Source organism: Hevea brasiliensis, chromosome 9 (assembly GCF_030052815.1).
Source record: "Hevea brasiliensis isolate MT/VB/25A 57/8 chromosome 9, ASM3005281v1, whole genome shotgun sequence".
Lineage (NCBI taxonomy): Eukaryota > Viridiplantae > Streptophyta > Magnoliopsida > Malpighiales > Euphorbiaceae > Hevea > Hevea brasiliensis.
The window spans coordinates 22,445,999-22,590,177 of record NC_079501.1 but is presented as its reverse complement, the minus strand read 5'-3'; the positions used below and the strand labels follow the sequence as shown (position 1 = coordinate 22,590,177).

General features: G+C 32.9%; 7 protein-coding genes, 3 long non-coding RNA genes, 3 other non-coding genes and 1 pseudogene across 17 annotated transcripts; 6 read left to right on the top strand and 8 right to left on the bottom strand.

Annotated features, from left to right (window-relative positions):
- Nucleotides 1–2,364: 2,364 nt before the first annotated feature.
- On the bottom strand, nt 2,365–3,185 carry LOC110657680 (uncharacterized). Its single transcript, XR_002495419.2, has 2 exons — nt 2,660–3,185; nt 2,365–2,572 (listed from the first exon to the last, which is right to left on the bottom strand). It is a non-coding gene; the product is annotated as an uncharacterized LOC110657680 (long non-coding RNA).
- Nucleotides 3,186–22,513: 19,328 nt separating this feature from the next.
- LOC131183473 (small nucleolar RNA R71) lies at nt 22,514–22,620 on the top strand. The gene has a single exon (XR_009151530.1). It is a non-coding gene; the product is annotated as a small nucleolar RNA R71 (small nucleolar RNA).
- Nucleotides 22,621–42,736: 20,116 nt separating this feature from the next.
- LOC131183656 (small nucleolar RNA R71) lies at nt 42,737–42,843 on the top strand. Its single transcript, XR_009151695.1, has one exon. It is a non-coding gene; the product is annotated as a small nucleolar RNA R71 (small nucleolar RNA).
- Nucleotides 42,844–52,513: 9,670 nt separating this feature from the next.
- Nucleotides 52,514–53,340, bottom strand: LOC110657692 (uncharacterized). The gene is made up of 2 exons (XR_002495423.2): nt 52,809–53,340; nt 52,514–52,721 (listed from the first exon to the last, which is right to left on the bottom strand). It is a non-coding gene; the product is annotated as an uncharacterized LOC110657692 (long non-coding RNA).
- A 15,328-nt stretch (nt 53,341–68,668) lies between these two features.
- LOC110657693 (uncharacterized) lies at nt 68,669–69,611 on the bottom strand. Its single transcript, XR_002495424.2, has 2 exons — nt 69,272–69,611; nt 68,669–68,968 (listed from the first exon to the last, which is right to left on the bottom strand). It is a non-coding gene; the product is annotated as an uncharacterized LOC110657693 (long non-coding RNA).
- A 4,396-nt stretch (nt 69,612–74,007) lies between these two features.
- On the top strand, nt 74,008–86,209 carry LOC110657682 (ABC transporter B family member 27-like; annotated as a pseudogene).
- A 307-nt stretch (nt 86,210–86,516) lies between these two features.
- Nucleotides 86,517–93,949, bottom strand: LOC110657694 (uncharacterized). The gene is made up of 10 exons (XM_058153421.1): nt 93,708–93,949; nt 93,000–93,135; nt 89,128–89,266; nt 88,829–89,041; nt 88,502–88,640; nt 87,759–87,909; nt 87,549–87,658; nt 87,349–87,446; nt 87,186–87,255; nt 86,517–86,952 (listed from the first exon to the last, which is right to left on the bottom strand). The coding sequence occupies exons 1-10, from the start codon at nt 93,798–93,800 to the stop codon at nt 86,863–86,865; spliced, it is 1,239 nt and encodes a 412-aa protein (XP_058009404.1). The 5' UTR covers nt 93,801–93,949; the 3' UTR covers nt 86,517–86,862.
- A 5,004-nt stretch (nt 93,950–98,953) lies between these two features.
- On the bottom strand, nt 98,954–101,462 carry LOC110657695 (protein SPIRAL1-like 2). The gene is made up of 3 exons (XM_021815008.2): nt 101,246–101,462; nt 99,605–99,892; nt 98,954–99,291 (listed from the first exon to the last, which is right to left on the bottom strand). Exons 2-3 carry the CDS (start codon nt 99,848–99,850, stop codon nt 99,211–99,213), a joined length of 327 nt encoding a protein of 108 aa, XP_021670700.1. The 5' UTR covers nt 99,851–99,892; nt 101,246–101,462; the 3' UTR covers nt 98,954–99,210.
- Nucleotides 101,463–102,301: 839 nt separating this feature from the next.
- LOC110657697 (putative methylesterase 11, chloroplastic) lies at nt 102,302–107,621 on the bottom strand. The gene is made up of 5 exons (XM_021815009.2): nt 107,095–107,621; nt 105,169–105,405; nt 104,402–104,545; nt 103,691–103,822; nt 102,302–102,742 (listed from the first exon to the last, which is right to left on the bottom strand). The coding sequence occupies exons 1-5, from the start codon at nt 107,449–107,451 to the stop codon at nt 102,464–102,466; spliced, it is 1,149 nt and encodes a 382-aa protein (XP_021670701.2). The 5' UTR covers nt 107,452–107,621; the 3' UTR covers nt 102,302–102,463.
- A 7,161-nt stretch (nt 107,622–114,782) lies between these two features.
- On the top strand, nt 114,783–118,717 carry LOC110657698 (uncharacterized). Its single transcript, XM_058153419.1, has 6 exons — nt 114,783–116,679; nt 116,761–116,842; nt 117,019–117,085; nt 117,606–117,791; nt 117,918–117,978; nt 118,332–118,717. The coding sequence occupies exons 1-6, from the start codon at nt 116,247–116,249 to the stop codon at nt 118,502–118,504; spliced, it is 1,002 nt and encodes a 333-aa protein (XP_058009402.1). The 5' UTR covers nt 114,783–116,246; the 3' UTR covers nt 118,505–118,717.
- Nucleotides 118,718–123,885: 5,168 nt separating this feature from the next.
- Nucleotides 123,886–129,494, top strand: LOC110657699 (protein LONGIFOLIA 1). The gene is made up of 5 exons (XM_058153418.1): nt 123,886–124,818; nt 125,966–126,018; nt 126,101–128,107; nt 128,183–128,333; nt 128,643–129,494. Exons 1-5 carry the CDS (start codon nt 124,662–124,664, stop codon nt 129,443–129,445), a joined length of 3,171 nt encoding a protein of 1,056 aa, XP_058009401.1. The 5' UTR covers nt 123,886–124,661; the 3' UTR covers nt 129,446–129,494.
- On the bottom strand, nt 126,020–134,289 carry LOC110657701 (transcription initiation factor TFIID subunit 8). 5 transcript variants are annotated; one of them, XR_002495428.2, is made up of 3 exons: nt 133,938–134,289; nt 132,129–133,529; nt 126,020–129,517 (listed from the first exon to the last, which is right to left on the bottom strand). XR_002495428.2 is itself a non-coding variant. In XM_021815016.2 (2 exons), exon 2 carries the CDS (start codon nt 133,430–133,432, stop codon nt 132,290–132,292), a length of 1,143 nt encoding a protein of 380 aa, XP_021670708.2. In that variant the 5' UTR covers nt 133,433–133,529; nt 133,938–134,289; the 3' UTR covers nt 132,054–132,289. The 5 variants fall into 5 exon arrangements, 1 of the variants encoding a protein (XP_021670708.2); XR_002495427.2 differs by having other exon boundaries at nt 128,480–129,512; XR_009151325.1 differs by having other exon boundaries at nt 128,480–129,512; nt 133,811–133,952.
- A 562-nt stretch (nt 134,290–134,851) lies between these two features.
- On the top strand, nt 134,852–134,923 carry TRNAT-CGU (transfer RNA threonine (anticodon CGU)). The gene has a single exon. It is a non-coding gene; the product is annotated as a tRNA-Thr (tRNA).
- Nucleotides 134,924–140,377: 5,454 nt separating this feature from the next.
- On the bottom strand, nt 140,378–142,582 carry LOC110657702 (transcription factor TCP13). The gene is made up of 2 exons (XM_021815020.2): nt 142,416–142,582; nt 140,378–141,960 (listed from the first exon to the last, which is right to left on the bottom strand). Exon 2 carries the CDS (start codon nt 141,870–141,872, stop codon nt 140,760–140,762), a length of 1,113 nt encoding a protein of 370 aa, XP_021670712.2. The 5' UTR covers nt 141,873–141,960; nt 142,416–142,582; the 3' UTR covers nt 140,378–140,759.
- Nucleotides 142,583–144,179: the final 1,597 nt, after the last annotated feature.

Here is a 144,179-nt window from a genome sequence, read left to right as displayed (position 1 = left end):
CTCATGGCGGATCCTGGTAGCCTTCAGAGGCCTCTGCCGAGCTAAGGGACTCAGTCCTACAGCGAAGGTGTTCGCTGAGCTACATAGGCTAACTCATCGAAAGGACGATGAGTACTGGTTCTTTCAGGCGAAACCGCATTGTGGGCTCTTTACCGACCTGCCCTCCTCCCTGAAGAATTGGAAGAATCGCTTCTTTATTCTGAGGAGTAAGATTCCGAATGGTTTTGAGGGTTTCCCGCGTAGCTGGATGCATCTGGGCCCATCACTTCCGAAGCACATCGCCCTGAATAGGGAAGAGGGTGCAAGGGTGATGGAGTTAAAGGATCAGGCGGCCAATCAGAAGTTCTCCTGTCTAGATGCGGTGACGGCCGAACTGCATCATTGGATGATGCGGTTGGTTACCGGGGAAGAACGCGGGCTTCAGCTCTCTGACCTTGGCTTCGGTACTTTCTATATCTCTGATCTCTGAGCCTTAGCGAACTCACTGACTTTTCTTTGTGCAGGTATGGCGAGCGGCGAGGCCTCCAAAGAGAGCCGAAAGCGGAAAAGAGAGGTCTCTAGAAAAGTGCGGGAGATGAAACGCACCGAGGCGTCACAGACGCCTAGGCATGATTTAGTGGAGATGCAGGGAGGCTCGTCCCGACCCTCAGGGCCGCCGATCCCTGAAATAGAAGTGGTTTGGTCTCCTCCGCGACATGAAGAGCCGCCACCACCTCCACCAGTTGCTTCGGGTGCGGAAGGGGGTCTTTCCCAACCTACCTCGAGGACCCTTTCCCGCGGGGTTCAAGTCCTGATTCACTCCCTGGAGAAGAACCGATCGGTACGGGAGAACCCGGGCTTGGCAAAGGTTCTGGGAGCTTCTATATGCCTCCAGGAGGATCGGAATAGGCTGACCCAAGGCAGCATCGACGATATCCTGACCCAGACTATGAGCATGAGTGTGGAGAGTTTGGTGAACCAACATATCGTTCGAGAAAAGGTTCATCATTTGAGGCAGGAGATCCAGAAGGCGGGCCAGGAGGCAGCTTCCGCCCGAGCCCAACTTTCATCCGCCCAGGAATATATAGCTGAAATTGAGGGGCGGATGAAATTCTACGAGGATAAATTGGCTGAGCAAGCTCATGCTCTTGGAGAAGCTCGGGCGCTCCGAGCTGCTGATGTCGCTCGCCTCACTGAAGAACTTAGAGCAAAAGAAGAGAAGGCAGTGACGAGGGAGCCGTTGCTTATGTAAACGCCCATGGGGATATTTTGGCCGAGCTCAAGAAGCATTATTCTGAAGAGGATTTTTCCTGAATGGTGGATTTGGCTCCCCAAGACGAAGATGAGAGCGAGGAGGAGGCCGAGGGAGATAAAGAGGGTGAGCGAAATGTAGAACAGGCTGGGGGTGATCCTCCAGCCAAATGACTTGTATTTTATTTTGAAATGAAATGAAATTCTCTCTTTTGTTCAATGATTGGATGAAATCGAAAAGTATTTAAATTGTACAAGCGCCTGACTATTTGAACCAATTAGAACATCAAATTTAAAAGTGACTATTAATCTAAGTATAAGAGGTCGGAAAAACATTGTAAGCATAAGATTGGCTGAGAACAAACACCGAACGGAACTTAAGATTATTAAAATTGGAAACCTGACTTGAACAATTAAGATCGTAAGCATCACTAAACCGGATTGAAACCTTAAACTTTATCAAACGAAAATTTTAAAAGGGAGATCGGAAATGAGACTGGGTGACAAGAAGACCTGATGTTGGTTTGGTTTCGTTTAACGAGAGATCGGAAATGTGATTGACTGGCCAGGAGACTTGATAATTGGTTTGAGAGATCGGTAATGAATTGAACGACATGAAGACTTGGCACTGGTTTGATTTCTTATAAAGAGAGATCGGAAATGTGATTGACTGGCAAAGAGACTTGGCGTTGGTTTGATTCCTATGAAGAGAGATCGGAAATGAATGGAGACTTGGTGTTGGGGATCGATTTAAGAGTCTATTGATTTCGGGGATCGGCCAAAATATGGTGTCGACAATAATAATAATAATATAAAGAATAATATCAAATGGATCCAAATTCGTTCAAAATTTTGTTGGAAAATTTAATTAGCACCACTTAATACTTTTCATGATATAAGATTTGAATTGAAAATTTAAATGAATTGCATTAATAATAAAGAAAAAAAAAAGTTGATTTAAAAATGAAATCTTTAGTAATTGGAGAAAAATTTTTCAATTTAGTCCTTTCAAAAATAATCTTAACTATACCAACACAAACATTTTTTTTTTTAAATAGACATATCAATCTAACAACAATAATAACTACATAAGGATTTACATACTGATATAATGTAGCTCACTGACACTGATAATAGACAAATAAAGTAAATGCTGTCATATAATCATATATAAACAGGCAAATACATTTATGATATAAATGATGTCTAAAAATTGTTAAAAATGGAACTAATAGCACTCACATGATTGATTTGTAAAAGTCATTACAACTAGGAAGGAAACTGAAAAAGCACGCATACTGATCATAAGTGGGGAATGGCTGGCTTCTACCTTGTTCTTCATCTGCAAAATGAAATTTATTGACTTGAAGAGGGAAAGTGGAGAATAGGGAAGAAGAGATAGTCACACTGGCGCATATATGCATATTACAATCAAAGGCTAGCAGTTTCTGTTGTATGACTGCTTGCATCTTTCTGGAGTCCTTTTTGGATAGCAATACTGCGGTGAGTTTGGGCAAACTTTTGGCGTATCGCTGCTAGCCTGCGGGATAACTCCACTTTTAACACCAGCGGCAAGCATTCGGCTACTATAAATGCTAGCGTAGGACTCCATGAACGACTCCAATTCCAAGTCGTCCGAGATGAAGCAATCATTTCGGCCATTGCAATGGAAAGTGTTGTTGCTCTTGGCAAGAAGAGCAGCTCGACAGCGATTTGTGTAGAAAAGTATAAATAGAGCAAATAATGCAAGAGGGAATTGTCTCAAAATTGTATTAGGAATGCCTTTTTTTTTTTTTTTTTTTTTTTTTTCCAACTTGCAAGCTCAACCCTCTTTTGCCACTTTCATATACCAAACTTGCACACCTTAATTATACATATAATGGAGAGGGAAGGAACGAGCCATGCCTGATCCAAAATTGTCACTCGTTAAAAGCCAATATATTAGTAAAATAATATTTGATATGTATAGTACGTCTGAGAAATCATGCAGTATTTTCTAAATGTGAAAATGAACTTTATTAATTGTTAAAAATGGATATAAAATAATTTCTAAAATCAAATTCAAACTATTTCATGTGAAATAACAGTTTCACACATAATCTTACTGAATTTACTATATTATTTATAATTTTTTTTATTATATTAATTAATAAATTATGAATTATACTTAGAATAAACATATAAAATAATATTCTAGTTGGAAGCAATGTAGGATTTCAAGCAACTTAACAAAAATTGTTAAATTGAATATTTATATTTAAATTTTAATACTTATTATACACATTTGAATTAATTCTGCATAAATTTTAATTTAAATATTTAATTTAATAATTATAAACACTACTACATAATAGATCTAAGACAATGTTGAAAATTGCTATAATTTATGTTTAAATCTTAATTATAAGTCAATAGTAGTGGTTTGAAAACCCTACATTTATCTCCATTGTTGTGGCATAAAGCAGCAGTTTGATTATGTTTTTGCAATGAACAAAAAAGGTTGTCCTAAATAGGTATAAATCACTATTATCGTAATAGTTTTACTAGCAAATTTATTAAATTTATGGCATAATTTATCAATTATTTTGTAATTAATGATTTTAACCTGTTATAAAACTACTCTCTTATATGTTTAAAGATAATAGTTTTGTAACTTTTGCAAAAGAACCATTACCTTAAATATAATATGCAGTAATGAAAACTTATTTTTATATGAGATTGAACTTATATTAAATGCATTTTTAGTAGATGGGACTCATATATTGTTAGTATGATTATAGGAAAATCTGCCTTTACATGATTATAGGAGATTTGTTTAGTATAATTATAGCAATTAGCATGATTATAGGATATTAGTTTAACATAATTACAATAATTATTATTCTTGTCAAAATTAGCTCATATTCTCATATATAAATAGATGTAGTATCTCTGTAAATAAGACAGCATACATATACACAATCTTTTCCATCATCACTTGTATTCTTTCTGCTAATATGGTATCAGAGCCTTAAGGCTTTTATTCCTAGTTTCTGGGGTCTCTCTTCTCTCTCTACAACCTGTTCTGGTTCATTCTTTCATTCCTGTTATTATACCACTTTTTCTCCTCATCTTGTTATCAATCTACACTCTGCTACAGACCAGAAAATCAAAGGAGAAATATGATATTTCAAAACCTATTGCAATGGTTCTGACTAGTTCCAACTATAATCTTTGGGTTCAAGGAATGAAAAGTTTTTTGATAGGTCACAAGTTTTGGCATATTGTTACCGGGGATATCACTATGATGACAAAAGAGAATGATGAAACTGATGCAAAATTTGCTGACCGTCTTGAGGATTGGGATAGTAAAAATCATTAGATCATCACATGGTTTCACAATACCTCTGTCCTGTCCATTCACATTCAATGTGCTAATTATGACTCTGCAAAAGAAATCTGGGATTTTTTGGCTAATCGATATTAGACCATTGGACTTGCCCACTATTATCAGTTGTGGACTATTCTTCATAATCTGAAACAAGAAGCAGGTCAATCTGTGAATAATTTTCTTACCTAGGTCCAACCCATTTGGAATCAGATATCTCAGGCCAAAATCAGTGAAGATCATCTTCATCTCATTCAAGTTCTAATGGCTCTTCAACCAGAATATGAGGCAGCTCGAGCATCCCTACTACATCGAAATCCACTCCTATCATTGGATACTGCTATTCAAGAGATTATTTTTGAAGAGACTCATCTCAGTTTGGATAAAACTCCTCAATTTGAAACAGCTTTTGTAACTACTCAATCCTCACATCAGAGATCTGGCAATCAACTCTGTAAGAATTGTAATCAAATTGGTCATGCTTTTGCTTATTGTCCTACTATAGAATGCAAATATTGTCATGGTTACGGTTATATTCTTGAACATTGTCCCACACGCCCTCCAAGACCAAAAGGAGGGCATTCTAAATTCAAGAATGTCTCAAAGCCTGGATCTTCCTCTGTCACTGTTGTTGCTGCTACTGAGGGTTCTATTGCCATCACCATGAGTGATCTTGAGGCACTATTCAAACAGGTTATCTCTTCTAATTCCCCTGCTGCCATGTCTGCCACTCCGGATAATTCTTATTGGCTTTTTGACTCTACATGTTGTAATCATATGACCACTAATATTAAATTCTTGTCTTCTGCAAAACCTGTATCTTCCTTACCACCAATCCATACTACAAATGGTACTAAAATGAACATCACACATACTGGTCATGTGTCTATGTCAAATCTTCATCTCTCTGACACCTATTATATCCCTAATTTGGCACTCAATCTTATTTCTGTTGGTCAGTTGTGTGAAAAAGAACTAAATGTTATTTTTTCTCCCCATGGTGTCCATGTACAGGATCCACAAACGGGACATGTTCTTGGGATGGGTCGCAGAGTGGGTTGATTATTTGAGCTTGCATCTTTTTATCTTCCTCAGAAACTTGTGTCTGTAGCTACATCCCCAATTCCTCCATTCACCAATGGCATCTTCGTCTTGGTCATGCCTCTGCCAGTAAAATCCAACCTTTAATTTCCTGTGGATTAGTAGGATCTACTAAGTTTGAGTCATTTAATTGTTTAAATTGTCAGCTCACAAAATAACCTGCATTGTCTTTTTCTCATAATAATGCTACTTCAGACACTCCTTTTGGCTTAATTCATTCTGACATTTGGGGTCCTTCTCTTATTTCTTTAATAAATGATTTTTGTTATTTTGTGATATTTATTGACGATTATTCTCGATTTACTTGGATATATTTCTTAAAACATCGATCTGAGTTATCACAAATTTACATCACATTTGCAAAAATGATTAAAACTCAGTTCTCTTGTGACATTAAAATTCTCCAAATAGATAATGCCATGGAATATCGAAATTCTTCTTTACTTCAGTTTCTTAGTCAATAAGGCACCGTTGTTCAACATTCTTGTCCTCACACCTCTTAACAGAATGGGCGAGCCGAACGCAAGCATCGCCATATTCTTGATTCTGTCCATACTCTTCTTCTTTCTGCCTCATATCTAGAAAAATTTTGGGGAGAAGCAGCTCTTCATGCTGTTTATATTATTAACCGTCTTCCTACCTTGGTTCTTCATAATTTATCTCCTTTTGAAAAGTTGCTTGGACAACCTCCTGACTATTCCATCCTTAAACCTTTTGGATGTGTTTCTTTTGTTCTTTTACAACCTCATGAACATACCAAATTAGAACCCCGTGCTCGTCTATGTTATTTTCTTGGTTATGGAATTGAACACAAAGGGTATCGTTGTTGGCATCCTATTTGTAATAAGTTACGCATCTCTCATCATATTACCTTTTGGGACAACACTATGTTCTCTTCTCTTTCCAAATTTCATCACTCTGTCAATACTAACTTTTTATTTTTCATTGACTCCTCCAAAGAGCTGTTTCCAAGTTCTGATCCAGGTGATTTTGATGTGCTTAATACTAGCCCAACTCCACCTGCCCCTGTTGAACTTGCACCAGTTGTTGATCCAGTACCTGCACTAGTTGTTGATCTAGTACCTGCGCCTGCATTTCCTCCTAACAGTACTCTTCGTTGTTCTACCAGTGTAAGAGAAACTCCTCATTATCTTTTTGATTTTCACTGTTACTCTACTATTGCAATCCTTCATGAGCCTCGTTCTTATCGTGAGACAAGTACTGACCCTCTTTGGCAGCAAGCTATGACTGAAGAACTTCAGGCTTTAGAGAAAACTCATACTTGGGATTTAGTTGATCTTCCACCAAATAAGACCCCTATTGGTTGCAAATGGATTTACAAAATCAAGACTCGTTCTGATGAAACTATTGAACGCTACAAAGCTCGCTTAGTAGCCAAAGGGTACACTCAAGAGTATGGTATCGACTATGAAGAAACTTTTGCTCCAGTAGCCTGATTAACATTTGTTCGCAGTCTCTTAGCTATTGCTGCAGTTCGTAAATGGAAACTTTTCCAGATGGATGTCAAAAATGCTTTTCTTCATGTTGATTTAACAGAAGAGGTTTATATGCATCCTCCTCCTGGTTATCATTCTCCTCATAAGGTTTGCAAACTTCGGCGAGCCTTATATGGATTTAAACAAGCTCCAAGGGCCTGGTTTGCCAAATTTAGTTCCAGTCTTGCTCAACTTGGTTTTCTCTCTAGTCCACATGATTCTGCATTATTCACTCACTGAAATGACAGTGGTATTATTCTTCTGTTGCTTTATGTTGATGATATGATAATAATAGGAGATGATTCATCTGGTATTTCAGAGTTACAACATTATCTCAATCAGCATTTTGAAATGAAAGACCTGAGTCTCTCAGCTATTTTTTGGGTCTTGAAGTTTCTCAAAATTTTGATGGCTATTATCTCTCTCAAGCCAAGTATGCATCCGACTTACTTTCTCAAGCAGACATCGCTCATAGAAAACATTACCAACCCCGATGGAGCTCAATTGCAAACTTACACTGACTTACTTCATGGCACTTCTCTTGATGATCCTACTTTATATTGACAGCTTATCGGGAGTCTTGTTTATCTCACAGTTACTCGACCTGATATTTCATATGCTGTTTATCTGGTCAGCCAGTTTATGTCTGCTCCTCGCTTAACTCATTTCTCTGTAGTACTTTGAATCATTCGTTATATCAAAGGCACTCTTTTTCATGGTTTGCACTTTTCTTCTACCTTCTCCCTAGTATTATCTGGCTACTCTGATGTTGATTGGGCTAGTGATCTGATAGACCATCGCTCTACAACTGGTTATTGTTTCTTCTTGGGTGATTCTTTTATCTCTTAGCGTAGTAAAAAGCAAACTGTTATTGCACATTCTAGCACAGAATCTGAATATCGTGCTCTTGCTTATGCTACATCTGAATTACTTTGGTTACGGTGGTTATTCACTGATTTGGGTGTCATTTATTCTTTTGCCACGATGCTTCATTGCTATAATAGAAGTGCCATACATATTTCTCATAATGATGTATTTCATGAGCGTACCAAACACATCAAAATTGATTGTCATTTTGTACGTCATCATGTTGCTCATGGCACCATATGTTTGATTCCTGTCTCCTCTATCAGCCAAACCACTAATATATTTACCAAAACGCATCCTGCCGCTCGCTTTCAGGATCTCTTAAGCAAACTCAAGTAAGCACCCGTACTACCACCTTGAGTTTGAGGGGGGGGGGGTGTTAGCATGATTATAGGAAAATATGTCTTTGTATGATTATAAGAGATTTATTTAGCATAATTACAGTAATTAGCATAATTATAGGAAATTAGTTTAGCATAATTACAATAGTTATTATTCTTGTCAAAATTAGCTCATATTTTCATATATAAATAGATGTAGTATCTCTGTAAATAAGACAACATACATATACACAATCTTTTCCATCATCACTTGTATTCTTTCTGCTAATATATAAGTTGTTTGCTACTTTATTTTGCTCCCAAGAGTTGAGAATTGAATTATGCCTTGCAGACAGAGGAAAGAAAATTCATTTTTCTACCACGAGTTGAGAATTGGATTATGCCTTGTGGACAGAGGAAAGAAAAATTAGTCAAGATATATTGTTTCTTCTTTCTTTATGTCCATAAAATTATGTTTTATTTTACATTAATTAATCAAGTTAGCAAAAGCACGTACTCACATTTAACTATTATAGCGCCCTTGTCCATATGAATCATTCTATCAAAATCAAAAGCAACAAAGCAACAATTCTTTTTTTTTTTTTTTTCCCAAGGAAAAGGGTAACAAATCAACTGGAAAAATTGTTCGGAGGAAAAACAATTCCCATCATGTCCACATAGGCCATTCTACCAAAAGCAACAAAGCAGCAAGGCATTTTTAACCTTTTTCTTTTCTACGGAATCAATACGGTAACTTTTTTATTATTATTTTTTATCATTTAATAAACTACTTAAATTGTAACACTCTAAAATATCTAAAATCTATATACAAATAATTAAAAATGAGAATCTTTAGAAAACTTTCACGCAAGCGCAAGAATTTTACTACGGGGCGAAAAGAAATTTAGTAATATTAAAATATTTATATCTAATAATTAATATTATATAAATTTTATATACTTTTATCAATTAAATTAATTGATAATAATGACTTATTTGAAATTGGCAGAGAAAGTGAAAATGATTTCTCATTGAACATTAATAAATTATTTCTTTTTATATGCATAGTGAGAAAAGAAAAGAAAATGATAACTGGCTCAACTGAACTAACAATAATTACAACTAATATAATTTAACAAATGACTAAGGTTTTTTTTTAGTAAGCTAGCCAATGCTTTGCTGCAGCTCTTTATGATTTTGCCTTCCTGCTCAGTTTTTATGTATATTTGATAAAATTAACACTCCCCATTTTATATGATAATAACTTAATATATGTATCTCTCGATTTAAATAAGGTCCTAAATTTGAACATCTACAATTTTTTTACTTAATAAATGGCCTAATAATAAAATTATAAAATACTTGGCAATTCATTTTCTACTAATTGATGCATTTAAATTCAGTCATTTTGTCAATGTTTTCTTAGGCAACAGACACAGGAGGCACAAGAGGAATGCCAAAACATTATCATTTATCCGCAACACCTTGTGTTTTCTATATTCTTTCTCAAAGAGTTGGATCTGAATTGTTTTATTCCTCAAATTAAATATAATTAAATTGTTTTCCCAACCATGAAGAATTAAATTAACAAAAATTATATATTAAAGAAAACCTTATTTGACCAAATTTATATATTAAAGATACAATATATATGATGGACCAGCGTATAAACTAGGTGATGATATGTTACACTGGTAATTACACTGGAAAGCCAGCACACATGCTTATGTTGATAACATAAGACTTTATTTATGTTATATTCTTCACCACATTATTTTTAGCTCAAGGGCTTGGCTGGGGCCTAGAGGCTTAGCATTTAGGTTTGAATACAGGGCATTTGCAGTTACCAGAACCTTTAGAGCCAGGTTTGCATGCTGGAGTTGTAACTGGGTTTCCTGTACGTCCTGCATCAGTTACACTATCATTCTCGAACTTAACTTCAGCTTTGTGACCACCAACTTCTCCTGCAAGCAGCAATCAATAAAGATATGATATTATCCATAATTTTGTGATCATTAAATATAATTAAACTATTATGTCATTTTAATTTGCAATATATATTTGCTATTTTAAGAAGGAAAGATAAGCATGTTTGCAAGTTTAATTAATTTCTCACCATTATGAGCCAACTCTCGAGCTACAGTTGGAGAGGGAATAAGGAGAAAAGAAGATAAGAGAATGCAAGTGATTAGAAAGGCTTTCATTTTTGGAGGATGTGTTGTGCTTGATGATTCTCCTTCTAGCTCCAAGTCTTTATTTATAGAATAATTCACACTATTGAAGTCTTAAGTCTTTACTTAAAATCATATTTATGAGAAGACCTAGACATTGACCCAACAAACAATAATTTAAACCCCACGCACCCAATGGCAGTCTTTTCTAATTCACAAATAAAAAATTAAATTTCTATAAATAAAATTAAGGCCCAAAGTTACATAGATAAATGAAGGGAAAATGGTTACGGAAACAAAACCAAGTCTCGTTAGAAAGGGTAAGAAACTTAAATTTGAAACTCATAATCAGGGTTAAAAAGACTAATTAATAAAAAAATTAAAAAAAAAAACAAGAAACATAAAAAGAGTATCAAAAATAAGAAATGGGGTATAAAATAGACTTCTTTTGTCAAATTTTTTGTATTTTATTAATAAAATGAATTCGGTTTATCAAAACGGGATTAAGTACTACGGTGGGTGAATGCCATTGACGGCAATCTGGAGAGTACTCAAGGGATTGCTATGTTTTTGTCACGATCTAAATTATGGGCCAGACCGGTACTAGGACTTGGGCAACATAAGGCCCTTGAAGCCCGTAGTAAGCCCAACTAATCTCTAACCCATCCATGAAGCCCATATTTTGAACCCGTTTCCAAGAAATCAACCGGTCAAAGTCCAGCCATAAACTGGACCATCCAACAGAGAATTTTTAGCTCACCCGACCAATGATCACAATATACATATATATGGGGAGCTCAGCTCTCCCTCACGATCATCAAAAACTCAATATAAGATCAAATGGGAGTCCAACTCCCTCATCCAACATGATTATCCTTCCACTCATTCCACATACATATATGAATAAGTTTACAATTCTAAAATAATTAATCTTACTATTCCAAGCTAAGTAAAATGGTTATACACATGCGGAGGTGTAGAATTTAAATTTAACAATACAAAATATGAAAATAACAGCTAGTAGACCTGCGAGGTAGAAAGCAGGTGAAATAAGCTCTCCTGTAACCTAGAAAAAAATGGGTGAACAGGAGTGAGCATTCGACTAATAGAGTAAAATATTGATTTTACTTATAATTTCTATAACTATCTATGTCTAGTGCATCCTAAGAGTAAAATGCATTATCTTCACATATTTCAAACAAATCAAATCATAATCACCTCAAAGGCAATCTGGAGTACTCACCCACCCGTGTGCCACATCCATACTCACACATATGTATATGGGAGTTGGTTCCCTACACAGCTCTCTTAGTTCCAACCTCTGCCAGCGAGATCAACTCAAAGCCGGACTTCCTCTTAATAACCAAATGCGGGGGCCAGCGAGGTCAACTCAAAGCCGTGCCTATCCCTACTTATCCATAATAAGGATCGAATCCCACTGAGTCAAGTTTCAGCCGTGTCTATTCATCTTATCCATATCCATATACATAACTCATACACGCCAACTCACACACACAGCTCCAGATCGGCATAAAGCAAAAATCACAACAATATCATCAAATACAAATGCAATACAAGTCGTGCCTAATAAATAACTATGTACATATATCTATAAGTGATGTATGAACATGCTTTGAATATATAATAATATCGAAAGTGTAAATAAAATCAATATCTACTCACAGAGATGATGACTCGACTATAGCTAGTCTGACTGGATAGAATAAGATTGGCTGGCTCCGTTCACTTATACATATACATTGACCTCTATCAATTAACTGACAAAATTAACAAATTAATTTAATCTATAAAAGCAAGAATAAATTCTAAGGTATTGCCAAAATTTCGATAGAGTTTTCCTTATACCTAGGCCTAATCCCCTGCATGAAAATTCAATAAAACACCACACACAGAGCCTTAGGCCCACAATAGCAACAACATCATACAGCCCCTCCTGGGCCCGCCAAACTAAACAATACTCAAGTGACTACACAAAATAATTATTTAAAAATTTAGGATATTACATTCTTCCTCCTTTACATAAAATTCATTCTTGAATTTTGCACAAGACAGAATAATAATAATAAAGAACTACATATTAAACAAATATGGGTACTTGCTATGCATACCCCGCTTTGACTCCCAGGTGCATTTCTCTATAGATTAACTCTTCCACTGAACTTTAACTATGGGGATCTGCTTTGACTGAAACTGCCTCAGCTGATAGTCCACAATAGCTACTAGCTGTTCCTTAAAAGTCAAACTCTCATCTAACTCCACTATGTCGAGTTGCAGAACATGAAAAGGGTTTGGAACATACTTCCTAAGCATGAAAATGTGAAATATTAGGTGGACATGAGAAAGGCTTGATGGCAACTCTAACCGATGAGCAACTGCTCCCACTTTGTTCGTGTTCTCAAAAGGTCCTATATGACGGGTTGGCAACTTGCCTTTCTTTTCAAGTCTCATAACTGCTTTCATAGGAGAGACCTTTAAGAACACCTAATTCTAAACTCAACTCAACTCAACTAAGCCTTTATCCAAAAAATTTGAGGTTGGCTATATGGATTCTCTTTCTCCACTCTAAACGATTTTGGGTTAAATCCTCGAAAATGTGTAATGCTTCAAGGTCATGTTGTACTAATCTCCTCCAAGTCAATTTAGGTCTATCCCTTCTTTTCTTTCTATCCTCTACCCTAATGTGCTCTACTTATCTAACTAGAGCCTCCGTATGTCTACGCTTTATATGACCAAACCACCTCAATCTCCCTTCTCTCAACTTATCCTCAATTGGTACAACTCCTACCTTTTCTCTAATACTCTCATTACAGACTTTATCTAGTCTAGTATGGCTACTCATCCACCTTAACATTCTCATCTCCGCAACTCTTATCTTAGAGCTGAAAGCTATCTTTAAATGTTTCCTGATCAAAAGAACCATGTCTGAAGTGTACTGTACTAGATCTAAGTTATGTACTCTCGCCTCTCCAACTTCTATCCAACACAGAGGGGACCTACACTTCTTGCCATATAGTGCTTCATAAGGTGCCATTTCAATACTGGAATGATAACTGTTATTATACGCAAACTCCACTAATGGCAGCTGATCATCCCACTAATCTCCAAAATTTAGGACACACATGCAAAGTATGTCTTCCAATGTCTAAATGGTTCTTTCAGACTGTCTATCTATCTGAGGGTGGAAGGTTATACTAAAGTTTAACTGTGTGCCAAGTACCTCATGTAGCTTCCTCTAGAACTAAAAAGTGAACAAGGGCCTTTTGTCAAATATTATGGATGCAGGAACTCCATGTAATCTAACTATTTCATGAATATAGAGCCTGGTGTATTGGGCAATAGAATTGGTGGTCCACACAGGTAAGAAGTGTGCCGGCTTAGTTAGATGATCTACAATTACCCATATAGAATCATGTCTTCGTGTGGTACAAGGCAACCCAATCACGAAGTCCGTAGTAATCATTGTTAGTAGTATGCCCTAGAGCATATCATTTTATATGTATCTTGCACATGTTTTATTAATAAAAGACGATTTTACTTTTCTATTTACATAATGTATTTATGTGTAATAGAAAAGGTCTATTGGGCAGTAGAATTGGTGGTCCACACAGGTAAGAAGTGTGCCGGCTTAGTTAGATGATCTACAATTACCCATATAGAATCATGTCTTCGTGTGGTACAAGGCAACCCAATCACAAAGTCCGTAGTAATCATTGTTAGTAGTATGCCCTAGAGCATATCATTTTATATGTATCTTGTACATGTTTTATTAATAAAAGACGATTTTACTTTTCCATTTACATAATGTATTTATGTGTAATAGAAAAGGTCTATTGATATTTTGTTAGAAATTCTATTCTTAAGTTGTTAAGAATATGAGTGACAGTATTTCTAGCACAAAGTATCATAAATAGGTTCATAATCAAGGATACTTCACAAAGGACATGACTTATCCAGAAAGATTGTAATCATATTTGTTCCCAAGGTATTTATATGAGATATAAATAAGATGGAATGGTGAGTCTCATGCCATATAACAAACATGATAGGCACTTATACATGATAAGTAGGGCGAATCAGTGACGCTTATGACAAGCACATGGAGTTTACTCTTGTCAATGCATTGTCATATATCATATCAGTGCATATAATCTTTAGACCTGAAATAACACAGTTATCTTGTATATAGGTGGTTTGAGTTTGATATTGCTTTCATACTTGTACTGTGTATGGGTATATGGGCATGTGTTGGCTCCTACTAGTTATATATGGAGATAGGTGTTGATCAAGATGGAATCCGTTATCCTAAGTAAATAGGGATAAAATCCTATGTTCATTTAATTGTTCTTGATGTTTCAAGTTCCTGGCCAGGACAGACAGATTTAGTCAGAAAAGAGTATCTGACAAGAAAATCTAATTAATCAAGAACTGGAGTTAAAAGAGAACATAATGTTCATAGCAAATGGGGTTTGACATTAACCATGACTCCAGCTCGAATTGGGATTTTGTAATGGAGAGATTCTAGTACATGGTAACATATGATTAAAGTTTCATTTAAGGTATTCCTTATTACTGATTGAGTGGCCATGGCACGCTATGCTAGGTGTCAACCATGGTCTATGAGATGCGTAAAATGATTTAGAGAAATTATTTATAGTAAGAAAGAGTTCTGATGATATTAAGAGTTAATATCATATCTCATTGCCAATTAGTGATGAGCCTAGTGAGTCACACACATGCACAACTTAATCACCAAGTAAAATGTGATTTAATTGATTAATTAAATAGGTTTGGTTTGCAATGAGATTACAAAGTCCCTTGCATGGCTTGAAACCAAATCTAGGTTATTGGATGTATAGTATAAGTTAAATTTGTATTTAAAGTATTTAAATATGAATTTAATTGTGAGAAATTAATTAATGGAGATTAATTAATTAATTTATATTTGATATAAATTGATTAGAAGAGGAGAAATAATGATTTTAGATTGAGAACTTAAAATTAAAATATAAGGGTAATTTGGTCATTTCACATGGTGACATGTGATGCCATGAGATGGTGACACATGGCATCATATAAGTTTGCCATTTGTCTTCCTATCATGCTAGGTGATCAAAGTCATGATTAAGTCCAGCTTTGACACTTGGCTTAATGAGATTAAGTCAATTAAAAATAAGATGCAATCTATTTGTGACATGTGACAAAGGGATTAAGTGATTATTTGACCTAATTATAAAAGGAAAAGAAAGAAGAAACAAAATATAATTCTTCTCTCTATTTTTCTAAAGGTGGTGGCTGGTTGCGTACTCCGCAAGTATACGGGTCGTTCAAATAGTAAAGAAAAGATATCGTCCCACAAAAATTTATTGTTTGAGTACCAAACTATAAAAGTCACGATTATTTGGGCTATCGATAATTTGTGCCAAAAATAGAGTAAAAGATGCAGCAAATTAAATTGGGAAAATAAATAAATTATGATGAATGAAGCAATTAAAATTCTAAGCACTATACTAATTTACTAAAATTTTCAATAGGTAATTAAGGATTTAATTAATTAATGGCAAAATTGATTCCAGAGTTGAGGTTCATGAAGTAAATTTTATTGAGATTTGGATAGACAAAACCAAAATTAAGAGAAATATAATTTTGAAGGAAGTTGATTCTGATTTCCTTTAATTTCTCTTTCAAGCAAACTAAAGAGTGTTTTAAAGGAAATTAAACCCCATTCTCATGCGATTTTTAATTACCAAAAACCCTTTAAGCATTTTAATCAACTTGAAATTCCTCTTAACCCACTAGTTTATTTCTAACAGTAGGTGATTAAGTTCATTATCTTGATTATCTTCATAGATTTTCACCTCTCGGTCATTCAATCTAAGATTAAGAACAAAACCCAAAGGGTACCAACAATGGGTATGTAAATAATCACACAAGATAAGAATCAAAACTTATATATATTAAAATCTGGCTAAAACTAGTCCAAATCTACAAATAAAACTTAAATTATTACACCCAACTCTGAAATCTTAAGTATCTACTCACTCATGCTTATATTTACAAGTAGAAAATATGAAATAGAACAAGAAAACATGAAAATAAAACTAAAAATAAAAGAACCCAGCAGAAGAAGATCCAAATCTCTGGAAAATGGAAGCTGAAAAACGTCACTCTGCAGGCGTTTTTCCTCCTAGAAATAGTGTGATTCCCTCTTTCCTTTCACTTTTGATTTTTCTCTCTCTTTCTCCTTATAGTAAAAATGAGAATATGATGATTATATATCCCCTCAAGGCTTGCCCTAAAAATAGTCTCTAAAGGGATAAAGATAAAAGGTGTAAAACGTGTGAAAAGAGAAAATTTTCCCATGGCAGCAAATCTACCAGTGCCATCCCACATGCCTCATGTTGATTTAAGTTGTTTTCCACATGCCTCATGTTGATTCGGAGGAGGAGCCTTTAGATTCTGCACGACCAGCTACACGGGGCATGTTGAAGCCCTTGAAACTTTCGGCGTGTTTTATTTCGAAATCTCTGTTTACACGACCCAGTGTGAATTTACATGCCTCATGTGGATTCCTGCTGGCTGACTCTTATCTTCACACGACCCTCAACACGGGGCATGTTGAAGCCCTTGAAAGTCTCAGCTGAACTTCTTCTTTAAGCGAATTTTCTTCATTTTTCACACCACTTTAGGCTTTCAAATCACTTTGAATTTCTTCTATATGGACCTTTTTGCCTTTAAACCTTATTAAAACCTATCAAAAACATTAAAATTTTCGAAAATCAAATATAATGAAACTAAAATTAACAAATTAACTAAAATAAGCATTAAAAGCATAAAATTACTAAACTACAAAGGCAAAATGGATGGAAAACTACCCTAAAATACTTACATAAAATGAGTTTATCAAATTCCCACAAACTCAAATCTTTGCTTGTCCTCAAGCAAATTAAAAACAATTATATGCAATTGGGGTACCTTTTCTTAAATTCATGAAAATCACTCATTCAAGCTTTCAAACTTACCTCTAGCCACCAACAAACCATATACCCACCTTCAAGATATAAGGAATTCAATTCTCATCAAAGTTATCACCGCTTAGCCTTGGGTCAATTATTCATTCCATCAAACCCAAACCAATCAATTACATAGAGAAATCATGCTAAAATAGGCTCTAAAACAATCCATAAACTAAAGCGTCTCAAATGATGATGGAAATAGTTTAAATGGATGAATAATGTGCCAATCCCATAGGCAAACCAACTAATTCAATCTCCATTAATGTAGCAAAACACCATCAAGAGATTAAAATGACTTTTAATGGATGTAATGGGGCTAAGGGGTAATAATGTGGCTAACAAGAAAAGGTAAAAGAGAAGCAAAACATGAAAATAATTAAATTATTAAAAAGATCAAGATACACTTTTCTTTTTTTTTTATATATATTTTAAGAATCAAATGGGAGGAAAAACTTTACAATAAATCACCAATGCTAGTATACAATTTTTGAAACTCTTTTAGGGACTACATAAATAACATTGAATTTTGCATTGCAAATTGTCCCTTTTTAATCCACCCCCAAACTCATTTCTTTGTATACTTGGGTGGTAAATAATTTTTTTTTTTCACAACATGATATGATTGCTAGCCAATTTTACGTTAGTACTTCTCCCACTTGATTGTTATATAATTTTTTTTTAAATCTATCTCTTAAACAAATTGTTCTCACAAAGGATGGTAAGTGTTTCGGTTTATGGCTAGGTAAATTATGGGTGCCAAGGAAATAAAGGGTATAAATGAAGGCTCAAATTGATTTCAAAGGGAAAATTTAAAATGAGGTTGGTTAAGGCTAAAAATATGGGTTTAAAATTCGAAGAATGCCTTAATCATTTCTCTTTTCAAGTGAATGCTAAAATTTCACCTCAAAAGGTCTATAAGGCTTGTTCTAGGATTAGTGAGACACAATTAGTTATTTCTTACTCTAGAGTTTTCTTTAAGCACTCAAAACTCAATGTAATTAATTGGGTGGCCCTTGGCTAAGAAGATATAAATCTAGATAAGAATCTCATAACCTCATACCAATCCGAAACTTTCAATCTGTCAAACCCATCTAGAGGCAAGCTCAATTGCTTTTCAAAATGATTCTCAATCTTCTAAGAATTAGGTAAAATTTTATTTATTTATTTATTTATTTTTTATGTATGCATACTTCCTAAAATGAATGCAAAAATTAAATAAAATAAAAAAAAAAATTGAAATAAAAACTATACATGATCTATATGATATCTATATGCAAGTGTATATATTTACATGGTGTAGGTGTATGGTGTATGTGAACTAAGTAACTAAGTATAAATGAAATGCAATTTAAGTAATGTAAATAAAAAGGATTAAAAAATTTTTGCAAAAATTTTGCCCTCCCCCAAACTCAAATGAGACAATGTCCTCATTGGCTTAAATGAATGTAAAGATGGACAAACAGTAAATAAACTAATCAGCTCATACAATATGTACAATTAGGAATTAAAGCTAAATAAGAACAATTAATTCAAAATTAAGCTCAAAATAATATGAACAATGTAGCTCAAAGAAAATATGTGCAAAAGTATTCCAATTATATCAAATTAAATAGAAGTGAGTGAGGTGAAAAAGGGAAAAGTGAATTGGAAAATTTTAGAGTTCAGGTTTTTAGGTGAACATGTGCGCTGATTGAGTAGCATGAGGCATGTTAAAGTAAAAGTAAATTGGCATGCCCTGTGATGAATGCTAATCAACTGACACTGGGTACCAACATGGGGCATGTTTTGCTCTAGGATTGTGCAATGATGCTTAACATGTTTATCTTTAATTTTGGCTTATTTTAGTGTTTTAACTATGTTTATATGTGTTAGTTTGGCCAATTCAGCTTATTTTAAATTTGTTAATCTTGAAGGGATGATTGCTATAATTTGGAGTTAGTAATATGTTGCAAGAAGAAAGGGTAACTGCAGTTTGGGGAAGTATTCTGTACTTTTATCTCATTGTGAACAATATTTTTTTTTTATGCCAAATTGCTATTAGGTTGAATATACTTTGATGGAATGAGACGTTTGGTTGATATATGTGTTTTGAAGTGTTAATTTAGTAGAAATTTAATATAAAGTGTCAAGGTATTGATTTTTGTTATTTTGAGTATCAAGCATGCATTAAAGATTGAGTTTGCTGCATATCATGTGAACAATACTTTCTTGACTTTTATTGGATATATTGAATATGCTATGATGGTATGAGTATATGGGTTGACAATACATGATATTGAGTTAAACTTTTGCGTTTTGAGGTGTGAACTATGATTGAGATCTATTTTGAAGTGTTTTGAGAAATAATTCATGCTGATTTGGTTATTCTTTGGTAGAGTATTTTTAGAATTTTGGGTTTTTAAAGTGAAATCTTGAGTTTTATATCAAGTCTGATAGCATTGAGTATGACATGCCTCATACTAAAGGTTATGCTATCATGTGAGCTATTTGAATTACTTAAAACTGCAAAATTTTTGAAACCCACCGAAATTTTCAGGGGAAAATTTAACCTTATCATCAATTTCTCTCAACTAAATTTTTTGATTTCATTCTAACTCAAGCAACACATCATCATGGCAAAAAACTTACTGTTTACCAACAAATTAAAAGAAAAACAGAAAACTTCCCCTAAATCAGCAACATGATTTTCTTTGCAGCAATTCCCAAAACATCCAATCTTTGCATTTTGCCTATAAACCAAAAATTAGATAAATATCAAAATTTGAGTTATAAGGGATGAAATAAGAAAAAGAAAATTAACAAACTACTAAAAATAAACTTGGGTTGCCTCCCAAGAAGTGCTAATTTAAGGTCATTAGCTTGACCCCTTTTCAGTTCATGGTGGTTGGAATTCAAAAGTGTTGCTTCCCTTCTCAATAGATGATGCAATAAATTTGTACTTCAACTTTTTCCCATTGACTATGAAAGTACCTGTTGCTTTGTTTAGAATCCCAACCACACCTTGCAAATTACTTTTACAAACTTGAGATGAGCCTTCTACTTTGAGTTGTTTAGATGGAGCCTTAAGTTTTACTCTTGGAGTTTCATTCTTATAAAAAGGAAGTGGCAAAGGAGACTTTTTCTTTTGCACTGTATGCTGATTACACTGAGAATGAAGAGTAATTTGACTTCCCTCCAACTTAATATCTTCCATTTCGGTATCATTTTCTATAACATCCACCCTATAGCAAGAATTTACCACAGCTGATTCCTTGGAATCTTGGAATAGATTGAATTCTATTTCCTCTTCTCCTACCTTCAACTTCAATTTCCCATTCTTCACATCTATATTAGCTCCTGCAGTAGCTAAAAATGGGCTTCCAAGTATAATGGGTGTTCTTACATCCTCCTCCGTCTCTAGAACCCCAAAATCCACAGGAATAAAAAATTTTCTAACCTTTAATGGCACATTCTCCAAAATTTCCACTGGATATTTGATAGATCTATCAGTTAGTTGCAAAGAAATGGTGGTGGGCTTCAAATCTCCTACCTTCAACTTTTCACAAATGGAGAGCGGCATCAAACTTACACTAGCTCCAAGATCACACAATGCTTTTTCAATACTTGTCTCTCCAATGTGACATGGAATAGAGAAACTTCCTGGATCTTTAAGCTTATGGGGAAGCTTATTCTGCAATATAGCACTGCATTCTTCAGTAAGTGCAACAGTTTCATAATCCTCCAATTTTTTCTTGTTTGATAAGATTTCCTTTAGGAACTTAGCATATGAGGGCATTTGAGAAATTGCATCTGTAAATGGAATGTTGATGTATAACTTCTTTAAAACTTCCAAAAATTTCCCAAATGCTTATCTAGCTTTGCTTTCTGAAACCTTTGAGGATATGGCAATGGTGGCTTGTATGGTGGTGGAGGCAAATACTTTTCCTCTTCTTCTTTTTCAACTTCCTTCTTCTTGTTTGCTTCCTCATTAACTTCATCATGATTCGAAGTGAATTAATTATTGTCTTCATCTTCTTTCTTCTTTTCCTCTTTTACCTCATCTTTCTCTTCTTCTCCCATAATTTTCCCACTCCTTAGGATCACTGCGTTGCAATGTTCTCTAGGATTCTCTGGTTGACTTGGAAGTTTCCCTTGTGCTTTGCTAGAAGAACTTGCTTGTTGAGCTATTTGGTTTTCCAACATCCTGTTATGAGTGGCAAGCTGGTCTATCCTTGAAGTTAATTGTTGAATCATTTCTCCTTGTTTTTGTTGAGCAGTTAAGAAATTCTCCATCATAGACTTAAAAATTGAATCTTGGTCTGAAGACTGAACTGGTGGTTGTGGAATAGGTGCATTTTGATTCCTTTGTGGTGGAAATCCAGGTGGTACTTTGTTTTGCTGAAAATTCTGCTGTTGTTGCTAAAAATTAGGAGGTTGTTGATAATTCTGTTGCTGCCCTTGTCGAACTCCCCAAGAAAAGTTAGGGTGGTTCCTCAATGCTGGATTATATGTAGCAGAAAAAGGATTACCAACTGGTTTCTGATTGTAATTCCCAACAAAATCAACTTGCTCATTTCCAAACTCTTGCCCATAGGAAGGAAAATCATTGATACAATGCATATTTCCCGCACCAACATCTTCTGTATGACTAGATCCTCCAATTGATAAGTCAACCTTCATGCTTAACTTATCCATTTTTCTCGTCAAAGCATCAAATTTGGCATTAAACATACTCATGGCATCTAATTCATATACACCAGCTGGTGGCTTCTTCATTTCATTTCTTTTACAGCTCTATTGATAATTGTTATAAGCAATTTTATCCAATGCTGAATAAGCTTTATCTTCTGACTTTTCCATAAGATCACCTCCTGAAGATGCATCAATTATACTTCTAATTGCGGGAGAAACACCATTGTAGAAATGTTGAACTAGCATCCATTTAGGGATTCCATGATGTGGACATCTCCTTTAAAGATCTTTATATCTCTCCCAAGCTTCATAAAGACTCTCATCATCCCTTGGTCTGAAAGAAGTTAATTCATTTCTCAAATTTGCAGTCTTGCTAGGAGGAAAGTATTGAGCCAAGAAAGCTTGTGACAACTCATCCCAAGTAGTTATTGAGCCCGAAGGTAATGAATGCAACCACTCCCTAGCACGATCCTTCAAAGAAAAAGGAAATAATCTCAGCCGGATGGCATCATCTGACACTCCATTTATTTTCAGCATGTCACTAATCTCAAGAAAATGTGCAAGGTGCACATGTGGACTCTCAGTAGGACCTCCCCCAAACTGTGACTGTTGAACCATTTGACAAAGTGAGGACTTCAACTCAAAGTTGTTTGCTTCCACTCTAGGCCTTGTAATACTCAGTCTAAAATCTCCAAAACTAGGAAAAGCATGATCCTTAATTGATCGGTTGTTATTGTTTGCCATAGCTTCTATCACTTGTTACTCTTGTTGCTTTTGAATTCTGAGTTCAGCTTTTCTTCTTTTAGACTCTGCTCTTAAAGCTTTAGCTGTCGTTTCTATCTCAGGATCAAAAATTAAATCAATTTTTGCACTTTTTGTTCTTCTCATATAAAAGATATGTACCTGAAAAACCAAAATAAGAAAATCTCAAAGTAAAATGATAAATAAGAGAAATTAAAATAAAAAAAAAATAAAGTGCCCAAATTAAATAAAAAACAATCAATCATCTAATATCAAACAAAAACAAATCCCCGGCAACGGTGCCAAAAACTTGATTGCGTACTCCGCAAGTATACGGGTTGTTTAAGTAGTAAAGAAAAGATATCGTCCCACAGAGATTTATTGTTTGAGTACCAAACTATAAAAGTTATGATTATTTGGGCTATCGATAATTTATGCCAAAAAGAGAGTAAGAGATGCAGCAAATTAAATTGGAAAAATAAATAAATTATGATGAATGATGCAATTAAAATTCTAAGCACTATACTAATTTACTAAAATTTTCAATAGGTAATTAAGGATTTAATTAATTAATGGCAAAATTGATTCCAAAGTTGAGGTTCATGAAGTAAATTTTATTGGGATATGGATAGGCAAAACCAAAATTAAGGGAAATACAATTTTGAAGGAAGTTGATTCTGATTTCCTTTAATTTCTCTTTCAAGCAAACTAAAGAGTGTTTTAAAGGAAACTAAACCCATTCTCATGCGATGTTTAATTACCCAAAACCTTTTAAGCATTTTAATCAACTTAAAATTCCTCTTAACCCACTAGTTTATTTCTAACACTAGGTGATTAAGTTCATTATCTTGATAATCTATCATAGATTTTCACCTCTCGGTCCTTCAATCTAAGATTAAGAATAAAACCCAAAGGGTACTAACAATGGGTATGTAAATAAGCACACAAGATAAGAATCAAAACTTATATATATTAAAATCTAGCTAAAACCAGTCCAAATCAATAGATAAAACTTAAATCATTACACCCAACTCTGAAATCTTAAGTATCTACTCACTCATGCTTGTATTTACAAGTAGAAAATGTCACGACCCAACCTATGGGCTGGACCGGCACTAGGACCTAGGCCAGCCTAAAGCCCTCGAGGCCCGTAGTAAGCCTAACTATTCCTCAACTCAACTCTAAGGCCCATTTGGGCCCAATTTCAAGAATTCAACCGGACAGAGTGCAGCCATAAAATGGACCATACAACGGAGAGTTTTTGACTCATTCGACCTGTAAACACAATATATAATCATCTGGGGAGCTCAGCTCACCCTCCATATAATCATGATACCATAAAAATAAATGGGAGCTCGGCTCCCTCATCCAGTCCAACATGCATGCATTTAATAAGTTTACAGGTCCAACATGGCAATTATATTACAAACCCAAATCAAAAAAATATTTCTAACACATGCAGAATTCTAGGAGTTAACATAATTATACAAACGCTACAGACATTAATAGACGACCTGCGAGGGAGAGAGGCAGGTTAGAACTCAACAAGAAATCTCCTGTAGCCTGAAAAAATAGATGAACAGGAGTGAGCGTTCGACTCAGAGAGTAAAATATCAATTTTAACCATAATCTCTATAGCTATCTAAAGCTAATGCACCCTATGAAGCGAAATGCAACATCGTCATAAATTTCATACAAATCACTTCAAAAAGGCAATTTGGAGCACGCACACACCCGATAATGTCAAACAATACATATATGGGAGCTGATCCCCTATAAAGCCCTCTTAATCCAACCTCTGCCAGCGAAGATCTCAAGTCGGACTTTCGCTTAATAAACCAAATACGGGGTCCAAGCGAAGATCTCAAGCTGTGTCTACCCCGAAGGACTGGGTCCCAGCGAAGATCTCAAGCCGTGTCTACCCGTCCTGTCCATATCCAGCACCATATCACACGCACGCCAACACACGTACACTGCTCCAAATTACCACAAACAACACCCATGGCAATTCGTCAATTAAGAATGCAATATAAAATGTGCCTGGTATTTAACTACATAGATATATACATATAAGTAATGCATGAGCATGCTTGAACATATAGTAATATCGAAATTACAATTAAAATTAATATTTTACTCACAGACTTAACCGCAGTTACTGTGGCGGCTGGGCGGAGGAGGAAGGTTGTCCCGGCTCACCTGACAATTTTTTTATAATTATTTAATACATTTTACATAATAAAAATTGAGAAAAGACCAAAGATGTCCTAAGTCGTGCTGAAAATCCGGCAGAGTCTTCCCTATACCTAGGATCTACCCAACCTGCAAAAAGGCTTAAAAAATGCACTTCTATATCCACAAACCATACACCCACAACTCAATCACATCACACAGCCCCTCCTGGGCCCATCCAAACAGTCATCAATCACAATATGTAAAATTATAGTTTAGTCCTTATAATTGACACTTTTGCAAAAACTATCCAAATAAGCTCTAAAGATTCTAAAACTTTGCCCCGCAGTCCTTTGCAATATTACTAAGCTAATGCAAAAAAAATCATAATTTTCTGAGCTACCACGAATATTTTATAGATTTTTAATCCAATTCAAGCACTAGACAATTAAGAAAAAGCAAGGTTCTGGTTTACCTATGCCAATTCTGACCCCGGAGACGCGCTCGGGACATCTGACAATGGTGGGGTAGCCAAAATCTCGACCCAATTCTAATACTTTTTCGATAGTTTGTCTGTCTGGCCGGAAATTTACAGACCCGGGCAACCGTTGAATATTCGTGAATTGAAGGTACCTACACGAAGCCCACAATACGGGAGTTAGTACATAATTTTTACGGAATTTTCTAAGCTCATTTAGTGCTCGAAAAAACACCACGAAATTTCATGGGACCCACCAAAAAACGGTGTCGAAAAAATTTGAAATTTATATTGCCGCGAAGCTCTCGACGAGTGGAGCGCTTTAGTACTCTCAGTTTTCTCGTGGGGTTCACGGTTTTTCATAAATCTAGCCCAAAATTTGAAATGAGCTAAAACTTCTTAGACAAAAATTGGGCAAATTGCTCAATGGATTTTAGTGTTCTTGGTGTCTATGGAAAGCTCTCGAGGTGTAGATGAGTTTATACACAAGACCCGGCCCAAACGGTGGCTGGATCGACCGAATTTTAGCCAGGAAGGTGAAACGGCGCACGCGCACAGGTGGGTCTTCGCGTGACGTTTCTGGCCGCCTGGAGCGCCGAACTGTGGCGGGGAAGAGGCTTGGAGGTGAGACGGCGAGCTGGAGAGGGCTGGGTGGCGGCGGCGCGGCAAGGGGAGGAGAGAGGAGAGAGAAAACGGGAGAGAGAGGAATAGCAACGGGGCGCGCGGAAAAGGAAAGAAAAAGAAAATGGGCCGGTCGGGCCGGTCCGATTCGGCCAGTTCGATTCAGGATACAAAATTTTAAATTTTTACTCTTCCTTGGGACCAAAAAACGAGACCCAAAAATTTCAAAAAATTTTTAGAAAACCTAGAAAAATTCGTAGAGTCCAAATATATTTTTAGTTTTGCCACGTGGTCTTTAAATTAATTTTTAAAAATCATCAAAGTTTTATATTTTCAAAAAATTGAACCCAATTTTTAAAATCCGAAAAATTTTAAATAATTTCTTAAAATTTAAATAAAATAAAATATTAATATTTACCCACAAAATAATAAATTTAAAAATTAGGGGTGTTACAGAAAATATGAAATAGAACAAGAAAACATGAAAATAAAACTAAAAATAAAATAACCCATCAGAAGAAGATCTAAATCTCTGAAAAATGGAAGCTGGAAAATGTCACTCTGCAGGCGGTTTTCCTCCTAGAAATGGCGTGATTCCCTCTTTCCTTTCTCTTTTGATTTTTCTCTCTCTTTCTCCTTATAGTGAAAATGAGAATATGATGATTATATATCCCCTCAAGGTTTGCCCTAAAAATAGTCTCTAAAGGGATAAAGATAAAAGGTGTAAAAGGTGTGAAAAGAGAAAATTTTTCTATGTCAGCAAATCTGCCAGCGCCATCCCACATGCCTCATGTTGATTCGGAGGAGGAGCCTTTAGATTCTGCACGACCAGCTACACGGGGCATGCTGAAGCCCTTGAAACTTTCGGGGTGTTTTGTTCCGAAATCTCTGTTTACACGACTCAGTGTGAATTTATATGCCTCATGTGGATTCCTGCTGGCTGACTCTTATCTTCACACGACCCTCAACACGGGGCATGTTGAAGCCCTTGAAAGTCTCGGCTGGACTTCTTCTTTAAGTGAATTTTCTTCATTTTTCACACCACTCTAGGCTTCCAAATCACTTTGAATTTCTTCTATATGGACCTTTTTGCCTTTAAACCTTATTAAAACCTATCAAAAACATTAAAATTCCGAAAATCAAATATAATGAAACTAAAATTAACAAATTAACGAAAATAAGCATTAAAAAAAGCATAAAATTACTAAACTAAAAAGGCAAAATAAATGCAAAACTACCCTAAAATACTTATATAAAATGAGTTTATTAGCGGCACCACTACTTCCTCTCATTCCTCTTGCTTTCTCATCAATTCAAAGAGAAATCATTCATTCCCTTTGAATTAAAATTGCTAGAAATTATTTCTAGTGTCCTATACACACATACAACCTCTCTAAAAGCAAAACCCCAAATTATAATTAGTTGGCAAAGGCTGGAGAAGCAAAACTGGGGCTGTCATTGGTGATCTTAGTGTGGACAAGCTAGAGGGACAACACTTGGGGTCCTAGGAGCTTCCTAAAGGTGTCAATTTGATGGGTTCCAACCGCAAGTGCACGGGTCGTACAAGTAATATAGAAAAGATATCGTTCCCACGAAGAGTTGTGTTAATGATTGAATTTTTGATATAAAAATTGACTAATTTGAACTATTTTTAAAATTCAAGCAATAGATTGATAGATATTGACGTGTAAAATCTATATATGCAAAATTAATAATCTAATCAACAATGTAAAGATTCAACTAAATTTGCAGTAAATTAAAATAAGCAAATTGAAATATGGCAAGATTTAAAATGGCAAGCAATTAAATTCAATTAGAAATTAATAATAATAAAAGGATGATTCCGGAGTTTGGGAGTTCATATTCAAGCTATTTTGGGATTTTTAAATTGATTATCCAATCTTATGAAATTTACGGGTTTTAAGGAGATTATCACACCTTACCCATCTGTAAGGCATAACATGATCCCGTAGAATACCTAATGAACTATCGAACTTTACCTACCGATAACTCATTAAGTACCCTACAAGGGATTTTAAAACAATTTTTTTACTTTTTATAAGTGGTGAGCATTTTCTAATAGGTATCAAAACATTTAATTAGAGTTTGAAAACTAGTTAAAATTTTGTTCCATTTTATTTTTCCACAAATTCTATTAAAATTTCGGCAGAGTGCCATCTATATTTTGAGAAAATAGTTCTTCAAATACCTGTAAAAAGCACTTCCAAAGATTGATCTCAACAACTTCATCAATTTCCCAACCAATTTCAACATCATTTCTCAATTTCCAAAATTCAACAATCATCAAAATACTATTAATCAATTTCATTCAAATTAAAACAAAATACTTCCATTCATATTTCATTAAAGATAAACCAATTTATATACATCATTACAAAAATTTACATTAGGAAAAATCCAAATCAAAATTTAATACAGCTTTATACAACTGCTCATAACTAATTTTACATGTCCATACATTTACATACATTACATATATCAAAATAAATTTTTACAATCAGGGTATAAGATATACCCGATAACTTCGAAGCAGGTAGCTCCTCAATCCTCAGCAGCTCACTCTGCTGCTCCTCTAGTCTCTATATATGCGACAGCAATAACAGCTATCGCTGAGTACTAGGACTCAGTAGTGCACAACATACTAAAAGTAATCTTTATGCGGAATTTAAATCATATTTATTCAAAATTTAAATTGAACATGAGCAATACATTCAAAACATGACTTATAAAATTTTAATCCAAACAATTTCATTTTAAAAGTCTCAAAACACATTTCATAAAAACACACAGTTATATCATGCCATTCAAAACAAATATCATCTCAATAGCCAAAGGCTAAGGAGAAGTCACAACACAAGGCTAGCTAGCTCAAATATATGGGAACCCATTCTTTTTCTTCTTCTACTGGCACACACCTCAACACTTCAGCCAGAGAATGAATCAAAATTCGAAACTAATTTCCCCTACTAGTCATGCTAGTGAGGTATTCAAATATATGGTCATGACACTTTGGTTTCAAAACTTATCTTAACAATTTACTAAATATTCATGCCATCTCAAACATACACAAATAACTTTCAACAATTTAAAACAAAAGCATAATAAATATTTCAATACAATAATGTCACAATTCAATATTTCAATTCATTCAAAACCATGTGTAAAAGAAAATTTACAGAATTTCTATGTTGTGCACAAACCTTATACGAGTCGCCTCTTGGCCTTAACTCAATCCCTCGGGTTCTTTCTCGGTACTTTTCCACTGAAACACACAGTTTCACAGTGTTTCAGTATCATAACTTATCATAAATCCAAAAATAAATTCAAATTTACTTTTACCTAGCTTTAATATGCTAAACTTGACGTTCTTTAAAATTTGTATTTCGGGGTTACTATTCACGATACTATTCAAGTCAATTTGTTGACTTTCTAAGGCTTAATAGGTATGAGAATTTCAACTTCAGCCACATACCACATTTTGGTTACCTAATTTGTTGGTTTTGGTTATTTACTCAAAACTTAAGTCTTTTAGGAAAAATTTGTAAATTTTCAGTTTTAGTGTCCTATGTTGCACTATTCCATTGGTCATGTTGCTGTTAGAATTTGGCTAAGTTTTTTCATAGAAAATGTTCCCTATTGTCTTAACTTTATTTCCCTTTTTGAATCACTCTAATTGAAGTTTTGTAGCTCAAGTTCTAGCCATTTGAATCATGGCTGCCGGATTAGACTTAACCCAGATTTCTGGGCACCAAAACTGGTTATGGCAGTTTTAAGTCACCAATTTTGGGTGGCTAAATGACTTGGTTAAGGGCATAATTTGGGTTTGTGTTCTTCATGAAAGTTTTAAGTCTATAACTCAGCTTTTTACTGGTAAAATTTCAGGTCATTTAGGTCTGCCTAGCCCAAATTATGGCCAAATGAACAAACACTATTCATTTAGTCATTTTTGTACAGGTCAGATTGCCTAAGTCCGGATTTGGTCAATTTGTTCACTAGGTTTTGGTCACTTTTTGGGCATAATTCCTAAATGAAAAATATGTCATTTTGTGTCTAGTTTCATTCCCAATTGGCCTCACACCAATTGAGCTTGTAAATTTTCAGTTTTGATCCCTGAAAGGGACCTTGGTCATGCTACCTGCATACTGCCCACATCCAATCCGAATCTCCACTCAATTCCAACACTTCCAACATACCTCAATTGGTCAAAAATGACCATTTCTCAACTCCAACAAGGTCAAATACATCATTTAACAAATTCTCACTTTTTTGTCTTTCAAACCCTAGGTGCCAAAACCCTAACTACCCTAATTATTACATTTAATTAATTCTAAGCATACTAATATCACTCCATCACTCAATTAAGCTTCCTAACATAAGTAATTCAATCAAAACACAAGCATTTCCATCACAAACCCTAGCTGACCGAATTTACTTCTAGTCCTCCAACAATTATTTTCATTTCATTTTAAGTTTATTTCTAAGTTAGTTAAGCTATAAACACAACTAACAAACTAAATTTTTCAACTTAAATCACTAACCTCAACTTGGATGTTAAATCTTCAATTTCCTTCTTCTTTTCTTCTTTCTTTTGTACTCAATCTTCTTCTCAAGTGAGGTTAACAAGTTTTTATGGAAGAATTTGGGGCAAGGTAGGGTTAAGTGGGTGTTTACAAGCTTGAACTCAAGCTTTCATGGAGGAAGAACAATGGTGGAGCTATGGGAGTGATGGCTACCGAAACTTGAGGTAAGAGAAAGTGTTATTTTCTTTTTTAATTTTTAGGTCTTTTATGGTTAATTTTGTGTAATTGAGTTAGTCAAATATGGTGGGAAAATAAATTTTTGACTTATGATGTCATAATTGTGAGGTGAGGGTGATGTAATAAACTTTTTCTTTTCTTTTCCTTTTTTTTTTTCATTAGTTTTTTAATTTAATTCTTGATCCCAAAATTTTCATTTCTCTAATTTTATTGGACAGATCACGAGTCAGCTCTAGGGGTGAATTGACCAAATTGCCCATCGCCGGTTTGATCCGGTTTGTAAATAATTCAATATTTCTTCCGGATCCCTGACCTAATTATTTGACCTGCTTAATAATTCTTTTTTGTGATTTTCTCTTTTCCACTGTGTTCGCAATAGTCCTAAGGACCGCAGCGTCACATTTTACTATTCAAAATTTAAGTTTAAATCGACTTCGCAATCCTTCCCGAGAAGGTCACCCATTGCTGTGACTCTCGGCTCATTTAACTTCTTATGTTCTGTTTTTCTTATTTATACTTAACTAATTAACAATTACTAATTATTTGTGTTTAGGACTTATCTAGTTGTCTTAAGTGTGGTTCTAATCCCCTTAATTGTCCAGACCGACACCGGTCACCGAAATAGTAAAATATACCAGGCTATGCAAATAGGGGTGTTACAGAGATTAACTCTTAAATCCTTTGAATACTCTTTCGAGTGAGACAAATAGTGCCTTAATCAATCTAATCCTACTTTCGTGGAGTTAAAATTAATCAAGACCCATTAAGTTCCTTAATTAATTTGTAAATTGATACGGTGTGTCCGCAAGTGCACAGGTCACAGTAGTATAGTTTTAAAAAATGATATCGATCCCACAGGGAATTGTGTTTAAATTGGAAATAAAAGTATAAGCTAATTAGAGTGATAAAATTTAAAGATGTAAAATGAAATTTGGAATTAAAATTGGTATTTGAGGAATTAAAACTAAATCAAACAATTAACTAAAATTAATTAAACTAGATTACCAAAAATTAATTTGAAATTTCTATTTATGAAATTTGAGAGGAATTAAATCTAAATTCAATGAAAATTAAATTGATTCTAGAGATTGGATTTTCAATATTGTTTGCATGTGGTTTATCCTTAATTTAGCCAAACACATGAGAATTGCAATTTTGAGGGAAATCAATTCTTAAATTTTTGAAACCTTTTTCAAGCATTTCAAAGTTGGTTTTCATTAAATCAAACCCTGTTTTCACGGTATTTCAAACCTAACAAAAACCCATTTAAAGATCTAATTGATTTATGGAAAGTTCCCCTTAATCCTCTTAGCTTATCTCTAACACCAAGAAAATAAAGTTTATTGCAAGATTATCTATCCCTAATATTCACTTTTCAGTCCATCTATTAAAGATTAAAACTTAACTTAATGAGGGCCCATTCATCAAGCAAGGCAACAAGCTCACAAGCAATAAATCAAAATATAACAAATCCCATTTAAATGGCTAAATCAGTTCAAAACCACAATACAAATCAATATTTACAAACCCATCTCTAGAATCTCAATCAACTACTCACTATTCATAGTTTTAAGACAAACCCAAATGTATAAATGAAGAAATAATGGAAATGTAAGCTAAAGGGTAGAAAAACCCAGAAATATGCAGCAGAATCTGCTGCAGAAAAGTGGAGAAAACGAGTTCTGCAGGCTGCTGGAAAAAATGCAGAACGTGCTCCCTCCTTCTCTCTTTCTAATCTTGCCAAAAATGCCTCTCTTGCTCTCTATGGAAAGAAAATGATAAAATGAGGCTTTATATAGGCTAAGGGTCTGCCCTAGAATGGGTAAAAGGGGGAAAGTTCCAGAGAAAGTGAGGTAAAAAGCTGGAGTAACGGAAATGCCACGTCAACCATTTCCAGTAAAAATGACATAAGCCGAGTCAGTTGTGTCGTTGGTTGTGTTGCGGGTTGTGTGGCTCTCGGCGTGAATATCTGACGATCGACACAACCTGCGACATAAGCTAATTCGATTGTGCTGCAGGTTGTGTCGCTCTCGGCCATTTTTTACTCAACTTCAAAATTTTTGCAATTTAACTTTAATCTCCTCCAAATGGCTACTCTGATCAAAATACATCAAATTTCTCCAAATTTAACCTACAAAACAAATAAATTCCAAAAATTAAACTAAGAAAAGTGAAAATTGCAAAATTGACTAAATATATACTAATATCTATAATAATGGCTATGAACAAGGGCAAATTATGTGCAAAAATTATATCTAAATGATGATATAAAATGCATGTATCAAATTCCCCCATACTCAAACTCTTGCTTGTCCTCAAGCAAAATTGCATTAAAACTCATTTGGAAGGGAATAGAATCAGTCTTTGAAAACACAAAAATCACTAATCCAAACCACCAACTTACCTCTAGCCACCAACATACCAAGTTCCCACCAGCAAAAGCACAAAGAATGAAGCAAGCACTCTCAACAATTATAGAATAGCTAAGAATTAACCAATCAACCCAAGCAACAAATACCAACCAGCTACAAGAGTCAATTGTGCCAAAACAAACCTAAGTGAAATAGATAGCCAATGTGTCTCAAATAGATGGTGAGTAATGTATGGAAGATTATATTGCCAAACCCATATGCAAGCATAAAAGATCTAACTCTACTAATGTAACAAGCATTTTTCAAAGAATCATTAGGTCTTTTTAAGGGTTGTAATGGGGTCAAATAGGGTAAGATTGTGGTTAACAAATAAAGGGAATAAGGTAAACAAAATATGAGAATAATATTAATCATGAAACTCAAAGTGCATCCATTTTTTTTTTTTTTTATAATAATAGAATTTTTTATCAAGAGGAAAGAAATTCACAATGAACCTCAAGTGCTATCACAATGATTATACAAAGGGACTCTTTTTATACTTATTTTATTTTATTTATTTTGATTTTGTATGTGTCACTATTTCGTGTCACACCCAAAATTACCTTTGGGATATTTTGGTGACTTCTTTTTATCAACTTTTCACAATTACTTTAGCACTTTTCAAGATGTTTCAATCCTCCATGTGTTTTTTTTTTTATTTTTTTATTTTTTATGCACTTAATTGCTAAAATATTATTCTCATAAATAGGTGGTAGTGTTTAGGTTTAATGGCTAGGTAAATGATTTGGGTTCCAAAGAAATTAGGGAATTAAGGTTCAAGGGGGTTTGCAAGGGTTGAAATGAAATTAAGGTAGGTTAAGGCTAAATGTGAGGTTTAGAATATGAAGGAATGCCTAAATCATATTCTTATCAAATGCAAGTTAAAAATTTCGCTTTGAAAGATCTAAAATGCTTGTTCTAGGAATGGTGAGACGACAAGGACCATTTTCTTCCTTAAAGGCTTATCCAGACACTCAAAACTCAAAATAACTAATCAGAATTTGCATACCTAGATGAATGTATTAATTTTCAGCTATTAAGTAAGAGAAAGAATAATGCTTAAGACTTTGTACTCAGCTGGAACTTTCATTCCACTAACCATCTAAAGGCAAGTTGGATTGCTTGAATAAGCAACTTATGGAATTCAAAGACTGGTTTAAAAATCCGAAAATTTTAAATGAATGAATGATATGCATGAGTGTATAAATGTATAGTCAACCTATACATAACTAAGTATGCATAACTAAGTATATGAAGCTATATGCAGTGTATGTATGTGAATATGTACAAGTATGAAGTAATAAGTATGTCGCTATATGCAAGTGAAAAAGGAAAAATAATTTTTGCAAAAAATTTACCCTCTCCCCCATACTCAGAATGAACATTGTCCTCAATGTTAAAAGAGTGCATGGAATGGGGTAATTGGGCTATATGTGCATAGAGAATTATTACCCTGTTGCATAAGCGATAGCACAACTTGTGTTGAAAGTGACACAAGCTGAGATAAGAAGTGTTACCTCATTGAAGTGCAGCCAATTTAATTAGATAAAATTTGGACAGCTGCTGCACTCATTGCAAAAGAAACAGTGCGATGGAATCCATTAAATCAATTAAACTCAAAAAGTTGAAATAGGAAGTTAAGCTCAAAAATGTAACCATCAAGTGTAAATTCGAAGTAGCACATAAAAGCAAGTGAGCAATGTACTAAAAACATAAAAGAAAAATGTATTTTATGCGGAACTAAAAAAAACTGAATAAGTAAATGGTTCAAGTAAAATAAAAACAACACAAGCAAAATATTAACTAAACAAGTTCAAAATACTAATTAATTAAGCAACGAAATTAAAGACATGAAATGTAAATGGAGAATAAAAGCTGGTCAGTCAGGTATGAGAAGTCCTTTGCCCTTGCCATCTTGTGGAGGTGGTGGTGCTTGTGGTGGCTGCTGTGGAGAGATGATGCTCAAAATCAGTGCCTGGTTTGTTTCGATCTTCTCGAGCTTAGCTCGCATGACTTTTAACTCGTCTTGCATTTCAGCACTTCGATCCAAATATATGTCAGCTAAATCTCGTAGTGTCTGAAAAGAGACATCCGTCATTTGCCGAAAAGAATAGATCTCATCACTGAGATTTTCCATGAATGTCAAAAGAGTTGAGATGGATGGTCCGGAAGCTGTTGATGGAGCAGGTTGAGCAGCTGGTGGAGCTCGGCTTGAAGGTTGTGTAGAAGGCTGCACAAATGGTCGCTCAGATGCTGAGGAGGAACTAATTGCAGTGGGAGAACCAGGTGGTGGTTCTGTTAGTGCAGGAATCTCATACTGCTTGGTAGCCTCATTTTTGATACAAAATTTTTGGTTGGCCAAATGAGGTCCATCCAAAAATAACAAACCCGTTGGAAGAGCAGGACACTTGTGCATTTGAGGATTAAAGCCAAAATAATGCGCAATGGGTGTGACCAAACCTCCAAAGACAATGCTACCAGTACCTCTAGTGGTCTGGCGGATCACATGGCGGTAGAAATAATAACCAGGGGAAGCTTTTTTGCCAGTTTTTGCACACCACAAAAAGAATAGATCATATTGTGACATTGTGCCGACACTAGATCCTCTGCCTAAAATTGTATTTGCGATTAGTCGCTGAAGCAATCTCAAGGCATGATTCTCAATCTTGGAGGCCTTACTGTGTCCTGGTTTGAAGGTACCTGCTGAAGGTGCAATTCGCTTCCAAAATTCACACGCATTATAGTCCCATTGGCTAGTAGGTATTTTGAACAGACCATCAGGTGGAAAGCCAAATATATGGTGAAAATTATCCATAGACAGCACCCTATCTTGACCAAGGCATCTAAAATGGATTGTCAAGTCATTGTCCAAGGCAATTTTATGCTCATTAGTGGACAGGGAGGCCATAAATTCCTGCACTAAAATGGGGTAGACCAGTTCCTGTTTATGTGCAAATCGCACCCAACCTAAAGCATCTAACAGAGTCTGCATTTCATCATAAATCTTCAAGGATTTAAGTGTAGACACATCCAAATACCGAGTTTGAACCATTTGTCAGGCTACAATTCTTGCCTTATTTTTCTTCATATCGGCAGTAGGTAATACCCAGTGTGTAGCAGTAGGCAAAGAGGAAGGGAATGCAAGGTTACCTTTAGATGTACCGGGGTGCTTAACCGCTGACTTCGGGATGCCACGTCGGACAGTAGGTGCGGCCGGCATTGGGGGCGGAATTGGGGTTTGTTGTGCGGTTGGGTCGGGTCGCTTCCTCTTGACGCCGCCCGTTGATTTGTGTGGCTTAATGCTTTTCGCCTTTTTCTTCTTGAGTGTGGCGATCGGAGCATCAGCAGAATGGGTCGGTGATGGGTCGGCGTGCATGGGTGGGGTGGTTTGGGGTTGTGGCGGCTGTGAGGAGTGGGGAGGTGAGTTTTCGGATGATAATGGGGAGTAGGACATGGTGAAATGGAGTGGCGTGATCGGAAAAGGAGAAATATGGGAAGAATGGCGGCCGGTGAAGGCGACGGTGAAGATGAAGGTTACGGCAGGGATGGGAGGGTTGTGTCGGGGGCGATGTCGATAGGGAGAAGGGGTTATGGGTTTACGGGTTATGGGCTTGGGGATTGGGGTTTAGTTGGTTGGGCTGGTTTTAGGTTTGGTTTTGGGCTTTAGGCTTTGGGTTTTTTAATCGGTTGGGTTTTAGATTTAATTTTTTGGTGTGGGCTTATGGGGTACGGTTTTTAGGGCTTTGGGTTTTGCTGTTGGCCCATTCCAGTGAAGGGAGTTTTTATCCTGCAAAACAAACAGGTGACACAGGTTAGAACATAAGGATAGGGGGGGGTTGTGTCGGAAGTTGTGAAACAATCTGCCCAAAAATGTGTCTAGCGAACAAAAGCGACGACACAAGCAAACCCGGTTATGTCGCAGGTTGTGCAGTCTGCTGCCCAAAAATGACCGAATTTCATAGCACCTAAAAAAATTGAAACAAATTAGATTTCAAATGATTAAACCTTTATAACATGAATTCTAATTGTTCGACTGGTTATGTTCATCAAATACTGACACAAAATAATTCTTCAAAGCACCAATTCACACACCCATATTCAAATAATTTTCTTGTTAAACCAAGATGTTAAAATGTGGAAAATTTTTCTCTTAAAATTAACCAAAAGGGCAATGAATCCAGCAATATGAACCAGCAAATACTCAACAAAAGAGAGATGAAAATTATAAATCAAATTAAAAACCTAAAATTTAAAGCTAAAATTTAAAGCTAAAAATAAAATTTTTATTGCTCATTTGCTTGCAATGCATTGCATCCCATCTGCACAAGGAAATTAGAACAATGTTAAACTCTGAATAAGGAGTATAGAAAAGCTTAAAACAAATATATGAAAGAAATAAAGAATCAATGAAAAATTGGGAGTTATGCACAAAAAATGCTAAGTTTAGGTCTTTAGCTTGACCATACTCACTCAAAATTTTATGGAGAATGAGAGAGATAGCAAGTTGCTATCTTCTCAATTGGCTCACCAACTGAATAATGCCTCAACCTTTGCCCATTTACCTTGAAATTACCCGATTTTTCACCAAAGATTTCCACAGCACCATGAGGTAAAACTTTCACAATTTTGAATGGACCTGACCACCTTGATTTTAATTTTCCTGGAAAAAATTTTAACCTTGAATTGAATAAGAGAACCAAATCTCCTTCTTTTAAGTCCTTTTTCTTGATATGCTTATCATGCCATTTTTTAGTTCTTTCTTTATAGATCCTAGCATTTTCATAAGCATCAAGTCTCAATTCTTCTAATTCATCAAGTTGCAAAAGTCTTTTATGTCCAGCAGCTTGTAAATCAAAATTGATTGCTCTAATGGCCCAATAAGCTTTGTGTTCTAACTCTACGGGCAAATGGCATGATTTCCCAAAAACTAACCTATAAGGTGTAGTTCCTATGGGGGTTTTAAATGCTATTCTATATGCCCAAAGAGTGTCATCTAATTTAAGGGACCAATCTTTTCTGGACTTATTGACAGTTTTCTCCAAGATTTGCTTGATTTCTTTATTTGTGATTTCTACTTGGCCATTGGTTTGAGGGTGATATGGTGTGGCAATCCTATGCTTTACCCCATATTTTCTCATCAATTTTTCAAATTGGTGGTTGCAAAAATGGCTACCACCATCACTGATTATGGCACGTGGGGCACCAAACCTGGTCAAAACAAATTGTTTCAGAAATTTCACCACAACTTTTGCATCATTGGTAGGTGTAGCAATAGCTTCTACCCATTTAGATACATAGTCCACCCCTACCAAGATATATTTATTCCCATAAGAAGATGGAAATGGCCCCATGAAATCAATTCCCCATACATCAAATAATTCAACTTCTAATATGGACTGTTGGGGCATCTCATCTTTCTTGGAAATGTTGCCTACCCTTTGGCACCTATCACACTTGCTTACAAAGTCTCTCACATGTTTAAACATATTAGGCCAATAGAAACCTGATGTCAAGACTTTTTCAACAGTTTTTGAGACACTAAAATGACCACCATATTCAGAGGAATGACAATGGTAAATAACATCATTTATTTCTTCCTCTGGTATACATCTCCTAATTATTCCATCATTACATCTTCTAAACAAAAGAGGTTCTTCCCAAGAATAAAATTTAACATCATGCAAGAATCTTTTCTTTTGCTGCCAAGATAAATCAGGTGGCAAGACACCACAAGACAAGAAATTCACAATATCAGCAAACCATGGAAGTGCAGAATTCAACACATACAACTGCTCATTCATGAAAAACTCATCAATTGGCACAATTTCATCATCTTTATTTTCAGTTTTCATCCTAGAAAGGTGATCAGCCACCACATTCTCAACACCCTTTTTATCTCTTATTTCCAAATCAAATTCTTGAAGTAACAATATCCATCTAATCAACCTAGATTTAGCTTCTTTCTTGCTCATTAAATACTTTATTGCTGCATGATCAGTGAAAACAATTACCTTTGAGTTGACCAAATAAGAACGGAATTTATTGAGTGCAAATACTACCGCAAGGAACTCCTTTTCAGTTGTAGCGTAATTGACTTGAGCTTCATCAAGGGTTCGGCTTGCATAGTAAATGGCATAAGGTTTTCTATCTTTTCGCTGGCCAAGGACAGCTCCAACAGCAAACTCGCTTGCATCACACATAATTTCGAATGGCAAAGTCCAATCCGGGGGTTGCATGATAGGAGCTGTTGTTAAGGCCGTCTTCAACCTGCAAAAAGCAACCATACAATCTTGATTAAAATCAAATTTAACATCATGATTCAAAAGATTTGTTAAGGGTTTAGCAAGTTTAGAAAAATCCTGAATAAATCGCCGGTAAAACCCGGCATGTCCAAGAAAACTCCGCACTCCTTTGACAGTGGTTGGAGGGGGCATTTTTTCAATAATTTCTATTTTGGCTCTATCCACTTCAATTCCCCTTTTTGAGATCAAATGCCCTAAAACGATCCCTTCTTGGACCATAAAGTGGCATTTCTCCCAATTCAAAACCAGATCATTATCAGCACACCTCTGCAAGATTTTAGACAAATTAGTCAAGCATGAATCAAAATTAGTTCCATATACTGAAAAGTCATCCATGAAGACCTCCATAATTTCTTCAATAAAATCAGAAAAAATGGCCATCATGCACCTTTGAAATGTGCCAGGCGCATTACACATTCCGAATGGCATCCTTCGATAGGTAAAGGTAGTTTTTTCTTGGTCATCAGGATGTATTGGAATTTGAAAGAAACCAGAATATCCATCTAAGTAACAAAAGAATGAATGCTTGGCTAATCTCTCTAACATTTGATCCATAAAAGGAAGGGGAAAATGGTCTTTTCTTGTGGCATTGTTCAACTTCCTATAGTCTATGCACATTCTCCAACCTGTAACAGTTCTAGTGGGTATCAATTCACTATTCTCATTTTTAACAACTGTCACTCCACCTTTTTTTGGTACAACATGCACAGGACTAACCCACTCCTTTATCGAAATAGGGTAAATAATTCCAAAGACTAGTAATTTTAGGATTTCCTTTTTCACAACATCCTTCATTGTAGGATTCAATCTTCTTTGGTGTTCAATGGAAGGTTTACTATTTGGCTCAAGGAAAATCCTATGCATACTGCATCGTTGGACTAATTCCCTTTATATCATCAATTGCATAACCCAAAACTCTTCTATATTCTCTCAAAACTCTCAACAATTTGTCAATCTCAATATCAGTCAAACATGCATTAATTATAACAGGATATGTTTCATTTGGTCCAAGAAAAGCATACCTGAGGTTGGAAGGAAGAGGTTTAAGATCTACCTTTGGGGGCATCCTCTGCCTTTAATGATGGTGGTTTGATCTCCAAATTTTGCACTCCTTCAAGTTGAAAAATTGTGGCTTCAGGATGTGGTGGAGAGCTTTCCAAATATTGTGCAAAAGTAGCCATGGTATGATTGTCATCATCAATGCTCCCACCATGGACTAAGCAATTTTCAAGTGGGTCTTGTGGATAGCTTTGTCTGAAATGCTCTTGAACAATCTCATCAATAATGTCTACCCGCAAACAAGACTCAACTTCTTCATGTTTCTTTTTCATGGCTGGATTGATGTTGAATATCATTTGATCATCTCCCACTCTAAGTGTCAATTGCTCACCCTTTACATCAATTAATGCACCAGCTGTTGCCAAAAAGGGTCTTCCCAATAAGATAGGAACTTTTGTGTCTTCTTCCATATCTAAAATGACAAAGTCCACCGGAATGTAGAATTTCCCAACCTTGATAGGCACATTTTCAAGAATGCCTTCCGGATACTTAATTGAACGGTTAGCCAATGAAAGATACATGTTTGTGGGCTTCAATTCTCCCATATTCAACTTCTCATATATTGAAAGTGGCATTAGGCTGACACTAGCTCCAAGGTCACATAAGGCATTTGCCACACAATTATCACCAATATGACAAGGAATGGAAAACACACCCGGATCTTTGAGTTTGGGAGGTAACTTCTTCTGAATTATAGCACTGCATTGCTCTCCCAAGTTGATGGTGTCATAATCTTCTAGCCTTCTCTTGTTGGAAAGAATCTCCTTCAAAAACTTGGCATAACTTGGCATTTGGGATAATGCCTCAGTGAATGGCACATTGATATACAATTTCTTTAGCACTTCAAGGAATTTGCCAAATTGTTTGTCTAGCTTATGTTTGATGAATCTTTGAGGGTAGGGAAGGGTGGGCTTGAAAGGTTCAGGTGGGATGTATGGTTTCTCTCCCTCATCTTGCTCACTTTTGCTTTCTTCTTCTTTTTCATTTTTCTTGCTCTCAACTGAATTTTCTTCTTTTGTGCTCTCTTTTTCTTCTCTCTTGTTTTCACTCTCTTGACCAACTTTTTTACCACTTCTCAAGGTTACAACCTTACATTGCTCATGAGGGTTTTGTGGTTGGCTAGGTAGTTTCCCATAGGAATTGCTTCCCGATGAGCTTGCTTGTTGCGCCAATTGAGTCTCCAACATGCGGTTGTGGACTTGTAATTGATCCATGGTTTGTCTCGTGTGTTGCATTTCTTCCTCCAATTTGCTATTCATCTTGTTTTGTTCAGCAAAAAATTTCTCCATCATGCTTTCCAAGGTTGGCTTCGGTTCATGAGGTGGAAGGGATTGTTGTGCTCTTGCTTTATATCCCGGTGGTGGTTGCCTTGTGGGCTGAAATTGAGGCCTATTTTGCTGCATAAACTGCTGGTTATGAGCATAATTTGAGCTTTGGCCTTGTTGAGCAAAAGTTGCTTGTGGTCTCCATGTTGAGTTGTTCACATTAGAGTAAGCATTTCCCATAGGTTTCTGTTGATAACCTCCTGCATAAGCAGCTTGTTCTTGCAAATAATCATCACCATAAGAAGAGTAATCAACTCCACAACTTTGAGTTCCATCTGTGAAGGCAACTTGTTGCATAGTTGTAGGAGTTGAGTTTGTTGCCTTTGTGCAAAAATCACTAAGAAGTTGAGTCAACTGATCAAATCTTGCATTCATGTAGCTAACTGAGTCAAGTTCATAAATCCCAGCTTTCTTTGGCTCAAGTGCTCTAGGATTTCCCCATAAATGGGTATTATGAGCAATCTTCTCTAATAGATCATAGCATTCTTCACTTGTCATTCTCATGAAATCTCCTCCTGCTTGTGAATCAATTGTGTTTCTTATGGCTGAAGTAACTCTGATGTAGAAATTCTGAACAATCATCCATTTCGGTATTTCATGATGAGGACATTGCCTTTCAAGCTCCTTAAATCTCATCCAAGATTCATACAAAGTTTCATCATCCCTTGGCTTAAAAGCTACCATCAAATTCCTCAAATGAGTAGTCTTCCCAGGTGGGAAAAATTGAGATAGAAAAGCTTGAGATAGCTGCTCCCAAGTAGCTATAATAGCTTGTGGAAGCGAGTCATACCACTCCAATGCTGAATCCCGAAGAGAAAATGGAAATAAGGTGAGCCGAATCACTTCATTAGAAACTCCAGGTTGCCTTTGTGTACCACATATCATCAAAAATTTCTTCAAATGAGAATGAGGATTTTCAAGTGGACTACCTCCAAATTGTGAATTTTGAACCATCTGAATGAGACCAGTCTTTAACTCAAATTGATTAGCTCTAATAATAGGTCTGTTATCTCTCACATCAGCACATCTAGGAAAAGCATAGTCTAACATGGATCTTCTTTGAGGATCATTTTGATTAACAACAGCATTTTGACCGTTTTGCTCATTTCCTCCATTGTCTCCACCAATAGCTCTATTTTGATTCTCCATATTTTCAATTGTCTCCTCTTGCTCAAATCTTTGTTGTTCTTCTTTTTCTGCTTCTTTTCTTCTCTTGAATTCCTTTTTGTTGGCTCGACAGAATTTTTCAATTTCTGGGTTGAACAACAATTCAGTGTCACTTGTGCTTTTCGATCGTCTCATAAACAAGAAAAGTACCTGAAAAACACAAGGAACAGTAATGAAAATGAAAGAAAATAAAAATTCTAATTAGCTTAAAACAATTAAAATCCAACTTAAAAACAAACAATTCCCCGGCAACGGCGCCAAAAAACTTGATACGGTGTGTCCGCAAGTGCACGGGTCACAGTAGTATAGTTTTAAAAAATGATATCGATCCCACAGGGAATTGTGTTTAAATTGGAAATAAAAGTATAAGCTAATTAGAGTGATAAAATTTAAAGATGTAAAATGAAATTTCGAATTAAAATTGGTATTTGAGGAATTAAAACTAAATCAAACAATTAACTAAAATTAATTAAACTAGATTACCAAAAATTAATTTGAAATTTCTATTTATGAAATTTGAGAGGAATTAAATCTAAATTCAATGAAAATTAAATTGATTCTAGAGATTGGATTTTCAATATTGTTTGCATGTGGTTTATCCTTAATTTAGCCAAACACATGAGAATTGTAATTTTGAGGGAAATCAATTCTTAAATTTTTGAAACCTTTTTCAAGCATTTCAAAGTTGGTTTTCATTAAATCAAACCCTGTTTTCACGGTATTTCAAACCTAACAAAAACCCATTTAAAGATCTAATTGATTTATGGAAAGTTCCCCTTAATCCTCTTAGCTTATCTCTAACACCAAGAAAATAAAGTTTATTGCAAGATTATCTATCCCTAATATTCACTTTTCAGTCCATCTATTAAGGATTAAAGCTTAACTTAATGAGGGCCCATTCATCAAGCAAGGCAACAAGCTCACAAGCAATAAATCAAAATATAACAAATCCCATTTAAATGGCTAAATCAGTTCAAAACCACAATACAAATCAATATTTACAAACTCATCTCTAGAATCTCAATCAACTACTCACTATTCATAGTTTTAAGACAAACCCAAATGTATAAATGAAGAAATAATGGAAATGTAAGCTAAAGGGTAGAAAAACCCAGAAATATGCAGCAGAATCTGCTGCAGAAAAGTGCAGAAAATGAGTTCTGCAGGCTGCTGGAAAAAATGCAGAACGTGCTCCCTCCTTCTCTCTTTCTAATCTTGCCAAAAATGCCTCTCTTGCTCTCTATGGAAAGAAAATGATAAAATGAGGCTTTATATAGGCTAAGGGTCTGCCCTAGAATGGGTAAAAGGGGGAAGGTTCCAGAGAAAGTGAGGTAAAAAGTTGGAGTAACGGAAATGCCACGTCAACCATTTCCAGTAAAAATGACATAAGTCGAGTCAGTTGTGTCGTTGGTTGTGTTGCGGGTTGTGTGGCTCTCGGCGTGAATATCTGATGATCGACACAACCTGCGACATAAGCTAATTCGGTTGTGCTGCAGTTTGTGTCGCTCTCGGCCATTTTTTACTCAACTTCAAAATTTTTGCAATTCGACTTTAATCTCCTCCAAATGGCTACTCTGATCAAAATACATCAAATTTCTCCAAATTTAACCTACAAAACAAATAAATTCCAAAAATTAAACTAAGAAAAGTGAAAATTGCAAAATTGACTAAATATATACTAATATCTATAATAATGGCTATGAACAAGGGCAAATTATGTACAAAAATTATATCTAAATGATGATATAAAATGCATGTATCATAAATCCTCTTAATCCTTAGTCTATTTCTAGATCTAAGTTAATTAAGTCCAATTTCTTGATTATCTATCACAAGGTTTTCTCCTTTCGGTGCTTCAACCATGGATTAAGAACAATACTTAATGGGATCCTACACTAAGCATGTCATTGAGCACACAAGAAATGGATAAAACTTCATTAAAATCATAAAATATGGATTACCCAATCAAAATCCATAAAATATCTCAAATATTACATTCCAACTCCAGAATCTAATGAAAACTACTCACTATCCATAATATTTACAATAAATTCTAAGTAAATATGGAAATAAATCTTAAATCTAAGCTAAGAACTAAGAAACCCAATACAAGAAAGGTAGGAAATAGGGAAGAAAAGAAGAAGAAGCCAAATCTGATCCAGAAAAGGGAAGTGGCGCCCCCTTGCTCTGTTTTCTGACATTTTCTCTGCCTCTCTCCACTTTCTTCTTCTTTCCTCCCTTTCTGAAATGGGATAAGGACTTATTTATATCTTTTTGACAAGTAGCCCTAAAATGGTATGTTTGAAGTGAAGTTCACATGAGGGAATCTTCTACCAGCTCATTATGAAGAGTTGCACTAGTTGTGCAAGTTTCTTATGCAGATTCCATGCAAAATTGGTGGTTCTAGGTGCTTCCCGTGATGTTGCATAAGCTATGCAGGTTGGTTGTGCAGTTTTTTCAAGCTTTGGAGTCTTTTATGAAACTGCATAAGTGGACTGCATAAGTTATGCAGGCCCTTATGCAGTTTTTGGCATGTTTAGGGCTCTCTACGTGAAGCTGCATAAGCAAAGAATGGATATGCATAAGTTATGCAATAGCTTATGCAGATTTCGGCTATTTTGATTGTCTCCTTCGTGAAACTGCATAAGCAGAGTGCGAGACTGCATAAGTTATGCAGTTTTCCGTGAAGCTGCATAAGCAAGGAGTAAGTTTGCATAAGTCATGCAATGACTTATGCAGGTTTCGGCAGGTTTGGAAAATTACTTCTTCTCCCTGTGCAGAACTGCACAACTTATGCGACAAGTTATGCACATTTCGGCCACTTTGCATTCTTCAACTTTCAAGCTTTGTTTTTGACATCTTTGGCTATAGGAATCACTCCTCACTGGTATAATTTCTTTTTAGTCCCTCAAAAATACCATTTTACCTACAAAACAAAGCAAAAATTACAATTTAATCCAAAAATTAACAATCATGAAAAACTATCTAAATAACTAATAAAATTAGCTAAAAGTGACTAACAAATAAATAAAATGTCCATGAAATTAAACCTAAATGACTATGCAAAATGCATGTATCACAATTGCATCCATATTGCATCAAAGAGGTTAGTGCCCAAATTCCTCTTTCAAATTAGGGTTTAATTGACTTAATTTATTAATTCACAATCTTAAATGGCAAATGAAGATCCTAATGCATATTAAAAGTGTTTTAATATGCAATTGAGCATTGAAATTAATTAGGCACATAAGAGATGAGGCATGATGCATGAAACCCTAGAAGAAAAATTTTGAAATTCAATGCTCCAATGCACCAATTACCATGCTTTCGCTCCTTCAATCATTTCCCACTTTCACTCTGGAATGGAAATCTCCTACAACTCCTCTGACGGCCTCTGATGTTCAACTTCACCTTCTGACAAGTCAAGCACTTGGACATCTTGATAGATCATGGTACATCTTCATACCATTCCACTAGTACCTTTCTTTCACATCATGGTACATCTTGATAGAGCCTAGGCGGACATTATAGGGTGTGAAGTGCGCCTCTTGCATGATCTCAACTCTAAGGTTGTCCACATCTGGTACACATATCCTGGAACCTTGTAAGAGCACCATCTGCAACAAATCCAAATTCACAATCTTTCCCTTGTTGTACCCTTTCTACAATTCTCATTAATTGCAGATCTCTGTGCTGGTATACTCTGATTTTGTCCCGCAGGTCTGGCCTCAACCTAAAGTGGGCTAGCAATGCACTCTCATCTAAAATATCCAGAATCAGACCTTGGTCCATCAACTCTGATATCTCTCGAATCAACGATCTCCTTTCCATTGATATATGGGCCAAACTGCCAGAAGAATTTCTAAACTGCCAGAAGAATTTCTGCTCAAGACATCTGCTATTATATTCGTCTTCCCAGGATGGTATTGAACAATACAGTCATAATCTTATTGCTTTATTTTTTTTCATTTGTTAATACAAGCTTATTCTTATTTTTGTTTTCTATTTAATAAATTCATAGTTTTATCATTATCGTATAAATGTAAATTGTATTTTAGTTAATAAATTAAATTAAAAGTAAATATGTATATATGTATGTATAATAAATTCCTGCATCTTAATTAATTATAATTTAAGAAAATTTTAGTTAATTTCTAAATCACCTCTTTCTCTATAAATATTTAAGGATGAGCATGAAATATACACACTCTCATATATCATATTTGCTCTATATAGAGATTGTAATATTTCTTTTCTATTTCATCTTTAATGAAAAATTAGTTAAACATCTTCCTTTAATGAGAGCTCAGTTAAAGAAACACACACACTGACCCACAATCCATATAGAAACAAATCAATTAGAGCATGCTTTATTTGAAGGCTTTTGTCCAAAAAGTGAGCAAAAGCAAAGAAAATTCCACATACAGCTAATCTTGATATTTGCTTCCCATCTTATCCATTTAGATATTGCAGTAATGAAAAAGCAGGAAAGCAACCGATTCTTTAACTTTGGTAACTGGGTGGCCCCTTCGCTTGTTTTTATCTCTCCTTTCTTTGAAGCAATCGTACGACAATTATTTTCAATGTTATCATGGCCACATGTATTAATCTTTAAATTTCAATTATTGATATTTCCTTTACTTTCTTTTAGAAGTTAGTGGTATTTTCTTCTTTTTCTGTCCTGATATTATTTTATGTGTTCCTATCATGTCCATTCATATATACAACTACAGTTGCAAAAGAAGCGTGGAGCAAATGTTATTACTTAATTAATGAACTTCCTACAATAATTAAATAATGTAATTAATAAGAGCACATTTTTCTATGTAATTCAACCATTAGTCTTTTTTAATTACTATCTTGTAGACGCTTTAATTCCTTAATTTTTGTTTTCTTTTCTCACACTATATACTTTTCAATCTAAAAACTACAACTTCGTTACCCATAAACTTATAAATTAAGAGAATAAAAATTCATCATCACAACACGCCCCATTATAACATCCATCGAATTTGAAGTGTAGACAAGGGTAGAGTAAGAAAATTTTAATCAGGGACCAATCGTAATATATCAATAATATATTTTTCTCACACCCCGATGTATACACAGTTATATAATAGAGTACAAAATATATAATAAATAAAAATCACATAAAATGTTAAACTATAAGAATTATTTATTAATTAAAAAATTATAATAAAATCTCTATAATAAATATAAGTATTACAAAATATTATTATATAACTTCATAATATAAATTATATTATTTATAAAAGAAAAATCGATAGCATTAAAATATAATGTCAAATTTTTATATAAAACTCATAGATCCAAAAGTATATATATATATATATATATATATATATATCAATCCAAAATTTTCATGAGAGTTGAGATTACTAATTTTATCTATTTGTATTTGTATAAAAAAATAACTTTTTAATTAGAATGAAATAAAGAAGGGAAAGTAAAATGAGAGGAAGATAAAAAAAAAATTATATTTATAGGAAATTATTAGAGAAATAAAAAAAAAATTCTATCTAATTTTATATTGTATGATTGGAAATTATTAGATTAATTTTTATTTAATTTCATTAAATAATAACCATAAATAAAGAATTTAAATATTTAATTGTTAATTAAACTTCTTGTACTTATTTAATGACAATTAAATAATTTTAATATTTTAATTTAAATAATAAAATATAAATTATTAGAGATTAATAGAAGATTTGAGAGGAGTAATTAATAAAAAATAAAAATTTATTACACTTATTTAATATTTTTTAATAAACATTTATAAAAATTAATATAAATTTTTAGAGATTAATTAATGGAAAACAAATTTTATTATATATATATATATTAAAATAATTTTAAACATGTTTGAGGCCAAGGCCACCCGGCCCGCCCTTGGCCTTCCTGTCTCCACACCTGAGTGTAGATTAGCATAAATCCGCTCGTGTTTACTGTTTAATATATTGAAATTTATCTAACATCCATCAGACTCGAAGTTTGCATTAGTATAAATTCACTTCTATTTAATATGTTAAAATTTAAAAAGGCACACGACAAATCCTAAATTCAATAATTATTCAAATTAATTCATTAGCATGGAATATGTTTGATAGAATATTAAAAATATTAATTGTTAAATATTTTTTTTATAAGTTTAATTTTTAAAGAGAGTAATTATTAATTTAGTTATCTTAAAATTAACATTTAATTTTTCAAGAGGTTATAAATATTAATGAAGTGAAAATTTTATCTAATCACTTTAATTATTTGAACAATATTAATGAAGGATTAAAAAATTAAAAGAGTAGTAATTATGCCTTGTTAATCTCATACTAAATACTTTATAAAAACTGAGTTTGTTGGTGGATAAAAATTAAAGCAAAGCAAATGGAGTGTAGTGATAAAAATGCCCTTTTATCTGTAATTATTAATAATAAGTGCAAGTTCTTTTTCACTTTATAATTTCATAGGACCAAATATATCTAATGATTAGGAATTTTAGACTATATATGCACAGAAAAATCTCATCTTTTTATGGCATTATTGTTAAAAATCAAAGAGAATGTTTTCTATAAACCTTAAAAAAGGAAAGGATAAAATTTGCTTGCCTACAGCGTGATTCACGCAAAAGGAAATAGGATGTTTCAAGTTTGATAAATTAAGTTATTTATCTCAAATAAAATGTTTAATGAAGTTATTAAATAATGATGGGAAAGAGATAGAGAAATGAACATAAAGACGAAATGAAGACGGAATGATGGAGATAACATTATCAAACCAGGTCTCCATTTTCGTTCAGCTCATCTACATATTTATGGGTTCAATTTTTATGGAGTTTGCATTTGCTTTGGAGAGAGCGGAAATGGGAAGGGAGAGGGAGACATGAGAGAGAGAAGGATTAATTTATAATTATTGGTAATATTAAGGACTAATTTATCAAAATACATGATTTTGTAAATAATAAGCATTTCTAAGGACATTAAAATTACTCACTTATTATTTTAATAATTATAATCTAAAATTTAATTTTAATTATTAAATTATTAATTTATTAATTTAGTGGGACCACATTGTACATGACAATTAAAATGTAACTTCTTTTTTTTTCCATATCATGATTAATGAAAAGTAATGGGAGATGTTGAATTATGGTAGGTGAGTCATGTGAAACAAGAGAAAAAGAAACATGAGCCATTGAATCAAGGGAGGTGGGAATTAATATCAATCATTGAATCCAAATATCATTTGTTTAACAATTTTTAGTCCCCTAAAATGAAAAAAAAAAAAATAATTATTATTCGAAAACTTATCCTTTCCTCAACTTGGGGATTTTGTGGGGTTTTTTTATTAGCAGGTGGCAGTAGGTAGATTGGTGGTGTATAGGGTAGCATCTGTTCACCTACACCCACTGGTTTTTTTTTTTTTTCAATTTTATTCAGAATTTATTTAATAAAATCATTATATATATATATATATATGTGACGGATACACTTTAATCATCAATAACTATAATAAAATCATTATACATATAATTATTATATTTTGAAAATCTTTTATTTTATTTTTTTAATTTATTCAGTAAAATTTTCACTTACGGAAAATATTGAATCAAGATTGTTGGGAGCAAATGATAACCATTGGATCACATTTATTGAGAGATTTTGTGGGTTTTCTTTAGTTGCATCGTTTTGGTCTTGCTGTAATCTGTTTTGGTATTCTCGGTCTATTTCTTTTTACTATCATCGTGGGGTTTTTTCATTAGCAAGTGGTCTACACCCGCTGTTTCTTTTTTTTTATTATTCAGAATTTATTTAATAAAATTATTATATGTATAACAGATATATTTTAATCAACAGTAATTATAATAAAATTATTATACATGTAATTATTATATTTTAAAATTTTTTTATTTTATTCAATAAAATTCACATTTACAGAAAAAATTGAATCAAGATTGGTGGAGCTAATTATGGCCATTGGATCAAATTTATTGAGAGATTTGTGAACCTCATCATGGATCCTATCATATCAAATAAGATTTTTTATTTTTTAGACACAAAATTGTGTTGTGGTCACCTTTTGAATTGAGTAGCTTCATTGGGTTTCTAGCAAAGGATCGGACTCAATTTCATCATCAAAACTCTGGATTAAAGAATTCAAGTGGCAGGCGAATGGGACACAATGAGCGGATAGAGAGGAAGATGCATTTTACGGAATTAATGCACTGATTTGCTAACCTGGGCAACTCTTAGTTTTCGCTTTAGAACTTCCTCAATCGCGCAATATTGATACTGAAAATCAAGAATCAATTAATTTGGCCTTCGCACAACACGTAAAATCATCAAATTTGCTTTGTCTGTTTCGTACTATGATTTAAATATGTTTTTAGAAAATGTATGAAATTCTTTTTTATTATTTTAAAGTTTTTATAATTAAAAAAACTGAAATTTATGCTCAGGTTTGTTTTGCGGAAATTTTATATTTTATGGAAAATATTTTTTATTTTTTCTAGTATTTGGTACATTCAAAAAAATATGTCAACAAAAAATAAAAACTAAGCTTTTAAAAAATATATGTTATTTTTTTAAAAAAATAAGTCATTTTCTAAATTTTAAATAGATTATTAAGATGTGAAAACACTTATATATACATAACATAAATACATACCATTAACTAATATTGCACCCAAATAATGAAAAATATTCTAAGAAAATTTCTATGCAGATTATTTTTTGCTAAATAAACGAAAACTTAATTTAAAATTAATTTTAATAATTTCTCACCAATATATTTAAGGTAAAATGGTGTTTTTTAATAATAATAATAATAATAATAATAATAATAATAATAATAATAATAATATAAAGAGTAATATCAAACGGATCCAAATTCGTTCAAAATTTTTGTTGGAAAATTTAATTAGCACCACTTAATACTTTTCATGGTATAATATTTGAATTGAAAATTTAAATGAAATGCATTAATAATATAGAAAAAAAAAAGTTCATTTAAAAATGAAATCTTTAGTAATTGGAGAAAAATTTTACAATTTAGTCCTTTCAAAAATAATCTCAATTATCCCAACACAAACAATTTTTTTTCAAATAAACATATCAATCTAACAACAATTATAACTACATAATGATTTACATACTGATATAATGTAGCTCACTGACACTGATAATAGACTAATAAAGTAAATGCTGTCATATAATCATATATAAACAGGCAAATACATTTATGATATAAATGATGTCTAAAAATTGTTAAAAATGGAACTAATAGCACTCACATGATTGATTTGTAAAAGCCATTACAACTAGGAAGGAAACTGCAAAAGCACACATACTGATCATAAGTGGGGAATGGCTGGCTTCTACCTTGTTCTTCATCTGCAAAATGAAATTTATTGAGTCAAAGAGGGAAAGTGGAGAATAGGGAAGAAGAGATTGTCACACTGGCACATATATGCATATTACAATTAAGAGCTAGCAGTTTCTGTTGTATGACTGCTTGCATCTTTCTGGAGTCCTTGGAGGATAGCAATACTGCGGTGAGTTTGGGCAAACTTTTGGCGTATCACTGCTATCCTGCGGGATAACTCCAATTTTAACATTAGCGGCAAGCATTCGGCTACTATAAATGCTAGCGTAGGACTCCATAAACGACTCCAATTCCAAGTCGTCCGAGATGAAGCAATCATCTCGGCCATTGCAATGGAAAGTGTTGTTGCTCTTGGCAAGAAGAGCAGCTCGACAGCGATTTGTGTAGAGAAGTATAAATAGAGCAAATAATGCAAGAGGGAATTTTCTCAAAATTGTATTAGGAATGCCCATTTTTTGTTTCAAACTTGCAAGCTCAACCCTCTTTTGCCACTTTCATCTACCAAACTTGCACACCTTAATTATATATATAATGGAGAGAGAAGGAACGAGCCATGCTGATCCAAAATTGTCACTCGTCAAAAGCCAATATAATAATAAAATAATATTTGATAAGCATAGTAAGTCTGAGAAATCATGCAGTATTTTCTAAATGTGAAAATGAACTTTATTAATTGTTAAAAATGGATATATAATAATTTCTAAAATTAAATTCAAACTATTTCATGTGAAATAACAGTTTCACGCATAATCGTACTGAATTTACTATATTATTTATAATTTTTTATTATATTAATAAATTATGAATTATACTTAGAATAAACAGATAAAATAATATTCTAGTTGAAAGCAATGTAGGATCTCAAGCAATTTAACAAATAATTGTTAAATTGAATATTTATATTTAAATTTGAATACTTATTATACAAATTTACTCATTATACACATTTGAATTAATTTTGCATAAATTTTGATATAAATATTTAATCTAATAATTATAAATACTACTACATAATATATTTAAGACAATATTGAAAATCGCTATAATTTATGTTTAAATCATAATTATAAGTCAATAGTAGTGATTTAAAAACCCTACATTTATCTCCGTTGCTGTATCATAAAGTAACAATTTGATTATGTTTTTGCAACGGATAAAAAATGTTACCTTAAATAGGTATAAATCACTGTTGTTGTACTAATTTTACTAGCAAATTTGTTAAATTTATGATATAATTTATTAATTATTTTATAATTAATGGTTTTGAACTGTTATAAAATTATTCTCTTATATGTTTAAAGATAATCATTTTGTACCTTTTGCTAAAGAACTGTCACCTTAAATCTAATATGCAATAATAAAAACTCATTTTCATATGAGATTGAACATATATTAGATGATTTTCTCAGTATATGGGAATCATACATGTCGTTTGCTACTTTATTTTTCTCCCATGAGTTGAGAATTGGATTCTGCCTTGTAGACAGAGGAAAGAAAATTCATTTTTCTCCTACGAGTTGAGAATTGGATTCTGCCTTGTAGATGGAGAAAAGAAAAATTAGTCAAAATATATAGTTTCTTCTTTCTTTACGTCCATAAAATTATGTTTTATTTTACATTAATTAATCAAGTTAGCAAAAGCACACACTCACATTTAACTATTATGGCGCCCTTGTCCATATGAATCATTCTATCAAAATCAAAAGCAACAAACCAACAATTCATTTTTTTTTCCCCAGGGAAAAGGGGAACAAATCAACTGGAAAAATTGGTCGGAGAAAAAACAACTCCCATCATGTCCTATAGGCCATTCTATCAAAAGCAACAAAGCAGCGAGGCATTTTTAACCTTTTTCTTTTCGACGGAATCAATAGAGTAAACTTTATTATTATTATTATTTATCATTTAATAAACTACTTAAATTGTAACACTCTAAAATTTCTAAAATCTATACATAAATAATTAAAAATGAGAATCTTTAGAAAAATTTTACGCAAGCGCAATGATTTTACGAGGCGAAAAGAAATTTTAGCACTATTAAAATATTTACATCTAATAATTAATATTATATAAATTTTATATACTTTTATCAATTAAATTAATTGAAATTAAGGCCCAAAGTTAAATACATATATATGAAGGGAAAATGGTTACGGAAACAAAACCAAGTCTCGTTAGAAAGGGTAAGAAACTTAAATTTGAAACTCATAATCAGGGTTAAAAAGACTAATTAATAAAAACATTAAAAAAAAAAAGAACAAGAAACATAAAAAGAGTATCAAAAATAAGAAGTAAAGAGTATCAAAAATAAGAAGTAGGGTATAAAATAGACTTGTTTTGTCAAAATTTTCGTATGTTATTAATAAAATGAATTCGGTTTATGGAAACGGGATTAATAACTACCGCGGGTGAATGCCATTGACGGCAATCTGGAGAGTACTCAAGGGATTGCTATGTTTTGAGACAAAATGAGATAATAAGCATTTAAACAATTTATCAATATAATGTGAATTTGAATTTATTTATTAAAATAATATTTATCAAAGAAAATGTTAACCAAAAAAATTACTGAGAAAGCATTTAAATAAGAAAACGTCGGCACATGCATGTGAGATTCTCCGTTACGAGAGGAAATACATGGCTTTACAAAGTGCCAATACGAGTTCATTCAATGTCTATATAAAGAGATCACACACCTTACAACTAAGTATGTTTCTTCTTTTAATCAATTTTATATTATGCTTCTAGGTGCCTTTGAGGATGTGGGTATTTGAGATTTAAAGATTTAGATTTCTCAATGTTGATTTATTATATAAAGAAGAATCATGTTCTTCTTTCTCTCTCTTTTTTTTTTTGAATTAATTTTAATTTAATTATGTTTAGTTTGAACTCAATTTGAGGTTTAATTATGCTGACATGATATTTCTCTTAATTATTAATGATGAGTTTAATGAGAGAGTGTAATTACTATAATATTTAATGTATAGGGTATAATTGCTAAAATTTTTAATTTAGAGTTTAATTATAAAAATTTGAAAAATTTAATTATATATATATATAAGAGTTGCTTGCGAAGAAAACATAAAAAGAAAACTTAAATATATGGAAGGTTTCTAAAGTCGTTGCTTATTAGAATTGAAATTCAAAATTGACAACCAAGTAGATAAATTGTATAATTGATTAAAAATTATTATGTGTGTCTAATCCTTAAATAAATAATTAAATGTATTTTTTTATTGTAAAGGAAAAAATATATATTAAATGATTTTTAATTATCAATAATTAATAAAGTTAAAAATTATGCATACTGGTCACGGGAGGGGTGGGGCACGAAGACTTGTACATGTCGTTGGCAGAGGTCAAGTCTTTCTTGTAGAAAAGTCAGTTTCAACTTCTTACTAACGCAACCTAACCAAGGACTAGGAGTGAGCTGGTCTTCGATAGAGACCCATTTTTGGCCGAACTTTTGATGAGCGCTGGCGGCTTCTCAGCATAACAGAGTCGACATATCAAAATCCAAATAAATAACCCACTTGTTGTTTGTCTTTTTAAAGAGGGAAAATTGACATAAACCCGTGATTAATGGGGCACGGAAGGAAGACTCTAAAGTCTTTTCAATCAAAGAAAACAAAAATGATGGAGACAAGACATGCATGTGAGATTCTCTGTTATGAGAGGAAATACATGGCTTTACAAAGTGCCAATACGAGTTCATTCAATGTCTATATAAAAGAGAAAACACACCTTACAACTAAGTATTTTTCTTCCTTTAATCAATTTTATATTATGCTTTTAGGTGCCTTTATTGATTTAGGCTCTTTCTATTGTCTTATAAATCCATACTCGTAAGAAAATGTTACAACATCATCAATATATTTTTAATGAAACGTAATTCCAAAAATTAAGGAAGGATTTTCAATCCTAAATATACTTAGGTTTCATTTGTTTTATAAAAAATATTTTTTTATAAAATTATTTTTTTTATTTTCTAGTATTTAGAGTACTCAATAAAATAAGTTAATAAAAAATATTTTTTAATTAAAAAAAAATAAGTAATTTTTAAGGAAAATAACTTTTTTTTTAAAAAAATAATTTTTTAGACTTTGATAATCTTATATTGAAAAAAGAAAATACTTATATATATATATGTGTGTGTAATAATACATAACATTAATTTAATATTATAACAAAATAATAAAAAATATTTAATATTTCAAATTTTTAAATAATTATTTTATGTAAAAATTATAATATTTTATTATATTAAATATTATGAAAATTAAATTGAAATTTTCTGGATTTTCAAAATCGGATTCTGATTTTTTGAGACACTTAATTTTATCGATTTTTAAAAAAATTAATTTAAAGACCACATAGCAAGTTTAAAAATATATTTGAACTCCACAAATTTTTTTAAGTTTTTGTAACTTTTTTTTTGAAATTTTTTGACCTCATTTTGAGTTTCCGGACAGAGTAAAAATTAAATTTTCGGTAACTTGAATCTAACTGGCCGAATTGAATTGGATCAAATTAGACCAATTGAATGGAACCAGTCCCCTTACTTTTTATTCTCCCCTCCCTCGCGTGATCTGCCCCCTCCCCCTTTTCTTCCTTTTTCCTCTCTCTCCTTCCTCCCCCATTGCTGGCCCGCTGTCCCCCTCCCTCCCCCACAAGCCAGCGCACCCCAAGATGCCATCCCCCCCTTCAGTCGCCCCTCCAATGACCGAAAAAAGGCCCCAAAACTCCCTTCCTTTGCCACGCTCCATTTCAAATTCCAGGCTCAATTCCAGCTGATCCGCGCATCAATTGAATCGGGTCTTGTATTCATTGCTTTACTCCTCGAGAGCTTTCCATAGACATCTAGAACACCAATTTTTATAGGGCGGTTTGTGAGAATCAAGCCCAAAAAATTTTAGCCCATTTTGACTTTTGGGTTAGATTTCTCCCAAATCGAGAACTTCACGAGAATTCCGAAACCAGCAGCACACTCTAATCGACGAGAACTTCGCAACGATATAAATTTCAAATTTTTCTAACACTGAAATTTTGATGGGTCCCATGAGCTTTGTAGTATTTTTTTTCGTGTCTTTAATGAGTCTGTTTAAGTATATAAAAATTATATTTTAACTCCTGATGTTGTGAGTTTCACGTAGGTATTTTCATTTTGTGAAAATTCTATAGATGATCAGTAATGCATTTTCGATCCGGACAGGTAAGCTGCCGGATCAACCCAGGAAGCAGGTCAATATTGTAGTTCTTCTTACAATTTTCAGAAATCCTAGATGCGTTTTAAGTGTCAAAATTGGCATAGATAAACCCGAATTCCAAATTGCCTTATTCACCTAATGTCGAGTTTAGGATAAAAATTTATAAAATATTCTTGAACAACTAAAAAATTATAATTTCTTTTGTAATAGCCTAATAGTATTGTTAAGGACTGCGAGACATGATTATAGAATTTTCAGAGTTAATTTGAATGGTTTTTGCAGAATGTTAATTCTAGGCATTATAACTGAATTATCAGATTGCTTGAGTTTTGTCTGATTTGGCGGGCCCAAGAGGGGCTATGTGATATTGAAATGTGGACTTGATACCTTGGGTTGTAGAAGTATTGTTTGAGTTACTTTGTTGGTTAGGTAGGTCTTAGGCATAAGAAAAACCTTGTTGGATTTTCGGTATAAATTAGGGTATTTTTTGACTCTTTAAATTCTTATTTTGTGTTAATACTGATAAATTCATAATATAATTGTTTAGGTGATCAGAGTTAGCCTTCTTCTTCTGCTCAACCTCTATAGTAATCTCTGGTTGATCTGTGAGTAGATATTGATTTTATTTATAATTTTAATATTATTTTATATTCAAGGCATGCCTATTCATTCACTTATAAATATATGTATATAGTTAAATACTAGGCATACCTTGTATTGCATTTTTACTTAATGAAATTGTTGTCGGTATCGCCTTAAGGTGATTTGAAGTTGTGTGTGTATGTTGGTGTACGTGTGGTGTGATATAGATATGGGTAGGACAGGTAGTCGCGACTAGAGCTTGACTCGTTGGAACCTAATTCTTTTTGTAGATAAGTCGAAGTGAGTATAACTTTGAGTTGATCTCGTTGACCCTTGCATTCTGATTATTAAGAGAAAGTCTAGCTCGAATTAATCTCGCTAGCAGAGGTTGGAATTAAGAGAGCTGTATGGGGGATCAGCTCCCATATATATATGTGATACGATTGATGTGACACACGGGTGTATGAGTACTCCAAATTATCTTTTGTGCAAATATTGTTTGAATTGTTTGGAAATATGTGTGTATGTTATATTTCATATATAGGAATGCATTAGGCTTAAATAGTTGTAGAAATTATATTTAAAATCAATATCTTACTCTATGAGTCGAATGCTCACTCCTGTTCAACCATTTTTCCCTAGGTGACAGGTGGATTCCTTTTGTGAATAACCTGCTTCCTTTTTCGCAGGTTTACCAGCAGTAACTTCTTTGTATTTCATTTTCTTGATTCAAAATTTTGAACTTCGCATTTGCTAGTAGTATTCTAAATTTGTTGGGATTGTAATAATTTAATTCTTTTGAGCTTGTAAACATATTATGTGGGCATGTTTGGATATATGAGATGAGGGTTTATCTTGAATGAGGGAGCTAAGCTCTCATTTAATTATTTATTTGCCTAGATGATAGTAAGGGTGAGCTGAACTCCCCAAATTGAGTTATTTTGTACTTATAAGTCAAGTGAGCTAAAAACTTCTCGTTGGATAATCCAATTTATGGTTGGATTCTGTCCGTTTATTTTTTTAAATTTGGACTTTGATTATAGGCTTTATGTTTGGGCTGGAAACTGTTAGGCTTACTGTAGGTTTTGGAGGCCTTATACTGATCCAATTCCTAGTTCTAGTCTGGTCCAAAATTCAGGTCGTGACAAAATATTTTCTTAAAAAATAATTTTTATTAAAAATATTTTTCATTTATAAATTATTTTCTAAAAAATAGATGATGTCTTAATTACAATAAAAATTTTTGTAAATGTGTGATTTGAAAATAGAATAACACATTTGCATTTGTTGTTCTGGTTTAAAAATAAAAATATGTATGACCTGAGACATGAAATAAGCATAATGATTGATGCGAGCAAGTTTTGCTCACCTTTATAATTACTACACATTAAAATACATTTAGAAAAGGCAAAGTGTTAAATTTGGAGAGAATATTAATTAAATTATAATACAATTTAGTTTAATTAAATTTTGAATTTTTATTTTAAATATTTAAGGTATTTTTATATGTTTAATGGTTGGATAGAAGACTAATCCCTTTAGATCGGGATACGATTATGATAAAGCTTTTCCATAAATAACAATTTCACTACTCAAACCTATGTTCAAGTATGAGGTATAGGTACTTATTACTATTCGGCCAACCTTCATGGATAATTTTGAAAACTTCTTTAATTTTATATATTTTATGTCTCTAATTTTATAAATTTTCTTTATAAAATTATTAAATTTATTTCAATTTTAATCAATATAATCAATGTAGTTACATGTACAAACATAGTGCTGAAATGAATTTTGTCATGGACAAAATTTAGCCTTAGATAATATATAAGTAGGGTCGGCATATTTTTCTTAAATTGTACTCAAAAATCAAATCAAACTAACACAATTTGATTTTTTAATTCGGTTATTTAATTAATTTAATTTATTTTGTTAGCCAATTTTTTAGGTAGAAATTAAATAAAATTAATCAAATCAACTAAAATATTTAATTTTTAATTGATGTAGAATTAAAGTTTAATTTCAAACTTAAATTGATATTTATATTTAGGATGAAATGAAAATATCATAAATTATTTAAATATATATATATATAATAAATAATACAATATATATTTAAAATGATATAAATATATTAACACTCAAAACTTATTTCCAAAATTTTTAAATATATGAGTAATTTACTAACTCAAAAGACAGTAATTTTACTAAAATAATGCAGAATCATGAATGTAAAGATAATTAGTATTAAGTAATTAAAATTTTAAATCAATGATTAACATTGGAAAATACTAAAAAAAAAAACCCCGAGTCAAAGCAAATAAAATTAGAAATTGAAGGGCTTCATTTTCACGTATTTAAAATAATATTTTCTTCGGAAAACCATAATTTAGTTATCAAAACTTTTGCCTCGCACCAGACTTTTCTCTTCCGACAAATCTCCACAACCGACACTATTTTTACGTAAATTTTTTAAAATATTTTATTAATTCTATTTTTTAATTTAAAATTTATATTATCGAATTAATTTAAACTATTTATTTTAGATGAATTAATTTTTAATTTTATAAATTATTTATGTTAAAATCATTTCGGATTTTGCTCGGCTGAAAACGACTTGATAGAGTTAGCAAGCGGCACCAAAATTTGTGAGTAATTAACATGAAATGTATTATATAAAAGCACTTTGAATGCAAAAAGATTTTTGCTAAAGCGCTCCTCTAAAATTTTATACTATGCAGATTAGTCATATAAATAAATTATGTGAGATGAAGATATAATGTATTCATTGGTTGAAATGGAACTAATTGCACTCACAGAGACAGATTTGGAAACGACATTACAATTAGGAAGCAAATTGGCAAAGCCATACATGCTGATCACAGTGGGGGATTGATTCATTTTCTACCCACAGTCAGAAAATGAAATTTACTTGCAGAAGGAGAGGGAGGAATAGAGAAGAAGACACTTTCACACATACACATTGACATACGTAGGAATGACAGGAAATTAATTAGTTATGGTTTATTTTACGCAATGAGGATTGTATACGGGGCATCCCCAATTTGGAGGATATGCTATACCGTTTTTACACACAGCGGTTTCGGTGGGATTGTTGGTGAAATCAATAAATGGCGGATCAGCAGTATCACCAAGGATTCGGGTAATGTAAGAATCCATCAACACCTCCAATTCCAAATCATTGGCGATAAGGCACTCGCCCAGGTTGCCATCCTCACACCCGAAAGTGGTGTTGCTTTTCTGAAGAAAAGCAGCTCTGCAACTATTTCTGGCGGTGGAAACTATTAAAAACACCAAGAACACTTGAAGAGCAGCGAATCCTCTCATTTCTCTTTCAATTTCCGATTCTTTCCCTTATCACCACCAGTGTCTACCTTTCCCCTCGGTACGCCGCACTACCCTCACACTAGTATATACTTATAGACTTTAGATGACCTAATCTCACACTCACTCAGCATTGATCCACATTTAAAAAAAAAAATACTGAATATATTTAAAAATATAAAAAATTTTAAATTCCAATCAATACACCCACTTGTTTATGCACACATATCGGCGCCATAATAATTTTATTATATTATTTATTTTCATTGATGATCTAATTAATTAATTGATTGATATATTATATATACTTGATGCCAAATGAGAGACTGACACAACCATATCCAAAACATGACCCATTAGCTCATGCTTTCATTTCAATTCGAAGGCTCAAATTTGTCCACAAATGACCAAAAGCAAAGCAATAATTCCACATGCAGTTAATCATATTGCCCCAAAACACGAGAAAGCAACCAAAACTTTCACTTTGATTACTACCACACAACAACCCCCACGCCCACCATGTCCCCCCCCCCCCCCCCCCCCCCTCCTTTTTATTCTTTAAGGCAATCGTACAATAATTATTATTTTTAATGTTATCATGCCCATATAGTGATTTGAAAATTTCAATTGTTGATGTTTCCTTGACTTGCTTTCTTTAGAGTTTAGCCTTTTCTCTTTTACACCCCCCCACCCCCCTTTCTTTAAGGCAATCGTACAATAATTATTATTTTTAATGTTATCATGCCCATATATTGATTTGTAAATTTCAATTATTGATGTTTCCTTGACTTACTTTCTTTAGAGGTTAGTGATATTCCGTCATTTTCTTTTCTCATATTATATTATATAGAAATAAAAAAAATTTATCCCTTTATATATATTTTTATAAATTATATTATTTACTAATAAAGCTATTTTTGAATAAATTAAATTGATTTTAATATTTTATGCTATTTTTTTGTTTATAAATATATTTTCAAAATCAACCTAATTTATTCTTAATAATATTTTTAGGGAGAAATTATTTTGTCTTTACATATTAACTAATTTTTTTTTTCATTGTACTGATTATTTATTACTTTATTTTAATAACATAATCTAATATTTATTTTCTATATTTTATATTTTTTTATATCGTGTTATAAAATTTTGTTAATATATAATTCTTGATTAATTATAATTTTATTTTTAATGTTAGTAAATATATTTTTAATAATTGTATTTAATAAAATATATAAAAATATATATAATTTAATTTTAAATTTTGAAATAAGTTCATTAATAAAACATTTTTTATTATTTTTTAAATTAATTGACATAAATCAATAAAAAATAAATAAAATAAAAAAATACACATATACCGCGTAGAAATTTTTGAAGTGTCACTATTAAAATGCTTAGATATTAAAAATATAAAATGTTTTTAATAAATAAATGTTTAAATTTTATAAATAATTTTTAGTGAGTAATTATTTTAATATATATTAATATTATTTAAAAAAAAACTTTTTTTTAGTCTAACCGAAAATTTTATTAAAACATTGACTTTTAAAGATATATAATATAATGGATAGAGATTTATAATGCATAGAATTGTAAAATTAAGAATCTTAAATTTTTAAAATATATAGTAAAGAGAATTTCCGTTTTTTTTTTTTTTGTATGAAATAAGATTTTATTCGTTAAAAATTGGAAATATTTAGATAACAAGTTGATGTTTAATATAATCTATAAATTTTTTTTATGTACAAAATATAAAAATAAGGATTATATATATATATATATATAGATGAGTTAAATTAACTGAAAATTGTGTAATAACTTGTTTGAAATTGACTAATACTATTAATCTCTGTTTTAGTTTCAGTTTAATGAGTTTAGTCAATAGTTTGATTTTAATTTTGATCACCTTTATAATTAGGCATTTAGAAAAGGCAAAGAAAGTCCCAGCCTCGAATTGTAGTAATTTTAGAATCCAATAAAGTAACCCTCCCTTTAACAAAGCTTTCGATGATGTGAACGCTTATTAAATGGAAAGAAAGAAAGAAAGAAAGTTCCCTGCGTGATTCATGTTTCTAATAATCCTATTCATACACAAGTATAGCTCCTATTATTGATTTAAATATTAATTAAATAATTTTATTGTTATTTTATAGATTTAATATTCAGATCTATCATTTTATACTCGCAGAAGAAGAAAATAACATCAGTGCCTCTGTGTGATTCATATTTCTAAGGAATATATCTTATCTCTTCGATCCTTTAATTATAATTAAGTCAATACCTAAGTTTCCACTTAAAATTATACTATATTTTTTATTTTAAAATCTGTAATATTTGGACATCTTTGAACTATAAGTGGGTAATTTAGAAACGTAGATCCAAAACAAAGTGCTGGCCCATTTATGATATGGGATGGGCTCAGCTCATTCGAGTCTGCAACTCTTTGTAGTTCGGTACGTTAGGTGTGCAGTTCATCTCTTTGCACTCCAAAACCCAACTCCACTTAAAATTTTAAGCCTCAATTTCATTGAGCTTTATTTATTTATTTTTTTTATATTTAAACTCAATTTTTATATGAGTAATTTACTAACTGAAAACATAGTAATTTTAGTAAAATGATAGGTCCTTGATTTATAATAGTTATATTGTAATCTGAAGTTTATGTTAATCATGAATGCACAGATAACTTAGCATTAAGCTAATTAAAATTTTAAATCAAACGATTAACATTTGAAAACACTAAAAAACAGAATCAAAGCATATAAAATTAGAAATTGAAGGATTTCATCTTCACGTATTTAAAATAATTAATATTTTCTTCTGAAAACCATTATTAGTACTCTGATCATAAACATAACTTTTGCCACTTTACTTTTCCCTCAGCCAACAAATCTCCACATCCGATACTATTTTATATAATTTTTTTTTTTTAATATTGATTATACGTATATATAAAAGCACTCTGAATTCAAAGAGATTTTGTTGAAGCACTCCATCAAAGTTTTACTGTGCATGCAGATTACTGACATTTGTAGTCATTTCTAGGATACATAAACAGGTAAATAAATTATATGAGATCAAGATATCATAATATATTTATTCATTGGTAGAAATGGAACTATAGCTAATTGCACACACATAAACAGATTTAGAAAAGACATTACAATTAGGAAGCAAACTGCCGAAGCCATACATGCTGATCGCAGTGGAGGGATTGATTCATTTTCTACCCACAGAAAATGAAATTTATGATCGACCCAAAGAAGAAGAGGGAGGAATGAGGAAGAATACACTTTCACACACAAACGAGGGATAAAAAGAGGAAAATATTTAGGTTTTCTATTTACATTTTGGTTTGTATTGGGGGCATCCGCAACTTGTATATGAAGTGCCTTTTTTTTTACACGCAGCGGTTTCGGAGGGGTAGCTGGTGAAATCAGAAAATGGCGGATCATCAGTATCACCAAGGATTCGGGTAATGTAAGAATCCATCAACACCTCCAATTCCAAGTCATCGGCTATCAGGCAGTCGTCCAGGTGGCCATCCTCACACCGGAAAGTGGCGTTGCTCTTCTGAAGAAAAGCAGCTCTGCAACTATTTCCGATGGTGGAAACTATTAAAAACACCAAGAATACATGAAGAGTAGCGAATCCTCTCATTTCTTCTTCAGTTTCCGATTCTTTCCCTTAAACACCAGCTTCTATTCTCCCTTCAGTACAGCGCACCACCCTTACAATATTACATATTTATAGACTTTAAGATGGAAAAATTATATCACAAAATTTATTGATTGTAATGGTTTCACATGAGTCTATTATGATTAATTAATATAATAAAATTATTATATGTACATCCACTTTATCAAATAAAAATTTATATGATATAAATTAAGTGAAACATATTACAAGTTGCTCGCTAGTGAGATAAGCATAGATTAAATATTTTTTAAAAAATAGTAATACTGAAATTATTTAAAAATGTATAAAATTTTAAACTTAAATTCCAATCAATTCTAATAATAAAAATTCAAAAATTAAGTTCAACAAGCACTCATTTATGCGCACATATTAGTACCATAGTAATTTTATTATATTATTTATTTTTATTGATAATAGATGATGCTTTTATTTCAAATTGAAGGCTCAATTTTGTCCAGAAGTGAGCAAAAGTAAAGCAAATTCCACATACAGCTAATCATATATTTGCTTCCTATCTTGTCCATTTAGATATTGCCCTAAAAAATAAAGCAAAGAAAGAAAGCCAAACGCTTTAACTTTGATTACTCTTGCTTCTTTTTTTTCTCCTCTCTCTTTATTCTTTTGAGACAGTGGTGTTATAACTATTTTCAATGTTATTATGGCCATATATATTAATCTCTAAATCTCAATTATTGATCTTTTTCTTTCACAATGTAGTGCTCGTTCCTTCTTTTTCTTTTCTCATATTATATTATATTATATAATTACTATCGTAAAAAGAAGTGATGGAGCCAATGAAGAAAATGTTATTCCTTATTAAAAGTAATATAATTAAGAGCACTTTTTATCTATATGAATTCAACTATTAGTCTTTATTAATTTCTATTTTAGAAACTCTAATTCCTTCTTTTTCTCTCATTAAACGATATTTTATAGTTGATGGGCAGCAATTATATAAACTTATTTTTATTTAAAAATGAGTTTAATAATATTTAAATTAAATATTTATTGTAATATTATATAAAATTATATTTATTATTTTATTTTAGTTTTAATTATTTTAATTATGAACTATATTAAGATATATCACAATCTAAGAATGTACTTTATTTACATAAATATAATTGCTCCAACAATTCTTGAAAATGACAAGGACCAAAATGCTTTCATTTTCTTTATGTTTCGATTTCTTTCTACAAGTCACCCACATGCAAAATAACTTATCTTCTTTGTCAAGAAAATATAAATTTTCATTTTTATAGAGAATAAGAAAAAAAATATGGAAAATAAGTTGACTCGTTAATAATAAAAAAATAAATTTTAATTTAAAAACTTATTTCAATTATGTACATCTTTCTTAATTAAAAAAAATATTATAAACTACATTTAGAAATTTATTTTATTTTTAAAATTTTTTAATATGTATTATTCATTTATTTTATAATAATATGTTATTTTTTATTATAATAAATAAATATTTTTCTAATGAGTATATATTTTAGTTCATTTTAATGAGTATATATTTTTAATTAATAAATTTAATTTTATTCAACTCAACTAAGTTTTTATCCCAAAAATTTAGGATTGGCTATATGAATTTTCTTTCTCCACTCTATACGATTTTGGGTTAAGTCCTCTGAAATGTATAATACTTTTAGGTCATGTTGTATTACTCTTCTCCAAGTTAATTTAAGTCTACTATTTCTTTTCTTTCTATCATCTAACTTAATGTGCTCTACTTGTTTAACTGGAACTTTCATATGTCTCCGCTTCACATAACTAAACCACCTTAATTTTCCTTCTCTTAATTTATCCTCAATTGGCACCATTCCTACCTTTTTTTCTAATACTCTCATTACAGACTTTATCTAGTCTAATATGACCACTTATCCACCTTAACATTTTCATCTTCGCAACTCTTATCTTAAACACATACGACTCCTTCAATGCCCAATACTCACTATCATAATTTATTAATCAATTTAAATTTATATTTTATAAAAAATATTTAATAATAATTTTTGAATATTATTGTAAAGTAAATAAGAATATGTATATTTTTAAATTTCCACCATCGAATTGTAGTAATTTTATAATCCAATTTGCCTTCCTTTCAAAAAGCTTTAGATATTTATTAAAGTGCCCTGGCAGACCTGTTTCATGTTTTATAGAAAACATATCTTGTCTGCTCATTTAATCATTAATTAAGTGCCATACCTAAGCTTTCACTTAAAATTAAATTTACTTGTATCATAACATAATTTTAAAATTTGGAAACCTTTTCAATTTTTTATATTTTATGTCTCTAATTTTATATTTTTTGTTTATAAAATGATTAAATCCATTTAAATTTTATTCAATATATTCTTTGACAATGTAAAATTTAGCCTCAGAGATGAGCACTATTCTTAATTTAAACCCAAAAATCAAATCAAACTAGTATGATTCAATTTTTAATTTATTTATTCAATTTAAATTTCTTAAATTTTTAAATAATTTGATATAAATTGATTTTATATTTAAACATAAATAAAAAATAATAAAACCCATAATTAGAATTATATTTTTATATTTTGTACATATAATACTTGATTGATTCAATTTTTTTTATAATTAATTTATTTTATTTTATTAAATTTTAGATTAAATATATCCATAATAATCAATACATAATGGTAAGAGACCATGTCTATTCATGGAAGGCCACCAATAATAATAATATTTTATTAAGATATGAGTCCCAGACAACATTTTAAGCAGTGTCATAAGAAGGAAGAACTTATATATGCAAAATATTATAAATTCAGCAACTCTTGAAGCTTCAGAAGGGCTTATTGCTTTTTTATTCAGATGGGCTAAATAACAATTAACGGATTACACTCTCTCTCTCTCTCTCTCTCTCTAAAAAGTTTTAAATAAGTTTAATAAGTGAAATAATAATTAGTGAATTACACCCTCTAACCCTCTTTTTAATAATTTTCATAAAAATAATAACTCTCACAAATCAATTGAAAAACTGAAATTTAAAATTTTATTATTTTCTGCACTTTTAATCTTTTATAGATACAATAATACTAATCATATCATTCCTAATTCAAGATTTTTTTTAAAGAAGTTGCTTCTTCTTTTCAAAAGATATGTATTTGATATTATTAAATGCCTTAAAAAGGGCTGAGAATAATACAAGGCTAGGCCCATGACTAAAATAAAGAAGCCTAATTACAGTTTACAAAGAAAAGACTCGACTCAGATTACACTAAAGCCCCAATCCGGCAATAGGAACCCTAGGTCTTTAGACCTAGATAGCAGACCAGTAAAGGCATCGACCTGACTGAAGCAAGAGGCAAGCAGCGCTGCTCTTGGAGAAAAAGCTGCACAATATATATCCTCCATACAAAGACAAGACCACCTCACCGACGCTAGAAGAAGAAACACAAACTAAGTCAATCTCGTTCAACCCATCAAACTAGGTAACCAAAAGAACCTAAGGAAAGCGTAAATAATGGGAACTGAAAACATCGCAAGCCAGACCGGACATTCCATTCAAGAGTTGATGGCAGAGCTTTTTTGGCAACCAACCTTAAGATTCAGCCTTAAATGGACTTAGTTCGGCTATAAATCTCAAAGGATACCATTAGCTAAAAAGGAGACTGCCTTAAGCAAATAACCTTGTTGGCTATATGAAACAGGCTAGGTCACCAAGATTTAACTAGAAGCATCACCTGTGATTTCAGCCCAGGGGAAGAGCAGCACTTGCATGCAAAGTGAAGTAGCAAAATCAAGGCAAATCCATAAAAGACTCTCACTCATTAAAGCTCAATCTGCTAGAAGAATACAAAAAAGACATATTTACAACCACCTAGTGGGAGGAGAGTCAAACCAACAACCGGGCCGGAAGAGAGCTTACCCTGCCCGTAGGGGCAAAAGAAACTGCTTGAATGGCAACAAGAAAAGCCTCAGGCGCAGACAGACAAGAAACAGGAGAGAGAAATCTCTCTCTAAGAAAATAGAGACAGAAGTTACATTTTATTCACAGTTCCCCACAGCACCCAGATTAAAAAATAAAATACATTCACGGGCATCATATTAGCATATGAATACACATTAATTATTTAATGATAAAATATTTATTTCATAATATAAAAATAAAAAGTATAAGTCTTAATGCTTTGTTATTTTTTTTTAAAGGACACTCTTGGAATATAAAAAAAAATTACACAAACTCACGTATTAAACACATAAAATGCAATAAAAAAAATACTAATTTATGAATCAAAGTGAAATGAGGGGTAAGAATAAAAGCACAGAATATAAATATAATGAAAAAATATAAATTTTTAATATATCTTTTAATTACCTCATTTTTAAGTATCGTAAATTGAATGAGAAATTAAAAACAATATATAATGTGGTTTCGTATTATTTTTCACTTAAAAGTTTAAGGTTTATTTTATGATAAATGGTATACAGTGGTTACACACTATTAGCAAAGAAATACTTTTTACCTAACATTGTCAATAGTGTTGATGTGGCATTAATTATTTAATTAAAAATAATTTTTAAGTATAAATATAAGTTTTTTTTAAAATAAAATAAAAATATATAATCCTTCAAATCCTCTCTCCTCCTCAGTCTCTTTCCCTCCTCTCTTTCTATCTTGCCTCCCTTCCCTTTCACAAACCTAAATGCCATAATCGCAGCCTAGAGTAGAAATCATCATATCGGGGATCAAACCATTTGAGAAGTCATGGCCCTCATGGCTTCGGCTTTGGTATGCATACTTCTTCAACTTCAAGTGACATGGCTAGGTGTAAGCCAAATTCCAAGTCCAACAATTTAAATATTTAAGTTCTGTTTGGCATTGAATTTAAAAATATAATTTTAAATGTTATTGAAAATAACAGTTTAAAAAAAATTATTTTATTATTTTAATATTTTTATGACTAATCAAATTTAAATTTTAATTACTTTTTAACACTTCTTAATTAATATATTTTAAAAAATAATTTTCTCACCAAAAATTTCAACACTCATGCCTTATCAAACAGGTCCTTAGTGGTTTTATAGTTTCAAGAAACTGTGAAATCATATTTTGAAAAATACGAGAGCTTCGTTGAAAGTGGCTGCATATTCGCAGCGAAAAGTATTAGGTCGTCCTAATGATGCTTTGTCAATGTCATCATTTACAGATTTCTCAGGTGAAGAGCCCCCAACAACATCCCCAGGACAGGGAACAGTAGCTTCAAAAAAATTTTCTGATAAAATATGAACTTGCTTTCTTACATAAGACTCTGACCATCAAACATTAGAACATCAAAGCATGAATCCCCATTGTACTTAAAGATCAAAAGATCTTTCTCTTGCAGAAAATGGTTATTTACAAATTATTCTTCCCAACCATGATTGAAGAACATAGTATCATGAGTACAACTTGCCTTGCAAGGCCACTAAGGGCCTGTTTGGATTAACTATTGAATACAACTGATATTGGTGATATACATTCTTGTTAGTGATGGTGATAGGCGATAGTGATGATATTGCTTTATATTAAGTGTTTGGTAAAATTATATTTAGCTGTTGCTGTTAATATGTGAAATGACTAATAAGGGTATATATCATATAATTTATTTTATTATTTAAATAAATATAAAATTATAAATTTATTATATTATATTATTTATTTTATTATTAAATTAAATATATAATTATTAAATTAATATATTATATAATTTATTTTAGTATTGAAATAAAAAATAATTATTATTTTTTAAAGATAATTAAATAATTTTAAAAATATAAATAAAATAATAAAATAATTATTATTGTTAATAGAAAAATTTATAATTAATTTTAAGTTTTTGGATATAAATAAATATTTTATATTTTATGTTATTAATAAAAAATATTTTAATAAAGTTGAAATACGTTAATTAAAATTATAAATAAAAAAATAAAAATATTAATAATATTAATTTTCAAGTTAAATAAAAAAGGATAATATTATCAAAATAAAAAATAAAATCATATCATATCGGTGATGAAAACATTTCTAAAAATAGAGTGATACAACCGCGGTGATGGGTATTATATCGGTTGCCCATCATCACTTCATTTTTTAAGCTTTTCAAACACCACAATTTACCTGTTTGGGTGTCTATCAGCTATCAGCTGCACCAAACAGGTAAACCAAACACCCTCTAAGACCTCTAATACTTCATTGGGAGAAGTGTGAAGAGGTAAGGTAAAGTTTTTTTAAAAAGATACAGTAATAAAAGTAAAGTAAGGTTTTTTAATCTGATCTTTTTTTGGAGGAAGTACAAATGATGGTTTAATAATTTGATATTATTTAGAAGTAAGGCATGAGAAAATAAGGTAAATATAATATAATTACAAAAATATCCTTAGTATGTAAGGAGATATATTTTAATATTTAAATAAATCTTATTTTTTAATAAATATGATTTTTCAAATAAAATTTAAGAAAAAAACTAAGTAAAAAAATAAAATTTGAAAATAAATATAGGAAAATCAGTTTAATGTGCAATAACCTAACAAATTGAAAACTTACATTTATCAAAAAAACAAAAAGTTGAGTTTCACTTCATGACCTGAGGTAGTTTGTTTCTTAAATTCTTTTTGTAAAATGCTCTGGGATCGCCTGCAATCGTACAAAGGGACGAGGAAAATGAACATAATTGCAATGAGAATAATTAAACAGACTTGTGCCTGTACAAAATAGTCTCCACTCAATAAGAGACTAGGGAATTCACTAGAAAGAGCCTTTGAGGTGATGATTAGGCCATGTTCCAACTTCCAAATCATAACATAATGTAGAAGAAAGATTCCATGTAACCAACAGGAAACCAAGTTTGAGCCTTCAATAAAGTTCAAGCAAAATCTTTGCAATACTGTAAACAATGCTGTTTGCTGAAAGTGAAAACCCAACGAACGAGAAAATCCTGACACCCAGTGCTTCCGATCGAATAAACTCATCTATCAGGTAGGATACTTAAAACCTCTGTAATCACCCACCACAAAGAAAGAGATGATCCTTTGCCCACAAAAATGAAAGCAGAGAACCTCGGAGAAATGGAAGCATTAAGAATGAATCCAATAAATTTCCTCTTCCCAGCTTCTATAATATGAAATGGAAAAGCTTCCATTGAATGCATGATATCAACTCGATGAATATTATTCTTTATTTAAGTTTGTTAAATATTATTTTTTATTCCACAACACTTAGATTTTTGTTTCCCGTCGGCAGTTTTTGATGAAATCAAAAAAAATTTTTTTCTAATGGTGTGAAATTGAAATGATAAAAAATTATAAAAAAAAAACTCTATAATTTTATTTAGCAAAAACTCAAACTTAAATTTGTTAGATAAGTAATATGTCTTTAATCAGTGCACTGGACTAAACTAAATTTAGCGAAAGTGATTAAAATGTTGGTCAATACTGCTCTAGTCCTTGATTTGTAATAGTAATATTGTAATAGTTTTATGTTATTGATGAATGTAGGGTTAACTTAGCGGTAAGCTAATTAAATTTTAAATCAAATGATTAACATTTAAAAACACTAAAAAACAGAATCAAAGCATATAAAATTTGGAGATTGAAGGAGTTCATCATTAGGTGCAAAATGGCACCAACTTGTCGTTGCCTTTGTCTTCTATCTATTGTATGTGTAATTGGGGATTTCACTTGGGAATCAACAATAATATTGTTAAATGGAGAATGCACTCCATCACATGTTACACTTAATTATTAAACACACTAAATTTATAATAATAATAATAATAGATTTGATGAAAAGGAAAACACCAAATAACTAATAATATAAATAATATTGATAAAAAAAATATTAAAAATGAATTTATAATTAATTTTATTTATTAAATTATAAATTAATTTTATAAATTATTTTTAATAAAATATTTAAAATAATATTTTTTCTGAAAAGACATTTTTTAAGTGAGTTGATCGAAAACACAAATTTTGCCACTTACCAGATTTTATCTTCCTACAAATCTCCACATCCGATACCATTTTATATAAATTTTTAATACTTTGAAAATAATAAAATTTTATTATAATAATAATAATAATAAAAATTTTAATTATTATCTTCGGAACACTAGGGCTTTTTAAAAAGCATTCTCTGCTCAATTAATAGGTTGGACACAAAGATTAGGCCTCAATTCAATTCAATTCAGGAACAGATAATAAATGACTTTCTTTGTATTAAGTAATGAAAATCTATTTTCCATTTATGGAAATAAAAAATTATAAATCAATAGTCCATGGAAGCAAAGGCGGGTTAAAAGCTACGGAGAAGAAAATGTCATGTCATGCTCCTCTCTCTATGAAAAGTGACATTAACATTAATTAAGATTTGACTAAATAATAGCAATGAGTTTTTAGAAAATAAAAAGAAAAAGAAATTGAAGGTGACGCATGTGTTTGCCATCTTCTTGGTAGGTGTAAGCTTGTGGCGATTCTTGTAATACGATGCAACCAAAAACAGCTGCAATTATTGAAAAATTAGTAGTCTTCAACTTTTTCATTAACACTGCTGGACATTAGAAATTTAGAATCTTTCTTTCACCAACGGCTTCACTGCACCATAAATCAGCCTTCCCGCGAAATACGCACACAGTTAGCCATCCGGTTCTTTGATGGGAAAGAAACAGCACTTGGACTGGACAATAAGGTCCATTTCATCCTCAGGGAATGAGAGAGTCTCTCTCTTGACAAAGGAGGTTTGCTTTCTTTTCTTTTTCTTCTTCTTCTGTTGTTGTTTTATCTTTGGAACAGCATCCAAATTTTTGTTGTTTTTGTTGGTTGTAGATTTTATTGGATTCATTTCAAAGTTGGAAACTTGCTCTCTGTTATGTTGGTGGTTTTAATGGGTGTTCACCTTTTCTGAGTTTTGTTGAATCACTTGACTTTTCTTACGAATATGTCATTATATTAATTCTATTTGGTTTGGGTTCTTCGGTGAGATGATGATGGGCTTGCTTGTTAAATGCACTTGTTCCTGGAATCTTGTAATTGAGTTTTATTTCGATTTCGTGTCTATTGTAATTTGTCTTTGAACTGTTCATTTTGGGGGGGGTGGTGGGGGTGGGTGGTGTGGGCCGGGGCGGGCGGATAATTTCTGGCCTAAATAAAGGTGTATCGGATTCACCCGTATATTATCTAGGCACGGAGGAAAGCAAATGAAGAACAATCACCTGGTGATCTTCCAACCGACCTTGAAGTTGGGGATGGAGTGGAGGTAATTAACTTTTCATGTTCTTTCATGCTATATGTATCCTTCCTTGCCATTTCAAACTCTTTCAATGTATAGCTAATGTTGTTTTTAAAAATTCAGGCAGCGAATGTTGGATTTGGTAGAGTTTTCTCACTGGTAAGAACTTATTGCTTCTATCATTTCTAGGATGAAATCACATTGAAATATATGTTTGTTAATAATCAATTTCTTATTTTACAGGCAAAACCTGATGCTGGGAAGCTTGCAGTTGGCACCACTGCGTGGCTGATAGCATCCACATCAAGTATTCTGATTGTAGGATAATTAAACAAACCACAATATCAAAATTGGATTTAAAAAGTTACTAGGCTCCTGTCCTGCTAAGGTGTTATCTCTTTAACCTGTTATAAATTCTGATGTGTCAGTAGTTACCTAGAATTAAGGGTTACTACTGACTACAGAGAGTTTAGAAGAATATAGACAGAAAGGAGAAAGAAGAGAGAGAGAGAGAGAGAGATAGGGATGAGAATTAGAATAAGAGAGAGAAGAAATTTAGAGAGAAAGAATTCTGAGATTTTTATTGATTTCTGAATGAATCTCAATTACATGAATGACAACTATTTATAGTATTATTTAATAACTGTCATTGACTAATTTCAACAGCTATAACAACTTCTCAACAAACTAACAGTTTTTTTTCCCTCCAAAACAACTACTCTTCTTTTCTATTTCTAAACTTTCTCCTCCTATACGTGACAATTTCCCTCCCTTTAGAACCTGCTTGACCCCAAGAAGGTTTAAATGATGGAAACTGAGCTTGCAAAAATGACTGGTCCTCCCAAGTTGCATCTTCTTCACTGAAATGCAGCCATTTAACTAAGCCCTGCAAAATTGGAATCCCATTTCTTTCAATAGTTCTAATATGCAACAGCTTCTCTGGATGCACTTCCCAAGTATGATCTTCTTGTAAAGCTGGAAGGTCTAAGATTGGAGTGATATTGTCCCCTACCTTCCTTTTCAACAAGGAAACATGAAAAACTGGATGAACAGTAGAGGAAGTAGGTAATTGCAGTTTATAAGCCACTGCACCCACTTTAGCGACTATCTGAAATGGCCCATAATACCTTGCTGATAACTTGAGAGACCTTCTAACTGCAATAGAAACTTGCCTGTAGGGCTGCAACCTCAAATATACCCAATCTCCAACCTGGAACTCTTTTTCCGCTCTTTTCTTATCTGCTTGCTGTTTCATTCTATGCTGGGCCTTAGTTAAATTCTCTTGTATAATTTCTGTCATATGCTGTCTCTCCTGAAGTAAATTAGTAACAGCTTGGACAGGAGTGGAATCAGGAAAGGGAAAATGAATTTCAGGAGGGTGATAGCCATATAAAGCTTCAAAGGGACTCATCTTGAGGCTGCTATGGTGAGTACTGTTATACCACCACTCAGCTAATGGTAACCATTTGTTCCAAGCAGCAGGCAAATGATGTGTCATACACCTCAAATAACATTCTAAACATTGATTTAACCTCTCAGTCTGCCCATCAGATTGAGGATGATAGGCAGTAGTGTAATGCAATGAAGTCCCAGACAACTTGAATAACTCTTTCCAAAAGAGACTTGTGAAAACTTTGTCCCTATCGGATACAATGGAAAGAGGCATTTCATGAAGCTTGTAAATGTGACTGAGAAACACTTTAGCAATAGAAGTAGCAGTGTATGGATGAGAGACAGCCAAGAAATGCCCATACTTAGTCATTCTACACACAATTACCAAAATAACATCCTTGCCTTCAGACCTAGGCAATTGCTCAATAAAATCCATTGAAATATGTTGCCAGGCTTGTGTGGGGACTGGTAGTGGCTGTAATAAACCACCAGGCAGGCTATGGTCACTTTTACACCTGGCACACACATCACACTTCTTAACCCATTGGATCACATCCTGCATAAGACCTGGCCAGAAAAAAAGTCTTTTCAGCCTCAAGTAAGTAGGGTGAATACCAGAATGTCCTCCCATAGGAGAGTCATGATAGATGGCCAGCAATTTCTGTCTAAGTGAAGTAGCAGGGCCCACAAACAACCTGCCTTTAAAGTACAATATCCCTTTTTTGCATTCATAACCAGGATGAGAGCTATTATCAATAGCTAATTGAGCCAATAATTGCCCAATTTGACTGCCTCCTTCATAACTGGCTATCAATTCATTTATCCAAGCAGGCTGGATGACTGTAATGACAAGATAAGTAGATTCTGCTCTGCTTCCCTCAATGGTATCCTAGAAAGAGCATCACCACTTTATTCTCCACCCTCATCTATACAAGATCTTGTAATCCAACCATAAAAATTTGGAAATGCCTTTATGCTGCAAGTTAGTATGTAGCCTCTGCTCCAAGAGGAATTTTATAGACTCATGATCTGTTTTGATTTAAAATTGCCCTTGCTCCAAATAGTGTCTCCATTTAGTAACAGCAAATGTAATAGCCAATAATTCCTTCTCATAGACAGATAAACCCTTATTTCTTGGTCCCAATGCCTTTGAAATGAAAGCAATTGGATGTCCTCATTTGCAAAAGATCGCTTTATACCAAAGCTGCTAGCATCTGTTTCGACAATGAATGGCTTTGTAAAATCGGGAAGTGCAAGGACCTGAGCTTGAGACATTGCAATTTTAAGGTGATCAAAAGCACCTTGAGCTGCTGAATTCCACGAAATGAATCTTTTTAACAATTCGATCACTAATAGAGCCATAGTGATGGATAAATTTTCTATAATAACCAGTGAGGCCAAGAAAACTTCTCAATTCTTTAACATTCTGTGGCACAGGCCAAGTCACCATAGCTTTGATTTTATTAGGATCAGTAGCCACTCCATTTCCAGATATGACATGCCCCAAATACTCAACTTGTCTTTGAGCAAAAGCACACTTAGACATCTTAGCATACAACCTTTGCTGCCTTAGAACTTGAAATCGCCTCCAAATGCTTGACATGAGTAGAAATGTTTGGGCTATAGACAAGTATATCATCAAAGAAAACCAAAACAAATTTCCTTAGAAAAGGATGAAAAATATGATTCATGAGAGCTTGGAAGGTTGCTGGTGCATTTGTAAGACCAAATGGCATAACATTGAACTCAAAAAGGCCATGAAGTGTCCTAAAGTCAGAATTGGGAATATCAGCAGGATCCATTCTGATTTGATTGTACACAGCTCTCAAATCTATTTTAGAAAACACAGCAGCCCCATGTAACTCATCAAGTAAGTCATCAATCATAGGTATTGGAAACTTATCCTTGATTGTGAGATCATTTAACTTCCTATAATCAACACAAAACCTCCAAGTACCATCCTTTTTCTTAACCAACAACACAGGTGAAGAATATGAACTAGTACTAGGCTGAATAACATCATTAGCCAACATTTGGATACCAACTTCTCTATTTCTGCCTTTTGTAAATGTGGATACCTATAAGGTCTCACACTAATATGTTGTTTATTTGGCTGCAATGGTATGGAGTGATTATGGTTTCTAAAAGGAGGCAATGTCTTAGGCTCCTCAAACAGATCTTTATAGTCATCAAGTAATCCTTGAATTTCATTATAATCAGAGAAGAATTACGAAATTGCAGGTTGTCACGAGAAAGAGCTTAGGTAACTCAGAGTGCTCTGCTGGTTGTGGTTGCAATAGTGGCACTTCAATATAAAATTGAGGGCTTTGGAAATCCTTCCCCTTCCTCTGCCACATCTTATTAATGTCTTCACATTGCAACATCTTACAAGTAACAGCTTTATCATTGATCCCATACAATGTGATCTCCTTCCCATTCTTCTTGAAAGTGACTCTAGAGTTTACAAAGTCAAATAAAACTGGACTAATAGGCCTCATCCAATCTACTCCCAATATAATATCAAAACTCCCCAGCTCCAACAATTTGAGATCAAACACAAATCTATGCTTTCCCACCTTCCAAGAAAATTCAAAACAAGTGCAATTTGAAATTAATTTTCTGCCATCAGCTACAGAAATAGGTACTGTAGAAGTTTGGACTATAGGTAGCTTTAATTCCCTAGCCACTCTAGCATCAATAAAGCTATGGGTGCTACCACTGTCAATTAAAATCAGCAGCTCTCTATTCAAATACTGACCTTTCACCTTAATAGTTTCAGTCCCCAACTTCCCTTCAATGGCATTAAGGGAAAGTGTCATCTCCTCCTCCATACTACCCAACACATCTTCCCATTGCTGAACTTCAATGTTGCCTTCCCTTTCAATCTCCTCATTTCCTTGCTCAATCCATTCCTCCCTACTTGAATCACTCCCTACTTGAATCACTCCCACATAAAGCCATAACAGTCTTTTGCTTGCACACATGCCCTGGAAAATATTTTTCTCCACATCTATAACAAGGTTTGGGCTGTCTCACATTTGTTTGATTGTTAGGTTTTGTGGATATAGGTGTTTTAGAGGCTTGAGAATTGGCTGCATTGCTGGAAGTGACACACTGAGATTGTCTTGGATTAAAGACTGTGAAATTAGGTTTAGCTTCATTGTTTGGGGGTTTTGTCAATTGAGGATAATTCTAATGTAATTGAGAGGTTCTAAAGGAAGGGTTATAAGTTGAAGTTTGAGATCTGAAATTACCAGCGTAGGATCTTGAGGGATAAGTGGACTTCTTGTTGCTTTCTAGTAATTGTTCTTGAAATTTTGCAATCTCAAATGCATGAGAAAGGGATGCAGGCTTAACAATCCTTACCATAGGACGGATTTCATCCCTTAATCCTCCTATGAAGGCTGACAGAAAATATCCCTCTTCAAGATAAGGCATAACCCTCTCCATCTTTATTCTCATCTCCTCAAATTTATCCTGATACTCCATTACATTCCCAATCTGCCTTGTGTTCATAAATTCCTCCACAACATCTTCCATTCCTTCTTCCCCAAATCTAGCACATAATGCCCTCTCAAATTCATCCCACAGCATTTCACTTTTCCCTTTACTCCAATTTTGAAACCAAGAATCTCTCTTATCAATCAAGAAGAGACTAGCAATTCCCACACGTTGCTCCTTAGGAACCTTGTAAATCTCAAAATACTTTTCACACTTTCTAAGCCAAACCCTAGGCTCACTACCATCGCAGGTCACCAACTCAATCTTAGGCAAAATTCTTGTATTATCATCAATGTTTACTGCAAAGGATGTACTGAATTGATCCTTAGCAGTTTTCTTGGGAGGATTGGGCAGGATCCCCTTACTTCCCTGTCCTTCATGTTCACTATTCACCTCAACTTCCTTATTCCTTTCATTAAAGAACCCACACATCATTTTTTTCATCTCATCCATTATTTTTTTTCCCATATCATCTAATTTCTGCTCCATTTTTTTCATTTTCAGATCCAGCTTCCTCTCGGCAGTTTCTTGCCAATTGCGCACCTTTTCTTCCAGCTCTTCCATTCTGACAGTTTCTTGATTCACCACTTGACTTCTAGGCATCTCGTGACACCCTTGGTACTGATCTGGATCAAAGCCCTCCACAGGAACCTGGCTCTGATACCAATTTGTCAGTAGTTACCTAGAATTAAGGGTTACTACTGACTACAGAGAGTTTAGAAGAATATAGACAGAAAGGAGAAAGAAGAGAGAGAGAGAGAGAGAGAGATAGGGATGAGAATTAGAATAAGAGAGAGAAGAAATTTAGAGAGAAAGAAGTCTGAGATTTTTATTGATTTCAGAATGAATCTCAATTACATGAATGACAACTATTTATAGTATTATTTAATAACTGTCATTGACTAATTTCAACAGCTATAACAACTTCTCAACAAACTAACAGTTTTTTTTCCCTCCAAAACAACTACTCTTCTTTTCTATTTCTAAACTTTCTCCTCCTACACGTGACATGATGTTGCAGCCCAAATATGGTGGAATGATAATCGACACTGTATCAAGAGATATAAGTACTCCTTAAGACCAATCACAAGCTTTGGATGCAATCAAGAACACCATACTAGATATTGTGCTGATAGTTGTAATTGGGTATGACCATTTTTCTCTATCACTTTACCATGTCTGATTTGCATTATTATGCCTGTGCATTTTGTTCTCATTTGCTTCTGTAGAAGTCGGTTCATTGTGGTGTTTTCTTTCTCAACTATGTGGGGTGATTTTATTAATGTGATCTTATAAGATCCAATGTTTATTGAATGATCATTATCTAATTCCATTAAGGTTTGAAACGACAATTCTTTTCTTACGTAAATTTAAATATGTTTACCTTTTCTCCTTGCTTTCATAAATGACAGAAATGTGGTAACTTCAATTACACTCTTATCATTGAAGTCCTCAAACAGAATCTTTGAAAAATTGTGACAACATCTAATTTCATCTCATTGTCGACACATCTGTAATGCAAAATATTGCATAAAGCTTTACCTAGTTTCTTTCTTGTCTAGCAATTGGACGACTTTTTTAAAGGACTTCTAATCATACCTTTCCTTTTGCTTGTTTTGGTTCTTTGTGCACTGCACCTCGAGCATGGCTATTTGCTTCTGCTTGTGAAAGGGTTGTAGCCCGTTTGAGAAAGAACTTATTCAGCCACCTAATCAATCAGGTGAGGTCCCCCAGTTATTGAACATATAAAACTGGGAGAGGCTAGGTGCAATCCTTTTTATTCCTCAACCAATGTATTTATTAGTCTTGTGGATTTCAAATATATTAAAATGCTATATGCATTGTGAAAACCATGAATTTTTTGTTCAGTGAAAAATTCCAGCATAGCAAAAATAGCTGGTTAAAGATTTTCCAGCCTATTGAGAGTCATTTTAAGAAGCTGGTTTGCAAGTGCTTGTTTATTTTCTGCTTCGGTAATCATTTGGAACTCTGCACATTTATGATTCAACAGTAAATAGCCTTCTTTGATGTTACCCGAACAGGAGAACTTCTCAGCGGGCTTTCAGAAGACACACAGGTTATAAAAAATGCAGCAACAACTAATCTTTCTGAGGCACTTCGTAATGTAACAATTGCATTAATTGGTGTCGACTTCATGTTTACATCATCATGGAAATTAAAATGTAGGTAATTTACTCTGAAGTTTCTCAAGTAATGCTTTTCTATCAGACTATATTCCGCTTACTGTTTCCTCTTTTTTTTTTTTCCTTTTTTTTTTCAGTGTTGGCTTTGGCTGTTGTGCCAGTCATTTCAATTGCTGTGAGAAAATTTGGGTGCTATCTTCTTGAACTTTCACATGCAACTCAAGCTGCAGCTGCAGTAGCTGCTTCAATCGCTGAGGTTTGTAAGCAATGTCAGTGTTATACTTTCATATGAGTTATTTTTATTAGTTTTTTTTTTTCCTTACACAGATGTCAGAAACTGTTAATTCATAATTGGTGTAATCATACACATTGCATATTGTTTTTTTGAAAAAACAAAAACAAATATTTGAAGAACTAGGAAGATTATTATTTTTTTTCTTTTCCTTCTTGCTTAAGAAAATTTATATCATAGGTATCTTTACAATGCTGAAGCCCAAAAACTGCAATAGAAGTTGGACTAAAGGATGTAAAGCTGTTCAGAAACTTAAATAAGCAAGCAAGTTTTAGTTAATTAAATACACCTTTTCTATGTACATTTAAGCACCTTTAAGGTTGCGATAAGACTCCTATTGTGAGAATCTCTAGCCTGAAGTTGACCATTTGATGCAAGAGTACGTTCAATTATCGTACTCAAAGGAAAATCCGCCCTCCCCTCCCCTCCTCTCCCCTCCCCTCCCCTCCTCTCCTCTCCCCTCCCCTTTTTTTTGGGGCAATAAACTGTATAATTTCTGAATATAATAAATGGAAACCCTATTAAATGTTTTAATAATATTTCTGTGATAGGTTTGATCATAAGCTGTGCTGCCAATCAAACATAATTTGAACTGTTTTGCATAGATTCTTGGTGCTTACTTTTCTGCTTTATTTTCTTTCCCTTATTTTGCATCTATTATTGAGTTATTGGTGATATATTTGCCTAAGTAAATTTAATGTTTAGGAATCCTTTGGGGCCATTCGAACAGTCAGATCTTTTGGACAAGAAAATTATGCAATTTCAAGTTACTCAGAAAAGTTGATGAAACAATGAACCTGGGAATCAGACAAGCAGTGAGTCTCTCTCTCTCTCTCTCTCTCTCATATCGAAGCTGGGAGGACACAAATAAAAGGCTTATGAGCTCATGACTGTTTCTGTTTTCTGCTGCAGATAGTTGGTCCATTTTTTGGAGGACTAAATGCAGCATCCACTTTATCTGTTATCATAGTAGTAGTTTATGGTGCATACCTGACGATAATAGGTTCCATGACTGCTGGCTTTCTTACATCCTTCATTCTTTATAGCCTCACAGGTACTCTCCCCTTTGTTTTACTTGCCTACCAAATGTGCTGGTATCTTTGATTTCAATTAAAAACAACATCTGAAAACATTTATACTAAGATCCTAAACTCTTCTGTGAAGATATTAACCACATTTTAGATTAAGGGTAACTTCATAAAAGTAGGAAAGCTTTGAATATTTTTCTAGATTCTATTATCTAGACAGCTCTTTGAACTATTTTAGTCATTTTTTGAATAACTCTGTTTCTTGTGTTACTTATGAATTGTGATAGTCAAATCTCCATGGTTTATTTTAAATGAAATGTTATATGCCCTAGCTTTGCATGTTTCAGATGCTATTGTTTAGTAGACAGCAAATGACTTGCTGCTTGGGATGTTGCAAATGTTGATAATTACTCATTTTGGCCAATCTTTTTGCCTGCTGTTGGTTCTTCAGTATCTTCTTTGTCAGGACTGTATACTACTGCAATGAAAGCTGCAGGGGCAAGTAGGAGAGTTTTTCAGCTCCTGGATCATGTGTCAAGAATGCCAAAATCTGGAGACAAGTGCCCTCTTAGGTTAGTTCACTAATTAACATCTTTCTATCTCTCAAATGCAAAAACCTTATATCGGAATTTTCGTTTACTAGAACTTAACTTCTATTAACCGACTGTCCTTTGAGTATTGATACACTTTTCGGTTCATGATAATTGTTATCTGAAAGGGATACAGAATGCAGTTTACTTAATTTTTTAAAATAAAATATACCTAATGTTTGCACTCTTATATTCTTATTTGGTATGGTATGGTTTTTGCTTCAGTGATCCTGATGAAGATGTGGAATTGGACGATGTCTGGTTTGCTTATTCTTCTCGCTCAAGTCTCATGGTACTCAAGGTAATACTTTTCTCTCCAAGAAAAGAAGGGGAAAAAAGGAGAAAGTTGTGTTCAACTGTGATAAATATGTAGCTCTTATCTTTCACTCTTTCCTTTTTCTTCCCACTATCAGTCTATGTTGTTTTGCCCTTTTCGGCTACTATTGTAGTCTTTTGGACTTTCCTTCCATGACAGAGAATGCAGGATCATCAAGACTAATAGTAAATGAAACATAAGATGAGTTCAGTTCGGTTCTTTGTCTTTGCTAACAGATCTTAAGAAATATCGAGGAATTAGAATCTTTCTGTCACATGGATGCATAGTAGCAATAAAATCCTAAATGCTGGCTCAGGATCATAATTGGTGCCATACAAGTGTTTGGAACTTCTTTTAGTTGCAATATTAAGATGGGAAGAATGCAGGGATTTCAACATTTTTTTAACTTATTGAATATCTAATACTCATTTGAACTACAGGGTATAACGTTGAAACTGAACCCAGCCTCATAATTTGCTCTCGTTGGTCCAAGTGGTGGTGGCAAGGTAACATTGATATCGTTACTTTTTAATTTTACCGATCTTATCCTCCCCTCTTTTGATTTTCCTTTTCACAGCATGCCCATAACTTCCAACATCATTTTTTGCCATTTTAGATGAACAAGAAAAGGGAAATCATATCTAATTAAGTCTTTTAATTTGTTTATTTTTCTCTCTCATATATATATATATATATATATATATATATATCTTGCAGACAACAATAGCAAACTTAATTGAAAGGTTCTATGATCCTATCAAGGGAAAGATCTTGCTAAATGGGGTTCCACTAGTGGAAATATCACATGAGTATCTTCACAGGAAGGTATTCTTTTATAATTTTTTGCAGTATGTTTGCATACTATAATAATGAGGTTGCCAAAATAAAAGCTTCAGTGATGGACTCACTCACACGCATTCACATTTGTTCTTCTAGGCTTGCTTACATGATTCCAGATTCTACCAAAATTTGATTTCTTACACATTCAACTTCCTGTGTTTCCTGAGTTCCAGGTCAGTATAGTGAGCCAGGGACCATTTCTATTCAATTGTTCCATTGAAGAGAACATTGCCTATGGGTTTAATGGCAAAGCTAGTTCATCTGACATAGAAAATGTAGCTGTAAGTATTTAGTTATCCTCTATTTCTATCGGAATTCTATCTCAATTTTGATTTTCCATATACATGTATGTGCTCATGAAGTGATGATACTGCAGAAAATGGCTAATGCTCATGACTTCATAGATAAATTTCCTGAAAAATATCAAACATTAGTCGGTGAACGTGGAATGAGACTTTCAGGAGGACAATAACAAATAGCGGCCATTGCAGGAGCCCTTTTGATGAATCCAAGCGTTTTGCTATTGGATGAAGCCACAAGTGCTCTGGATGCAGAGAGTGAAGATCTTGTTCAGGTGAGTTGGCCTTCTCTACCACATTTCTCTGGTACTGGTTCAAGTCACTTCCTAACAATGTCATATGATTCGCATCTTACCAACTAATTTTGATCTCTATTTTCTGTTCCCTGTGTTCCTGTAAAGCACTATTAGTTTTAGTTGGTTCTTTCTTAATTCCTTGTTACTGGTGCCATTGCTTCTTCCTTATACATGACAAGACCTATAAAGGCAACTGAGACTAACAGCCAAACGATATAATGTTCTTTCTTTCTAAACCAATTCCTTTTTCCATGGATACGTAGGATGCCATGGATTCCCTGATGAGGGGTAGGACTGTTCTTGTTATAGCACACAGGCTTTCAACTGTCAAAAGTGCGGACACTGTTGCTGTCATATCTGATGGTCAGATAGCTGAAATCGGCACCCACGAAGATCTTCTCTGCCAGGATGGTATTTACGCCGCGCTAGTCAGGAGACAACTTCAAGAACCCAAAACAACACTCTAGCTTTCGATAGGAAACAAGGCCCATTCAATAGAAAGATGAAATCAACCTCAGTTTCCTCCAAAAAAGAAATCATGGGTTGTCTTCCAAAGCTTTGTTAATTCTGAAGGTAGTATTATCATGCAAATGCTTGGTAGAATCATCAAGAAAAATATTGTTATCCTTGTAAGAAAATTTTTGCCTAGACTGAACTCAAAACTTTACCATCTCATAAAATGAAAGTAGTACTATCAATTGCTTTTACATAATTTTTTTCTGGAACACTAAGAAAAATTAGTTAATGAGAAAATATTTCAAAGAAATATTTCCAGACTTGTAACAAACTCATAAAATGAAAGTAAACTATCAAGAGAGAACTATATTAACATAATCATTTGTCATTCACGGCTATCATCAATCGCCAACTGTAATTTTTGGTAACCACCATAATATAACAATTTTTTTCTCATCCAACGATAAAGAAAAAATTATTAGATCTTTTTAGGTCAAATGTTTCATAATTTTACATAATAAAAAATTCCAAGCCTCAGTAAATAATTTTCAACATTCCTACCAAACAGCAAAAATTCGTTATTTTATTGAAAAAATGTTTTCCATAATTTTCAACATTCCTACCAAACATTTAATTACAACATAATGAAAAATCTATGAAGAAACCTGAAAATCAATTTAACATCAAAATTAAATGCAGAAGACTGGAAGATGATACATACACTCTCTGTAAAATCATGCACCATAGAAGAATGTCAGAACATCTGTGTCAAAATTCCCTATACACTGGCTCTAACTGAAACAAAATTATAACCAGAAGTAACACAGCATCGACCCAGATCACCGTCCCACCCACTCCACAATCCACGTGGAAATTGTCCTTGGAACTAATGACTATGAATAAAGAAACCTAACGAATCATCAACCCTTGCATTGCCTGTGATCCATCTTCAGTTATCTTGTTAGCTTGGATGGCGTTTATCACATTCGCAATATTATCCTGGAAAACATGAGAACATAAACGTAATGACACTTGAAGAAAAGCTGGGAAAATTATTAGAACAAAATCAACAAATTAACAAGTGTCAGTTTCTTTCCCAAGATTAGCATATAACTGAGTAGTTGGGCTGGATACCAATACAAAACTACTTTGAGAGCTAAAATGCAGAGGGTGCATGTCACTGATAGAGAAGGTAAAACGATATAATATTTTTTACAGTCACGAAATTTTACCCTCCATGTAGCTAGTTTTAATCTAAGTGCCAGCCACTGATGCTGCCCAAATACACGCTCGGCACAGCTACTGCACATCACAAATTGGAGAAAAAGATTTGAATAACCAAGGTAAATCTCAAGCACAACATTGCTATCATCAGAAGCAAAAGCAAGAGGCTACCTAACAAGTACAACTTGAGACATCTGGTCCATTTTACAGTTGATTAACTTAGCAGTTATTGCCTTCACTACCCATAATTCCACCTCATCATCGTTAATCTGCAAAAACAATTGCATCAATACAAGAGTACAAAAGACATAATAGCAAATGTTAAGCAGATCAGTCAATCTTGTTAATACACAAATGGTAAGCCTGATTACCCGAAGAGTATCCTTGATAAGAGTATATGGAACTCGACCAGATCCATCTGAGGCAAGATCCACTAATGACATCAATCTCATCTTTGCTATACAATCCTCATGAACAAGACCTATACCATGCAAGAAGCAAAACTTAAAAGAATTTCACAATGAATAAACATTGGCGTTTAGCCCAAGTAGTAGCGTATCAATGTTACGAGAAACACTTACCATAGCTTTTCAGCAAAGCAGAATTTGCAGCCTGAAACTCTAAGTAGGCATCTAGCCTCTGAGTCAGAAAGATCTTCAAAAGCTGATATACCAAAGCATATTTAGCGTCCTTTTCCAACTGCCCCACAGCAGGCATATCTAGCAGGTCACACTGCAATATGGCTACACAAATCAATCTCTAAGCACCCCAATTTATCCAATAAGCTATTCCAACATAGACAATAAAAAAAATGCAAAAGAACTTGTGTTGATGTAAACCAAAAAAGCAAATTGATAAAAGAAACATTTAAAAGATAAAAATAAAAAATTAACACAAGGAAAAAAAAGATGGCCATAAAACCAGTATCCAGAGTACAACAACAACAACAAATCCTATATGAATCATTTTTCACCATTCAGCTTTGTTTGAACAATATCCAAAGTACACTATGTATAAAAAATTAGTTGGGTTATAGATCAATAGAATTTCTGTTTAGACCAAACATGCTTAACCACATTCACATGACCACAAAAATTAAAACTGAGATAAAGCTAAATAGCCAAACATAATTAAGAAGGGATTAACCTTTCACTTGCAATGTGAGAACCCAAAATACTTTTAGATGATTTGGCCTTTTTCTGCAATGATTAATGCATTTCTATTTGCATTTAACAAATCAAAACAGCCTACAAGACCCAGTTGACATGAACTTTAAGAAGAAATATAAGAACCTGTGACATCTTCAAAATTCAGTGAGACTTACCTGAAACATGTCAGGTGCCTTGACAAATTCGATAATTGTGCGCACAGCTTCCTCCTTGGCTTCACCCATTGCATATGCATCCTCACCAGAGAAGGTAGCTAAATACTTGGTCAGGAATTTGAAAGAATCCTTTCCTGAGCTTGAAATACAACCCCCCCCCCCCCCCCCCCCACCAAAAAAAAATTAAATTAAAAAAATAAGAGGGAGATTAGGAGAAGAACGGCATAAGAAAATATCAATGAATGTTAAAAAAAGAAAATTTTTACAATGTTAATTAAATAGATGAAAAGGTAATTTCACTTTCAGACTGTTTTCTTTCTATTGTACCTCTTACTCTCTCTCAGTACATTAGAAATGCCAAGAAAAAGATCCCTCTGATCCTTCACCTCAAGATTCCACTCTTTCAAGAAGCTATCGATCTTTTTGAAAGAAGGTATGACATGCTCTGTGACTTTTCCACTCGCTGCTAAATTTAGAACCTTCATGTAAACATAGAACCGGCTGTATGTGTTCTCCAGCAGATTGTACAGATTGAACAAGCTGGTAGAAGAAAAAAATGGCAACCATAAGATAATGCTTTCAAAAATTTATAAGCTGAAATGAACTGAATTTATCATTTCACATACATCTTCAATCGCAATGCAGGCTTGTCAGTTGGTTGCTGAATGATTTTTCCGCATAAAAGTTTTGCCATCTCAAGTTGTTCATCAGGACTTTCAGACTTAGAGACAAGATTGCAGATAACAGTGAAGATACACTCAAGATCTGTCATAATAAACAACAAACATATGATGTTTACACAAGTAAGAACTCATGAACTATTATGAAACATATTATGTTTATCTCATAATCCCTATTCATATGCCAACTGCAAGCACCTACGAGAATCATCAACCAGAATTTATAAGCTAATGAACATTGAACACAACAGTCCCAAGATTTAAAAGTTCGATTATTTTTGGGTATCAATAACTCGTCACGCATAGAGGTATTAACCTTAATTAATTTGGTCCATCAGCAACATCTGTATAAGCCAAAATTCAAACAAGTTTTGCATAAGTCCTCCTACTCCTATGGATACACAGGTTTGATGTTTGATCACATGATAAGACAGATCAAAAGCAAGAAATATCTAGCGTGACATAGCATAGGTTACAATTTTATTTTCTCATATATCCACTCTCACTCCCTAATGATATAAACGTTGGGGCGTCCTCTACTAACGACGCGCTACATCGGAGCCCGGGTGTAGTGATAAATATGCAAGGGTGTAGGGCGTTCACCGAAAGCGACGCGCCATGCCGGCGCCCGGGTGTGGTGTTAAGTGAGCAAGGGTTCCCACATCATGGACGGGTGTGGGTAAAGAAGTTAGTCCATAGGACAGATAATAGAACAAATAGTGGAACAGAACACAAGATAGACATAGAAAATAATAGAAGATATCATAGAAGGAGACCAATTAGGAAGGAGCAGGATAGGAGGAGGATCAGGGTTGGTACTTGGAATGTTGGATCACTTACAGGAAAATTAATGGAGCTTGTGGATACCTTGGAAAGGAGAAGGGTGAATATTGCTTGCATTCAGGAGACTAAATGGGTAGGAGAGAAAAGTAAGGAAGTGGGTAATTCAGGGTACAAATTGTGGTTTACCGGAAAGGAGAGAAACAAGAACGGAGTGGGTATAATCATAGACAGGACATTGAAAGACGCAGTAGTAGCTGTGAAAAGAGTAGGAGATAGAATTATACTAGTAAAGCTAGTACTAGACGGAGAAACAATAAATATAGTTAGTGCTTATGCCCCACAAATAGGACTAGACAGTGAGAGTAAACAAAGGTTTTGGGAAGATATGGATGATTTAATGCAAAGCATACCGAATGAAGAGAATGTTTTCATTGGTGGAGATTTGAATGGACATGTAGGAAGTGATAGGCAAGGTTATGAGAATGTTCATGGAGGTTTTGGTTTTGGCAGTCGAAATGAGGAGGGAAAAAGCATCTGGATTTTGCTATGGCATACGACCTAATACTAGCAAATACCTACTTTATAAAAAGAGAGTCACATTTAGTGACTTTCAAAAGTGGGCAACATAGAAGCCAAATCGACTTCCTCTTAACCAGGAAGACAAATAGAGCTCTATGCAAGGATTGCAAGGTCATTCCAGGAGAGGCTTTAACAAGTCAACATAGGTTGGTGGTCTTGGATGTCAAGTTTAGGAACAATTCAAGTAAGGTCAGAAGAAATAGTGTAGCTCGAACAAAGTGGTGGGAGTTCAAAGGAGTAAAGCAAGTGAAGTTCAAAAATGAGCTTCTTGAGTCCGAAGTATGGAAGCTAGATATGGAGGCCAATGATATGTGGATACAGGATGGCATCAAAGATTAGAGAATTATCTAGAAAAGTACTTTGTGATTCTAATGGACATGGACAACCCTCAAATGATAGATGGTTGTTGAATGAGGAAGTACAAAATGCATTGAAGTGAAAAAGGGAATGTTATAATAAATTTCATAAATGTGATAATAATGAGGCATATGAACAAGACAAGATAGCAAAGAAAGAGGCAAAAAAGGCAGTTAGCCAAGCAAGAGCACAGGCCTTTGAAAAGTTATATGAGAAACTTGGAACTAAAGAAGGGGAGAAAGATATTTATAGATTAGCAAGGAGTAGAGAAAGGAAATGTCAAGATCTCAATCAAGTTAGGTGCATTAAGGATAAAGAAGGAAAAGTGTTGGTGAAAGATGAGGACATTAAAGAAAGATGGAGAAATTATTTTAATGATCTCTTTAATAATAGTCAAAATGGAAATAGCGTGAATATAGATTATAGAACAATAGAAAAGAATGTAAATTATACTAGAAGGATTAGATCTTTAGAAGTAAAGGAAGCACTTAAGAGAATGAAAGTAGGTAAAGCCTGTGGACCCGATGAAATACCAATTGAAGTGTGGAAGTATTTGGGAGATATGGGAGTGGCATGGTTAACTAAATTATTTAATAAGATTCTAAACTCAAAGAAAATGCCTGATGAATGGAGGAAGAGTATTTTAGTACCTATTTTTAAAAATAAGGAGACATACTGAGTTGCTCAAACTATAGGGAATTAAACTCATGAGCCATACTATGAAGTTGTGGGAGAGAGTTGTGGAGCATCGACTACGTCATGATACTTCTATCTCTCTCAATCAATTTGGTTTCATGCCTAGTCGTTCAACTATGGAAGCGATCTTTCTCATTAGAAGCTTGATGGAGAAATATAGAGATGGGAAGAAAGATCTACACATGGTTTTTATTGATTTGGAGAAGGCTTATGATAGTGTTCCAAGAGAGGTCTTATGCAATGCGTTAGAACAAAAGAGGGTATCTATTAGGTACATACAAGTATTGAAAGATATGTATGAAGGAGCAACTACTATTGTGCGCACAGTGGGAGGGGACACAAGAGATTTTCCAATCTCAATTGGATTACACCAATGATCAGCCATAAGCCCTTACCTTTTTACATTAGTTTTAGATGAACTGACGAAACATATACAAGAGAGTATTCCTTGGTGCATGATGTTTGCGGATGATATTGTTCTGATAGATGAGACACAAGAAGGAGTCAATAGGAAGCTAGAACTTTGGAGAAGTACTCTAGAGTCAAAGGGTTTTAAGTTAAGTAGAACGAAGACAGAATACATGCATTGCAAGTTCAGTGAAGGCCAAACTGGTGATAAGGAAGGAGTTAGTTTGAATGGAGTGGCACTGTCCCAAAGTAATCACTTTAAATATCTAGGCTCTGTTCTTCAAGTAGTTTGGGGATGTTAGGAGGATGTTAGTCATAGGATTAAAGCGGATGGTTGAAGTGGAGACGTGCCATGGGAGTTTTATGTGATCGTAAGATTCCCAATAAATTAAAAGGAAAATTTTACCGCATGACCATACAATGGCTATGCTATATGGTAGTGAGTGTTGGGCACTGAAAGAGTCGTATGCATCTAAGATAAGAGTTGCAGAGATGAGAATGTTAAGGTGGATGAGTGGCCATACTAGACTAGATAAAATCCGTAATGAAAGTATTAGAGAAAAGGTAGGAGTTGTGCCAATTGAAGATAAGTTGAGAGAAGGGAGATTGAGGTGGTTTGGTCATGTGAAGCGTAGACATACGGAGGCTCCAGTTAGACAAGTAGAGCACATTAGGCTAGAGGATAGAAAGAAAAAAAGGGGTAGACCTAAATTGACTTGGAGTAGAGTAGTACAGCATGACTTAGAAGCATTACATATTTCTGAGGATTTAACCCAAAATCGTTCAGAGTGGAAAAAGCGAATCCATATAGCGAATCCATATAGCCGACCCCAAATTTTTGGGATAAAGGCTTAGTTGAGTTGAGTTGAGTTGTATATCCACTCTCACTCCCTCTCATACTGTGCACTATTATTGTGCACTACAATTACCCCTTCAATTAACTTTCTACAAGAAATGCATTATACTATTTGAGGAATCATAAATAAGAAAGATACCTTTCTCTGACACCTTAGAGTTGGAGAATATCAAGTCAGCTGAAGTAAGCATTAGAGAGGCCAAGTCCAGCCATCTGCCCATCACGATACATTCTTGAGCTTCCAAACAAAGCCTAGAAACTTGTTGCTCTACAACCTGAGCAGCACCCGATACACATAACATTTACAAATTACATTGAATTTACCACTAAAACACATCCAAATTTGACCATCAATTAAAATTTTATCGCTTCCAATACAAAAAGGACATTATTGTTTTACTACCCAAACACACAAGACAAAATACTTGTTTCACTCTCCGGCAAGCAGAGGAATTCTACACAATATTTTCCCAACATTACTATTGCATTTCTGAAAATTTTAAATAAGATAATTAGCAAATTGCAGGAATGGGTAAGTACTTTCTAATATCAACTGACAAAAAGCAGTCAACAAATTAACGAGCACAAATTAAAAAAAAAAAAAAGTAAGCCAGCAACCATAAATTGTTTTTTAGAAAAAAAAAATCTTAATTTACTCAATCAAATTCACTAACTTACCAAAATCTATTCCAAAAGCATTAAACTACAAATCAGAGATTGATTCATAAAAGACATTGTAACAGTAAAATTTTCCCAAACCAAGGAAGATGTAGGCACAAATTAAGATACACATCCATGTATTGCTGCACACGTACTAAACATATACATAATATTTATATATAGATACCTCAGGACCCGCATCCGCCCAGGCAAGCTCAGAGGTGAAGCGGACGACGGCGAGGGCCGGATCTTCTTCGGAGGTAGGAACGACGGTCGTCATTGCAAGGCTATCCGCAACGCTCTTGAAACTTACCTTTGGTGCAGATAGAGAGAAAATGAAAACCCTAGCTAGGGGATCTTTAGTTCCACAGGCGTTGCAGTGTTTTTCGAGGCTTTATGTGATTTATGGACGGTAAGTATCGTCTATACGTTCCGTTTTTTTTGTTTTTTAATTTTAATTATTAAATTTTATATATTATATATACCAAAAGTAGATTTTTTTTTTTTTCTCAAAACCGAATGGTAAAATTTTGAAGAGTTTGTTTTACATTGTTATCGAAATTACAATTAAGAATAGTATTTTCTTTTAAAATATATTAGTTAAATAATATTTAAAAATAAATTTAATAATTTTTAATAATTAAATTACTAAAAAAATTAAATTTAAAAAATTAAAAATTAAAAATAAAAAATTTTAAATTATTTTTTAATAGTATTTAAAATGATTTTTTTTAATAGTATTGATTATCAAACCCAATAGCAAATGGTTACTCAACAGAGTAAACTGTAAAGCTCAACCACAAAGCCTGACAGGTAAACATAAAACCAAAGAAGCACAAACCCATAATATAACTCCAAACCTATGGTTCAACACAAAAGGACCTATAAACTCTGTTCACAAAAAAGCCCAAACCCATAACGAAAATCCTAGCCATGACTGAAATAGGTAGGTGCAATTGGGGGTGAGCATTTCTCGATTTGAACTGAAAAATTGAATTGAACCGATCGATTTCTATTTAAATAATTTGGTTATTTAGGCTTTGATTTCGGTTTGGTTAGTATATTTGAGTGATTTTTAGTTTTCGGTTATAATGAAAAAAATCAAATAAATCAAAATTTAAAGCCCAAAAGTTTAACCAGCCCCTTGTCCAGACCAAGCCCAAGGATAAAAACATAATCCTAAGCCTAAATATAGTCATCTGTCTAGGGGTATGCAAACGATCAGTTCGGTTTCGAACCGAACTGAATAAACCAAAAACAGAAGTTAAGGATTTTTAAAGACCGAACCGAACCGACGGAACCAAATTGAAATAACCTACTTAATTTGGTTTAGTTTGGTTTGGAACTGATTAAACCGAACTTTCCAAAATTCAACATCGCACACACTTTACACGCATAAATCTCATCCCAGCAACTCAAAAATCTCAAACAATTTAAACAAAAACAAGAACAAACCTCAAATCCAACATTACAGCAGCAAATTGAAGACTTTCAAATCAAGTTCTTAAATCCCAAATACTCAAAGTCTCAAACAATCTTATGAACAAAAACATAATAATCAATTTCAATATTCCAGATGCAAGAACAGAATTCCAGATGCAGGCAGTACCCATTAATCAATTTGTTGAAAAAAACTAAAAATTACACAATTTCAACAGCAAATTTTGCAATACCCTTTACAATCTGCATACATTTTGCAATAAATTACAAATTCCTACAATATGCTTATATTTTGAAATACCCATTATAAAAATAATACCTAGCAAAATACATCAAACTTCTATCGAAAAAAAAAAAAAAAACATCAAACCTACGTGAGAAATCGAAGGAACTTGAGCAATAGCAAATTTTCTTCTTCGCTTCAATCATCTCCCATATGCTCTAGCACAAAAGATGAAGAAGAAGAAGTCTATGAACAATAGCAGCAGCGACATGTGAGTTGGTGAGCGGTGACTGACTGAATCTCATGCTACAAAGCGACATGCAAGGCAAAGGGATGACTCCATTGACAAGCTGTAAGGCCATGAATATGATGAGAATATGAGATAACAATGTTACATGAAGAAAAAAGAAGAAGAAGAAGAAGCAGGAGAGAGGTCAGAGGAGCAGAGGACGGCAATGAGAGGGAACAAGGATAGATGTGGCTCTGTGCATATCGTTTAGCTGTTTGAAACCTTGGCATGGCTCATAAGTTGGTTCTGAGGATATTTTCTTGGGGTCTTTTTTCAACTTCAGCCTTACATGACCCTTCTAGTTCTGCTCGGCAAGTGTAAAATCCTCCAGTTGATTGCCCTTCGGTGATGGATGGTAGCGTTGCTTCCTTCTTGCTATTGCACGGAGGATGCCAAGTAAACAAGCAGAGAGGAGAGTGGCGTCTCAGAGCTCTTCGGCATTTCACAAAACGCTAGGAATCAGCCACTGCTAGAGGTGGATAGAGATATCAGAAATGCCACATGCCAAAAAATCAAGCCCTCCAAAAGACACAACACCAAAAAAGTCACAACCTATATCGGCTTCATGCACTAACACAGAGACATAAAGGTCTAGGAAATGGTAATAAGCACTCACCTACTGTAAAAACTCAAAAATTTATTTACAACTCTGCCCCGCACGGCAATGAGAGAAGTCTTATTCTTGGGGACAAGAGGAGATCGCCCCCTGCTTGGATGGGACACGGGAAAGCTACAACTTTGACAGAAAATAGGTGCTTGTAGCCTAAAAACAAAGAACATGGGAGAGAAGTTTCTCTCTGTAGACTAGAGAGAGATTATAATTTATTTAATTTTTTGAATAATAGATCGCTAGGTAGTTATGTGGTGAGTGAGATCATAACGGTTAATACAATCCAACGGTCAAAGTTACTTCAAGACAAATGAAAGGAACCGACCATGATCAATCGCAAACTAACCACGCCTACAAAAACACTCTCCACAGCGCTAGGGTATCTAGCACCGCCACTTCAAGCATCGTACACGTGCAAACTCTACCCATTGTGGTAAGGAAGCTTTCGGCTAGAAGAAGAATACTAAAAAATTTTTTACCAAATGAGTGTAATCAAAAAAATATTATACCAAAAAAAGATGGATTTAAATTTAATTATCAAATGGGTGAATTATGTGTAATTAGAAGATTTGAAAGCGAAACACTAATTATAATAATATTTTAAGGATTCGAATGCTATTATAAATAGCGTTCAAATATTTTAGTTTAATAAAATAATTAATAAATTTAAAAGAAAGTTAAACCATAAATAGCGTCCTGCTTTCCTTTAAATTTATTATTTTATTTTATATTTAAAATAAATTATAAATATTATTTTAATAAATAATTAATTATTTTAATAAATAATTAATTATTTTATAAAATAATTTATTAAAACTTATATGCGATGTATAAACCCCTGTAAGAATGACATATTTGCTTACTTGAGTATAAATACTGCTTCTTTTTATTTCTAAAATAAAAAGAAAGGGAATGATTAATTCCATAAAATAAAACAAAGAAATCAGGTTTTACGAAGTACAATCAAGAATACCTATTTTTTTGTTACTGTATCAACTATAGACCAATTCCTCTTTTATTGGGAGTATTGAATATCTCTCATAGTTCTGAACTTAAGAGACAATTATTTTATAAAATTAATAATTAGGAAAAAATAATAATAATGCTTAATTATAATTAGTAATTTATTCTTTTTAAAAATAATTATTAAAATAAAAATAATAACATTTAAATTTAATAATTATTTATTTTTTGAAATAATCATTAAAACAAAATTAACAATATTTTATATTGTAGCTTTTTTTTAATTTAAAATTTAATTAAATATTTAGTAATTTATTATTTTCTAAAAGTAATTATTACACAAAAGTGGTAACATTTTACATTTTAATTTTTTATTTAATTAAAATTTAATTTAATTTTAAATTAAAAAATATTTTTTATAATAAACATATTATAATATATAATGTTAATTATTATAATATTATTTATTAAAATAATATTTATATTTTATTTAAAATATAAAATAAAATAATTAATAAATTTATAAGAAAATTGAAAGCTATTGTAAGTAGCATCCAACTTTTTTTTAAATTTATTAATTATTTTTATTAAACTGAAATATATAAATAGCATCCGGATCCTAAAAATGTCATTATAATTAGCGTCTCGCCCTTAAATTTTCTAACTCAACAAAATTTACTCCTCTTTGTTAATTAAATTCAAATTCATCCTTTTTTGACATAATATTTTTTTATTATACCCCTCTGATAAAAAACGCGAATACTCAAAAGCAGTCACTTTTTGTTTATCCCTTTCTCACTATAACTATTATTGTTAGAATGTATATGATATAAGTTGGAATTCATATGAGAATGAATTTAATTATTATTAAATTAAATATTTATATTGAGATATGTATATAATAAATTAAAATGTATATATAAAATACATGAATCTATATGTAAAAAATTTAATCTAACGGTGGATATATTTATCCGCAGAGCCAAATTCTTAGCAATTAACAAAGTACCTCTCTACAATGGGCGACAACCTCACTCCATGAACTGAAAGTTAAATAACATTTTTCATTATTCTCCTATTTATAGTGTTAATTCCCTCAATCATAATCTGATTAGGAATCTCATTCAATTTAGGAATAATACTAAAATAAGAGTTATACTTTATAGAGGAAACATTTCTCTATCTGATGAATATTTTTCCACTCAAATTAGGAAAAAGGTCTCTTCAAATCCCACTAAGATTTTGAGTCATAATTCTAACAATTATTAGTATCATTTTAAATTTAGATTACATTATCCCACAAATCCCTGTAGTTATTGGTTAAATTTTTTGCGAATTTATAGGTACAACGCTAAGCGCAGGCACTGGCGCCGTACCAAGCTTGGCGAGTTATTCACTACTCATTAGCATTCGTATTAAGATTATAAGAATTTTTTTTAAGAAATAATTTCTGAAGGGATTATATTTTGACTTAGATATTGCTTTGGCCATTCTGTGTGTTCTTTTCCGGTTTTTGTGCTTCTGGGTGTTAATCCAAAAATGATGGGCATTTGAGAGTTTGAGGGATTCCTTTAATTCCCAGAGGCAATAGTTTTCATTTTGACCAGTATGGTATGATACAATATAATGAATTTTAAGTGGTTAGATATCTCCAGTGGGAAGGATTGGATTGCTATATCCCATAAGGATGCAAGTGAGCAGAATTGATATTGTTGTGATTTGGAAAAACGAGCCGTGGGGTAGGGTGTCAAGTATGTGCATGATATGATGAAAAATTGATGGCAAAATGCAATACTTACCTAAAATTTTGATCGATTCGTGAATTAGATCTGAATTCTAAGAAAGCCTGCAAGAGACCATAATGGGAGCATTGAAATTAATATATATAAAGTAAAATACACAATCGAATTCAATCAAGAATGTATTATATGCATTATTATGCACATTAGCTTTGTCAATGACATCCGTAAATTAATAATGTACCAGCAACAGGATTGATCATGTCCCAAGCAACACCTGCTCGCTCCACTTAAGTACAAGGATCATTCTTAAAAAAAAAAAAGAATAACAATAACGAGGACTGGTCCAGAATTTCCAAAATAGATCCTAGAACATGTGTTAACAATAGACAAATAATACATCCATGCGAGAAATTATTAAATAAATTAGTTCCCATTCCCGCCAAAGAGGTAACCAAGAGAAGATCCACCACCAGGGGCAGCATGAACTTTGGTGGATGGCCGATCCTGCAATCACAAATAGAAAGCAACAAGCTAAGAAACATCATCTCAACAAAAGATAGCATGCCATTGCAGGAGTAGGTAGCAATCATGCAAGTTGGACAAATAGCTCGGCCACTCGACGAATGCCATAGAAATACTGCAACTAGAACCAGATCTAGTTGCATCAGAAGCATCTAAATCCTACAAACAAGGTCGGATCTGCTGTTTTGTTTCCTGTTCTATGCAATGCATGAACGGGCATATGATCGATGATCTAAACAACAAGTTCTACCCTAGTGTAAATCACATTTAGGGAATAGCTGAATTTGGATCATACCGTAATAAAGTTACCACAGTTCTGGCCATCTGCCCGATAGTAATTATTTGTAAGATTTCCATGGACGCCTGCTGGTGTTTGCTTATCTATTGTGGGTGAAGCGATGGCAGGTTTCTGAGAAGGGCTATTGTTTGCAGTTTGTCCCTCTGTTTTAGCAGCCGATGCATTGTTAGCAGTCTCCCCATTACCAAATAGGTAGCCCAATGAACTCTGTCCGCCACCAGCGCTAACTCCACGACGACCCATTTCTTTTGCTGTTGTCTGGTTTTTCAATACAAAAGCTGGTACCTGTACGTTTTTCATTTTGTGAGCAGATTGAAAGACTATAATGCATACCAATATTGCCTATATCCTTTAAGATCCCGTAGCCAACATCAAGAACTGAAGAAAATAAAAGAACCAAAGCCATGTTGAATTCTCAATCTTGTAGTTAAATTTCTGCTCACAAGCAAGAACTCTTTGTCTAGATCGAAAATGTTAAATGCTCAAAGAAGACAAACAATGAATATTAGCCATTTCTTTTGCTGTTGTCTGGTTTTTCAATACAAAAGCTGGTACCTGTACATTTTTCATTTTGTGAGCAGATTGAAAAACTATAATGCATACCAATATTGCCTATATCCTTTAAGATCCCGTAGCCAACATCAAGAACTGAAGAAAATAAAAGAACCAAAGCCATGTTGAATTCTCAATCTTGCAGTTAAATTTCTGCTCACAAGCAAGAACTCTTTGTCTAGATCGAAAATGTTAAATGCTCAAAGAAGACAAACAATGAATATTAGCCATTTCTTTTGCTGTTGTCTGGTTTTTCAATACAAAAGCTGGTACCTGTACATTTTTCATTTTGTGAGCAGATTGAAAAACTATAATGCATACCAATATTGCCTATATCCTTTAAGATCCCGTAGCCAACATCAAGAACTGAAGAAAATAAAAGAACCAAAGCCATGTTGAATTCTCAATCTTGTAGTTAAATTTCTGCTCACAAGCAAGAACTCTTTGTCTAGATCGAAAATGTTAAATGCTCAAAGAAGACAAACAATGAATATTAGCCATTTCTTTTGCTGTTGTCTGGTTTTTCAATACAAAAGCTGGTACCTGTACATTTTTCATTTTGTGAGCAGATTGAAAAACTATAATGCATACCAATATTGCCTATATCCTTTAAGATCCCATAGCCAACATCAAGAACTGAAGAAAATAAAAGAACCAAAGCCATGTTGAATTCTCAATCTTGTAATTAAATTTCTGCTCACAAGCAAGAACTCTTTGTCTAGATCGAAAATCTTAAATGCTCAAAGAAGACAAACAATGAATATTAGCCATTTCTTTTGCTGTTGTCTGGTTTTTCAATACAAAAGCTGGTACCTGTACATTTTTCATTTTGTGAGCAGATTGAAAAACAATAATGCATACCAATATTGCCTATATCCTTTAAGATCCCGTAGCCAACATCAAGAACTGAAGAAAATAAAAGAACCAAAGCCATGTTGAATTCTCAATCTTGTAACTAAATTTCTGCTCACAAGCAAGAACTCTTTGTCTAGATCGAAAATGTTAAATGCTCAAAGAAGACAAACAATAAATATTAGCCATACATACAAGAATTAAAATAAAAAAACTGGGTTTGTATTTGCATACCTTATCTCTTTCTCTCCCTGTTTCTTGAAACAATAAAAAATGAACGCAATGCAAGAGAAAGAGAATGAGGAGCTAAGAAAAGAAAGAAGGGTGTATATATAGATGGCGAGAAAAGTAAAACTGTGATAACGATGCTATATAAAACTGATGGCAAAGAGAGGAGGACAGATGATGAGCTGGCTTTTGTTTAAACGTTCAAGCGGTCGGCAATGGTTGTCTGTCAGAAAAATAGAATAATAAGGACTTGCTCACGTGTTCTTTTTAACTCTTGATTCTATGCACCGAGTATAAATTTAACCTCAGCAATCAATCATAATCGGCAACGGTAGCATTGCTAAATTCTGCCCTCTACACTCTCCACGTGGAAATTTAAAAAAAAACCAAAAACTTTATTTTCTTTATAATCTACCTTCAAATTTTAAATGATGATTATTATCGCTCATTTTATCTTAAGAAATCAGAAAAGCTTTTCTATTAATAATATGAATATTAAATAAGGATGGCAAGTGGAAAGTAGAGAATTATGGAGAGTTTTATTTGTTCATCCATTGAAGTTGAAATTAAATAGTTAAAAGTCCTCAACCTCCAATTTCAAGTGGGCTCCTCCTTCGCAAATGCTTGATTTTTTTTTGGGCCACTTCAACAGATGGGTATGCACCGTATATTAATATTGTAATTGGTACCAATGCATACCTAACGGTGTAGTTTGGCAACAATGATGAAAATGACATGATAACAGAGTTTTAATTTAAACATAAAATTTACTATAAAAAAAATTATTTTTTTTTCTTTAGGTCAATGGCGTATTGATCACATGCTCAACAGAAGCATTCTTTATTAAATCTAGTTTTACTAAAATTTAACTTCAAATATGATGCGACTTCTCCATATATAAAAAATTTTAAAAATTGACCGAGACTTATCGGCCACGAACACAGGACACCAGCATGCAAGTCCTAGTGAATCACCACACCACATACGTTATGTCTTGAATGCATGATAAACCCGAGTGAAACAGGGAGAAAGAAAAATATAAACATCTTTGGGCTCCGGCAATAGGGTCGAAATTTTCTATGGGAATTAAGCGCTGGAACCGGATGACATAAGCATTTACAAAACTCAAAATCTCTTCTAACAAGTAGCAGAGAGCCAATGTGAGCAGCATTTTTAAAACCCGTCAATAAAGGCTCTCCAATATGTCATCTAATTACCAAACTATCAGGTCGAAGGCATCTTAGAAATCTCTACCAATATCTTGTGAAGGGCCTGAGGCTTGGAGAAAAAAGGTGAGTGATCAGCACCTTTTAAATGATAAACCTTTTCTGGGGGGCTTGAGTTTATCATGCTTTCCTGCAGTGTAATAGGTATGGCATTATCTTCTGGAGTTTCTATATAAAACCTTCTAACTGTTCCATATTTCATATCTGAAAGACAAAGCTTCTCTAAAACTGGTGCAAAGGGGATAGGCCTCATTGAAACAGAAGCTAATGCAACATCCTGAACCAAAAGATACAAGAAGGAATGAGCAACAGAAGAGAGAGAAAAAAAAAATGATACGTATTATGTGTATACACATTCATATGCAAAGTCAAAATTATGAACAAAGAACAAAATGAATGATCTTTACTTATTTTTAAGAAATTCCTCTGGATGCCAAAGAGACATACTTAAGATCTTCACCCCTTGAGAGGATTTCCAGCATCTCTAAGAGCCATAAAGGCTCAAACAAGAAAAAAGATTAAAAAAAATAAATAAAAGATTGGTGGCCATAGCCCAGTCAAGAGCTTGGTAGGCTTTTCTTACACTAGTTGAGTTTCCTTCAGTGTTGATACCAAACCATGTAGCCAAATAAGGCATAGCAGCTTTCAGAAGTAGTATAACTTTTAAGTGCACCCTCAAATTGTTAACTAGAAGCAATCAAAACTACACTTTTAACCATCCATAAACCTAGCTGCAGCTGATACTTGAGTGCAGCCACCTCCAAGATGTAACCTCATACACAAATAATCACAATCTTGCAGTGCCAAGTCAAAGCACAACCAAGATGGTAGGTCAAGTCTCTAACATCAATCGCATTAATGAATGATTATCAAAGAACAGACATTTCGATAGTTAGAAACCTCATAAGACTCCTTTAGCAGCCATTATCTGAACTTCTATTGCATGCCTATATGTGCATAAATCTGCATGTTCAAACTTCCTTTTTTTGTCCAATGGGTATGCCGAGCCTAGGCTACAAAACGGGACATGACCCTCTCCCTCCCAAATCACTTGTCTACAGGGACCACTAGGCCAATGATTAAGTTGATCTTGATCATATATCTCAAACTCTAATAATGACAGAGTCCTATACCCATATTATGAAGAAACTTAAGTGGCCTTTTGAATATGTATAACAATGAAGAATGAGGTTTTAACAGTAATTACACATGAAATCAAGCATACCTTGGCAGGACTCTGGTTGAACAGCAACTCTCTCAATAATGATTTATCCAGATCAATAGCAGTTGGAGGATGGCCATTCCCATTTGCATACACAAATATCTGAGCCTGTTGCATCAAATCATTTGAATTTGCCTGCAATCATATTTGAATTAGTACAGAAGGGAAGGGGGCAAAAAACCTATACACCTGAACTTCACCAGTAACATGGAAAGCTGAGATGGCAGTGTTACATCTAAATACACTTTACCAAAAGGATATGATCTAATCAACTATCATTCAGATCTAAAATTATACAGGCATACATTAATCAAGAGGCTAGTAAATGTTTTGAGGACATGAGACATAATTTCTATAAATTTAAAAATGATCTTATAACTAAAACATCCACATGCAGCCACAGAAAAATGCAGAAACCTTAAACATTGGGTAGGGCTAGAAACAATTACATAAAAGATTCAGAAAACCAAAAAGAAATTAGTTCTATCACAACCTAGATGTCACATTTTTGTGTGTAACCATGTTCATGCATTCCAAATTGGGGTTAAGCATCTTTCCAATGCAAAATTGAAAACAAAATTAGGGTAAGCAATTCATATAACAGGGATCCTAAATTCTGTCATCAGTTAATGCACTTTGAGAAATTTCAAACATAAAAATATTTCCAAATCAGTGGTTGCATTCAAATCAACAGACACATAGCAAAGGGTAAACCTGTTGTGAGAACATATCAAGAGTGCTCTGTCCATTAGTCAGCATTGCAGCAGCAACAAAAATAGCCTTTGATGTTTTATGGGGAAACAACTCCATTGCATATGATATACAAGCACCACCAAAATCATGCCCCACCAAAATCACCTGCATTATTTAGCACAATAATGTATTTAAAGAAAAGTTTGTGCTTTTCAAATGCAAACGCAAATAAGTCAAAACTGAACCTGAAACTTCATACAGAAAAGGCAATAAATTGAGAGAGAGTCAACAGCAACATTGCCTTCAATATTAAAGAAAAAAGAAGTTGTGCCCCATGACCTTCCATTTAAAATTAGTAAAAGCAATCATGTATTTCAATGCGTTTCAAAAGCAATCAGTGAGAGACATGACAAGAATTTCTGATAATTTTCTCGTATGTTAGTTAAAAAAAAAGTTTTTAATTAAAAAACAGAATGCCAAGCAAAGTTTCTATTTACGCAAAATTAGAAAAATGATGCTTAGAGGTATTGAGTAGAGGAAAACTTTGCACAAATCTAAGTAATAGGGGTTTGTAAACACTAATCTGTTGTGCAACAAAATCTGAAATCTTACAGGCAAATGAAAAATGCCTAGCTAACACTGTCATTGAATGTTCCTAAGAAACCAACTAGAGTACGTTATTGTTGATGACACACTGTAATAGGTAAAATTTTTTGAACCCAACCAAAAGCAGGAAAAGTAGCACATATAAAAATGAAACAGGTAAGTTACAAAGAAATGGAAACAACCTTCTCCCCATCAGAAAGTTTTTCAAGAAAATTGGTAAGGGGTTTCACATATTGAGAAAGACTGGTAATGCCATTTGTATCAAAAGAATGAATCCCGGAGCCTGTTAAGTCTACTGCAGTAACTTTGAAACCACCCTCTTCTAGGAGAGCTATTGTTTTGTACCAACACCAGGCACCAAAGCCTCCCCCATGGACAAGAACAAGATGATTAGTCTCGAGATCATCAAGCTTAATATCCTGTTGAAAATGAGAACTGTTAGGGGAAAAAATTTTGAATTTCACAGTAAGAGCAACAAAAAGTGAAGGAGAAAAAAGCCAAAATTTCTGTTCAATATAGACTTCTTAATATTTCACTTGTTTAGAAAATCAAATCACAATGTAAAACCTTAAAAATTTATATAAGAAACTCAAACAATATGTTAAAGGCACATAATAGTAGGTACACAAAAGAAAATTTCTAAATGTTACAATAAAATATGTAATAAGAAAAAAATTGCACAAGAAATCAGACATTGAAAAAGAGTATGATTCTCATAAACTTGCCAATGAACTACACTCAAGGATGATCCCCTGCGGCTAAGGGCATGACTTAAGTGATCAAAATACCTGACACGTACAAGATTTCAGGTGTTGGTTGCACAAGGACTCCAATGTTCATTGCAACTAATTAGTCATCCTCTTGGATTTTTCAAAAATGTTAAAGAATCATTAGTTGATTCTTGGCCTCTTTCAGTTATGCCAATGGATGTACTGTAAGTTACTCATTACGGAGCACAAATAAGAATTGCAATAGCAACCTAGTACTACACTTTCAGTTGAAATTCTCACAGAAGTTGGAAGTGAATAAAACAACCTACTTTTGATATCAATGACTAGCACACATTCACCCTAGTAGAAGGCACAAACAGCATATGCATCTAAATTCTAAATAAATCCATAAATGAATTAACATAAGTAGTTAAGATAGTTTGAAGTGGCATAAAATAAGGGAAACATGAGTGCGTGAATCTATTACTCAACAAAATTCCGTTTGGTTGCTTATCTCTGATGGGATGATATCAATGGCATTTAAGAGCAAATAGAAAGGAAAAAGATTACTCAAAATGGTAAGCTCATGAAATTTTAGACGTGCTTATGGAGTTATGATTAGGTATGACAAAGAGGCATGCTTAAGAATACAATCAAATTGGTCAATTCATTTTCAATAATATTACCATGAGTGAAGCACATCCTGAAACTGAGAGAGAGATTGCAAATCATTGCATAACTAGGAAAAAAGATTGTTGCCATTAAAGACTAAAATGTACATTCCAAATATCAGAAAATAAAAATAAGGCAAGGAACAAATTATTAGTCCAACCCACAAGCCAATTTAGGACTCTAAACAATCCGTACGCATAATGGACAACTAAATAATAAGAAAGAAAATATATTATAATTAGAGACCAAACTTTACCATCTGGGGCCATCATTACTATCACTCCCAGAGGACCCAGACTAGCACAGACACAATTAATCAAACTCATACATCAATTAAGGCCTCCAAACATCATTATTTCTCTCCTCCAACCAACATGCAAGATAATACAACATGACAACCATAAAATCAACCTCCTAATCACTCATAATTAGCAACTTAACCCAAAAACCACCACCATGCAATATTACATGGAAATCATACGATCTTCCATCTCCAATAATTAACAGGTAAATCGCAACATCTCCCAAAATCCATTAACCCCACAAGCATATAATCCCACTAGTTCCATATTCCATTACACTCTCTAAACACAAAAACCATAAAAATAAATAAACAAATATAAATCCTATCATTTCCATAATTAACAAACCCAAAACCATATGTATGCATATGCATGTCCGTTATTGACACTATATCTTTTAGGCAAAACGGAAAAGGATATGAACCTGGTTAACTAGCTGGTGAGGCTGCAGCAACGGGTCAGTAAGGGACCGGGCTCTCGAACTAGAGCTTCGGGGCAACTGGGTTTTCTTCGACCCGGAATTATTCGGGTACCGTAACGAAGCCGACCGATCAAACGGCAATGAACCGGAGCCGTTCTGTTGCTGATGCTGCCTGAAAAGAATGGCGGCAGCCAAAGCCTGCTCCTGAATCGAAGAATCAGTGCTGTCTTTGCGCGTGGACCGGATCCGAGTCCACCGGTTGCTTGAATTGGGCACTGACTGCGGGTTACCGGGTAAACGCTTTGTAGATTTCTTCTTTTTCACTGTTTTGGGTGCGAAACAAGTGCACAGGTTGCCCATTGCTGGTTCATGTATATAGGAGAAAAACTAGAAAGAAACGATATGCGTATATATTCACTACAGCGAAAAATGGAGACAGGGAGAGAAGACAGGAGGGCCAGGATTCAGGTGACAGCTACGATGGTCGGTGGCAGTGCTAATGGCTAGAGGCTACTGAAGGGATTTAGAGGAGGAACTTTTATAGGAAGCGTGTCGAGTTGATGACAAAGATGTCTTCTAGTAGTATATTGTGCCGATTTTTTTTTTTTTTATTCACAGAAATATATATATTTTTATATAAAAATTCACAGAAATACTTAACTACAACCAATTAAATTATGAATACCAAAATATTTAAAGTTAGAATAGATTAAATTTTCAATTAAATATATATATATATATATATATATATATATATAAAAGAATATGTTGGTTGTAGATAATAATTTTTATTAATTAAATGCGTATATATATTTAGTGGTTGGCATTCTAACTTTTCCAATTAAGGTCAAACAAAATTATTAGACGGAACTCGGAAGGTGGGAACTTCGTGCCGCCTTCTCATTTCGCCATGATAACACATATAAAAAAAATATACTTTTTATTAAAAAATAAATAAATTTAATTACTTCGTTAATGTGATTTTTTTTTAAAAAAAATCAATAAAATGAAATAATTTTTTTACCATAGCACTAAAAGATAAAGAAAAATTATTTTTTTCATTTTTTTTATTTAGAATAATTAAATGTTAATTTTTAAATTTATAATATTATTAAATATTTATCTCAAAATTATTTTTTTATTATTTTACATATTATTTTATATATAATTAATTAAAAAATTAATGCAATATTATAGTAATATTATTTTAATTAGTGACTAATTGTTTTCTTTATTACAATTTTATTAATAACAAAGCCTTGAAAATTTAATTGAAAAATCCGTTGCAAGACAAGTATAATTAATGTGCAGCTTAAACGCAGACGGGGTATGATCGAGTGTGATCATTGTTTGGTCATTTCTATTAATTACTGAAGCCAATCGAACCAAATTCAAATTCGTATGAAGAATTTTCTTCGCATTTTGGACAAAGACATTTCAGGTGTTTTGTTTGTATTATTATAGAGAGAAACTTCCTAGCACTCTCGTTAAACGTCTTCATCACTGTTCCTACTTTTTCCTCCTTATGTGTGATTATCAAGGGTTGTTAAAAATTGAAGCTAGACTTAGATATAGGCTTGGCTCAAGTTTAGATTAAAATAGGATTGAAACTGGTTTGATTGAAATCAGATTAAATCGATTTTGATAATTTTAATCTGATTTCAAATTAAAAATATAAGGTTATTCACTTTTTTCTTAAATAAAGTTAATTATCAAATTGAATCGAATTAAATTAAATAAAACACCGAATTAAAATTAAGAATATATTAGTCGGTGCTTAGGATTGAAATGGTTTAGGTTTAAGGATTTAAAAAAAAATTATTTTTTAAATATATTACTTTAAATATTATCAAAAAATAATTTAAAAAATGAATTTATTATTTTAATATTTTTATAATTAAAATATGTTAAAATTAATTTTTTATATTTTTAATTAATATAATAAGAAAAAAAAACTAATATTCTCAATTGCAATGTACTAATGTGCGGTCCACATCTCCACTCCTGGAATCAACAATTCAATTTTTTTTTTTTTTTTTTTGGCTGTCAATTGGTTTTGGACCACATTTCTGTTGTTTCAACAAAAAAAAAAAAAAAGCAAAGACAAAATAAATAAATAAAGTTAGAAGAGGCATCTTTCTTTGAAGTTGGTATGCTTTTTGAATGCTATTTTAAATTTATTTGCATATGATAGCCATCTTCCTAAGAATACATCTTATTGTCAATTTGAAATGAGTTGTTTGAATTATATAAAAGATTTAAATAAATTTTTTTAAGTTAATTTTTTAAATGAAATGAAATTTAATTTATATTTTCTACAATACGACTAATTAATTTTCAATTTAAAAGCATTGTGGGAGGATTAATTATTAATTTTATCCATTTATACTAAATAATATTATAAATTTTTTGTCATAATTATGGGAAATTCACAAATTAAATTTCCTATAAATATAAGTGCGAATTACATAAATATATTGGTTGTGTTATACAATTTAATAAGTTGGGTTGGGAGAGGGTCAACATTTATTTTCCTAAAATAATTATCTTTTATAATATTGTAATAGTTTAATTAATTTATTATATTATTATTATTATTATTATAAAATAATTTGAGAAATTAAATTTTATGTAATTTATTATAGTATTTAGTTTGCATCATTGTTCTAAAGAGCAATTGCATATTCTTATTACATATAGAATCAATTTAAAAGTTTATTGCATTGATTTTTGAATGGAAAATTTGTAATTAGGCTATGCCATTTCTTTTATGTCATTGTTTGACTAAATTCAGAATTGATGAGGGACATCACTGGATTCCTTCAATATTCTTATTTTCCAATTTTAAAAAGTTCAGTAATTAAGAAAAGGAATTATCATTTCTAATCATAATTAATTTTCATTAATTGGTAAAGGTATCTTATTGATAATTTTCTTGATAGGTCTTGTATGATCTTACTAAAATATATTGGCATTTATTATTTTTTTTTTCTCATATAAGATAATAATGATTCAATATGCTCTTCAAATATTCCATCAACTCTGATGTATTATTTTTTTAAAAATTATTTTACCATAATTATTCGTGTTTAAATATATTAATATTTATCATTTATTTTTTTCTCATACAAGACAATAATGATTTAATACTCCCTTCAAATACTCCCTCCATTCATTTTTATCTGTTGCTCTTTAGAAGTTATTTTACCTATAATTATTTATTATTTTAAAAAAATTAAAAAAAATTAATTATTTATTTTTAATTTTACCCTTATATCTATTAAATATAATAATTATTTATATAATTTTCTAAAATTCATCTTAACAATTTTTCTTTTTATCTTAATTAGGTAAAATAAAAGATAATTTAATCAAATTAAAAAGTATTTGGGTGATTTAATTACTTTCTTAATTATTGTATAAAAACTTTAAATAATAGATAAAAGTAAATAGAAAAAGTAATAATATAGTGAGAACGATTTGAGATTTTATAAATAATTTACAGTAAATTAATTAGTGAAAAATAATAAATATTAATATTAAAATTTCATTTATTTTAAATGGACAGACTATAATAGAATCAAATGAATTGAAGTATATATGATATATTTCATATTTCATGTTTTTTTTTTTTTTAATTTTGTCTCATTTTAATTAAAATTTTATGTTCATAATTCTGAAAATTATTCAACTCCAAATCAAACCATATGGCTTTCAAACACTAGAAAAAAAAAAAAAAGGCAATTCTGACTTGTGCTTGACAAAAAATACAAGTGGGAATGAGGAAATAATTAACAATTACATGATAATTAATATAATGAATTTTCTTCTGCAAATATATATAGCTTTGAAAATAATTAAAGTTTTATAATTTTTTAAAATAAAAAGGAGGCAATCCCCCAAAAATAACGTCGGTCCACCCCTGCGTAAGGATGGATTGATAGTAATGTTTATTCAAATTTTATGATTATTTTCTAAAATTCAATTATCAATATATCATATGAATTTAAATTGTTAAAGCACTACCGATTAATGAAAAAATGTTATATTATTAAAGATTTTTTATGATGAGAACAACCCTTTTGAAGTTAAGTTAAATTATACTCCCACCTTCCATTTTAAGTGATATTTTAAAATATATTTTTTTAATCTATTTTATTTACCTTTTTAAAAATTAAAAAATATTAATTATTATTATTTTTTTAATTTTATCCTTATTTATTGTTATTTTTAATGTAATTATCTCTTTTTTACCACATTTCTCTATCTTAATTAAATATAAGAGTACTTTAATTAATTATTAGTAATTTTTTTATATGAAAATGAGTCTATTCAATGATTTTCTTAATTTTTATGCAGTAACTTTAAAAAGCACTTGAGACAAAGGGTGTAAAATTATTAGCAATATTAATATATAAGAGTGAACATTCGATTAATCAAACTTAATTGAATTAAATTTTAAAATATTAATTAAATCAAATTAATATTAAAAAAATTTAAATTTATAGAAAAGTGTGAAAACGTTAGTAAATAAAAAATAATAGAATTGATAATTGATTAAAAACTTTTAAAATTACTAATAAAACACTGAATTCAACTAAAATCACTCTTATCATATTAACCAAATTTCATTAGTTTGACTCAGTTATTTAGTTATAATTAAATAATGCACACCCCACACTATATGAGAGACTAATTTTATTATGATATTTTAAATTAAAAATATTATTTGTGCTTTTCGAACCTCTAGTAATTTCTAGACAAAAATTTGTGAAAATTTAGAAAAATTCCTAATTTCGAATCTCATAAGATATCATGAAAAAACTTAATTGCTTTATAATTATTTTAATTTAAAATTAAAAAATTATTCCCATCTCCACCAAATCCTCCAGGCATGGGGGGCGAATATGGAATGATTGGTTTAAATTAATGAAGAAGAGTAATGTACCAGTTGAGCTGTTAAAGTAACCTTATATATATTGATGAAAATCATAACTTTACGATGTCTTTTTGCACGATAAAGGAAAGCCAATTGCATAAATATATAAATCCATGTTGCACATGATTCATGAATACTAAATCATACCCAGATTCTCTTTTGAGTGAAAGATAAAGAAAATAGGCAAGATGCACACGGCACATCAATTACAATTTTGAATTGAAAGATGGAGATGAATGAGGTAAGAATCTATAAAATATGATGCTTATTCATCTATCCTTTTAAACAAGTTCAAAAGTGTATCATTTTTCTTTTCCAGCATCTTTTACTGGTATAGTTGGATGATGAGCAACATAATTGCAAGTGTTCCTCATGAGGTCAAAATGGCAAATGGTCCCTAGCAAGCCAGTCCAGTGGGAATTGCTATAAAAGCTGCTGCCTGAAATTTGGGAAAATTTTCTTTAATGGCTAGACGACTTTTAGCTCTTTAAGCAATATGCATGGGGTGGTGGACTGGAAAGTTGTGGTTTACAAGTTTCTAACTTTATAACTGGCCACCCATGTCTTCTTTTCTCAGCTACATATATATTGACTTCTCAACTATATATGCCTATCTAATAATTAATTCACACCTTCCCTTCTTGTTTTTTTTCTCTGCTATTCTTTGTTAATGTCTTTAGCTGGTTTAGTTCATTGTATCCTACTTAATCCTTAATCGCATGCATTACTAATAATAATATTGACAAATTAAGAAGTGAAGTTAGGCAAAATCCTGAATATATCCCATGCATAAGCTTGTGCCGACATTTTGATCATTTATTAGGGTTGCTACACTGTGTGAACCGTGAACGACTTGCATGTAATTGTAAGGTCAGACACCCACCACCTGATACATACAATTCACATCGATATTAATTTGTGTGCTATAAATTCCAAGAAACGATAGCAACCCAACGAGGCATCATAAGAAAGCATGTGATTTCCTCTCTTGTTTCTCCACTGGGGACGAAGCATATGTTTAGATTTCAAAACCATATCAGATATGGTAAAAAAGAAAATTGTATATGGTGTTGCAATCATAGCATACAGGATATACACATGATCCTAGTAATCCCCCCCTTATACTCACACGTGGCATTGCGATTGCAACTTTGGCATGCTGTGTGTTTGAAGATATCACCACATGATGCACTTGCCTCCAATTCTTTTAAAATCATTCAATTGATGTCACTGTTATGAAGCAAGAAGCAGCTAAACAAATGGCTTCGATCCCAATTAATTGCCCCGATATGCTGCTTTTATTGAATGTTTTGAAAAACAAGTCAATTAATATTCAATATTGGCTTTAAAAACAACAACTTTTGTTAAGGTAATGTGCTTCACCAACTCCTCCTCCTTCTTATTGTGCCATTTTGCCTGTGGTCCATGAAATGTTTGGACCACAAAATACATTAACAAGTGTGATGGTTCTTAAGAAGTGGATTAGCACTTGTTCTTGCAGGCTTGCCTCTTGCACTTTGCATACACATATTTGCAATGAAAATTTTTATTTTTTACAACCCAAGGAAATGCAAATAATGTAAGTGCAATTGGTGTGTGAGGCATGATTGTTTGTGCTGCTTTGTGCAGACCTTTTCTGCCACAAACACACACACAAACAGAGGTTCCACACCCATTTTAATTAGATTAATCTCATTCTCATCATTTAATACACGTAAAATTCATATAGATTAATAATTTACATGAGTTAATCAATTGATATTGGCATTTTTCTTTATTTTATATGATAACTTACTATAATTTAAAATTTTCAAAAGCATTAATATGTATTGATTTAATATTATTGATGCATTCATTTTCAGATTAGATTAGAAGAGAAATTATTGTGTGCTCTTGAAACATATACTCCGTCCATATAAAATTACGGTTCTCAACTTTTGTAAACATGAAAATGATAAAAATTTGTGTCTAATAAAGCATTTTTTTGGTGTATTGCATAATTAGCCGGATTTAGGAATTTATAATTCATTAAATATTGATTCAATGATATTAAACGTTGTCTTCAAATTGTGTGGGATACTGCATTCAATAAAAGGATAAGTTGGCTTGAAAATGGCAACCTTCACAGCCCAATGATTATAGGCTCATTTAGCTTAACATGGCCCAGAGTTCTTAATTGGTGCTTCAATTTTCTCTCCCCATCATAAAAAAATCTTATTCTTTTGAAAATATTTTTAATTCATTTATTAAATTTTTTATAAATATAATTTTTTTGGGCGGGATATAAACATATCAATTAATTATATATTTTTTTATTAATTTAAATATTCATGCAGACCAGGCCAAACAAGTTATTGGACCTTTTTTTGTTTCCCGCTTCGGTTCTTTCTGTCTTTCTCCTCGTTCCATGTCCTTAGTCAACTACTCCTCCGTTTTCTGTTCTATTCACATCGAAACGACACCAACGTTCCCGATCACATCAAAACGACATCAAACCTCCAAAGGTAGCAAAACTCTCTCTCTCTCTCAAATCTAGAAAATCAATGGTGTTTGTGTGCTTAGGAGAAGCCAAACTTTATCTTTTTTTTTTTTTTTTCTGTTATGTATAAAAGCTTGTAGGATAGGATATACTCTTTCGTCCTTTTTTTTCTTTTCAATTTTTTTTTTCTGTAAGAATTAATTGATGTTTATCTGTTTTCTGTAGAATGTTTTCTTTTTTTTTTTTTTTTTTTTTTGGATTTGTGGGTTTTCTTTTTATTAAATTTGAATTGGAGATGAAAATGTCTGGCTTTATGTATGTGCTAAGTTCGAAGCTTAATGATGCTGAATGTTGATTATTTTAAATTTGGTTTTATCTTAGCAATAACATAATTTTCAGTACCATCAACCTGTTTTATTCTTTATTTTCTTAATTTTTATTTTTGATATTTCTAGCTTTTTTTTTCTTTATTTTTTTAAAATTTCAGTTTTGATATTTCCAGCTTATTTACTAAATTATTTAAGTTAATTAATCCTTATTAATGTAAAAGTTTGGTATTTGATTTACTTTTTATGGGCTTTTCCTTTGATAATTCAATAGCTAAAAGCCTGTAAATCTTGGATGAGACTAGTTTATAGGCACTAGAAACTCATTTAATCGATGAACATTTTACTCTGGGGATGTGTTGGTTTTTATTTTGTTTTTCGCGTTCTCCACTGGTCCCTGTTATTAAAGTGCACATGATATAATCCTTTATAGCACTGGAATAACTTCTGAGTCCTAGAAAGTATCTACCGATAATTCCCTCTCCATTTTCTTTGGTGGTCCTTACTTGTTTGGTAGAATTTTATAATACAATTGAATGTGGAAGATTGCCACTGGTGAGATATGCCTTTTGGAAGTTTCTGTTAGGCAGAAGATAAATTCATAAAATGGTGATAAGTATCAGTGGGCTTTATGGTTATGAATTCTGGCTAGTGACCAAACGATATGTGCATAAATGGAGTGTATTCAAAAGTAAGAATGTTGAGATGAATATGTAGAGACAAAAACATAGTGGAGCAGCAATTAGTGTTGAAGGAGTGCTGTTTGAGATGGTTTGGCTATGTTCAACATAGATTTACTGATGCATTAGTATGGAAGAGCGTTTGGATTGAAGTAATAGGAGCGAAGACGAGGAGAATTAGATAATAAACTATGAGTTAAAATGGTTAAATGTCTTTTGGCAGTACTACAAATCAAAGCATTTGGCCCTGAGGATATTAAAATAATGATCCATATTTAGCCAATTCCAACTAAGACTATACAGTTGAGGAAGATATAATTTTGGGCTATTGGCTGTGGTGGCTGAAAACTCCAATCTAAATACTTTATTTTTTTTACTTGCTCTTTATCCTCAAACTCTATTAGAGGGTTAAAATTTCCATCTGTTATCTTAGAAAGGTATTTGGTGTTACCATCCTAATTTGTAATACTTCTATTTTATCTATTTTTAAGATATTTACTTCAATTTAGTTGAAAGTCATTTATTATTCTTTTCTCCGCACTTGCAGGATTCCATTTGATGAGGGCAATGATACATAAGGCTATAGAATATGAGAAACTGATATAGTTAAGAAAATAGTAGAAGATAACTTTCATCTGAAAATATCGAGTATTTCAAGGATATTCATTCACCAGGAGTCTACAAGATTCCTTGTTAGTGGAATCAAATCTCCTCATCCTGTTTTTGTAACTATGAACACGGACATGGAAGCAATCAATAATCCATCAATAGTCAGCTTGGAGTTCAAAAAGCTACCAAGTTTAAGAAATCAGAAAAAGCATGATGTGCAAGATATTAGTGATTCAACTCATAAGAAGGTTGAGGAAGGTAGCCTGCCTCATATTGATGATTTGAATAATTTTTCAACTCTTTGTTTATTGGATAAAGGTGACGATGAGGCAATTCTTTTGTCCAATGTGGGTGAAACTAATAAACATATTTCACTTGTTATTAGTGACAAAGAGAATGTCCTCTCAGAAAGTTTGGCTTCTTTGTCAATAAGACCACCAGCTTGTCACTTGAAGAAAAAACTTCTTGTTCTTGATTTAAATGGGTTGCTTGTGGATATAGTTTCTTCTCCTCCAAAGGGTTTCAAAGCAGACATAAGAATTAGAAGACAAGCAAGTGAGAAATGAAACTGAATATCATTTACATAAGGTTTATTCTTTACTTCATTAAATCTAATTGCTTGCTTTCTTGTAACAGTTTTTGCGAGACCCTTTTGTCTTGATTTTCTAAACTTTTGTTTTGAGAGATTTGAAGTGGGCATCTGGTCTTCAAGAATGAAGTACTCTTCAACCTATATTCTTAGTTTCATTTTTTTCTCTTGTTAATGTTGGGATTATTTCACCTAACTCTGGTTTTAAAATAAACATCCTCTTTCTGCTTCTGCTCTCAATATGTTAGGAATCCATTTTGGTATATAACTATTGCCAGCAAAACATTTAATTTTTTGTTTTTCAGGAAGAATATGGATAACATCGTTGACTATTTGATGGGAGACATGAAGCGCAAGTTAATGTTTTGTTGGGTAAGTACATTTACATTTTCTTCAATTTTCTTAGGATTTGCACTTGCTGTTTATTTGACAATCTGGAAGTATATTGGAAGCATAAAAAAACTGATTTCACCTCCTTTTTTCAGGTTTCTTTGTTTGCCAATATCCTTTTTTCAGTTCTTAGGAAATGTGTCTTACCTTAGGATATTTGTGGTTTCTCTTATCCCAGATTGTGCTTGATGCAATTTCTTCATTTTGTTTCTCCCTCGAATACCAAAAAAATAAAATAAATGTCTTACCTCTGAGAGTGTGGTAGCTGCTGCCTAGAAAAGCTTCATTAGTCTAGACTAGTAATACATTGGCATTCGTGCATTGCACTGATTGCCTCCAGATTTCTTTGACTAAACGCATAATGTAAATTCTTGACCATGGATGTGGAAATAATTTCTTTTATCTACTGGTTTAAATATTTACTAGTTGTGATATTTTGCCATGGATATGGAAATAAACAGAGTAGTTGTAACAGTTTCTTATAATAATAGTGGTTTTGCAGGATGTGTCACACTGTACTATGACACGATACAATACCCTTGAAAACAAGCATAAGCCCTTGGTTTTCAAGGAACTGAGGAGAATATGGGAAAAACATGATCCTGAACTTCCTTGGGAGAAGGGATTTTATGATGAATCAAATACCTTGTTAATAGATGATTCACCTTATAAAGCATTGCTTAATCCTGTAAGCTTTTGTAATCCTTATTTTTATTCTTATGGCCCATTCCTGTTTATTACTTTTATTAACTTTTGGAAAACCACTATAATTACTACTACTACTATTTAATTTGTGCTAAGCATTCTTTTATAGGTGCATACTGCAATATTCCCTTACTCATACCAGTGTCAGGACAGGAAGGATAATGCTTTAGGTAAGACACAATTTGGTACAATGTACTGTTCTATAATGTTTAAGATCTCTATTACCATCCAAATATTTTTTAACTGATTTCTTTTGACTTATGGTGGATAAGGTTCACTTTCAAGGCATGGTGAGGCCCAGCTGATATGCACTGCTAGATCATGGCAGTTCTTACTTCTTATCGTAGCCATATGTTTCTTAAGCTTAAAGAAAATTTTAATAGCTAAATTAAAATGTGCAATATGTCATGTATGTTAGTTGTGTGATATTTTTGGTGGTCTAGATTGTTTGATATTGTGCTTAACTTGTGTTATTGGTGTAAGACAATGCCAATGAATGACAATTGAATGCAATTCATATCAGGAGATGGAGGTGATCTTAGAGTTTATTTGGAAGGACTGGCTGAAGCCGACAATGTACAGAAGTTTGTAGAGCAACACCCATTTGGTAAAAAACCGATCACTGAAAGAAGTGCATCTTGGGGTTTCTACCTGAATGTTATGAGCACATCATCTTTGCTTCCTTCGTTGGGATAATTTCTATCTCAGTTAATTTTGGTTATGGTTTTGCTAGTTAAAGTTGACATAAGCTTTTAGAATCATCAACACTTTTAATTGCTGATATAAATATTTGTGGTTTGCTTGCGCTTTCATTAGTTTAAAGAACAGAGTTGGAAGGTGACTACATTATGCACAAATTGATGTTAGACTGGATATGGGAATTGAAAATTGGATTGACATCGTGTACAAGCCACACTTCTTTTCTTATTATTGGATCATTAACATTGATGCTTTTTTCTCTGGAGAGTAGAAGGCACATTCATTCAGAAGGCTCCAATTGGTAAGACCAAACAACTCTTTTCAAGCTCTATCGTATTTCAACCTTGTACATGAAACGGTCTTGGGAAAGTTGAAACATCAAAATCATGTTGCAAAACCAAACATCATTTATTTTGCAATAGGCTTGGGAAAATGTTCATAATTGAGCATAGTTGACATAACAATGCTTAGGATGATAAGATCACAATTCGCAAGTGCTGGAGCCTAAAATATGGATCTAAAAGATCCATATTAATGAAGCAGAAATTAGCTATTTGTTACTTAGATATGATAAAATTAAGGTTGATGATGATACTAATGAATGGAAGACTGCAAATTATATAATTATGTAATAAAATACTTGTCACGTGCAATGTGGATATAGATTGTCATTCTAATGAACTGACAATTTGATATTGCATGTTTATTTTTTGGGTTTGTGGTGATTGTCAATGTAATTAATTAATTATTTGGATTCAACAAATTTATTCTTTAGCAACAATAGTGCTCCTTAAGACGCGTGACACTACTAATTCATTTTTATTTTTATATTAATTAAGGGCTTTACGTATGCAATTCATCATTTTGGTCTCTCACCCACTCATTCTTGGGCATTAAGCTAGCTTCATTAATCACCATATTCTTCCTTAAAGAGGTAAATGTTGCACAGCAGAATCTCAGAAGAACACCATAATACCAGAATTGGAAGAAGAGATAGAAAGAGAGAGGAAATAATTGTTATATTATTGATTTAATAAATGCCTATTAATTACAATAAAAATAGCTATTTATATCATTCACTAACTGCTTAGTCATAACATTAAATTCATCCAACACATATATACATAATTTTACAATAAGATGGATGATAGCCAAATAAGTTTTGATTGAGAATATTTTATTAATTATAAGCTGAGGAGCAAACTAAATTGTCATTTCAAATTAATTCTCATTATTATTTTTCATATAAAAGCAAAATTAATTGTGAATGGCGGAACTCTTGCAACTATTCTACATAGTTATGGTTGAGAGTAACTTGGCTATGAAACTTCAAATTTCCATTGAAGCAAGAAAATTAATCTTGTTTAGTTGACATTTTATCTCAACGAAATTTTAAGAAGCAATTTTCTTCATTTTTCAAGAAGTAATTTACTTATCCCTATAAGAATAATTCATTTTTTTTATAAATAAAGCATTTAAACCAAATAAAGTTTAAGACTTAAAATCTCTCCCTCCTCTCTTTCTCTCATGTGAAAGAAAGAGATAAGGAGGAATCTCGACTTAGCCCCACATTGAATGTAGCATTTACTAAACATGCAACTATCCCTTGTTTAATGGTCACACAATGTTGGGTGCTTTAGGAAACGCAATGGAATGTGAATAGGAACTTAACAATTGGGGTGTAACTGCTTATTTTGATTACATTACATAAAGTTGAAGGTACTATATATACTATTATTGTTATCCATCAATTGTTGTTGACTGCAAAACCCACTAAATTAAAAAGGGTGATTTGGTGGGGGGAAGCCATCACGTGGCAATCATGGTGGGTTAGTGAAGCAGTAACACTTTCTTGGAACTTAGTTTAGGATAATTGAGGATTGAATAGATTTGGTTAGATGGTCCCTGCCCAATTAAGCTAAGGCATCCCTCATGTCATGTGATGCTTCACTTTATGCATGTGGTTTTGCATCCCCTTTCAATTCATTTCCATTTAACTATCACAATCACTTCCCTCCACCTATCATATCCCCCATTTGTTGGATTAACTAACTCATCGTCGATTACTCATAACTAAATTTAGAGGAGGCTATTTTAATAAAAAAAAATTAAATTAAATCGATTTAATTTAATTTTTAAATTTATTTTTTTAATTTAATTTGATTTAGTATGTGTTAAGTTGAAATCTCCATTTCTTTTATCTCTTGATTAAAAAATCCCTTTATATATAATATATATTTTTTTAATATTTCATTTTTCAACCATGCGTTTCAGCTCATGCAATGGCAGAAAGCATTACGCTTAATTCTCGTACTCGATCGCATGCCTTCACCTTTTCAATATTATATATATAAAATATATATATTTTTTGAATATATAATTATAATTAATATGAAAGAGAAGGATCTCAATAATTCAATGGCCTTCCCTTGCTTGGATATTTCTTCTCAAGTATCACTATTATTTATTTATTTTTATATGATTAATAATATTCTAAAATTTAAAATTTGCATGTGCATCTCCACATAGCCAACTAATGCGGCCCATTTGATGAGCTTGTCTTCCGTTTTATTATTAAAATCCTTAATTTAATATTGCGGTCTAAATAAGTTTACTTTTTTTTATTGGAAATAAAAAAAATTATGAATTATAAATTTTAATTGAGTGATAGATAAAATGTATAAAATATTAAGAAGATAAAAGACTCATTTTTCTATTAATATATATATGTAAATTATAAATAAAATTGTAAGATACAGATATATCATTAGTTTTAGACTGCAATATAACGATATGTAGAGGTAGCTCTCGACGACTACTACATAAAACTAAACGCTTCCAGTCTGTGAAAACAAATTGGCAAACAATGAATTGGCAAGCCAAGCACGTGACATGCTCCCATAGCTTTTATTGTGTTATATTATATTATATATATAAAAAAAATCTAATTATAAATTTAATTATCATGGAAGCCAAGTGAGGCTTACAGAATATACTATTTGATTTGAGCATTTTATAATTAACATTTTTATATTAAATTCTTCAACTATATATTTTAAATATGTAAGATTTAAATTTCATACTTTTTTCCACTATTTAATCTTGACACCAAAATGGTGGCCTAATTGATTAATTTCAAATCTCATTAATAACGAATTTCCCACCAAAAAAAAAAAACTGTGGAAAATAATTATTTCATAGCTTAACAAAAAAAAAAAAATAAAAAACCAATTGGTGAAATTGAAAATTATAATAAATGATTTTTTTTTTATAATTGGGTTCGACTAAAATTTTGTATTTAATATCTCATACTCATAAAGACCACTCTAATACTATTGAGTTAAAATTCATCGGTATAAATGAATTTTGACATTAGTATTGAAGATAAAAATAAAATTAAAAGAGAAAAAAAGAATTATAATTATTAAATTGCAAAATATTGAGAAGATTATTTATAAAATTTTGGTAGATGAAAAGGAGGACCAAATCTTCTCTTAGTTGTATTTTTATTATTATCCTAATCATATATATAACCATGGGGTCATAACTCTAGCTACAATTGATTCAACAAAATTTACATTTCAACCTTTTCTTTTCTTTTCTTTTCTTTTCCTCTGTAAGATCTTAATTTAGCTGCATGATTTTACTTTACATTATATGCTGTCATGCAATGTCTCTTCTTCTCAGTTTGACAGAGCTTGCAAGCACAAAACAGCCTTTCTTTGAGTTAATGAAAAAGTGTGTAAAATTATTAATAAAATAAATGAGTAACTCTAAATACCCTTTGTTTTGCGGTATGGTAAATTTGATGGGACTTTGAGCAGGACATTGTAGGATATATAATGTGGTGCCATAAAGCATAAAGGATTCTGATTCTGATGCATCAAATCGACAGGGGCTTCGTATGATGATATTTGTACCTGTTTCAAGACAAAAACAGCTAAAAATATTACCTTGTTATATATGTATATCATCCAAACAAATATCACTACATGCAGTATCAAACACTATACTCTTTGCATTAGGCTATAATTGATTGGTGTCTTGTCCAATGTCCAGAATGCTTTTACATCATGTTTTATCTTTCTAATCTTTCCTTAATTTGTCATCTTTTCTGCTCAAAAGCCAAGACTGGTATGTGCATATGCATAAGAAAACAGAAAACTCCAACCAATGAAGTCCTCATTTACACAAATAACAAAGTACCATATGACAACTATCGCAGCCTAACGAGTAATAATGCATAGTCCTACGTTACTGTGATAAGGCCAAATAAAGGCTGATCTTATAAGAGACTCCTCTGGCCTTTGGAATATAATATCTATGTGTTTCTGCACAATGCTTAAAGCTCCAGCATCCAAATACTTAGGGCTAAAAGTACTAGTATCGCCTTGCATTGATATCTGGTAACCATGTGCTGACCACATTTCTGTTTTATTACATATACTATTTAAAGGCACATTTCTGGTAACTTGTATTGCCAGCATTAATTTGAGAAGTACTAAAACCAAAATGAAGGGCATTCAAGCTATTTCAGGATAAATTGAGATTGATAACTTTTTGCTAGCAAAGATCCTAAAGATGAAGACTAAATTGAATTTTCCCATAAGCAAAAATAAAGGGTATTCAAGTTTTCCTGTAAAAAATACAGGGTAGTCGAGCTTTTCTTATAAAACCAACAGTGGCTATCTAGCAAAGGATAAAGAGTGTTCTTAGACACCTACCTTGTGTTACCATAAAAGATGAATATCTGGATGCTAACAATTGCCAAGCTGGTTGGCATATACTTGAAAGATGAGAGCAGGTAACAGCTGAAGTATCTAAATTTTGCATAGCCAAATGGTTAAAATAACCCATTAACAACTATCTAATCCTTGTTTCACAATGTTATGATAAAGATAACATGATTTAAGATCATTTTAGTAGAGGTATTATTAGTTTTGTTCCTGTTGTCAGGTCAAAGGTGAGAACTGAGAAGGCAGTAAGAATCTACAGGCTATGGCTGAAAGAAAGATGAATGATAAATTGGCAAAGTTAGAATTGTTGAAAAAAGGGCATTGGAGATTGGAGAATGGAGGCTTTCCAGTACATAAACCCACTTTCTTATACTTTCATCCACTACCTGACAGACTCCACATGCTCATGTAGAGAGGTCCAGAGGCCCACCCCCACCATTATTTTGTCCACATGAGAGTAGAAGAATGACCATAGCAGATCTGACGCCCACATTCACTAAACAACTTTCCCTCCCTCCCTCCCTCCCTCTTACTTGTTTATTATTTATTTATTCATCATTGTTTTTTGTTTAATGAAGGCCCCTCTCTCACGCTCATCTCACACATCAGATTTGACCCAACATCCCACATCCATTCTTACGCAAATGCAGCAATAAAAAAGATCGGCTTTTGGTACCATTTTCTCATTCTCTCCAAAGGCTTTGCATATAATACAGACCTCCTCAGCTGCCTTTATGGTTCCTACAGAGAGCCAAAAGACAAATTATTCTTTTGTTACGTGAAGAAACCCCCAAAACATCTCTTCTTGGGTCTGCAGAACTTCCCTACTGCATTTTCCTTTCATAATCCATAGAAAGTGTGGCTAATGGCTAACTGTTAGGACGTTGGGTCCCTTCCCATCTTCCTCCTCTTTTTATCCTTCTTTTTTGTTTCTTTTGGCTTTGGCAGAAGATATTGTTTTTTGCCTTGCTCTGTGAAACCCGAGAAACAATTATCTTTCTCCTCAGTTGTAGAGTAATGATGAGAGGTTCTTTGTTTCTTCCCTTCTGTCTTTAAATCTTCTTCCTCGTTAGCTTCTGCTACTCAAAAGAATTCCCTGAAAACCCAGGAAGAGAGGACTCCAGAATAACTATAACCTCTACTCTTGCTTAGAGAAACCTATAACTACAGTCTATGTTCTCTCAAAGTTGTAACTAGCCAGAGAAGTGGAAAACAATTGGTGGAGCGACCACCATTAAACATTCAATTCAGAATTTATGTTAAAATCTTCTAAGATTCTAATGAGCTCATCTTTGGTTTCTTCTGCATTTTCGAAGGTTATGGAATGTTGAAACTTCTGATGGAGAGTTAGAATTTGATGCTAAATAAGTTTGTTTTACAGGAGTCTTCTCTGTTTTCGTTCTCTACATTGAAGAGAGATGTCTGCAAAATTCATCCATACTTTATCAGATGAAAACCCAAATCTGCAGAAGCAGATTGGATGTATGAATGGAATTTTTCAACTCTTTGACCGCCACCATTTCCTTGGTGGTGGCCGCCGCATCACTGGCCAAAACCAGAAGAGACTTCCGGCAGGTACTTTTCCTTTCTTAATGCAACTTGAATTATTCCGTATCATCAATAATGTGGATATGCCGGGGGGGTGGATCTATATAGTCAGTGGCCGATCTCTAAGTTGAATTAGACTGAAAATTAAGCGCTCCATCGCCAATTTTGATTTGACACTTTAAGGCCTTTATATTCTTTTATGCACTGTTGATGTGGGACTCCGGACCCTCTACGGCATATCTTAACACTCCATTTTAAGTACAATTGGGTTCAGAATTAGGCTCCCAAACCTAGTTGTTACTTGCCATCACGTGGGATGACTCATCTATTTGGGTCTAACTCCTCTTGGAGGAGCCCTCAATATTTAGCTCTCCATGAGTCTACTTGAGTCTGAATCTTCCAGGCTCAGCTCAGAAGTCCAGCTTCTTCAGGTTTGGTCTACTAATGGCTAAACACTCTTTAACACAGGCTGAAATTTGCGAGCCCGGGCATTGATCTATAAAATAGGTACAGGCCGTCCTTTATGCTGAATTGAGCTGAAAATTAGGCTCTCCACCAAAATAGCTTAAACTATTTTGTTATGATTTGCTAACACTTACAAGCCCTTCATATTTTTATGTAGTGCCAACGCTAAGACTCATTTCCTTCGAGCCATATTTCAACAGTAAATAAGTTAGTTCATAGTTTAATTCTCTTCTATCAAAGCTCTTTTAATTTACAGAGCTTGTAAAAATTTCCAACTAAGATGTTCAGTGCAATGCTTCACTTCCTGTTAATTAGCATTTGAAAGAATATCATTTCTATTCTTGATAGTTTCTTCTTATAGACTCAGGTGTTACAGCATGTAAAATTGCCTAGCATTTTAGTTTCATTGTCAAAATTTTAATCAACGGCTTCGTAGCAATCGAGCCAATGACTTGAGAGCTGGAAGCTATCCACAGCTCTTCGTTAGATTTTCCTTTCTTTAATTATTCCCTTTATTCAATCTTTATTACAATATTTAATAAGCTTTCTGTCATCCGGGGAGTAACAGCCAAAACATTGATGCTGTGCCATAACATTATCACCAGTAATCTCCATTTAGATACTAATTGTTTTGCCTTTTTTACCCCTTTCTCTATTACGTATTCGAAGCTTGTTTCAGCTTAGAGTTTACATTGCAACTCTTTTACAGGTCAAAATGGCAACAATAGTATAGAGCCCAAGAGTACTTCTCAGAAGACCACAGTAAGCATTCAAATCTAAAATCTTTTCTTTAATGGAAATATTTTAGCAAAATTGTTGAAGAAGATTGAACTTACATTTGCAGGAAAAAGACCACAAGAAGGCCATCAAAGAGAAACTGAGAGTCCCCACAGAATCATCCAGAACCTCATTTTCATCTTCCTCCTGCTCTTCTAGTTTGTCATCTTTAGAATGCAATAGAGCATCTCCGCTGGAACCATGCTTACTCAATCAAACCGTTGTTCCTGAAACCCATGCTCAAGACTTGCCTTCACCCATACACCAACCAAACACTTCTTTTCAGTCAAGCCAGCAATCCCCTGATCTCAGAGATGCTGTCAAAGACTCCATCAACAGAGAAGCCCGTGGCTTATCAGTCAAAACTGCAACCAAAGGGGAATCTGGGGGCCAAACCTTGAAGTACTTTGATTCCCCAAGACCTCTGCAGCAGCCTAAATCTGCCAAGAACAAAGTTACAGGTTTGAAGGAATCATTTCAAGTTGTTCATAAGCTTCAGGAAGCACCTCGCAAATCCAGTGAAGGGAAGCATGTTTCATTGACTTCTGGACTGAAGGATGCTCGACGGCTTTCTTGTGATGGAAGGGAATCAAGAGACATAAACAAATCTACCATAAAGCTTAAGGAGCTCCCAAGGCTATCATTGGACAGCAGAGCAGGTTCCATGAGGGGTCCCTCCACGGAAATGAAATCAAATGATCCTCTAAGAGATTTGGAGAGGGGGAATAGGAACTTCAACAATTTCTTAAACCAACAAGAACCTGAAAGCCATACACGACTGTCTAATGTTGTGGCCAAGTTGATGGGATTGGAAGCTTTCCCAGGTTCCATGTCAACCAATGAGAATCAGAGAAGACAGATCAAAACACACCCACACGTTGAAAAGAATCCCTTCCTTGCATCGTCAAGAAACACCGATGAGAGCAAGCAAAATCGAATTCCTGGCTCCCGAAGAAATGTTCACAAGGAACCTATCTCGCCCTGGCTGAGAAATGTTGACTCAGTTAAGAAGCCTATCACAAATTCAAAGTTTCCAATAGAACCAGCACCACGGAGGCAGCCAGATGGAAGCAGAGGTTCTGAAACACTAGACTTGAAAAGTAGGATACCTCCAAAAGCCCAAAACACCTCTCTCTCTGTTTATGGTGAAATAGAGAAAAATTTGGCACAACTTGAGTTCAAAAGGTCTGGAAAGGATCTCAGGGCTCTTAAACAAATACTTGAAGCAATACAGAAGACAAAAGAGAGATTAGAGACCAGAAATGAAAGTATAAAGTTAGGAACTCAGCCAAGCAGTAACAACATTCTTCACCAGAATTCACAGTTATCAAATCTGGACAACCTCCAGAGTGCTAGCCCCATTTCCACCCCTACCAGGAGGACCAGTTCACCAAAGAGTTCTAAATCCCCAATCGTGATTATCAAACCTACTAAACTCATCAAAGCCACTAATCCTGCTTCCTCAGTAAACCCAACATCAAGTTTTTCAGTTCTGCACAGGATCCAGACTGCTGACTCTGCAGATGGCAGAAAGGAATCATTTTACAAACAAAATGCTAAAGATCCAACTCCTAGAGCCAACCATGTTGGGGACCGATCCAGTCTACCCACTTGTCCGATGGATAAAAATACTGTAGCCAGATTGACAAGGCTGTCACAAACTTCAAAGGAGCCTCAGTCTGCTATTAGAGAGAGTAATAACTCAGGTAAGAGCTTGGGAGCCTTGAACCTAAGACAGCAACGGAAAAAGATTGGGTTGGAGAAGCAAACTCGTCCCACAACACAATTATCAGACCCAATCAAGACCCAGAAGCAGTCCAGTAGACAGATCACAGAATCAACTTCCTCATGCAGAAAATCAAAACCAAAATCTGCAAATTTGCAGCCAAGCGATGATGAACTGAGTGATAGCAGTAGCGTTGTGAGGGATATGAGCCACCAAGGGGACACAATTTCTCAGCAATCCGAGAGCACTATTAGCTTGGCCTCACAGGTTGATGAAGAAGTCACAAGCACTAATAAATCTAATAAGATCAATAACAACTTTATCCAGCCAGCACACCAGAGACAAAAAGTATGTTTTCTTCCTCTTATTCATCTGTATAACATTTATTATAAAAACTTAACAGATTCATTTTCTCTCATTCAGAAAACAGTAGCAAGATCAATGAAAGATAGATCAATTGCAGAACCAGCAGTAGTTTCCTCGGCACAACCAAGTCCTGTGTCTGTTCTTGATGCAACATTCTACAATGATGACTTGCCATCTCCCATTAAGAAGAAACCAGTTGCCTTCAAAGGTGAGGATCCAAGTTCCTCTTTTAATAGTTACTCAGACCTTATTTAAGAGTTGAATGATACAATAATCATATCTTGTGAGGAGGAAAAAGGTAAGAAAAAGGACACGAGTGAATGAAACCGTTAGAGATCATGCTTCAACAAAATATAAGGAAATAAAAAAAGATAACAGATGGATCATATCTATAAATGACTAGACGTCGTACATGATAAGTCCGAGAAGGAGAGAGATAGAGTAAACTCTTTCATTGTTATATTTATTGAAAAATGCATTTTTTTTTTTTAATTCTCAATTCATTTTCGTGCCACAGAAGATGAGATTGAGTGGAATCCCACGGACCTAAATCACTCTTCCAGTAGCACAAATGATATTCTCCATTCTGTGATCAATCATAAGAAATCGGACAACATCCATCTCTTAATTCACGATCTTACACTGATGTTATCTGCTCAGGAGGTACCCTTCATTGATGAAATTACACCTCACTACAACAGGACAAACCCAGACCATCAATACATTTTAGAAATCCTATTGTCATCAGGTCTCCTGAAAGATTTTGAATCTGGTTTTACAATCATTCACCTCCATGAAACAGGCTACCCAGTCGACCCCGATTTATTCCTAGCCTTGGAAAAAGCTAAGGCAGGCACCACAAATTCAAATGATAAAGAGAGGGGAGCAAATGCTTCCCAGTCAGAACATCATATCAAAATCCAAAGAAAACTTGTATTTGATGTTGTGAATGAAATCCTAGCTCACAAATTACGTCTGGAAAGTTGTTCGAAGTATTGGCACTCACCAAATATGCTGGCGGACAGAAGACCAAGAGGACAAAAGCTTTTGGGGGAATTGTGCTCCGAGGTAGACAGACTGCAAGGTAATGCCTCACACTGCAGCTTACAAGATGAGAATGACTGTGTGGGAAACATCTTACGGGCAGATTTGAAGCATCAATCAATGCATTGGACGACTTATAGTAGTGAACTCCCATGGTTAGTTCTGGATGTTGAGCGCTTGATCTTTAAAGATCTTTTAAGTGAGGTTGTGACTGGTGAGGCACTTGGTCTACAAGTGCAATCTGCTGGGTGTTGCAGGCAATTGTTTTCCAAGTAGTACTTTCATAGAAACTGTTTTGATATGATGATTCAGTCTCTTCCTGTGATTCAGTCTTTTCCTGTCTCTGTTCTTCAGATTTGGGAGACTATTTTAGTTTGTCCACTTATTTATAGGTGATAATAAAAAAATAAGGTACTGAGTAAAAATTAGTTCTAGCATGTATACGTTCAAGCAACTAATTGACACAATTTCAGATTCCAATCAATGCATAAATAAGTATCCTTGCCTTTCCAGTTTTGCACATATCTTGCTCAGCTCTATTCAATAAGCTGCATATAGTTTCAGTAAATACACGCAACATATGCGCTAACAGAACTACTTTCAACTACTTTTGAAAATGCATCACATCAACAATAAGACCTTTGGTTTATAAAGTTTTGTAGAAACAAGCCACGATCTAAAACTTCAATTAAAAATCAACTGGAATTCATATTTTAATTACATAACGCTTATTACCATTTGAGTATAAAGTGAGACAATCCATAGATGAGGTGAAATGGAAAATTGATCAGAAGCAAGTCTTATCATGCAACATGAACTCATGGTTAATTCATTGGATGCTTAATGCCTTAATCAATATCTATAATGATTCCATAAAGTTGATGGGAGTCAAAGTATTCCTTAGCTATCAAAATTTATAATTGAAGCAGACATTTATTTTAGAAAATTACTGAACATCACCTTGAGATTTGATATAATATACACTTTCATTTCTATTGTATCAAAATTCAGCATTTGTCCTTATGCAGCATCAACTATAAATGTATGATTTTGGGGGATTAAAATGTTCTATTTAACAATTTAATGACAAAGTCCAATCAAATTTTAAAATTTCAAGAGTTATTGTCAAATTCTAATATGTCAATGGAGTGAAAAACCCATCGCATTGTACCTCAAACAGAGTATTCTGTTGTTAACAACTTTCAACAACCAAAGTGCCTACTTTGAAATAAAAGCAATAAAAATATAAATGAACCAACACCTTAGGATTTTACTTCTTTTTTTTTAATTTATTTTTCAGGTAAACACCATAAATTTGTTGGATATTGTCTGATATACAGACAAAAAACCATAAGTTGTCGGACCTCTACACACAGAAGTTCCAAGTAATCCCAGAAAACGAGTTCATCAGGGATGATGAGATATCTTCTCAAGTTATTTTTGAACTGATGAAAAAATGAATAAAATCAGATATCGGATCACAGGATTAATTCTGGAATTAAACAAGAAAGAAATAGAACAATTTTCAAAATACTCAAAATTTTCAATGATGAATGCTTCTTTTACCACTTAATTTCACATTCAGAACAACACGCCTCGTCAATTATAGCAATATCAAATGATTGAAGGATTCGTAAAATAGGAACAGGCCGGCTGATATGGTCGAAAATTAAGCTCTCTATCACTAAAATGGGTCTAGCTTCTTTTGACTCTATCTTCAGGATCTAGATCTCCTTAACTAGTCTGTGGACCACTTGAGTCTGGCTACTTAGATTCAGCTCAATTCCTTAACTAGTCTGTGGACCACTTGAGTGTGGCTACTCAGATTCAGCACACCAAACTTTTGGGTCTCCAATCTATTGTTGTTGAATCTCAAAGCTCTAATATCATGTTGGAATTCGATCAACGGCAGCCCCATATTTTTTATGCATTGGCGATGTCAAGCCATATTCCAACATAGTCTAATTATTTTCCATCAATGCTATTTCCATTTACTCTCTCATAACAGAGCTTGTGAAAGTTTCCAACTAAGATGTTCAGTGCAATGCTTCATTTCCTGTTAATTAACATTTGAAAGAATCTCATTTCCACCGTTGATAGTTTCATCTTACAGACTCTGTTACAGCTTGCAAAATTTCCTAACTATATTGTTTCATTATCAAAATTTTAATCAAAGGCTTCGTAGAATGGAATCAATGACTTGAGAGTTGAAAGCCATCCACAGCTCTTCATTAGATTTGATTTTCTTTTCTTTTTCCCTTTCAATTTTCAATCTTTATAACAGTACTTAAGCTTTGTTTTTCTATCATCTAGAGAGCTACCACCAAAACATTAATGCTTTGCCATAACGTTATCATTACTCTCCCGTGATTTGAATTTAGAGGCCCCTTGCAAATTATTATCTCTATTATGTATTCCAAGCTTGTTTCAGCTTTAATGTTTACATTGTAGCTCTTTTCCAGGTCAAAATGGCAACAATAGTATAGAGCCCAAGAGTACATCTCAGAAGACCACAGTAAGCATTCGAATCTTTATCAATTCTTTAATGGAGATATTTTAGCAAAATTGGTGAAAAAAATGAACACAATACGCTTAGCGAGCATGATAGTGACAAAGTAAAATGACGGCTGTCTTGTAAAATTCTACATCTTTCAAACACCCTTTTTGATTTTTCTCCATCAAAAGGTGTAATATCGTAATCAACAAAGTAAATTTGAAAGTTCAGAAAGTTAATGAATGACGCTCATCAAAAATTATCTAGCTCTTAAATAACAATATGTTTAACGCACACCATACTACGCTTTTTTGTTTTCTCCATGTTAAGAAAAAGAGTGCATGCAGAAGTGGCAATATCCATGTCTCAGTTCAGTATCAAAGCACAAAAGAAGAAACAAGAATTTCCACTAAAAAGAATAATTCACTAACAAGGGAGTATGATGACAAACTGATATGCACATACCTCCAAAACTTGTTATGGTGGGAACAATTCCCCATCACTTCCCCTTCTAAAGTCATATGCTGGCGACCACGAACCCTGACCTTAACTACCTGGAACCAGCTTCTTCTGCTGCTAGAGTGCTAGTTTCCTAAACAAGTATACAGATTCTAACCAAACCTAATTTACAACTGCGCCAGTTCCCCTGGGTTCTCTATAGACTGTTTCAGAATTTTTTCAGCTCTCTTTTTCTTATCATCCTTCTCACCATCCTTTCCATGCCATGGGCCGATCTTCTCAACACCCTTATTCTGTAAGCTCAATTCTTGTGCTGTACCCACGGACTTCTTGCCAATCCCAATCTTAAATTGCACAGCAGGTCTTTGATTCAAGAGAACCCGCTTCTGACCCTCTTCGGAATCACATAACCTGGACTTCCTTGCTTCAATAGCTGGAGCAAACGTGTCCAGAACTGACATGTGATTACCCAGAAGAGAATTTTGATTAATAGGATTTCTCACAGCAGCTTCATTTGAAAGCTTAGCCGGAGGAACAACATGGGACACTTCCTTCTCTCCAAACTGTAATGGAGCAACAAGAAATGGGTTCCCTTCAACAGCTAGTTTGGCCTCAGAACCACGAATAGCGGCAACAGAGGAAGGACCCCCTGACCCATTGGAAGCAAAATTCTGCAAGTTCAGTAGAGACCTATCAATCTTCTTGTGCAGCTGTGCCAGCTCAATCTTCCGTGTGTTAGAATCAGCAGCCCCTTCATTCTCTGTGGACAACTGAAGGTAAGTTTGAGGATCAGGAAATGCAGCTAGCCAAGCTGGAATGTGCTCCCCAGGAGGAGCCTCACCAATTTGCAAAAAACTGGGAACTGGCTTCCTCTCTCTGACAACAGGGAAAGGAGGAATAGAATAGGCAAATGGGATATCCTCTGCTTCACTAACATACTGAACAAGTTCCCTAATTGTACCTGAACTTGCAATACAATGATCAACATCGGAAGCACCAGCAAAACCCTGTGAAGAACCCAACTCTTCCAATCCTTGAATAATATCAAGAGCATTAACCTCTGCTCTGCCTGCTAAATTAGCAAAGGATTGGGCAAGCTTTCCTAGATTGCTTATATAATGGATGGTGAAGTCAGATAGTATTTCAAGAGCAGACTGCTGAAAGGTCTGAAACCCAGTACTCTCACATATTTGTGCTACAGCAATCTTTGCAATTGCTTGGGCAAATTCATCACCACTTGAACCAGATTTCCTCTTTGCATGTTGTGATTTTTCATGCACTCTTCCACTCTCCCCACCTCCATGGCTCATATTCAACACCTCATATCACTTCGCCTGAGATAGTACATGCAAAAGTACCATTCTCGCCCATAAATCACCTAATCATTGCTTATACCCCGTCTGGTTGCTGAAGAAAATGTAAGGAAAAGAAAAGGAAATCAACAATTTGGAATCTTAAATTCCTTAACTAAACCCTAGGCCAAGCCTAATATAATAATTGCTAGCCCTAGTTAGTTATCTGAAGGACCCAAAAGAACTAAATAACAGATGCACATATGAAAAAAATTAATCAGGCAACATGTTAATGAGCACATCACAAATCAAAATCCATGCAACTCAATCATACAGCAAGAACCTCAACCACATAAGCAGGGCCATTTTACCAATTAAAAACATATAAAAACTTACATCTCCAAACACATATAAAGCCCAATTCATTGATCAATTTCAATCATTTTCCTCCGTTTCCATAGCAACCAATGAAAATTGCAGCAAACCCTAGACAGAAGCAATCCAAAAATAGCTGAATGCTTACCGTTTACATTCTAGCGTATGGAAACGCAAGGGAACATTGAAAGACCATAAAAGAAAGAATCGAAGCTAAGAGAGGACAGAAACAGAAGTCTGGAACAATATCTAGCCACAATCGATCACCAAAAGAACCTAGAGGAAGAGGAAATGAGAAACGTCGAGGTAAGAAAGGTTGATAAGGGGGTATGTTCACGGATGTAGGGCTGGAATCAGGGTTTAATTTCAGATAAAACCCTGATAAAACCTCGAGTAACCGAAAGATGGAAAGATTTGAGAAGCTGAGCTTGACAGAGAGCGGAGTTAATTTATAGAGGGAGAAGAGAATCGTTCATGCGGAGAGCAATGATAGCTTCACGCTTCTGCGGATTAAAATGCCCTCCAACGTCCACGTATTCTTGACAGCTGTCACCACTTTCCAAATCAACTCTCTCCTTTGCTTTTTATTATATAAATTTTACAAATAAATTAATTATTATCATTTTTTATTACAAAATAATAAAAAATACTATATATAATTTCACTCGTTTTTGTGAAACAGTCCTACCATAGTTTTAACTTTTACAAACATTTTACTTCATTATAAAATAAATTAATAAACTTTAACATAATAACAAAAAATAAATTAAAATAAAATAATTATATAAAACACTTAAAATAAAAAAAAATCATGATATCAAAAATTTTTCAAATTAATAAATACAATCCACTCTTAAATAGAAAACCTTTCATTTAAATTTTTTTATTATATATTTGTGACCATGAACTAAAAAGAATTATATTTCATGCAATTATTATTTGTAAAATTTTTATTACATATATTAATATTTTTAATTTTATATATATTTTATAAAGTAAGACAAATTATAATCCAAGAGAAAATGAAAGAGGTACCCTGTCTGTTATACAGTTTAAGTAGTTGCTTCCGTAGCATAGTGGCAGTGCGTTCGCTTCGTAAGCGAAAGGTCGCGAGTTCGATCCTCGCCGGGAGCTCTACTCTCCATTTATAACGTGCCACGGTCTTCATAGTTTAATTTCCTTTTAACCTTATTAAAAAACAAAATTACAGATGTATATAATTTCACTTATCATCTTCACTGAGAATAAAAGTGAATCTTTGCCTCAAGAACAGCTTTCAACTGTTAATTATCATAAATTTTTCTGTATATGCAAATCATGTACGCCCGGACATACTTCTTCCTCTCCACGAAAACAATTCCAAGTAAAATTTGTTAGAATTCCATCAGAATCACTATCAAAATTCAGAATCCCCAATCAACATACTTGCCTTTCATCATCTCATGCTTCTTTCCGTCGATTCTCCATGCCTCCCCTTGAAAATGAAATCCTCAGAAGCACATCAGAGGCATTTGGTGGTTTTGGATATTAGAGCAAACCATTTATGGGTGTGGCGAAGGTTGAACGAGGCAGAAGAATAAGGGAGATCAAAGATGGTTGTTGAGTGATTGAATGAGGTACGAAGAGTTTGCTACTCACGCTAATGTATTATAGTACTATTTTGATTCTATTAACAGGATGGCTCAATTAATGTGTCTAAAAATAAATATTTTGAGGAATTTAATAACAAAAACATGAGAAATAGATATTTTAAAGAATTTAATAGCAAAAACATGTAAAATTAAGAGACTACTTAAAAATGAGTTTTTATTAATAAGTTCTTTTTATTTTGCAGAAAATATCTTTTTAAAATATAATTACTACAATATCCAGTATTTGGAGTATTTAGGAGAATGAGTTAACAGAAAATATTTTTCCTGATCAAAGAAAATTAAGTCCTTTTAAGGAAAATGATTTTTTTTCCCAAAGTCATTTTTTCTTTTTATATTTTTATAATCTTATTAAAATGTAAAAATACTTATGCATATATAATATAAATACATATCATTAACTTAACATTATAACTAAATAATAAAAATATTTTCTTAAAAAAATTTTTTCATATAAAAGTTATTTTTTTACAAAATAAACAGAGCCTAAATCAGTGAATTATTACTTATCAATGGACAATTGGGTAATAGATATGATAAAAATACATAGTCATGTAGTTGTTTAATTTAAGGACATATATTTATCCGGCAAATTCAAAATATATAGAAACATTTAGTTCTTGAAAAGATTATATAGATTTTTCTTATTTAAATTTGATTCATTATGAATTAAAATACAAAATGTATAACGAGACTAATTTATGAAATATATAAATTTTACATATTTATATATTAAATTAATAATAAATCAAATATAAATAAAAATTTCTTATATATATATATATACACACACGTTGTTTATTTTGCTGGATATACTCCAACAGAAACAAGATTGGCAATTACTATATTGCATGACGCAACCTCAATTATTTTTTTATTTTAGGGATTAGCACCAAATTGTTGGACGAGGTAGCAACTTTGAAACACAATGACCTTATATACTGTTAACAAAATGGATCTCGTCCATGCTAACAATTAACAAACAAAAGTTAAAATGATGGATGCATTTATCCACATGCAAGATGATTAAGAATGCAAAAAAGAATAATATAAGTTATGTTTGGACGCGCACATATATATATCTATTCAAACACAACCTATAAGTGGAAAAGAAAAAAAAAATATAAATGTTAATGAGAGAAAACAAGATCATTAGTCAACATAATTTAGAAACGAATTCATAAAAAATATATGTATTTAGTGAAAGTGTGAATGACTCAATATTTTCAATTGAATATAAATTTTTTTAATGTAATTTGGCTTAATTTCATCTGCCATTTTTTAAAATATTTATTTAATATTTTAATTTGAGTCTTAATTTTAATTTGTATCATAATCCTTTGACCAGATTCTACTAGGTACTGCAATAAAAAGCTAATTTAGACATGTCTAAGTGGGTTAGAATGATAATAAATAATTCAAGGTTTGCTTTGTCCAAAGATAACGAAAAAATTAAATGAAATGAAATAATTATCAGTAATCGCCCAACAACAATTAAGGAGATTGTTCACGCCACGTATCAAAGAAATAAATATTTTTTTATTATATCTGATCCACCTAGGCGTAGCCAGATCAATTTTTAACCGAAATACCCAATAAAATCTAGCCAAAGGGATTTTGGGTGATATTAAATTTAAGTTTTAGTAGTTTTGTGATACAAATTGAGGTTAAAAAAGGGTAATGAAACAATCTCAAAATTGAGGAATAATGGATGAAGTTAAGCCTAAAATTCCTATTTTAGTATTATTTCTTATTTAAGTAGGATCCCTGTTAATATTAGCATTGAAAAAAACTAACATTATAAATAGGAGTACATAGGAAAGAGTATATGACTTTAGTTCATGAAAAGAGAAACGATATAGTTCAGGAGGAAGAGACTATTATTCATTGCAATACATGAAGGGAGAGAGTTATTGTTCATGATTTGAAGTTGTAATTATAGATAGTTTAGTTATGTTTAGGAGAAAATGAGAGGGACAAACTATTCTATTTACTTTGAGTAGTGTGTGTGGTATCTCTTGGGTATAATAGGGTTAATAGGTAGGGAGTAAAGTTTCGAGCCTATTAATATATTTATTATTTGATGATAATAGAAGATGACATACTCATAGACATATAGTCCTATGTTAAAAGAGTAAATTATATAAATATTATGTTTTGTTTTATTTTATTTCTTTGTGAATTACACGCTTTTACGGTCATAATAAGATGGATTTGATCATAACAAATTGATATCAGAGTTACAGGATAATCCTAACGAATTAGGTTGAAGGTGAATATATTGTGATATGTTAAAAGTCATATATGAAAGAATAGTGAATCAAGCTTAAGGTTGTAGACAATGAAAAATTAATGTTTTGATGCAAAATTAAAAAGGCAGATGATGTGTAGATTTTGAATAAAGAGGCAATCTACGTCAAATATGAATTAAAAATTGGTAAGTCCAAAAATTTGAAGGGTTCAAATTAAAGCATGGAGATTTGACAAATTGAAAGCATCTAAGAATTTGAGGCATGAATGATCGGTAGATTTTAGGTGAAAGTGAAGATTATTAGAGGATGACTCAAAATTCTTGTATCATTTGCAAAATGTACTTTCCTAATTTGAGTAGAAAAAATATAATCAATAGTTTATGACTTTTCAATTTCCTAATGCCTAGCGTTTATAGCATCTATATAAATCTATATCTATATATAAATATTTTAAAAAAATTAAATTATAAAAAAGACCACACAATAAATTTGATTGATAAAATATGGAGTAAATAGAAAGAAGAACAAGTCTAAAGTCTATAATAACAAATAAACTGAAAAATAATTAATGAACATCACAGTGAATTCACAAGTGTACACTTATAAATTCCAAGTGAAATTACAATTGGGGAATTACTCTATTGAACTTCAATGACTGAAAAAAGTCCATTTATAAATCTAAAATCAGTACAAGCCTTTCTCATCGCATCTTAAAAATTATAGTAAAAAAAAAAATGTATTCGTATAGATGAACAATATTTGCCCTAAAGTTTATTTTAATAAAAATAAAAAATGCAATAAAAAAAATAAAATAGCGTCTCACAATTAATCTAAAATTAAAAGAATGCACAATGCGCAGGCTGATTTCTAATTATATATTATTCTTGATACTGCTACCATTAAAATTTCTGTTCACATGTCATGTGGCTTGAAATAATAGGATCATGATCGAATGACGTATGCATTAAAACGCCAATCTCTCATGATAATGAAAAGGCTCAACTTGAGAGAGAGAGAAGAATTTAAGGATCAATAATTATTATGAGATCAAAAACCACACAAATGAAAAATAAAATATTCGTATACCGAAATTCATATATTTATAGGAACGGATAGGTATACTGAATAATCTCTCCATTTAATCAATGAATAATTGAAACATAATAAATGAAGTCGTACCATTAGCTATCAGTGAGATGCCATAACCACGCCGTCTAATGGCTAAATCACCTTAGTGAAGATGGCATGGCAGGAAAGATAAATGTACCAGACCATGGTTCTACCATGGGATTAAATCAAGTTAAAAGGAGTTGTTAATAGGATGGCAAAGGATAGGGTATCTATAAAAATTATCTTATTTGAATTTGAACTTGATTAATATTATCAAAATTTAAATTCATTTTAAATCTGATTAAAATTTATTTTCAACTATCAGAATCCGTCCCAAACTCAATTATTATTATCTAAAAAAAATTCGAAATCATTTAATTTTATATATTTTAATTAATATTTTACATAAAAATTTATTTTGATTAATAATTTATATTTTAAAATTTTAATAATTTCTTAAAATATTTAAATTTTGCTTTATATAAAATAAAACATGTAAAAATTTATAAATATTATTATAAAAAATATATATTTTATATTTAATTGAATAATATTTAAACCTGACCCGATTATGTACTACCTAAATCTATCATATTAAGTTTGGTCAGATCGAGTACTCATAACAATTCAACCAGTTGCCTTTCCTAAATAAAAAAGAAAAACATTTTGGGAGAAGAAAAAGAAAAAACCCTCTTCATTCTCCAAACAATCTCTCATATTTTTAAATTTCTTACCATTTTTCTTTTTAAGCTTGATAAAATTTATCTTATATTAACTTGATCATTAGAGGTCTTGTGATAAGGGGGACTTATGAATTTCCGATATCGTCAGCATGGATGTATATATATATATATATATATATATATATATATATATATATATTTAGATCAAGTACTATGGTTAGTTACACTATTTTCTCACCAGTTCTTCTCTCTCAATTCCTTAGCTAAGATACTTCTAAAGCCTCCAAAGTACAAACTCTAATGGGAATATATGCTAGTAATAATGCAGCAAGACAAAAAATCAATGTAACAGTAAAATGTTCTATTAGATAAGACTGTTTATGGTGGATAAAGAAGAACAACCATTATCTGTGAAATGGGTCCTTATATATATCGAAGTATTTGGGCCTTTCTCTCGCATATGTCTCAAAAGAACAGCGTCCAAACTATTGTCTTCAAATCCATCTCCTGTTTTGTCAATGTATTGGACCAGACCGCATGTATCCTTTCATTATATGCAACTTTCACTGTCTCTTTTGACTATCTAAAGCTGCTATTCCTTCCATTATTATCTCGTTGGATCTTGTGTCAACTTAACACTGCAGCTACCTGCAGGATAAACTTACCCAAGAAAACACTCCTTGAAGCTTCAAATTAATCTGATTCTATGATGACCTTTTCCTAGTTTGTGCAACATATTTTTTAGTGAAAAGAAGAAAGGAATCCTTCTGTGTTAATATTCTTTGTATTCTCATTCTAGGGTTTCATTTTTTTTTTTTACACTTTAAGATGAGTTCTAGCTAGAGAGAAGTTGTAGATCATTAATCTTTTTCTTCTCCTCTCGATCCCTTTAGATTTAGCACAATAATTATAATAGTTCTTTCTTAGATTTATGACTCTACAAATAGGTATTCAATCGAAAATATGAACTTATAAAGAGAGTTCATAAGTTCATACAGCATTAAAATTATTAGGAGGAAAAAAGAAAAGAACAGAAAGGAAAATTGTCCTAGAATTGATGACCAGACACCGCAGAAGCAAAAATTACGAAACCAAACGTAGGATCATAACTTCAGTAAACACATGAACATAAAAGGACTGTCTTCTAGCAAACACTTGAAAACTTAGGACAAGTTTTGCTCTCACCTGGGATAAAAGCTCGAAGCTTTGTTTATTTCTCTTGAGAAGAGGGGGCGCTTGTTTCTATTGTTTTGCAATTTTTGTTTGTAATTTCGTGTCATTTACAAGGAAACTCCTGGTCCTTATCTGTTTGATGACTTCCACTACTGTGGGGATGGAAAAGCCTGGGAGTTGCACTGAAATGGAAAGGTCTAGCAGATTGGTTCATAGGATAAGGACTTGGAGTGAGGGAATTTGGAAACAGATTTTGAGTGCTTGAGGTCAACATCTGAAAGTGGTTCGTTTGTCTTGGATCAATCTCCGTTGAAGCTGCTGTAACATGTGAAGGGAAATAAGGTTGTGCTGTTCCAGGTGGACACACCAAAATTTGAGATCCAGATGATAGAGACAAAGTAGATGGTAATGGCACAGCATTTAGGTTGTGTAGATCATCCGTTTGGGCAGCAAATCCATGGCTTCCCAAACGAGATAAGGGACAATTTGTGTGCTCTAATTGAAGGAAGGAACCATATGGCATCGTATTATTTATCAAACTCGGTAAGGAAGAATGACTAACTCTTGGGAAGAAACTACTTGATGGAACTTGATGAGCACTACTATGACCTTCACTGCTTTCCTGTTTATCATCTTCTTGACCATTTCTTTTTGTCCAGTTTTCTTTCTCATGGACAGAATCCCTTGCAACTTCTTTTGACTTGGCCTTCAAAATTGAATCACTGCTCCAAAAATTTGGTCTTGTTAATCCGCCTGGATCTTCCCAATTGATGCTGCTATTCGTCTTGAACCCTTCTTTCTTAGATTGGGAAGCATCCAATTCATGAGAAGAAGTTAGAATTGCTTGATGATTCCGGCCAAAGTTCACTGGTTGCATTGGAAGTGGAGGGAGTTCATCAATTTCATGCTTTGCTGCATTAAGCAACCAGTCAACAACTTTGCTTGGCTGATTAAGTCCAAGCCTATCTTGAAGATCGTACAATTGGATTGCTGTGGGAACTGAAAGCCTTACTCTCCTGTCCCTTAACCCCCTTATGGTGCAAACTTTGCTATGCCTATCTTTTCCTCCAAAAGCACGCGAGACACGAACAATTCTTGGATCTTTCAATCTTAACCATGGTGTTGAACTAGATGAAGCCTTGGTAATCTTGCCATCACTTGTATCTCCCTCCTTTTTTGTTGGAGAATCCACTTCTTTTGAACTAGCAATCATCATATATTTCTCATCATTGGTGCATGGGTAACTGAACCAGTAGGATTATGGTATAAAGTTTCTTGATGCGGTATTCATCATGATTATATATCTGCTTCAGATCCATCAAAAGAAGAAAATGAAAAGCAAGAAATCTGATAAATATAACACTAGACATCTATCCAAACCCCAATTTCCCCACATTTAAGGCAAGGCAAATGAAGAAAATGGAGAAGAGGACATCTTGATCAGACAAGACTATAGTTCACAATTAGAAGGAAAATTCAAGAAACATAATAATGGATGAAGCATAGCCAGTATCTAGTATTTTATGGGATTTGAACTTGAATTGATTAGTAGCCCCGAAGAACCCTTCAACCAATCAAGTTTTGAAAGGGAAAACATCAATCATAAGGATAATAGATGTTTATCAAAGAGATAAATATAATGAAAAGTTATAGAACAAGTACAGTGGAAAAAATATTTTGGAAAGAAGGAAAAGTCTGTAACTGATTAAAGACAGCATATGCATACAAGATTTAGGATCTGTGTATCGATTGGACTTACAGTGTATATAAAGGTATAGATCCTGCACTGCCTTTGGTAGTACCCTTCTGAATTTTGCTGTTGAATTCAATCAATAGCTGCATACAAGTTTGAGAGCTAAGCAGTTTGCTTTAAGTGCAGAGAATAAACTTATTGGTGAGGTTAAACAATTTGAGAAAGGAAGATGCCGGAATTCAACCGACCATGCTACAGTAAGGAAGACGTAAAGGAAAAGCAATGGCATCTGTTATGCCACGTGGCACGCCTCACCATCGGTCAAATAAATGTGCTAGTCAATATCTTATCATTTCCTTTATCACGCATGTTGAGCAATCATTGTCTCAATGAATACTTGTTAGGACTAATTATCCTCAGTTAAGATCAAAACATGAAGTGTCAATTGTAGCTATATAGAGGAATTAGCTTTTGCTTCAACGCAAGCAAAGTAGCATTAACATATAAAAATTTCAACAGGGGACCAATTCTCTGCATATTTCGAAAAGCGGTGACTCATGCTTTATCTACAACTACAAAAAAGGTTTAGTGACTGATCAATAATCCTTGTCAAATGGTCGAAGATTGCATGCTTTGTACCAGAATAGAGGTTAAATAAGTTGAAATTTATAATCCATTTTACCTGTATTATGCAATTACCAGTTAGAACATTCACTAACAGTACTCTCTTTGGAAGATGAGATTTGCATTTTATGATATCTAATTATGCATAACCTAATAAATCAAAAAATTAATTTAGATTTAAGTCTATTATTAATTTCCTTCAAAAAAAAAGTTGTGATATGCACTGTAAGAACGTTGTCATCTTGATGTGTGTATGATAACTACTCAGACTCTACTACCTCTTGTAGGTGAGGGACCAGCCTATTAAACATCCACCAAGAAACAGGACCACGCAGCTTTTGCTGCACAGAGATATGCATGGAGCAAGTTGAAGTAGTGTTGAAACCTAACAGCTGACACAGTTAATGGATATATGGAGGGCTCATAAAAGAAGGTCGGTTTGCATTTGGAGAGAAACAGAAACGTATGCAATTTTATTTCTACTTCTTTGAAAAGCTTATCAAAGACATGTTTTTCACCTTGTTCAAAGATTTGGATTTTCAATTTTCATATGGGAGGCTGTGGATCCCAGTTTCAAAACCCTACATGGACAAAATAAATTGACTAGCTGTGACTTGTTTGCGGCGGTGACAACCACTGGAAATCTTCATCAGAATCCATCTGCATTATTTTTCTTGTTGCCATTTGCTGAAAATTTAATTATGCAGAACAAAGAGTCCCTCCAGAGAGCTAATTGTTATAGGGCAACAAAGTGATAAGGAGAAAAGGCTACAATTAAAATATGGAAGGCCATGGTTTACATGAACTTATTTTTAAAGAAAATTGTGGGTTTATCAAATTAGGGTAAGAATTTCGCTAGCGACTGCTTAATTATACATATAAATGCCTCAGCAACAGCTAACATACAATTCTTTGATTCTTCAAATTTACAAGGTTAAAAGATAAAGCAAATGGTGCTTTCTTAAAATCGCAAATTTGTCAATAAGGAGACGGTCTCTTGGAGAATTTACGATTAAATATGTGTACATGAAGGAAGATTGTTTGTTTGTTTGTTCGTTTCTGCATTTTCTTTGGAATGAAAAATCAAGGGCATTGGGAAACCCTAAAATGCCATGTTTTGTTTTTCTCTGAACATTAAGAAATTAAAATGTACGTCATCGAGTAATTAAGATGCCTGTACATCAATCCAGATCTCTGCATTAGATT

Coding starts and splice junctions, on each gene's coding strand:
- LOC110657695 (XM_021815008.2), bottom strand. CDS start 99,850: ATGGGTCGTCGTGGAGTTAGCGCTGGTGGCGGACAGAGTTCATTGGGC. Junction 99,292..99,604: donor ACTGTGGTAACTTTATTACG/GTATGATCCAAA, acceptor TTGTGATTGCAG/GATCGGCCATCCACCAAAGT.
- LOC110657699 (XM_058153418.1), top strand. CDS start 124,662: ATGTCTGCAAAATTCATCCATACTTTATCAGATGAAAACCCAAATCTG. Junction 124,819..125,965: donor CCAGAAGAGACTTCCGGCAG/GTACTTTTCCTT, acceptor ACTCTTTTACAG/GTCAAAATGGCAACAATAGT. Junction 128,108..128,182: donor CAGCACACCAGAGACAAAAA/GTATGTTTTCTT, acceptor TCTCTCATTCAG/AAAACAGTAGCAAGATCAAT.
- LOC110657697 (XM_021815009.2), bottom strand. CDS start 107,451: ATGGGCAACCTGTGCACTTGTTTCGCACCCAAAACAGTGAAAAAGAAG. Junction 104,546..105,168: donor AACTTTCTGATGGGGAGAAG/GTTGTTTCCATT, acceptor TAAATAATGCAG/GTGATTTTGGTGGGGCATGA. Junction 103,823..104,401: donor TTGATATGTTCTCACAACAG/GTTTACCCTTTG, acceptor ATATGATTGCAG/GCAAATTCAAATGATTTGAT.
- LOC110657702 (XM_021815020.2), bottom strand. CDS start 141,872: ATGATGATTGCTAGTTCAAAAGAAGTGGATTCTCCAACAAAAAAGGAG.
- LOC110657694 (XM_058153421.1), bottom strand. CDS start 93,800: ATGACGACCGTCGTTCCTACCTCCGAAGAAGATCCGGCCCTCGCCGTC. Junction 89,267..92,999: donor CTCTAAGGTGTCAGAGAAAG/GTATCTTTCTTA, acceptor TTATTATGACAG/ATCTTGAGTGTATCTTCACT. Junction 87,447..87,548: donor TTATCAAGGATACTCTTCGG/GTAATCAGGCTT, acceptor TTGTTTTTGCAG/ATTAACGATGATGAGGTGGA.
- LOC110657701 (XM_021815016.2), bottom strand. CDS start 133,432: ATGAGCCATGGAGGTGGGGAGAGTGGAAGAGTGCATGAAAAATCACAA.
- LOC110657698 (XM_058153419.1), top strand. CDS start 116,247: ATGAACACGGACATGGAAGCAATCAATAATCCATCAATAGTCAGCTTG. Junction 117,792..117,917: donor ATAAAGCATTGCTTAATCCT/GTAAGCTTTTGT, acceptor ATTCTTTTATAG/GTGCATACTGCAATATTCCC. Junction 117,979..118,331: donor CAGGAAGGATAATGCTTTAG/GTAAGACACAAT, acceptor AATTCATATCAG/GAGATGGAGGTGATCTTAGA.